This window comes from Rhinoderma darwinii, chromosome 1 (assembly GCF_050947455.1).
Source record: "Rhinoderma darwinii isolate aRhiDar2 chromosome 1, aRhiDar2.hap1, whole genome shotgun sequence".
In the NCBI taxonomy this organism is placed as follows: domain Eukaryota; kingdom Metazoa; phylum Chordata; class Amphibia; order Anura; family Rhinodermatidae; genus Rhinoderma; species Rhinoderma darwinii.
Genome location: NC_134687.1, coordinates 199,030,314 through 199,174,492, shown reverse-complemented (window position 1 = coordinate 199,174,492; position 144,179 = coordinate 199,030,314). Strand labels below are relative to the sequence as shown.

The 144,179-nt window shown below is 42.8% G+C and overlaps 1 protein-coding gene across 5 annotated transcripts; it reads left to right on the top strand.

The window, feature by feature from the left end:
* The first annotated feature begins 50,110 nt into the window (after positions 1 to 50,110).
* G3BP2 (G3BP stress granule assembly factor 2) lies at positions 50,111 to 92,461 on the top strand. Of its 5 annotated transcripts, XM_075860706.1 has the most exons (13): positions 50,111 to 50,380; positions 52,026 to 52,157; positions 54,895 to 55,013; positions 58,165 to 58,246; positions 64,046 to 64,219; positions 69,267 to 69,357; positions 69,442 to 69,544; positions 81,885 to 82,053; positions 85,677 to 85,778; positions 86,481 to 86,583; positions 88,394 to 88,522; positions 90,484 to 90,602; positions 92,163 to 92,461. In XM_075860706.1, the coding sequence occupies exons 3-13, from the start codon at positions 54,919 to 54,921 to the stop codon at positions 92,421 to 92,423; spliced, it is 1,428 nt and encodes a 475-aa protein (XP_075716821.1). In that variant the 5' UTR covers positions 50,111 to 50,380; positions 52,026 to 52,157; positions 54,895 to 54,918; the 3' UTR covers positions 92,424 to 92,461. The 5 variants fall into 5 exon arrangements, with proteins under 5 accessions (XP_075716821.1, XP_075716822.1, XP_075716818.1 ...); XM_075860703.1 differs by lacking the exon at positions 52,026 to 52,157 and having other exon boundaries at positions 50,112 to 50,380; XM_075860704.1 differs by lacking the exons at positions 50,111 to 50,380; positions 52,026 to 52,157 and adding an exon at positions 50,435 to 50,517.
* The last annotated feature ends 51,718 nt before the right edge of the window (positions 92,462 to 144,179 follow it).

The window sequence follows — 144,179 nt, the reverse complement described above, 5'->3', positions numbered from 1 at the left end:
TGACCTTGGCCTACGCGTTTCGAGCAAGCGTGTTGCTCTTAATCATGGCAAAAAGGATATGAGTGCCCCCAATGCTGTGTCTGCTTTATATACAAAGCAAACTACTATTCCAGAGTCAGTATAGGCTGACATTGATTGATAATTAATTCCGCAGGTGGAAACTTTAACCCATGTAGTGAACATGGGTGGAGTGTGTTTTCGTTACTTTGTATAACATGGTAAATTGGCTCTGAGTATCAGCGATCCACTGGTTGGTTTTTTACAAAAACAGAGCACTAATATAATGCTCTGTTTTTTCAGATCGTATTTGTTGAACCTTGGATCGTTTGATATTGATTTTATTATGAGTACTGGCCAGAAATACAAATTGAGATAGTCAGCGAACAGAAAATAGACTCAGCATAAAAGGGGCAAACATATATTAAACATTCCAAATATATAACAAGCGAAATAAGAATGAAAGTAAAAATGAATACAGATATAAAAAGACATTTACAGATCATGATCTAGTAATCTAGCTTCTAATATATCTGAATCACATTAGGATATAAACAAAAACAACGAAACATCTGCTTGTATATAATATTTAAACAGAACATTGTATTGGCACATGTGGTTTGATTAAAAAGAATGAGGGAAAAAATAAATTTCCCTGCCACTATGACCCATTAGACTTGAAATTGAAAATTTAGTACATATGTATATATCCAAGGTATAGGAATTACATTTCTCTCGAGAACATTTGTATATTGTATATAGAAAATCAAACATGCATGGTTTCGTATGGATCAAGATGTCCTATCAATGTATCTTACTATAATTGTAGGCTAAGAATCGCGAAAGATCTATTAATAGCGTACTAAAGCATACTTTGAATGTAAGTATGTATGATTCACAACATTCCCCATGTTTTCATTATTGTTATTTTTATTTTGAATGTGGAGACTAAACTAGTTTTCGAATACACAGGGCTGATGTCTATTAAAAAAATTAAAAAAATAAAAATAAAAAATAAAAATATAAAAAAAAAATTAAAAAGGAAAAAAAAACTAAAATTAAAAAATATATAAAAAAAAAACAAAAAAAAAAACCTTTGAACACGCTACCATCGCCGCGGCACCTTTTTTGTCCATACAGCACAGCCTATACTGAACAACGGTCATATCGTGACACTCTTCAATCAGAGCCACCCGATGGCACGACCTAGCCTCAACCAGCACAAAAAAAAAACAGTCAGACAACCGCCTCATGTGAACGGTGAGTACAATTCCACTGTACATTTTTGTATTGTATTTGGGTTTTATGGATTTGTAATAGAACTAGATGTTGTAAGTATTTTGGAAACATAAAGTGTGTGTATACAAGGATTCTTCTAGTACAAAGTTTACAATACCGAGACTAATATGTATTTAAAGTGCATCTGGATGAATAGCTTGAATCCTCGGGCTATGTTAGACAATTGTTAAAGGAATTACATGTGGTGCATTCAATAATATATACCACGTTAGTACTATTGCAGTTGATATATGATTTGACTTGAAAATTAGTGTCCTCCATGGAATTAGAGAAATGTTTGATGGTTTTAGATATATTGCATGTTTTGCAAGGATGTACTCCACATTTAAAAAAGCCCTTATGTGTTAACCAAGTGGGTTTGGAGTTACTACATGTCAAAAGTGACGGGGACAATTTATTGCCTAAGGTGGTTGCCCTGCGGGATACCACTCTACAACCATTTTGCAAAACTTGTTCTAATTTGGAATCTTCAAACAAAAGAGGGATATACTTTAACACCGTTTTTTAAATTAAATTGAATTGGTTGCTATATTCTAGTACCAAGGTTGGCATGTTGGAATTGATTCCAACCAACTCGGTAGCTTCCGTCTTTTTGTCAACCTTTAAAAGGGAATCTCTCGTTTTGGTGCCCACTATTTTTTTGGCTCTATCTAACATCCAATTTTTATAACCTCTGGCTTTTAATTTGTGACATGTCTCAGATTCCTCTTTGGCATAACCTATTTCCGTACTGCAATTTCTTTTTGCACGTGTTAGTTCACCTACTGGTATTGCCGTGATAGTGTGTTTTGGATGGCAACTGGTGGCGTGCAAGATGGTATTCCCTGATATGGGTTTATGAAAGATTTCTGAATCAATATGGGAACCTACAGTAGATGTAAATTTTATATCGAGAAAATTGATGGTATTTTGATTATAAGAGTAAGTGAATCTCAAATTGAGATCATTGGCATTTAAGAATTCCAGAAATTTAGGAATGGCAGATACATCTCCCTCCCAGATGAATAGAAGGTCATCTATGTATCTGCCATACCAGTGGATGTTTTCCGCATACGTGTTGGTGGGGGAGAAGAGAAAAGACTCTTCCCACCATGCCATAACTAAATTAGCCAAGGATGGGGAAAATTTAGCTCCCATGGACACCCCTCGTTGTTGCAAGTAGAAAGTACCTGCAAAGTTGAAAAAATTGTGTGTCATTAAGAAATAGGTTATTTCTATCAAAAAGTTTTGTAATGTTTCATCAAATGAACTATACTTGTGGAGGTGATGGGTGAGAGCTTTAATAGCCACTGGATGAGGAATGCTGGTATATAAAGACACCACATCACATGTGAGCCATATATGGTTGTGATTCCAGATTTTATTATGGAAAATAGATAGAACATCCTTTGTGTCCCTTAAATGACCCGGTACCCTAGATACAAATGGCTGTAAGAAGGAATCCAGCCATTCGGATGTTTTCTCAGTAAGAGAACCTATACCTGAGACTATAGGTCTCATAGGAGGGGGATTGATACCCTTATGTGTCTTGGGTAAGGCATGGAGTATAGGTATTACGGGAGACTCTACTAACATATAATCATATTGTTTCTTGGTAAGTATGCCCGTGTTCAGACCCTTATCCAGTAGATTGTTCAACTCTAAGGAAAAAACGTTAGTAGGATTATGTTGTAATTTGGTGTAGGTATTTGTGTCACTCAACAATTTATTTATTTGGTCTATATACATGTCTTTATCCATGACAGTGATGGAACCGCCCTTATCTGCCATCTTTATGATAAGGTCTTCATTGTCCTGTAAGGATTTCAATGCTTGTTTTTCAGCCAAGGTAAGGTTGTGAGTGGAAGCATTATTTTTTGTCCGGTCTTTAATTCCATGTAACTCTCTTTCCATGATATATTGGAATCTGTCCATGGACTCTGTACGGGATTGTACTGGGTAATAGTGAGGATTTCTGGTTACAAACTTGGTTGACTGGTTGCTGATGGCAACTTCAGTGTGTTCCTCGGCAAGATCTTCTAAGTGTAATAATGTCTGCTGTTCCTCAAACATAAGTCGCCTATATTGATTTTCACCCGGTATGGTAGATGTCTCCTCAACTTGTGTTACATTTTCAGGCTCTGATGTTGCAAAATGCCTTTTGACCGTTAGGTTTCGGACGAATTTATTAATATCCAGGAGGGTCTTAAATATGTAAAAGTCCTGGTTAGGTACAAAGTTGAGTCCTAATGTAAGGACCTTGGTTTGTGCGGGGGAAAGTGACACCGAAGATAGGTTCACCACATCGAGATGGTTTGTTATCTGTGGTTCCTTAATCTCCGTGTTTGTATGGTCTCCGGGGTGCTTGTGTTTCTTGCCCCCCCTCTTCCCCCATCAGTAACCAGTCAACCAAGTTTGTAACCAGAAATCCTCACTATTACCCAGTACAATCCCGTACAGAGTCCATGGACAGATTCCAATATATCATGGAAAGAGAGTTACATGGAATTAAAGACCGGACAAAAAATAATGCTTCCACTCACAACCTTACCCTGGCTGAAAAACAAGCATTGAAATCCTTACAGGACAATGAAGACCTTATCATAAAGATGGCAGATAAGGGCGGTTCCATCACTGTCATGGATAAAGACATGTATATAGACCAAATAAATAAATTGTTGAGTGACACAAATACCTACACCAAATTACAACATAATCCTACTAACGTTTTTTCCTTAGAGTTGAACAATCTACTGGATAAGGGTCTGAACACGGGCATACTTACCAAGAAACAATATGATTATATGTTAGTAGAGTCTCCCGTAATACCTATACTCCATGCCTTACCCAAGACACATAAGGGTATCAATCCCCCTCCTATGAGACCTATAGTCTCAGGTATAGGTTCTCTTACTGAGAAAACATCCGAATGGCTGGATTCCTTCTTACAGCCATTTGTATCTAGGGTACCGGGTCATTTAAGGGACACAAAGGATGTTCTATCTATTTTCCATAATAAAATCTGGAATCACAACCATATATGGCTCACATGTGATGTGGTGTCTTTATATACCAGCATTCCTCATCCAGTGGCTATTAAAGCTCTCACCCATCACCTCCACAAGTATAGTTCATTTGATGAAACATTACAAAACTTTTTGATAGAAATAACCTATTTCTTAATGACACACAATTTTTTCAACTTTGCAGGTACTTTCTACTTGCAACAACGAGGGGTGTCCATGGGAGCTAAATTTTCCCCATCCTTGGCTAGTTTAGTTATGGCATGGTGGGAAGAGTCTTTTCTCTTCTCCCCCACCAACACGTATGCGGAAAACATCCACTGGTATGGCAGATACATAGATGACCTTCTATTCATCTGGGAGGGAGATGTATCTGCCATTCCTAAATTTCTGGAATTCTTAAATGCCAACGATCTCAATTTGAGATTCACTTACTCTTATAATCAAAATACCATCAATTTTCTCGATATAAAATTTACATCTACTGTAGGTTCCCATATTGATTCAGAAATCTTTCATAAACCCATATCAGGGAATACCATCTTGCACGCCACCAGTTGCCATCCAAAACACACTATCACGGCAATACCAGTAGGTGAACTAACACGTGCAAAAAGAAATTGCAGTACGGAAATAGGTTATGCCAAAGAGGAATCTGAGACATGTCACAAATTAAAAGCCAGAGGTTATAAAAATTGGATGTTAGATAGAGCCAAAAAAATAGTGGGCACCAAAACGAGAGATTCCCTTTTAAAGGTTGACAAAAAGACGGAAGCTACCGAGTTGGTTGGAATCAATTCCAACATGCCAACCTTGGTACTAGAATATAGCAACCAATTCAATTTAATTTAAAAAACGGTGTTAAAGTATATCCCTCTTTTGTTTGAAGATTCCAAATTAGAACAAGTTTTGCAAAATGGTTGTAGAGTGGTATCCCGCAGGGCAACCACCTTAGGCAATAAATTGTCCCCGTCACTTTTGACATGTAGTAACTCCTAACCCACTTGGTTAACACATAAGGGCTTTTTTAAGTGTGGAGTACATCCTTGCAAAACATGCAATATATCTAAAACTATCAAACATTTCTCTAATTCCATGGAGGACACTAATTTTCAAGTCAAATCATATATCAACTGCAATAGTACTAACGTGGTATATATTATTGAATGCACCACATGTAATCTAAAATATGTGGGATGCACAACAAGGAAATTCAAGGTACGCATCCTAGAACACCTAGGTTATATAAGAAATCCTAATATAACCAATATATCCAATGCTGCCCGACATTTTATATCATGTCACAATAGAAATATAAATTCTTTCAGTACATACGCAATAGAGAAAGTCAGAGGTACAGTGAGGGGAGGGGATCTCAAACACCTTCTTTTGACCAGGGAGGCTTTCTGGATATACAATCTACAGACACGTTTCCCTGCAGGTTTGAATCTTAAAAAAGAGCTCATGTTCCATTATTAAATAAGCCACATTGTCATCCAACTCCATACAGGTCCAAGAGTTTCCCAATTTCTCCAAAATCGCGTGGTTTCAAATATCCAGACAAAATAACACTACAAAGATCTATACTGATCAATTATATAAATTATTAGTATGCATCATACATATCAATTAATATTATACGTAACTTCGTTTAGATATTGTGTATATCAAAAATGGTCCCATGTCTATAGGGACTATACTCACTGGATGCATATAATTTTTGCTACTAGGATTATGATATAGATTAAAGATCTTATAAATAAAATATATATATCAATGCCCAGAAAATTAGTAGAATAATCCCAGGATTATGGGACATAACAAATTTATTATCCAGTTCATATATTTCCCAGGACATTCCTTTAACAATTGTCTAACATAGCCCGAGGATTCAAGCTATTCATCCAGATGCACTTTAAATACATATTAGTCTCGGTATTGTAAACTTTGTACTAGAAGAATCCTTGTATACACACACTTTATGTTTCCAAAATACTTACAACATCTAGTTCTATTACAAATCCATAAAACCCAAATACAATACAAAAATGTACAGTGGAATTGTACTCACCGTTCACATGAGGCGGTTGTCTGACTGTTTTTTTTTTGTGCTGGTTGAGGCTAGGTCGTGCCATCGGGTGGCTCTGATTGAAGTGTCACGATATGACCGTTGTTCAGTATAGGCTGCGCTGTATGGACAAAAAAGTTGCCGCGGCGATGGTAGCGTGTTCAAAGGTTTTTTTTTTTTTTTTTTTTTTATATATTTTTTAATTTTTGTTATTTTTTTTTTTTTTCCTTTTTTTTTTTTTATTTTTATTTTTTTTAATTTTTTTTTTTTTAATTTTTTTAATAGACATCAGCCCTGTGTATTCGAAAACTAGTTTAGTCTCCACATTCAAAATAAAAATAACAATAATGAAAACATGGGGAATGTTGTGAATCATACATACTTACATTCAAAGTATGCTTTAGTACGCTATTAAAAGATCTTTCGCGATTCTTAGCCTACAATTATAGTAAGATACATTGATAGGACATCTTGATCCATACGAAACCATGCATGTTTGATTTTCTATATACAATATACAAATGTTCTCGAGAGAAATGTAATTCCTATACCTTGGATATATACATATGTACTAAATTTTCAATTTCAAGTCTAATGGGTCATAGTGGCAGGGAAATTTATTTTTTCCCTCATTCTTTTTAATCAAACCACATGTGCCAATACAATGTTCTGTTTAAATATTATATACAAGCAGATGTCTCGTTGTTTTTGTTTATATCCTAATGTGATTCAGATATATTAGAAGCTAGATTACTAGATCATGATCTGTAAATGTCTTTTTATATCTGTATTCATTTTTACTTTCATTCTTATTTCGCTTGTTATATATTTGGAATGTTTAATATATGTTTGCCCCTTTTATGCTGAGTCTATTTTCTGTTCGCTGACTATCTCAATTTGTATTTCTGGCCAGTACTCATAATAAAATCAATATCAAACGATCCAAGGTTCAACAAATACGATCTGAAAAACCAGAGCATTATATTAGTGCTCTGTTTTTGTAAAAAACCAACCAGTGGATCGCTGATACTCAGAGCCAATTTACCATGTTATACAAAGTAACGAAAACACACTCCACCCATGTTCACTACATTAGTTAAAGTTTCCACCTGCGGAATTAATTATCAATCAATGTCAGCCTATGCTGACTCTGGAATAGTAGTTTGCTTTGTATATAAAGCAGACACAGCATTGGGGGCACTCATATCCTTTTTGCCATGATTAAGAGCAACACGCTTGCTCGGAACGCGTAGGCCAAGGTCATCCAGCCCGCTATATATACACCTTGAGACTGCGTCTCCGTGTAACTTTTAACCATTTTTTCAATAAAATTGGGAACAATTTTCCTTTTTAATCAAACACAGCGCTAGATTTTCTCTTTCTTTTTCCCAATAAATATTCAGTTGTGTTTCTCTGGTAAAAAAAAAACTTCAGTATTACAGGAAAAATTGATTAAAATGGAATTTCTGCAAAAAAAAATGAAATTTGCAAATTTCCCTTCCACTTTGCTTTAATTCCTGTGAAACGCTTAAGGGGGTTAAGAAACTTTCTAAATGCTGTTTTGAAGACTTTAAGGGGTGCTGTTTTTAAAATGGGGTGATTTGTGGGGGTTCCTAATATATAAGGCTCTCAAAGCCACTTCAGAACTGAACTGGTCCCTAAAAAAATAGGCTTTTGAAATTTTCTTGAAAATTTTAGAAATTGCTGCTAAACTTATAAGCCTTGTAACGTCCTAGAAAAATAAAAGGATGTTCAAAAAGCGATGCCAATCTAAAGTAGACATATGGGAAATGTTAGCTAGTAACTATTTTGTGTGGTATAACTATCTGTCTTACAAGCAGATACATTTGAATTTAGAAAATGCAAATTTTTTGCAAATTTTCTCTAAATTTTGGTGTTTTTCACACAAAAATATTGAATATATCGACCAAATTTTTTCACTAACTTAAAGTACAATATGTCACGAGAAAACAATCTCAGAATCGCTTGGATAGGTAAAAGCATTCCCAAGTTATTACCACATATATTAACACACGTCAGATTTAAAAAAAAATGAGGCTCTGTCATATGGTCCAAAAGTGGCTGCGTCCTTAAAGAGGCTCTATCACCAGATTTTGCAACCCCTATCTGCTATTGCAGCAGATAGGCTCTGCAATTTAGATTACAGTAACGTTTTTATTTTTAAAAAACGAGCATTTTTGGCCAAGTTATGACCATTTTTGTAGTTATGCAAATGAGGCTTGCAAAAGTCCAAGTGGGTGTGTTTAAAAGTAAAAGTCCAAGTAGGCGTGTATTATGTGCGTACATCGGGGCGTTTTTAATACTTTTACTAGCTGGGCGCTCTGACGAGATGTATCATCCACTTCTCTTCAGAACGCCCAGCTTCTGGCAGATCACGCTGTGACGTCACTCACAGGTCCTGCATCGTGTCAGACGAGCGAGGACACATCGGCACCAGAGGCTACAGATGATTCTGCAGCAGCATCGGCGTTTGCAGGTAAATCGATGTAGCTACTTACCTGCAAACGCTGATGCTGCTGCAGAATCAACTGTAGCCTCTGGTGCCGATGTGTCCGACACGATGCAGGACCTGTGAGTGACGTCACAGATCTGCACTGCCAGAAGCTGGGCGTTCTGAAGAGAAGTGGATGATACTTCTCATCAGAACGCCCAGCTAGTAAAAGTATTAAAAACGCCCCGATGTACGCACATAATACACGCCCACTTGGACTTTTACTTTTAAACACACCCACTTGGACTTTTGCAAGCCTCATTTGCATAACTACAAAAATGGTCATAACTTGGCCAAAAATGCTTGTTTTTTAAAAATAAAAACGTTACTGTAATCTACATTGCAGCGCCTATCTGCTGCAATAGCAGATAGGGGTTGCAAAATCGGGTGACAGAGGGGGTTAAAAGTTTTTTTGGTGTTTGCAAGCATATTTTTCAAAGCATTTTTTGTAGTGTCAATGGAAAGTCAGCTACAAAAATGTCTAAAGAAATGATATGCCACTTCTTCTTGCAAGGCTTTTTTAAATTAAGCAGAATAAAACTACGCCTCATTTCCCATCTAAATCAAGGCGTGAAAATAAGCCGTGTGAACATACCCTAACAATAGGGTATCCCAGGATGTCACGCTGCAGGAAGAATTGCATCCTGAATGGAGTTGCTCCTCGCAGATCCTCTCTCCTTCACCACTAATCTACTCAGTTCAGTAGTGAGGTGACTATATTGTACTGTAGATGTTGTAGACCGGTTCTGGAGGCTCACAGGTGTATAACTGATGAGCCAGGGACTGTTGCGGTTAAGGGGATAATGGTAGGGCGAGTCTCCCTCCCCCTTCCCTGGGGGGATGAGTCAGTAGGTAGGGGCGTTAGGGCAGGAAAGGGGGTGTGTTTATGGTAAAGGGATAGTGTATATAGGGCCTCTTACTTTGTGGTGCGGCCTCTTTGCTGGAAATTCTCTTCCTGGACATGGATCGTCAGGAGCTTCTTCAAGCGCTGCGGGCCACAATCGCCGCAGGGGGAAGTGAGTGGGTGCAGTCCCTGCTGCGGGAGACGGCTGCATTGGCTCCCTCCCAGGTGGACGGTCGGCGACGTTCTGCCAGGGCCTCTCGTCCGCCGGTCCGGCTCTCTCCCTCCAATGCCGGTAGGTTGCGGCCGCCGGCGATGGCTTTCGGCAAAGCACGAGGTGCTGCCCCTCCCCCGCTGTCAAATCTTCCTCCGGCGCCGGTGCTACCGTTAGCGGGAGTGCCGGGGCGCGTTGTGGGGGACGTGGTTCCCCCGACACAGAGGACCAGGGGGTCCACGGGTGTGGTGGGTCCACTGGACGCGCGGGGCTGCATAGGTCAGGCCTTAGCCTCGGCCTCAATTTCAGCAGCGGCGGCTGCTTCTCCAGCAGGGAGCGTTCCACTGCTCCTGTCCTCAGAGGGGTGGCCCGTCAGGCGGCGGCCCCTCCCGCTGATGTGGTGCCTGTCCTGCCCGGGCCTTCCGCGGTGGCCACGGGCTCTTCTTTGCGGCCCGATTCAATTCGCTTGCAGTGCTCCCATAGCAGACATGGGGCTAGTAGGTCTGGATCGGGCCGGCGCCATGGTTCCCGTCGAAGTCGGTCGCGGCGGCATCGTTACTCGCGGAGGTATAGGCGGTCCCCATCTGACTCGTCGTCGTCAGACGTCTCCCGGGATAGTTGGCGGGCCGCACGGAGCGGTAGCAGGAGTATTCGCGCTGCGTCCATCCGGGGGACTCGGAGTCGCCGTTCCTCGGTTGGAGCACCGGGGGTCGCGCTCCCTAAGCCAGATGCGGTTTCGGGGGTCTCAGTTGCCACGGCGGCTGAAGTGGGTCGGTCCGCGCCGGGAGGTGCGTCTGCTGCTAGACACGGTTTTTCACTCCCTTTGCCCACAAGCGGAGCTGGAGGGGGCTAGCTGCCCGGAGTTCTTGTGGAGGCTGCTGGATCGGAGTTAGTGCCATTGGTGAGGTCATCCCTTGCGCCCTCTACCTGGGCTAATTATGGTCCAAGACCATCGGTGTGGATTGTCAGGCACTCCTATGTGTTCTGGGCGGAGCGTCAGGCTGCTATACGCCCTGGTGGACGAGCGTTGGGCTTTGGAAGTGCCGAAGTCTACTGGAGAGGTCTCCGGGGCCTGCGCTGGTTGCAGGCACTGCCCGAGGTGGTCGACATCAGCCGGCATCGGCTGGTACCAACTGTCTTGGTTGTACATTTGGGAGGAAATGATTTGTGTTCAGTGAGGTTGGGGGAATTGATCTCGCTGATCCAGTCGGACTTGGAAAGGTTTGCTTCTTTTTTTCCCCCGGTTGGTCTTGGTGTGGTCAGAAATTATTCCTCGGTTGGTGTGGCATGGCGCGAGGGATGTGAATGCCATTGAGCAGGCGAGGCACCCATTGAATACCAGGGTGTCTCGGTTTGTACGAGCGAGAGGTGGAGTGGTGGTTCGTCATCGGGAGTTGGAAGGTGACAACAGGGGATTGTTGCTGCCAGACAGGGTGCACCTGACGGATATTGGACTGGATATTTCCTTGTCGGGGTTGCAAGATGGGGTTGAGCAGGCTCTGTTTTTGTTGGCGGTCGGTGAGCCGTGTAGTTGAGGAGTACACGGTCACCTTATGGCGGTTTTAGAAGGGGGTTTTACCTACATGTCCTTGGGATTGGCAGGCATACGGGTTGGTTATTGACCTTTGTTAAGGTCATTTAGAGTTATCATTTTTGGAAAATGTTATTTAATTTTATATTGTATTAATAAAGCTGTGGCCGACCCCGCCCGGGTCAACCCCACTTTCAAAGAGATTTATGTGTCGGTGGTTAATTTATTTCGAGATAATGGGGAGGAGACTAGTAGGGGTACATAGGTTGCTATATGCATACAGTCCTACTGGTAGCTACTCTATGTCACCTCACTATAGAACTGTCTAGATTTGAGTTGCTAGTAGTAGGCCCTTTCTTCAGCAACTTCATTCCAGTTACCCTACTACTGAACTGTCTAGATTGGAATTGGTTCTGTTGAAGCAATCATGGCCCAAAATATATTAGACTGAATACCGACACTCACTCAGGGAACTTATCCAGATCCAAATCATAGTTTATATCGGAGAAAAGTAAGAGAGACAGACATTGCTTGTATGCTCAAAAATACTCCTCTGACGTTTAATGATCAAACAATTTAAAAATATCTTTCAAAAAGGGTGTAGGCTTTAGGTTAACCAGTTAGAGGCAGTGTGACAATAACTCTGATTCATCCAATAGCATACAATGTGAATATTTCATATTGAGCCAATCACAGACATACAATACATTTCGAATGTAATATTATAATTTTTCATTAGATGCTTACATCAGACTTAACACCTGCAAATTCTCTGGCAAGAATACAATACTATCTCTATGAGCTTGTTGTCTCTTACTAAAAGTATCCTTTTCTCCAGGCCAGAGTGAACTCTTATCTCACTCCCCTTCTGTCCTTATGAAAGAACTGTTTTTGTTTTGAGGTCACTATGCATTTCTTGCAACAAGCTTCTCATAAGCACCAAGGACACATAGCTAAAAAAAAATAGCATTAATACATGTAATGTCCGCCGCCCCTCCTTACCTTCTGACGGGCGCGACCGCAGACTCCAGTCTTCCTGCCGTCATCTCCCGCCTTGGAGACGCCAGCACATGCGGTCGCTCTGCTCTGAAGTGTCACCTAGGGTGTGCACGTGCGCTCGTTCCTAGGCTAAAAGGTCCAGCGCGAGCGCATGCAAATAATTAGTAATTATCCCCAGATCACCCTGGACAAAAAAAAGGGCCCTGTCCTGTCCTGTCGTATTTCCATGTTAGGGTATGTTCACACGGCGGGGGTCCGTAACGGCTGAAATTACGGGGATGTTTCAGCCTGAAAACATCCCCGTAAATTCAGCCGTACCGGCATGTGCAGGCGCTTGAACGCCACGTCAATTACGGCCGTAATTAGCGCTGCTATTCATTGGAGTCAATGAATAGCGGCTCCAATTACGCCGCAAGAAGTGACAGGTCACTTCTTCTACGCGGGCGTCTATTTACGCGCCGTCATTTGACAGCGGCGCGTAAATATACGCCTCGTGTGAACAGACAAACGTCTGCCCATTGCTTTCAATGGGCAGATGTTTGTCAGCGCTATTGAGGCGCTATTTTCAGACGTAATTCGGGGCAAAAACGCCCGAATTACGTCCGTAAATAGGCCGTGTGAACATACCCTTAGTCTCAGCAAATGGTCCCTTAGTTGTATCCTGTTCCCAGTGTTCCCGCGCCCTGCTACCTTTATCCCGTGCTGTGTTTGTTCCTGTGCCTCTTCTAGTGTTGGAATCATGGTATGCTGTCATACTGTGGTGTCATCAGCCACGCCTGTTATCATACACCGCGTCTGGTGTGATTTGCCACGCCAGCTGCCATATACCATGCCTGGTATCATCCGCCACATCTGGCGTTATCTACAACATCAAGTTCCATCTATGCCTAAGCCTCTGCTACTGTCTGGACTCTTAGGGTATGTGCACACACACTAATTACGTCCGTAATTGACGGACGTATTTCGGCCGCAAGTCCCGGACCGAACACAGTGCAGGGAGCCGGGCTCCTAGCATCATAGTTATGTACGATCAATGGTCGAGAATATACGACCATTGACGTACTGAGTGTATTCTCACGGCCAGGAAGCCTGCTACAATATGTAGATGACTTGCTCATACAGAGACCATGGAAGAACACTTGGCTCTGTTAAGAGAACTGTTGGGACTCATGGCCCAGGCAGGGCTCAAACTGAGCCCTCACAAGGCAAACCTTGCTAGGACAGAAGTGACCTTCCTTGGTGTTCAGATCTCTCATGGAGCCAAGCGCATCATGGCAGCCCGCGTGGAAGCCATGGTGAAACTACCCAGACGGGGTACTCTACAGGACTTGCGCAAGTTCCTAGGAGTAGCAAATTTCATGAGAGAGTTCAAAGATGATTTTGCAGCCAAAGCAAAACCCCTATATGAACTCCTTAAAGGAGAAGAACCTTCCCTGAGGGACTGGTCTGAGGCCCAGGAAGAGGCCTTTTCTACTCTGAAGAGAGACCTTTCTTCTGCCCCAGTCCTGGTCACTCCGCACCCTGAGAGTGAAATGGCCATTCATGCCCATGCTGGTACAGAGTCTATCTCGGCGGTCCTGCTACAACTGGTAGGTTCCGAGAAGAGACCTCTGGGATACTTCTCCAGGCTTCTTTCACCTGTTGAAAGAGGCTTTGATGAGTGTGCCAAGCAACTGGCAGGCCTACATTATGTGGTCAAGACGACTGAGCATATTGTGGGCTTCAGGCCCCTCACTATACAGACTCCGCACTCTCCATTAGTTCTCCTACTCAGGGATACACTCCCTGGAGTCTCTCAACAGAGATTTGGTAGGTGGATAATGGACCTGAGTGGACAAAGTCTGACAGTGGCATAAGGCAAAGTATGTTCTGTCTCATTTGTTAAATACAACGGGAACTGAACATGACTGTGGTCAATCCACTATGACCACCGCCCTACAAATGTTCAGGACAACTACCCACCCAGATGTCAGAATCATCTTTGTACATTCCTCTTGCTTTCATCTGGATGGTACCTATGTGACAGGGTTTGCTGTTCTGGACGAGACCACAGGTACCAACAGTTTTTCAGGTTGCCATGTCACCTGTCATCTCAACGGGCTGAACAGGAGGCTGTACGAGAAGCCCTTCTACTTAAGCCCCCAGGGAATCGGACCATATATAGCGACATCTCATATGTGGTCCGATCCCTCCCGCTTCATCTGGAAACCTGGAAAAGAGGAGGGTTCGTGGATAGCCAGAACAAACCACTAGCCCATGTCACCGTCCTGAAGGAGTTGTGGGAATGTGGCATGGAACATCCTGGAGAGTCAGCTATCATAAAAATCCCAGCACTCCAGAAAGGGGATGATCCCTTGGTCCTGGGAAACAACATGGCAGATGAATCCGCCAAATTGGTTGCAGTGTATGGTGTCCTCCGAGAACCAGGCACTGAAAATTTTCCATATCAAATTGCAGTGCGCAGTGGTAACCTTAAGGATGTGTCCTTTGAGGAGGAACAATCCAAAGATCCTCTTTTTTTGACACACATCACTGCTACACAGGATCCTTGGTCAATCAGACAGGGTATCCTGTGCTACGGCATGAGGGCAAACCAACTTCCCCTGCCAGTGGTCCCGCAGCATCTGCAAGCAGAACTGACGAGACTCAACAATCAGCTGTTAGGACACCCTGGTTGGGATAAACTCTTGTCCCTCTTAAAGGACAAATTATACTCGCCAGAAATGTCCAAACCAGTAGAGGAAGTGACCCAACAATGCCTGGTGTGTAGCCAAACCTAAGAATTGGAGTCTGACACACCAAAATACAATTAAAACAAAGCAATTTTATTAGATCATATAAAATATCACAAATTTAAAAGCAGAGATGATTTCCACAGTGCGGAAAGACAACCAGATTTGTACAGAGAAAGTAAGTAACTGTATAGATGTATAAATGACACTATAACAACATGAAAATCAAGTTACAGCACATTACATTTGTGTAGTATGTTTATCAATACATGAAGAGGTAAGAGGACCTACTCAGCCTTTCATATATGGGCTATATATCAAAATAAATAATAAGATGTAGATGAATCTATAATAGTATAGTAATTGATATGAATTGCAAAATGCCTGGTGTGTGCCCAAGTTAACCCCAGTGGCCCAGCTCTAAAGCCGGTATTGCAGCAGGTCCCTCCAGCAGAAGGACCGTGGTCTGCAATACAAATCTATTACATAGGACCATTACCGGCAGGTAGCCGTAATTGTCGCTATGCACTGGTGGTTGTGGACATCTTCTCCAAATGGGTGGAAGCCATCCCAACACCAAATGATACAGCTGCCACTACTGCTTGAGTCCTTTGGGAGCAGGTTCTATCACGATGGGGAGTGCCCAGAGTAATAGAACCGGACCGGGGAACTCACTTCACTAGCAAGGTGATGAAAGCACTTTGTGGACTGTTGGACATAAAGCAGAGATTTCATGTGCCTTACCATCCCTAGTCCACAGGTATAGTGGAGCGAATGAACCGCACCATCAAAGCACGGCTTTCAAATACACTGCTGGAAAAAGGTACCTCGTGGGTAACCTCCCTCCCAGCTGTGCTTATGGGTATCAGAGCCACAGACGCATCTTCAACAGGTATCACCCCATTTGAAATCATGACGGGTCACAAGATGCCACTCTGTTTTCGAAACGAGCCTCAGATATCTGAACCCATGAAGGATGCCATCGCCAGGGATGTGTATCTCCAACAGGTTCAGCAGAACCTGAAGGAATTGCTTCCACATGCAGTGATCCGGATGCACAGACCGTATATACAGGGGGAGACTCCCTTGCCCTCTGTAGGTGATTTGGTAATGGTAAAGGTATTCTGCAGTACTGGGCCCTGGTAAGCAAACTGGGCCCCTACCAGGTCCTAGAGGTAATGGGTGAAACCATGCTGAGAGTACAGAGCCCGAAAACATCCAAAAAAGGTCACATAGACGACAGTTTTTTGGACCTACATCAACCAAGCAAAAGCCACCCAAGCCTCCCTAACTCAATAACGTACAGATAGAGTTGGGTGAGGGGGAGGATGGTAGGTCGAAGGTGGATGGCAGAACAGACTACATATACATTGTTGGGTGATAAGGGAAGGCAGGTTAAACACATTATCCCTTAGCAGATCTCAGAACGAAGGAACATCGCCGAATCGAAAATCGTGAGGGGTAGTTACCACATGAAAAGGGTATGTCTCCAGTTTGTGATGATAGTGGTAAGCATTATTTTGGCAGATCCTGGCTCTTCTGGGGATAGTTTGGAACCCACATTAGGTACCGATGGCAGATTACTTGAGTTACCAAGTCTTATAGCCATAGAATGTTTGTGTAATGTCCGTGGCTGCGGGATGTCAGCTCCAACCTCCCCCTGACAGCCGCAGCCACGAGTCGGCAAGCGCTGGCCCCAGCCTCCTCATCAGGAGACGCCAGCGCTCGCGTCCACTCACCTCAGCCGGATCCCGTAGGGTGCACGCGCACGCTCGTTCCCGCTCTTAAAGGGGCAGCGCGCGCACCGGACATCGTGGATGAACTTTGACCCGTGAGTACCCTGGACTATAAGAGGATTCCAGCCCCCTAGTTCTATGCCTGAGCATTGTTGTGTTCCCTAGTTTGTCTATGTGATGGCCTCCTAGTGTGTTTCCTGTTCCAGTCCCTGCACCTGTACCTATACCTGTTTCCAGTTCCTGTTCCTAGCAATCCATACATTCCTGGTCTAGCACTCAGCTGTGCCAACGTCGTGCCGTGCTGCATCCACATCTGACCTGCTTCACCTCGCTTGATGTCCGCCTACTACCTAGTCCCAGCCGATCCTGCCCTACTGCTGTCTGCGCTGCCACAGGTACCTATAGAACTATAGACATTCACCTGCTCCCTGTTGGCCAGCTGCCTTACCGCCAAGGCGGTATAGCCCAGTGGATCCACAGACCCTTCGTGACAGTACGCTCAGGCCATGGACCCCGCTGGTCGATTCAAGACTATGACGACGTCACTAGAGATGCGAGCAGATATGCTGGACCTCCAATTTCGACAGGACCAACTCCTCCAGGCGTTGAACATTCTTGCACATCGGCAGGAGGCACAAGCTGCCGTTCCTCCTACTACAGCTCCTGCCAATGTGGATCCTCAGTTTACACCTCTTGGCAGTATTGACCCATGTGTTTCTTTGCCACTTCCTGACTGCTATGATGGAGAAGCAAGTACCTGTCATGGTTTTCTTAATCAATGCCAGATCCATTTCAGCCTGTATGCTATGACATTTTTGTCTAATGGTGCTAGGGTCGCTTTCATCATTTCTCTCCTCACCGGCAAGGCTCTTGCATGGGCGAACCCTATCTGGGAGAGACAAGGACCGAAGACCCGTGACTTCCCTGCCTTCCTCCGGACTTTTCGCATGGTGTTTGAGGAGCCTGGACGGGTCTCATCTGCAGCGGCCTCTTTGATTAACCTGCGCCAAGGAGACACCTCCTTGAGTGAGTACGCCATCCACTTCCGCACCCTGGCGGGAGAGCTCTTATGGAACAATGAGGCTCTGGTGGCTGCATTCTGGCATGGACTATCTTCCAGAGTTAAAGACGAACTTGCCGCCCCGGGATCTGCCGTCAACCCTGGATGACCCCATCCTTCTGTCTGCCCGGACTGATGTACGGATCTGTGAACGCCTCCAAGAGGTTCAACGGGAGGGAGCTCTTCCTAGTCTGGCCCCTACTTTGCAGCAACCCCTACTGTCCTCAGATGTCGATCCTCCTAAGAAGTCGGTAATAACGGACCAGTATAAGTTATCTACCCAAGAGAGACAACGCAGACGCACATCTGGACTCTGTCTTTATTGCGGTCTCGATGGCCATCTTGTGCACCTGTACCCTCAAAAATCCCAAAACCTAGGGTTGCTTGGAGTGACGACCTTGGGTAAAGATGGACTTCCATCTAAATTGTCCATACCTGTGAACATAGTGTCCGGCGAGAAAACGCATCAGGTCTCTGCGTATCTAGACTCTGGATCCGCTGCTAATTTCATCCGCAGAGATCTGGTGGACCTTCTGCAATTACCCACCACCCCTCTGGAGAGTCCCTTGACAGTTGCCTCAGTGAATGGACTACCTCTGCCAGACCTAGTTATAGCTGTGACCAAGCCGCTGATGCTCCAAATGGGAGCCCTTCACTCCGAACTTCTGTCGTTCTATGTTCTGTCCAAAGCTGTTAACCCTGTGTTGCTGGGCCTGCCTTGGCTCCGACTGCAAACCCCAGTTCTGGACTGGAATTCTGAAGAGGTTCTCCAGTGGGGCCCTGAGTGTCAAGGTCGATGCCTTGTGTGGATTCGTTCGACTCAGCCTTCCCTGCCTCGGACATTGGCAGGATTGCCGGGTCATTATGCTGCCTTTTCGGACGTCTTCAGCAAGAGGGAGGCGGAGACATTTCCTCCACACCGGGCGTATGACTACCCTATTGAACTGATCCCTGGTGCATCTCTTCCCCGTGGTAGGGTATATCCTCTCTCCTTGCCAGAGACTATGTCCATGCCCGCCTATGTGAGAGAGAACTTAGAAAGGGGCTTCATACGAAAGTCATCCTCCCCGGCAGGAGCCGGGTTCTTCCTTGTCAAAAAGAAAGATGGCTCTCTTCGTCCTTGCATCGACTACCGTGGTCTCAACCAGATCATGGTGAAGAATAAATATCCGTTGCCACTGATCTCCGAACTGTTTGATCGTATACGTGGTGCCATTTTTTTTTCGAAACTAGACCGGCATGGGGCTTACAACCTAGCCTGGATTCGCCAGGGTGATGAATGGACGACTGCATTTAACACCCGTGATGGACACTATGAGTATCTAGTAATGCCCCCGCGGTCTTACAGGAGTTTGTGAATTACATTTTCCGTGACCTCCTCTATGTTTGTGTTGTAGTCTACCTTGATGACATCTTGATTTTCTCCCCAAATCCTATGTCGCACCAGAGACATGTCCGTCAGGTTCTGCTATGGTTAAGGGAGGATCGTCTGTACGCCAAGTTGGAGAAGTGCGTATTTGACAAGGATGCTCTACCCTTCCTGGGCTACATCGTCTCGAATCGAGGTCTCGAGATGGACTCTGAGAAGGTAGAGTCTGTCCTGGAGTGGCCACGCCCTCAAGGCTTGAGGGCCATACAGCGCTTTTTGGGATTTGCTAATATTTAAGGGCAGTTTATTCCGAACTTCTCCTCACTGACTTCTCCCATCTCTAACCTTACTAAGAAGGGTATGAACGCCAAGGTGTGGACTCCCGAGGCAGAGTCCGCATTCAATAGCCTGAAGAGTGCCTTCACGTCTGCCTCTATCCTCCATCATCCGGATGTCTCTCTGCAGTTCTCGTTAGACGTGGACGCCTCCTCTGTCGGTGCTGGTGCACTCCTGTTCCAGAGAGGTCCCAAGGGCAAGTCAATGGTATGTGGATACTTTTCCAAGCTCTTCTCTTCCGCAGAACGCAACTACTCGATTGGGGATCGGGAGTTACTGGCCATCAAATTGGCTCTGGAGGAGTGGAGACATCTACTTGAGGGCGCAGCTCATCCGATCTTGATTTTTACGGACCACAAGAATCTCACCTACTTCCAGACGGCCCAACGGCTGAACCCTCATCAGGCCAGGTGGTCACTGTTCTTTGCAAGGTTCCAGTTTGAGCTTTATTATCGCCCGGCCGACAAGAATGCGAGGGCCGATGCCTTGTCCAGGTCTTTCGAGACAGAAGACACCATTGAGAGTCCACAGAACATTATCGATCCATCTTGCATTGTCTCGGTCAATCCTCTGCAAATTGGGGACATTCCTCCAGAGAGGACTTTTGTGCGCCTGGCTGATCATGGAAGAATCCTCCGCTGGGGTCACTCCTCTAGACTGGCAGGTCACGCGGGGTTACGTAAGACCCGGGATTTGATTGCTCATCATTTCTGGTGGCCCACTCTGCCCAAGGATATTTTGGACTTCGTTTCTTCCTGTGCCGTATGTACAGCCAACAAGGCCACCCACTCCAGACCTGCTGGTCTGCTCCAGCCATTGCCTGTGCCCAATGCTCCCTGGCAGCATATAGCGATGGACTTTGTCACGGACCTGCCTCTCTGCTGGATGCAGTGCTGTCTGGGTGGTGGTGGACCAATTTTCGCAGATGGCCCACTTCATTCCTCTGACCGGTCTTCCTTCTGCTCCTCAGTTGGCCAAGTTATTTATCCAACATATCTTCCACCTGCACAGTTTGCCGCAGCATATTGTGTCTGATCCCGGGGGGTTCAGTTCACCTCGAGGTTCTGGAGAGCCCTCTGCGGACTTCTTGGTGTGAAGTTGGACTTTTCTTCTGCCTACCATCCTCAGTCTAATGGTCAGGTCGAGAGGATCAACCAGATTTTGGAGAACTACCTACGCCACTTCATCTCCAAGCAGCATGATGACTGGGTGCAGCTTCTCCCGTGGGTGGAGTTCTCCTACAATAATCACACCAGCGAGTCTACTATTAATACACTGTTCTGCATTGTCTACTTGTTTCCAGTTCCTGTACCTAGCAATCCATACCTTCCTGGTCTAGCACGGAGCTGTGCCAAAGTCGTGCTGCGCTTCATCCACGTCTGACCTGCTTCACCTCGCCTGACGTCCGCCTGCTACCTAAGCCCCAGCCGAGCCTGCCCTGCTACTGTCTGAGCTGCCACAGGTACCTTTACAACTATAGACATTCACCTGCTCCCTGTTGACCAGCTGCCTTACCGCCAAGGCGGTACGGCCCAGTGGGTCTACATACCCTTCGTGACAGTTTGGAAGGTAGAGTGCTGGAACCATACAACAATCTTACATTTGAGCCAGGGCACTGGTATTTGTATGGGTTCCAGAGAGAGGGTTTTACCAGTGGTGTAGTTCAACACTATACCCCGATAGAAAATTTATCCGCCATACAACATGACTTGTATGCTCTATGCCTCAAGGAATATAGACATTTCCGGTACCCAGACCTGACACCCACTAAGTCTTTGGGATGGGTGTCAAAGAATCCACATTTGCATCCTTATAGGCAAGAGACGGCTAATACAACAAAGGTGTTGTGCACCAGGGAAGGAGTTCTGAGTCCTGAAGATGTCTCTGGGGCAGAGTATAGTGGGTGGTATATCCTTAACCCCTTAAGGACGCAGCCTAGTTTTGGCCTTAAGGCTCAGAGCCCATTTTTCAAATCTGACATATTTCACTTTATGTGGTAATAACGTCGGAATGCTTAAACCTATCCAAGCGATTCTGAGATTGTTTTCTCGTGACACATTGGGCTTCATATTCGTGGTAAAATTTGGTCGATATATTCAGTGTTTATTGGTGAAAAATTGCAAAATTTAGTGAAAATTTTGAAAAAATAGCATTTTTCAGAATTTTAATGCATCTGCTTGTAAAACAGACGGTTATACCACCCAAAATAGTTACTAGTTCACACTTCCCATATGTCTACTTCAGATTGGCATCGTTTTTTGAACATTCTTTTATTTTTCTTGGACGTTACAAAGCTTAGAACATAAACAGCAATTTCTCATATTTTTAAGAAAATTTCAAAATCCTTTTTTTTAAGGTACTTCTTCAGTTCTGAAGAGGCTTTGAGGGGCCTATGTATTAGAAACCCTGATAAAACACCCCATTTTAAAAACTAGACCCCTCAAAGTATTCAAAACAGCATTTAGAAAGTTTTTTAACCCTTCAGGCATTTCACAAGAATTAAAGCAAAATGGAGGTGAAATTTGCAAATTTCATTTTTCTTGCTGAATTTCAATTTTATTCATTTTTTTTCTGTAACACAGAAGGTTTTACCAGAGAAACACTACTAAATATGTATTGTCCAGATTCTGCAGTTTTTAGAAATGTCCCACATGTGGCTCTACTGCGCTCATGGACTAAAACACAAGCCCTAGAAGCAAAGAAGCACCTAGTGCATTTTGAGTCCTCTTTTTTATTAGAATATATTTTAGGCAGCATGCCAGGTTTGAAGAGGTGTTGAGGTGCCAAAACAGTAGGAATCCCCGAATAGTGACCCCATTTTGGAAACTACACCCCTCAAGGAATTCATTTATGGTTGTTGTTACCATTTTGACCGCACAGTTTTTTCACAGCACCTATTTGAATTGGGCTGTGAAATTAAAAAAATGTCATTTTTTCCAATAAGATGTCATTTGTGATCAAAATTTATTATTTTCACAGGGAACAAAATACCCCATTTTGTTGCCCAATTTGTCCTTAGTGCGGCAATACCCCATTTGTGGTGATAAACTGCCGTTTGGGCCCATGGGAGGGCTCAGAATGAAAGGAGCGCTATGTGTTTGTTGGAGTCCAGATTTTGCTGGATTGGTTTTCGGGTGCCATGTTGCATTTGCAGAGCCCCAGAGGTATCAAAGCAATGGAAACCCACAGAAGTGACCCCATTTTGGAAACTACACCCCTCAAGGAATTCAAATATGGTTGTTGTTACAATTTTGACCGCACAGTTTTTTCACAGCACCTATTTGAATTGGGCTGTGAAATGAAAAAAATTAATTTTTTTCCAATAAGATGTCATTTTTTATCAAAATTTCTTATTTTCACAGGGAACAAAATACCCCATTTTGTTGCCCAATTTCTCCTGAGTGCAGCAATACCCCATTTGTGGCGATAAACTGCAGTTTGGGCCCATGGGAGGCCTCAGAAGTGAAGTAGCGCTGTGTGTTCTTTGGAGTGCAGATTTTGCTGGTTTTGTTTTCGGGTGCCATCTCGCATTTGCAGAGCCCCAGAGGTATCAAAGCAATGGAAACCCACTAGAACTGACCCCATTTTGGAAACTACACCCCTCAAGGAATTCATTTATGGGTGTTGTGACCATTTAGACTCCATAGTTTCTTCACAGAACTTATTTGAGTTGGGCTGGGAATTAAAAAAAAAAATATTTTTTCCAATAATATGTCGTTTTAGCTCAAAAATTCTTATTTTCACAAGAAATAAAATACTACATTTTGTTGCCCAATTTCTCCTGAGTGCGACAATACCCCATTTGTGATGATAAACTGCTGTTTGGGCCCATGGGAGGGCTCAGAAGGAAAGGAGCGCTATGTGTTTCTTGGAGTACAGATTTTGCTGGTTTGGTTTTCGGGTGCCATGTCGCATTTGCAGAGCCCCAGAGGTATCAAAGCAATGGAAACCCACCAGAAGTGACCCCATTTTGGAAACTACACCCCTCAAGGAATTAATTTATGGGTGTTGTGACCATTTTGACCCCATAGTTTTTTCACAGAACTTATTTGAATTGGGCTTGGAATTAAAACAAAATTAATTTTGTCCAATAATATGTAGTTTTGGCTGAAAATTTCTTATTTTCACAAGAAATAAAATACCCCATTCTGTTGCGCAATTTGTCCTGAGTGCAGCAATACCCCATTTGTGGTGATAAACTGCGGTTTGGGCCCATGGGAGGGCTCAGAACGAAAGGACCACCATTTGGCCTACTCGGGATTTTCTCGCGCAAAGTCATGTGTGCAGAAGCCCCAGTACAGTTGAAACCCGCAAGAAGTGACCCCTTTTTAAAAACTACACCCTTAAGGCATTCATCTAGAGGTGTAGTGAGCATTTTGACCGGAGAGATACACCCCATAAACTGTAATGTGGGTTCTCCCAGGTATGGCAATACCCTACATGTGGCTGTTATCAGCTGCCTGGGCACACAGCAGGGCTCAGAGGGGAAAGACGAGGGGGGATAAGCTGTGCATCAGGGTAAGTAGAATTGGGGTAAATTATAAAACAAGGGATGTATGATAAATTTTAAATCACTCTTTCATACAGAGCTCTGGTTTTTCGGGACACGCGTTACATTGATATATTGTGTCCTCCCTTATACCCCTCTTATAGCAGACTTTGCACCTCTTTTGACTTTTTCCCTTCTTGCCAGTTTGGGGAACTTCTCCTGGAAAGTGTTGCCCTGGTACGATGCGTGTGGCCTCGCTTCCAGAAGTACTGGGTGCCCCCCCCCCGTTCCTGGTCCCTAAAGATTAGGTTCTTGATAATCACCTCTTGAAATTCCAGGAAAGTTCCCCTCTGGCCTGTACATCGACGTAGCACGTACACATTGTACAATGCCATCTGTATGATGTGCCCGGCCAGCTTCTTATACCACACCGCATGGCGCTGTAGGGCTTCGGGACTTGATCTGACAAGTCCACCCCTCCCATGTACCTATTGTAGTCCAGGATGCAGTCTGGTTTAGGGGTCTCTGTACTGGTACCTCGTACAGGTACATGTGTACTGGTGTGACATCTCTCTTGTCCTTGTACTTGACACACAATATGTTGCTGCTAGAATGTGCCCTGCGCTAACCCCTTCTTGTTTGCCCTGCAGAGTCTTAGGGAGGCCTCTCAGATTTCTTCTAGCAGTGCCGCATGCCACAGGACTGGAAGCGAGGCAGTTGAAGAGTGGGACGCCTGTATAAAAATTATCCAGGTAGAGGTGGTAACCCTGGTCCAGCAGTGGGTGTACCAAATCCCACACAATTTTTGCATTAACTCCCAGTAAGGGGGGGCATTCTGGGGCATGAGCACTGGTGTCCTTCCCTTCATATATCCTAAACCTGTAGGTATACCCTGATACACTCTCGCACAGCTCATACATCTTCACGCCATACCTTGCTTTCTTACCCGGCAGGTACTTGCGGAATTGAAGCCTCCCTTTAAAATCCACCAAGGACTCATCAATAGAAATACACTTCTTGGGGGTTTATGCTTGGGAAAACTGGGCACTGAAACGGTCTAATAGGGGTCTCCGTTTATACAAACGTTCAAAACTGGGGTCATCTCGGGGTGGGCACGGCTCATTATCAGTATGATGTAAGAAGCCAAGTATTGCCTGATTTTTTATTTTTTTTTAGGTTACAGTTCAGTTCTGAAGTTGCTTTGATGGACCTATATATTAGAAACCCCTATCAAACACCCCATTTTAGAAACTAGACCCCTCAAAGTATTCACAACAGCATTTAGAAAGTTTATGAACCCTTTAGGTGTTTCACAGGAATTTAGAGCAAAGTAGAGGTGAAATTAAAAAAAAAATTTTGACAGAAAATCCTCTTTATACCATTTTTTTATAACACAAAAGGTTTTACCAGAGAAACGCAACTTAATACGTATTGCCCAGATTCTGCCGTTTTGAGAAATATCCCACATGTGGCCCTAGTGCGGTAATGGACTGAAGCACCGGCCTCCGAAGCAAAGGAGCACCTAGAGGATTTTGAGGCATCCTTTTTATTAGGCACCATGTCCAGTTTGAAGAGGTCTTGTGGTGCCAAAACAGTGGAAAACCACCAAAAGTGACCCCATTTTGAAAACTAGACCCCTTGAGGAATCCATTGTAGTTTTCTTGGGGTGCATGCGGCTTTTTGATCAGTTTTTATTCTATTTTTAGGTGGCGTGGTGACTAAAAAACAGCAATTCTACTATTGTTTTTTTATTCTATTTTTTTTACAGCGTTCACCGTGCGCTATAAATGACATATTCACTTTATTCTGCGGGGCGATACGATTACGGCGATACCAGATGTTTATAGTTTTTTTTTATTTCTTATGGCGTTTCCACAATAAAATACGTTTTGTAAACAATCATTCACTTTTTGTGTTACCTTATTCTAAGAGCCATAACGGTTTTATTTTTCCATCAATAAAGCCGTGCGAGGACTTATTTTTTGCGTAACGAACTGTAGTTTCGATCAGTACCATTTTTCGGTACATGCGACTTTTTGATCTCTTTTTATTCCATTTTTTGCGAGGTGAAGTGACCAAACAATTGTTATTGTGATACGGTTTATTATTATTTTCTTTTACGGCGTTGACCGCGCGGGATAAATAACGAAATAATTTTGTAGCTCAGGCCGTTACGGACGCGGCAATACCAATTATGTATAGTTTATTTGTTTGTTTATATATTTTTATTAATAATAAAGGACTGATAAGGGAAAAGGGGGGATTTTTACTTTTAATACTTTTAAAACTTTTATTTTCTTATTTTTACACAACTTTTTTTAACTTTTTTTTACTGTATTACTTTGTCCCACTAGGGGACTTGAGGGCAGGAGGCACTGATCGCTATTCTAATACACTGCACTACATGTGTAGTGCAGTGTATTAGAACTGTCAGCTACTCACTGACAGCAAGCATAGTGGGTCCTGACTTCGTCAGGACCCACTAGGCTTCCGTCGATGGCAGAGCCGGACGCCATTGTTTGGTGTCCGGTTGCCATAGCCACCATCGCCAGCCGCTATCGCGTAGCAGGCTGGCGATTGTAGCTTAACCCCTAAAAAGCCGTGATCACTATTGAACACGGCTTTTAAGGGGTTAATCAGCGGGGACACAGCGATCGGTCCCCGCTGTAGGAGCTGTGACAGCTGCTGAACAAGACAGCAGCTGTCACAGCTCCTGTATGTGTCGGGAAGACGGCCGAAATGGCCGTTATCCCCGCGACGTAATAATCCGTCGCTGAGCGCTAACGATACAGTTAGCGCGACGGATTATTACGTCGCTGAGCGCGAAGGGGTTAAAGCCATTTTTCTTAGTACTAGTAGTCAGAGAGTAGACTGAGAGTAAGGACATATTTTTATAGACCCATACCTGTAATAGGCACCCTGAAGGCGTACTGTATGTGAAGGTATTCTTATATGGTTATGAATAGGAAACCAAAATATGCACATGGACATGTTTCCACGGACTATTTACGGACCAGCGTATTGATGTTGAAGCTAAACTGCAGTAACTCTGGGCAAGTACTATGGAATGATCCGGACAGTCAGGAAAAACTGGAAGGCTTGTACAGAGCCACAGTTTTAGGAGTACGGACCGATTCCAAAGATCACAGGTATACTCAGGTAGAGGGGTCCCCATCCATACGATCCTTCATGATTACTATAATGAGAGAGAGCTATGTATCGGAGGTGACAGGACATTATTCTGTCACCTATGCCCACTGGGAACCGGATACATAAATGGTGATGTCAGACACCAACCCCTGGAGATGGGATATAGTATGTAATGGGGTGGACGCCCCATGATTGATGTATGGATGGATGGGGTCCCTATGACTGAGGAATACCGGAATAGATACATATCTTCCGATTGGAAGGACCCCAGAGGCAAGGATATTACCTTCAACATCAATATAGATGGTTCCTTTAAATGGCCATTTTATGAGGCAGTCGACGAAGGGTGCTGGACATTTACACAGTGGGTCTATCTTTCCAAATTTAAACCCACCCGGAACCTGGTATTACAGGCTGGAGACAGTGATCAATGGTATCCCTTTAATGGAAGAGGTCAGGTATGTGTGACGGTGTCACGAAGGGTCTGTGGACCCACTGGGCCGTACCGCCGTGGCGGTAAGGCAGCTGGTCAACAGGGAGCAGGTGATAGTCTGTAGTTCTATAGGTACCTGTGGCAGCTCAGACAGCGGGAGGGCAGGCTCGGCTTGGAGTAGGTAGCAGGCGGACGTCAGGCGATGTGAAGCAGGTCAGACGTGGATGCAGCACGACACGACTTTGGCACGGCTCCGTGCTAAACCGGGAAGGTATGGATGTTAGAAACAGGAACCGGAAACAAGTATAGGTACAGGAACAGGGACTGGAACAAGAACAGGAAACAACTAGGAGGCCATCACATAGACAAACTTAGGGAACACAACAATGCTCAGGCATAGAACTAGGGGGCTGGACCCCTCTTATAGTCCAGGGTACTCACGGGTCAAAGTTCGTCCATGAGGTCGAGTGCGCGCGCTGCCCCTTTAAGAGGAGACAGAGGTGAGTGGATGCGAGCGCTGGCGTCTCCTGAGGAGGAGGCTGGGGCTGTCCATGGCTGCGGCTGTCAGGGGGAGGTTGGAGCTGACAGCCCGCAGCCACGGACATTACAGACGGTGGTACGAATTCCTTACGAATCAGAAGGTCTCCAGCCAGTGAAACCTCATTCTGACTCTTGTCACGTCCCTAACCATAGATTGGCAGATCCCATTACTCCTCAGTTATTATCTCCCTGGAGAATTATCACCGATACCAAATTTGTGCTGTACACATGGAGAGTTTTGGTAGATGATTTCAGGGTAGATCACTGGAATCATAGATGTGAGGAGTTTGTGAGGAACCAAATTGACATGATAAGAGGATGGGTAGAGTCGGGAGAAGAGGTAAGAAAGGAAAATACACTCTGGAGTAACAGGAAACAAAGGGATCTGGTAGCCATGTGCCTAGGAGGAGGTGCATTGGGAGTAGGAGCTATGAACACTATGGATCTGGAAGTCCCGAGGAGTAAACTTGGGAGTCTGCGGAGACATGCCAGCGAAGGTTTTAAGACCCAGCTTGATGTAAACCATGTCCTTGAGGGTTTGCAATATGCGCACATAGATGCCACTACCTCTCTATCTTCTGCTCTACAAAAGAAGTTTAGAAGGTTAGTTGTTGGTCTCCTGGAGGAGCAAGATAGAACACAACTCGCTATGGCATGTACACAGATTCAGGGGGAACTCTCACAGAACTGTGTCTTCACTGTATAGCGGCCACTACCCATTTAACCTCCGACAAAGGGTAAGTCCTCTGATATCCTCATTTGCAACGAACCATACCAACTGGTGGGTAGTTCAGTGGCATGGGTGCCAGAATCTGACGTGTACAGCCTCATCCTGGGCATCCATATCAGGCACTGTAAGACTGGGATATAGTGCCTCAAACCTGGGTGTGGTCATGAATCAGAACATGGTGCTTCATCCACAGCTCCCCTCGGATATCCTAACCTATGAGGGCAACCATTCATATCTGTTTGATACAGATGGTTGTTGGAAGAAGGAGGATGCCATCCTCTGCCAAGATAATTACGACCGGGTGCTTAGACGCCAGTGTTGGGATACAGAGGGGTCCTGTGAAATGAAGGCAAACCCAATACCCTCTTAACCTTAAAATACATGGGTTAAGGATATTGGTGCTGGTATCAAATGCAGAATCTCATATACTATTTACGCAACTAACTGCACCGAAAGAGGCATACTTCTCCCAGGAGTGTATTGTACCCTTAATCCTGTATTAGGCATTGATGTGGCGGATCAGAAGGGAAGAACTCCTGTGACTCCAGATGATTCCTCTGGGGTTTGGCATCAAACTAAGAAAGCTCCTGCTAGACTTCTGTGAGAAAGAGGATGTCGTGGAGAAACTAAAAGATTTCCAACATCGAGCCACCATTCAATTGAAACCTGACATTACAAAGATCACAGGAATCGTGAACAACCTGGAGATGAACTCGGAAGTGTCTTGGTGGGAGAGCTTGTTCGGATATAGTCCCAAGGCCACTTCCTTCTTTAATTTGCTCATCCACCCGGTGATAATCCTTCTCATTCTTGTGGCGATTATGTACTTTGGACTGCTCTTTGTGTACAGACGAATGAAAGGACTGGTCAAAGAAGTACAACGAGGTCAAGCCGAAAGCCATTAATACATTTTTAGACGGGGTTTAAGGACATAATAATACAGTCCTGCGACCCGGAGTTGTCTTTTATATATATATATATATATATATATATATACACAAAAAAAATGTCAACCGCACAGTCCAGGTCTCATAAAAATGAGGGTGCAAGCCCGCCAGGGATACGGCCACAGTCTCCCAAGGTATATATTTTTCCAAAAAACAGGCAGCACTCAAAAAGTTGTAGCAAAATTAGAAAAGGTGCTTTATTCCATCAATCCAATACAGCAACGTTTCAGCTCCTCAATCAAGCCTTTTTCAGGCTTGAAAAAGGCTCTATTGAAGAGCTGAAACATTGCTGTATTGGATTGATGGAATAAAGCACCTTTTCTAATTTTGCTACAACTTTTTGAGTGCTGCCTGTTTTAAAAAAAATAAAATATATATATATATATATATATATATATATATATATATATATATATATAAAATGTGTATTCGTAAAGTGTAAATATAAACCAAGGGGTCGTACAAAAACTTCCAAGGTGTACATATATACATTCTAGGTGTTGATATGTGTCCGCAACATAAGCATACTCAGTGAGGACGTACTCAGTGTGTACGTGTAGGCGGGCATATATCTACAGCCTGTAGTCACCCCATTTACATGTGTACCTTTCACGTGTTTATGGAGAAGTAGTGAGAGATGCTGTTTGAGCATGAATCTCTATATCTACATATACCTATGGTTTGGGGGGAATATTTTTGTATGTTTAGTTAATTTTCACTCTGTTTGTATGATTGGGTAGTGTGTAGGAACCCTTAGGGACAGGTAAGGTATTCACACACCCTTGTAGGTATTTGCCACCTCAACCTGAAAACTGGTATGGTCCATACGATGATGGATTGAATGGTAGAGGGGAAATGGAAAGCGATGCTCCGCCCCACGATTATATTCTAGGTACCAAGACATCGCCTCGTCCTAGGGATGTTAACCTGCCATGATAGAGACCTGGATATCGGCCCACAAAGATGGTTTCGTCTTCAATCAAGATACTGAAAAGATTTGGAAAGATAACAGATTGCGTACAAAGGTTGTCGAAAGGAGGGCCAAGCCATTCCAAGGCTGACCGTGTGAGGGCACAAGTAGTCTTACGGGTCGGCATGCTAGAATTGGATCGGCCACTGGGAAGACCCGTTGACGCTTTTAAAGTGGAAGGAATACCACGAAAGAAAGAACACGGACTTTGAGGTTCTTCTTTGCACTGGACTTCTGAGGTTCTCGTTTGCACTGGACTTTGAGGTTCTCATTTGCATTGGACTTTGAGGTTCTCGTTTGCACTGGACTTCTGAGTTTCAGGACTGGCGGGAAGGTGTCCTTGAGGAGATTAGTGATGTTGTGTACCGAAGTCCAAAAGTATACTTCTTTCCATCTAAGACCATTATTGGCAACAAGAGGTTGAGGGGGTAAATACAAAATGACACTTCCACAAATTGTATTGTCGAGCCCCCGACAACAGGGGGATTGTAAAGGGAAGTGTGTCCCCCCTTTAATGGAGCTGGAGGGGGGGGGGTATGTGTGTATATATAATATATATATGTATATGGGTATGTCTTAATGTCCCATGAGCCAGGTCTGTAGAAACACAGGCCTGGCCATGGAAACATACCCATAACAGGACAGTGACAATTAGTCACTGTCCTGACTTGATGATCAGAGAGTGAGACAGGAGATACTACCTTTGATCTCCTGTCTCCATGCTCGGCGAGGGGCCGGAGAGGTAATTGGGGATGCATCCTGTGGTGCACTTGGACATCCCCCACTGATTGGACTTGCCTCCTCCTCCCCGCACGCTCATGAGCCGGCCGGTGACGTCATATCACCGCGCCGACACATGTGAGCCGGGCGCGAGCGCCACTATTGTGCCTGCGCCTGGCTCAAGAGCCAGCGTGCCGACAGGGACACATGTGAGCCGGGTGCGAGCGGCACTATTGTGCCTGCGCCTGGCTCAGGAGTGAGCGTGCCGGCAGAGTTTAAATAGTCCAAAAGTATACTTCTTTGCATCTAAGACCATTATCGGCAACAAGAGGTTGAGGGGGTAAATACAAAATGACACTTCCACAAATTGTATTGTCGAGCCCCCGACAACAGGGGGATTGTAAAGGGAAGTGTGTCCCCCCTTTAATGGAGATGGAGGGGGGGGGGGTATGTGTATATATATATATATATATAGGTATGTCTTAATGTCCCATGAGCCAGGTCTGTAGGAACACAGGCCTGGCCATGGGTACATACTCATAACAGGACAGTGACAATTAGTCACTGTCCTGACTTGATGATCAGAGAGTGAGACAGGAGATACTACCTTTGATCTCCTGTCTCCATGCTCGACGAGGGGCCGGAGAGGTAATTGGGGATGCATCCTGTGGTGCACTTGGACATCCCCCACTGATTGGACTTGATTGAGCCGGCCGGTGACGTCATATCACCGCGCCGACACATGTGAGGCGGGCGGGAGAGCCACTATTGTGCCTGCGCCTGTCTCAAGAGCGAGCGTGCCGACAGGGACACATGTGAGCCGGGCACGAGCGGCACTATTGTGCCTGCGCCTGGCTCAGGAGTGAGCGTGCCGGCAGGGTTTAAATAGCCCTGCGCCGGTACGTTCGCTCTCTGTTTCTGCTCCCCGTCTCCACCAACGGACATCTTCTCTCCTGGTTTCCTCTCCCCTCGTGGTCTCCTCTTCCCTGGCTCACCGCTCCACCGACGTCCTCCACTCCACCAACGATCCCCTGGACAATGAGCGCTAAGTATCTTCTCCCCTATACAATGAGCTAATACCTTTACCTCGCAGTAACCCTTTCTACCCTGCTTGCAATACTCACCTGCACATTCCCATACCCTGTTAACCCTTGTTACCCTTGCTGTCCCTGAGTAACCCTTCCAGTAACCCTTGCTGTCCCTGAGTTACCCTTCCAGTAACCCTTGCAGTCCCTGAGTAACCCTTGCAGTCCCGGAGTAACCCTTGCAGTAACCCTTGCAGTAACCCTTGCAGTCCCTGAGTAACCCTTGCAGTAACACTTTGTAGCATCCATGGCCACGGGCCGTCGGCTTTACTCACCTCCCGACGCCCGCAGCCATGGATCCGTGAGCGCTGGTCCCCATCTCCTTCCTAGGAGACGCCAGCTCTCACTTCCGCTCCGGTCTGCTGTGTCTCTTAAAGCGCCAGAGCACACACCTGTAAAACAATCATCCTTATCAACCACATGATTTACTGGTCTATAAGAAGGCCCCAGCCCTTCTGATCCTTGGCTGAGCCTTGTTAGTTATTCCCAAGTCTGTCTTGCAAATGGTCCCTTAGTGTTTCCCGTTCCAGTTGTTACCCGTGCCCTGTTACCTGTTCCTGTAGTCCCGTGCTGTGTTCTTGTTCCTGTGCCTACTAGTTGGAGTTGTGTCTACTGCACCTGCTGTTGCTTTGCCACGTCCTGTGTCATCTGACACGTCCAGAGGGATTCGCCCCGTCTGGCGCAACCTGCGGCACCTGTGTCATCTGCCACGTTCTGAGGGATTCGCCACGTCCGGCGCAGCCTGCGGCACCTGTGTCATCTGCCACGTCCTGAGGGATTCGCCACGTTTCGCGCAACCTGCGGGACCTGCTGTCATCCGCCACGTCTGGCGTTACCTGCTGCACCCACCTCCATCCGTGTCAGAGCTGCGGCCACTGTCTGGACTATCCAGGTACCCTTGTGCGGGACTTTATATTTCTGGAGTTCCTGTTGTTTGGCCAGCTGCCTCCCTGCTACAGGCGGTGCGGCCTAGTGGGTCCACATACCCACACATCGTAACACCCTTGTTGTCCCTGAGTAAACCTTGCTGTTCCTGAGTCAACCCTTGCTTACCGGCATATCCCCTGGTACACGTTGTTAACTCTTTTACCTGTTTAACCCTTAGTGTACAGGGACAGTTATATTAGGAGGGAGTGGGACAGAAATAGTGAGTGTGTATTGTATTGTATTGTAACTGTATTCATATGTATGTTTAGGTAAATGGGTGGTGGTATAAAGTAGGATTGTGATACCGTGTTTATACTGTACTACGTATAGTGTGAGTATACTCAGTATATATTAACTTGTTATATGTATTGGGGTATGCAGATACTATACTGTGATCAGTTACTGTGTTTTATGTTTGGTGTATTTTATATGTAAGTGTGATTATTGTTGGTAATAAATATTATCTTTATTTACTGTACGGTCTTATTCCCTTAAGTAGCAGCAAAAGCAATTAGAGCGACGTTAGTATAAAGGAAAGGTAGTGGAACTAGGCATAACCCTAGTGACCCTGATTATAAAGGAGATAGTAATAGTGGGTGATACGAGTAGGTGAACCCCACCATTAGACCAGCCCTTTAACAGTTGCTTACGTTAGAATTAACACCTGCAAATTCTCTGGCAAGTATACTATAATATCTTTATGAGCTTGTTCTCTCCTACTAAAAGTTTCCTTTTCTCCAGGCCAGAGTGAACTCTTTATCTCACTCCCCTTCTTTCCTTATGAAAGAGCTGTTTTAGCTTCGAGGTCACCACGCATCTCTTGCAACAAGCTTCTCATAAGCACCAAGGACACATAGCTGAAAAATAGAATTAATGGACTTGTTTTAAAGCAACAGACGACTTTTATTCACTAAATGGATTCTTTAGGACACAAGGTAATTATATATTTCTTAAAACATGGGGAGAAGATCATTGCAGGTGGAATAGAAAATATATTTCCGCATAATCCGACGTCCTGCTCTATAATTCATAATCTAATTTAATACAGAGAATAGAATAAAATAAATCATCCATCACACATCACAGTAGCAAACATTGTGACATCACAATAGCGATCATTAGGACATCACAACAGCGACCATTGTGACAACACAATAGCTATCATTGTGACATCACAATAGCAGCCATGGTGACATCACATTAGCTATCATTGTGACACCACAATAGCGACTATTGTGATGTCACAATAGCTATTATTGTGACATCACAATAGCTATTATTGTGACATCACAATAGATCATTGTGACTTCGCAAAAGAAGCTTTTGTGACATCACAATAGCAGCCATTGTGACATCAGTATGACATCACAATCGCAACCATTGTTGTCATTACAATAGCTATCATTGTGACATCTCAATGGCTTTTATTGTAACATCACAATAGCTATCATTGTGACATCACAATAGCAACCATTGTGACATCACATTAGTGACCATTGTGACATTACAATAGCTAGTATTCTGACATCACAATAGCTTTTATTGTGACATTACAATAGCAACCATTGCGACATCACAATAGTAACTATTGTTACATCACAATATCTATTATTGTGACATCACGATAGCGACTATTGTGAGATCACATTAGCAACCATTGTGACATCAAAATAGCTATCAAGGTTACATCACAATAGCAACCTTTGTGAGATCACAATAGAGACCATTGTTGTATCACAATCGTAACCATTGTGACATCACAAAAGCTATCACTGTGACATAACAATAGCAACTATTGTGACATCGATCGATTTAGAAAAAACCCATTAATGTCACATAGGTCAGCAACAAAACTAATAGGGTTAACATCTGAATTGGGCTGGCTTGATATCTGGCAGATGAGGAATTCCTATGTTAAGAAATTTTCATGCTTACAAGATCTAGGGACGTGATGTCAAGAATTGACTTAACGTTTATTAATGAATGTTAAAGTATATTAAAAAAGTGTCTTATGAACCCAGCGGGATCTCAGACCACGCTCCCCTTGTGGTCGAGCTTGATCTGAGCCTGAGACGGTTTAATGAAGAATATAAGATTTTTCCATCGGTTTTGGGGAAAATTCCATTCCAGGAGATTGATAGTAAATTAACTTTTTTTTTTGGCAGCTAACTCTGGTTGCCCAGACTTAGCGATATTATGGGATGCCCTAAAAGCATTCATTAGGGGAATCGTTTTCAAACATCAAAATACTATTAAGAAGATTGAGTATAACGAAAGAGACACTACTAAAAGAGAGCTAGTTGAGGCCGAAAAGTTATATGTAGAAAACCCATTAGAGGCCACTGAATCTCAATGGAAATTTGGTCCAAATGAAGTATGATAACTTGTTATGGGAGGAAGCACAATCAGATATATTTTTGAGCTGCAAACAATATTATTTTGAAGCTAGTAAATGAAGTACATTTTTGGCCCATATTGTAAGCAACCAACAGCCTTCTAACTCTATTACCTCCCTTAGGAACTTTCATCGTTGTTTATTTTAATTCAATCCAGATAGCTGTCTATGCTATCCTCAGAATCTTTTAACCTAGAGCAATAAAGATTATGACATTACAATAGCGACTATTGTGACATCCTAACAATAACCATTGTGACATCACAACAGCTATCATTGTGACATCGATAGATTTAGGAAAAACCTTTTAATGTCACATTGGTCAGCCACTAAACTAATAGGGTTAACAATTGGGCTGGCTTGATATCTGGTGGAAGAATTGGGTGTGCCCTTGCGTGAAACGCCTAATAACAAAGCGGTTGGGGTAGATTGTATTCCATTTGAAGTATATAAGACATACCAGGATAGGTTGATCCCTGCCTTAGCGGAAACAGTACATTTTTCCTATGATAGAGGTAGGCTTCCTGAGTCTATGGAGGCTACAGAGATTATTGAGATCCCCAAGAAGGATAAGAACCCTCTTTTGCCGGAATCGTACCATCCTATTTCACTGTTGAATGCCAACGTTTTGGCCAGCAGATTGATGAAGGTAATGAATAGTATAATTTGTTCTGATTAGACCGGGTTTATTTCTGGTAGGGTTATGGTAAAGAATGTCCGTTGTGTCTTCGCTAATTTACAATATGGGAGAGTGTATGCTAAAGGGGGGTGACATTCTCTCAATCAATGGACAACCAAAGGCTAGATTGGGCATGAATGGTCAGAAATCAGCGTACTTTAACTTAGAAAGAGGAGTGCGGCAGGGTTGTCCCCTGTCCTGCCTCTTAATTATCCTAGTAATTGAGGTCTTGGCAATGAAGATCAGAACTTCTGGGAATATAGTGGGTTTTCAATTGGTGATTAAGGTTGATAAAATCTCGTTATATGCAGACGATGTACTCCTGTTTATAGCGGATTTAACTTCCATCGATTATGTTATTCGTTTGTATCAAGTATCAAGAATTTGCTAATCTGGCTGGCCTTCAAATCAACTGTAAAAAAATCGAGTTTGTTAAATATCTTGGCCGAGGTAAACGCAGTTCGAATATTTAGCTGTAAAAATTTCTCGGGATCCTGCAGATTACATCACATTGAATATAATTCCCCTGTTTGCATATTTGAGAGGGAAAGCTAAAGCTTGCAATAAATTGCCCTTGATTAGATCTTCAAAAATAGCATTAAAAAAAATTTGTTTTTCCTTCCTAAAATATTACATTTCTTTTCCAATTGTCCGATTTGGTTGCCAAAAATTGCATTAAATTCTCTGGCCTTACCTACCCTGTAACTAAAGGGGGCTTTGCCCTTCCTGACTGGAGGAAGTACTTCTCAGCTTCTCAGTTCCAACAGTTTCGGGAATGGGAGTGCCTTGGTGCTAATAGATTTCTGTTGGAAACACTAGGGGATAAATGGTCTAATGCATTTGAAATTTTAGAAGCTGGGGTTTTGACATCTCCTGATTTGGGACTGGGGCCTATCTATGAAAATCAGCACAGGGTCTGGGATTCTGTTAAGCTCATTGCAAAGATAAATACCTTTAGTGAAGTTATCCCTTTATGGGATAACAGGAATATTGGTGATGTTACGAAACGTCCATCCCTTTAAGATTACCATGACTACCAGTCTAGCTTCGGGGCGGTTCTGGTTTTAGTTGTTGAGCCTATCCCACTTCCTATCAGATTGAAGGGTGGAGTATTTAAATCTGGGTTGGTTCTGTTTTCTTAGCTTGTGATTTTCCTTGTTTCATGTGTTTGATCAAGCTACTGACTATACCCTGTACCTTTGACTATTTGCACTTTTTGGAACTGGACCTCGGGTTGTCTCTGGATTACCCTTTGCTTACTGATTTGAACTTTCTGCTCCTGGCTGGTTTTGACCTTTGCAATCCCTGATATCCAATAGCTTTGTGATTTGGACTTTCTGTTTACCCTTTGGCTGTCTTGTTATCTGTTCTGGTATTGCCTGCATTGCACCTCTTATCCAACACCGAACTCTGTTAAAGCAACCTGGGTTCTATGTAGTAAAATCCAACGTACCTTGCAGTGGGCTCTAGGGAAAACCATAGAGTAGCCTTAGACTCTGTTGATCAGAGTTGTGATGGATTTGGGGCTGCAGATTTATTTCCACGCTCATTCCTTACAGTCTCCAGCAGCCTTTGGGGAATTACTAACCTAGCAATTCCATAAACTTCCACCCTGGGAATTGCTCAACTGGTTATTCCATAACAGGTGAGTTTAACAGCCTCCCAGACTTTCTGTTTTGGAAAAAGTACCACATTACAAGGATATCACATTTATTTAACAATGCACAACTAAAAACATTTACGGAACTGCAAAAACTGTACAAGGTCCCTGAGTATGGTCTATTTAGATATTTTCAAATAAAACACGCCTTTTTGGCTATTAACCCCTAGGCGCACCACGACGCAACTGTACGTCCATGTGGCATGTGTCAGCGCACGGGGACGTACAGTTACTGCGTGGTTCCCGGTGCACACTGTCGGCAACAGTGTGCACCGGGAACCGGGAGGCCAGCTGTCCCTGACAGCTGACACTCCACTGTATGCCGGTCAGCGGCTTATTTCCGCTGATTTTGGCAATTCATTTCTTAATTGCGGTGATCTATTGCAATCACCGCATTAAGGGGTTTCTAGCACATCGGCAGACCTCACAATGAAATCGTGAGGTTTGCAGATGGCTAGCATGGCGATTGGAGGCCAAGTAATGGCCTCCGTGTCTGCCATGTACGGAAGCCTATCAGGACCAGCCTCCTGATAGACTTCCTGTCAGAGTGACAGGACGTCACTGCCGTTCGCGATGCACACTGTCGATGACAATGTCTGTGAGAGTGTACATCGGGAATCGGAAGGTCAGCTGTCTCTGACAGCTGACACTCCACTGTTGCCGATCAGCGGCTCATTGCCGCTGATTTCGGCAATTAACCCGTTACATGCGGGGATCGATTGCGATCTCCGCATGTAGGGGGTTTGTAGCACATCAGCAGCCCCCATGCAATTGTGGGGGCTGCTGATGCTTGTGATGGCACCCGTAGGCCAGACAACTGCCTCCGGGTCTGCCATGTACGGAAGCCTATGAGGACCAGTCTCGTAGACTAACTGTCAGAGTGACTGTGACGTCACACTGACAGTTTGTTTTACAAAAGTGTAAAAATAAAATATTTTTTTCCTATAATAAATCTCTTATTATAGGGAAAAAATGAAACCGTTAAAAAACAGTACACATATATGGTATTACTGAGTTCATAATGACCCAATCTATAAAACTATTGTTTTGTCACCACCCCTCCCAAAATATAGAATAAAAAGTGATCAAAAAGTCGCATGTACTCGAAAATAGTACCAATAAAAACTACAACCCGTCCCGCAAAAAACAAGCCCTTACACCGCTTTTTTGACTGAAAAATAAAAAAGTTATGGCTCTCAGAATATGGTGACACAGAAAATACATTATTTTATAAAGAAGTGATTTTATTGTGCAAACGCTGCAAAACATAAAAAAACTATATACATATGGTATCGCCGTAATCGTACCGACCCGCAGAATAAAGTAAAATTGTCATTTATAACGCATTATGAATGGCGTAAGAAATAAAGTATTTAAAACGCCAAAATCACTGTTTTTGGTCACCAAAGCTCTAAATAAAATGTAATAAAAAGTGATCAAAAAATTTTAACAATAAAAACTACAGCTCGTCCTACCAAAAATAAGCCCTCATATCGCTCAATTCATGGAAAAATAAAAGTTATGGCATTTGGAAGGAGGGGAGTGAAAAACTAAAATGGAAAAGCAAAAAAGGATCAGTCCTGCAAAGGTTAATTAATTTCTATTAAAAAAATAATTTATTATCACATGTGGGGTATTGTCATACTCGGGAGAGATTGCTTTACAAATTTAGGGCGACTTTTTCTCCTTTATCCCTTGTGAAAATGAAAAAAATTCAACATTTTAGTGGACAAAAGTTCCAATTATCGTGGATAGCCAGGATAAATTTGGTTAAGATGTTCTTACTGCCTAAGATCTTATACTTATGTAGAACCATTCCATTCCTTATACCTGTCTCATTCACTTCACAATTCCAAAATGTTTTGCTTAAATTTATCTGGAATCACAAACGTGCAAGAGTTGCAAAGTCACTGCTGTATCGAAGGAATGGGGATGGAGGTTTGGGAGTTCTTGACATTGCTTCCTATAATGTGGCAGCGATAATGGACCAGCTGCGAGAGATGTGGCATGCTTCTCCTAAGCACCTATGGGCTCAAATTGAAGAAGTGCTTGTTCCTCATCACTCTCTCAAAACCCTGATGATAATAGCATATATGGGAGGTCCAGTTCCTCCTCTCCCCATACAATCTATGAAAGATTCCATACAGGTTTGGTCACAGGTAGTGTGTAAACAAAATTGGGTGCATGTCTCCTTACAAAGTATGCCAGTGATTTCTATTCAAGACTTTGTTCCTGCCACTCCAATGTTAGAATGGGAATCAGCTGGGGTGGAGGTTCTTTCTGACTTCTATGACAACGGGGTTTCAGAACATTTGCAGATTTAGCCGATTCATTTCACATATCTCATAAGAAGTTCTTTCAATATCTCCAAATTCGGCATTTCTTGCAGGGCTTGAAACTTCCCACCCAACCGCCCCAACTCTCTACATTTCATACGTTTATAGTTCAATGGCAGGGTTTTACGAAAGGCCTCACATTTAGTTATGATTTACTGCTTCATAGAGGGCGGGATTCAAAAGACCCTTATATGCTAAAATGGGAAGGAGAGTTGGGTACTTCATTCTCCTCAGAACAATGGATTAAAGCTGCTAATTGGATCTCCAAGCATTCTAGATGCATAAATCATATGGAGTTAGTTAAAAAAAATACATCTTAGGTGGTACTTAACGCCTTCCAGATTCTCCCACTTTGGAGGGGGCAGCTCTAATATGTGTTGGAGAGGGTGCGGAAACAAAGGCTCCACATTACATATGTGGTGGACCTGTCCTTCTATTAGCTCTCTATGGAAAGAAGTGTTTCAACTGATCTCTGAGATCTCAGGTATACTTATCTCAGGGTCCCCAGAATTGGCCGTTTTGGACATGGGGTTGGAAGATATACCTCACCAAGTCCGACTGATTTCTCAACATATTCTCATAGCTGCAAGAATGTCAATAGCTAAATTGTGGAAGTCTTCCGTCCCTCCATCCATATTAGAGGTAATTAGAAGAGTTAACATAGATTGTAGACATGAAACGTCCTTCCTCTATTACTTTAACACACCTCATACTAAGGTGGCGGCGTGGGATTTATGGAAAAGCTCAAAATATTATAAATAAGTCATGAATATGTCTGAACAGAGTCACAGTATGTATATGAATGTCTTTTTTTATTTATTTTGTGTTCTGTTTAGTTGATTTTCTGTTATGTTGTTTTGTGCACTCCTTTGTAGGACTTCTCATGTTGAGAACCTTGGGTGCTGAAGCTTGGAGGTATTTTTCCTATGTAATGTGTTGAAAAAGCTCAATAAAAATTTCAATGATTAAAATATATTCATTTTCACGGCCTAATTCTACTAAATTCTGCAAAAAAACCTGTGTGGTATAAATGCTTACTATACCCCTAGAAAAATTCCTTGAGGGGTGTAGTTTCCCAAATGGGGTCACATTTGGGGTTTTTCCACTGTTTTGTTCCCTCCAGCGCTGCCATGGGTCCAAACAGCCGTTTATTACCACATATGGGGTATTTCCGTAATTGGGAGAAGATGCTTTACAAATGTTGGGGTGCATTTTCTTATTTATTTCTTGTAAATATTACAAATTTCTATGTTTTTTCAGAAAAAAAGTAGGTTTTCATTTTCACAGACTAACTCCAATAAATATAGCAAAATAGCTGTGGTGTCAAAGTGCTAACTATACCCCTAGATAAATTCCTTGAGGGGTCTAGTTTCCAAAATGGGGTCACTTTTGGGGAGTTTCCACTGTTTTGGCACCACAAGACCTCTTCAAACCTGACATGGTGCCTAAAATATAATCTAAAAATAAGCAGGCCCCAAAATCCACTAAGTACTCCTTTGCTTCTGAGGCTGGTGTTTTGGTCCATTAGGGCTCTAGGGCCACATGTGGGATATTCCTAAAAACTGCAGGACCTGGGCAATAAATAATGAGTTGTATTTCTCTGGTAAAACCTTCTGTGTTACACAATTTTTTTTATTACAAATGAATTCCGGCAAAAAAAAAGGAAATTTGTAAATTTCCCCTCTACTTTGCTTTATTTCCTGTGAAACGCCTAAAGGGTTAAGAAACTTTCTGAATGCTGTTTTGAATACTTGAGGGGTGCAGTTTATAAAATGGGGTGATTTATTGGGGGATTCTAATATATAAGGCCCTCAAAACCATTTCAGAACTAAACTGGTTACTAAAAATAGCCTTTTAAATTTTTCTTGAAAATGTGAGAAATTCCTGCTAAAGTTCTAAGCCTTGTAACGTCCTAGAAAAATAAAAGGATGTTCAAAAATGGATGCAAATATAAAGTACACATATGGGAAATGGTAACTAGTGACTATTTTGTGTGGTATTACTATCTGTTTTACAAGCAGATACATTTAAATTTAGAAAAATGCACATTTTTGCAAATTTTCTCGAAATTTTGGTGTTTTTCACGAATAAATATTGAATTTATCTACCAAATGTTCCCACTAACATAACGTACAATATGTCATGAGAAAACAATCTCAGAATCGCTTGAATAGGTAAAAGCATTCCGGAGTTATTACCACATAAAGTGACATGTCAGATTTGAAAAAATCGGCTGTGCCACAAGGCCAAAACAGGCTGCGTCCTAAAGGGGTTAAATATAAATCAGGGTTTTATTTCTTTAGAGTGTTTAAAAAATAAGTAAGGACTTTTGCCCTCACTATATAAAAAATTCCTTCTAGTGGATGAAGGAAATAATATTAAAAAATCACAATAAAAATGGGATAAGGATCTTGGGATCAGTTTATAAACATATTGGGGAAGTTTCACTAAATCATGATCACCAATTTATTTGTTTTACGATTAACCATAGGCTTTATTATGCACCAAAGCTTTTAAAAATAATGGGGTTAAGGAATAACGATAACTATAAGAAATGCGGACTACACCAAGCGGATCTCATCCACTTGTTTTGGCAATGTCTCAAATTACATAGATATTGGAGTGGGGTGGCAGTATCTATTTCCAAACTGACCTGGAAAGAAGTTCCATTGGAGCCCAAGTTATTTATTTTTAGCATTTCTGATCTCCTGAAAGATTGTGGTTGTAGTAAATTAATTAGAAAGATTTTGCTTCTGGCGACGTTGGTTATCATTTATGAATGGATTTCAAAGGATTTCCCACTGGAAGTAGAATGGCACCATAAGGTGAGTAGAGTTATGCTCTTGGAAAGAACATATTCTCTGACATCAAATAAGGAGGAAGGGGAAAACTTTTGCTATAAGTTATGGGACAGATGGATTGCACAATTATCCCCCAAACAGAAAAAGACCCTAGGGCTGGATCAATGGCTAGTTGCATAAATTGTGTGAGTAGCTGATCAAGTAAGGCAAGTTTTTTTTGGTTTTTTTTCTCTCTCTTCTCAACCCCCCCCCCCCCCCCCGCCCCTCGCACGGGATAGTTTCTAAGTTTTTTTTGGGATTGTTGTTTTTTATCTATTAAAGTCTCTCGAGTGTGTCTATGGCTTGGGAAGCTCTTTACTATCGATTATTAAATAAACTTTCCTTCGTATTAAGTAATTGGCCAGTTTAGTGTTGTCATTGGCGGGATCTCGGAATACTGAGTTCACATGACGGTTTGATCCATGAACTGGCTTTTCTGAGTTGTTTCACTGGTATCTCAGCGATTGAATGTCAATAAATCCCTATGGGGATAATGTTTGTACTATGTAACACTTTGCTGGAATACAATGCTAATTTTGATACTACTTTTTCTGTTAGGCTGGGTTCACACGACCATGTTACGTCCGTAATGTACGGAACGTATTTCGGCCGGAAGACCCGGACCGAACACAGTGCAGGGGGCCGGGTTCCTAGCATCATAGTTATGTACGATGCTAGGAGTCCCTGCCTCGCTGCAGGACAACTGTCCCGTACTGCAATCATGATTACAGTACGGGACAGTAGTTCCACGCAGAGGCAGGGACTCCTAGCGTCGTACATCACTATGATGCTAGGAGCCCGGCTCCCTGCACTGTGTTCGGTCCGGGTCTTCTGACCGAAATACGTTCCGTACATTACGGACGTAACATGGTCGTGTGAACCCAGCCTTATGTAGTACCGGGTGTACTTTGGTATAGTTCAACAATAATATAAAATATATTGGGGAAAAAAAAAACCTGACGGTGCCTAAAATATATTCTAATAAAAAGGAGGCCCTAAAATCCACTAGGTGCTCCTTTGCTTCTGAGGCCGGTGTTTCAGTCCATTAGCACGCTAGGGTCACATGTGGGATATTTCCAAAAACTGCAGAATCTGGGCAATAAATATTGAGTTGCGTTTCTCTGGTAAAACCTTCTGTGTTATAGAAAAAAATGAAAACAGATTTTCTGCTAAAAAATAATAAATTTGAAAATTTCACCTCCACTTTGCTTTAATTCCTGTGAAACGCCTAAATGGTTAAGAAACCTTCTAAATTCTGTTTTGAATACTTTGAGGGGTGCAGTTTTTAAAATGTGGTGATTTATAGGAGGTTTCTAATATATAAGGCCCTCAAAGTAACTTCAGAACTGAACTTGTCCATAAAAAAAAGGCTTATGAAATTTTCTTGAAAATGTTAGAAATTGCTGCTAAAATTCTATGCCTTGTAATGTCCTAGAAGAATAAAAGAATGTTCACAAAAATGATGCCAACATAAAGTAGACCTATGGGGATGTTAACTAGTAACTATTTTGTGTGGTATTACTATCTGTTTTACAAGCAGATATGTTTTAAATTTAGAAAAATGCACATTTTTTCAAATTCTTTCTACATTTTGGTGTTTTTCAGAAATAAATACCGAAATTAGAGACCAAAATTTTTCACTAACATAAAGTACAATATGTCACGAGAAAACAATCTCAGAATCGCTTGGATCGGTAAAAGCATTCCCAAGTTATTACCACATAAAGTGACACATGTCCGATTTGAAAAAATCATCTGCAGATATATGAAAATTTATAAAAATTCAAATTTTTGCAAATTTTTGCAAAATTTTTGTGTTTTTCATAAATAAACACTGACTGTATCGACCAAATTTTACCACTAACTTAAAGTACAATGTGTCACGAGAAAACAATCTGAGAATTGCTCGGATAGGTAAAAGCATTCCAAAGTTATTACCACATGCAGTAACCCATGTCAGATTTGAAAAAAGTGGCCTGGTCCATTAGGTGAAAACAGGCTGTGTCCTTAAAGGGGTTTTCTGAGTTAAAACTTTTTTGTCAGTGCTTTTAACTTGGGAATGTGCTTACATTTGTAATGTACTTACAGTTTCAAAATTGTACCCGTTTCCCGATGCTGCCATGGAGCACATGACTGGTGACGGCACTCTCTGCCCAGTTTGTGTTTATCAGCCGTATGTTTACCTGTTACGTTGTCAAATTATTCAAATTTTCTTCCTAGTATATGGCACGTCACTAGTGACGTGCCGTCTATGAGCTGTTCTGTTATACAGCATGAAACGCGCATGCGCGGTCCCTGCTGTTCTCTTGTTTGTCCGCTTGTCAAAAGGGAAAACAGCAGGGACCGCGCATGCGCGTTACTGGCTGTATAACACAACAGCCCATACACGGCATCTCACTAGTGACGTGTCGTATACCAGGAAGAAAATTTGAAAAATTTGACCACGTAACAGGTATTCGGCTGATAAATACAGCTTGCAGAGGGTATCCAAAAGAAAGAGATCAGCAACACATCACAGTCCCAGAAAGCATTCACAGGGGGCATTTAACAGGAAAAGATTTCAATCGGTGCAGGCAGTGTCGAGGCATGAAAAAGACCCTCACTGGGGTCGAAACGTCGCTTTTTATGGTGAAATAAAGACACCTCTTTTTGATACCTGGATAACGTGTGTGCTGCGGTTTCTCTACCTTCTTGAGCATGCAGAGGGTGACGTCACCAGCCATGTGCCCCATGGCAGCATCGAGAAACGGGACCAATTTTGAAACTGTAAGTACATAGCCCCCAACCGTCCCGCATCCGGCGGTATAGTCCCGGTTTTTCACCGCTGTCCCGGGTGGTCTGAATAATACCCCGCCCTGCCCGCGGCCCTCTCTGTCGCCAGCCACGCCCCCCGCAACGGCGCTGCCTGCGCTCAGCGTGACCACATCACTGTGACGCTTAGCGCAATACAGCAGCAGTCTGCCTGGAGCAGGGGAGCAGAGCACTGCAGAGAAAAGAAGCCACAGGACAGTGAGTACAGAGTTTATATTTAGTGCCTGGAAACACTAGCATTAAATGACATTATTTTATGATTTCAGAAACTCTTGTGTCTCCAGGCATATTCTTTTTGTGCCCCCCCCCCCCCCCGCCACATAGTGCCCCCCCCCCTCGAGGGACTGCTGTAACTTGTCCCTCTCTTGGCAGGAAAGGAAGAATAGTATTAGTGGTAATAAAAAATAAATATCTATCTAATCTATCTATCTATCTATCTATCTATCTATCTAACAAATAGAAATTCCAGCAGCACCGGTATAGAATGGGTGCAAGCCCTAGGAACTAGACCAAGATTCCACCTATACAAACTTCAAGAAATAGGTATCAGCATACGGCTGATAAACACAAACTGGGCAGATGGTGAAAAAAATGAGGGTACTTTATTGCTCCATGTGCAAAATGGGGCAATAAAGTACCCTCATTTTTTTCACCATCCTACGGAGTGCTGCCTATTTCTTGAAGTCTATCTATCTATCTATCTATCTATCTATCTATCTATCTATCTATCTATCTGTCTGTCTGTCTGTCTGTCTATCTATCTATCTATCTCATAGCTCCCAACCGTCCTGGATCCAGCGGGACAGTCCCGGTTTCTCACCGCGGTTTCGCCGTCCCGGGCGGTCTGAAAAATATCCCGCTGGGTTCCGCAGCGCCCTGGACACTCCCTGTCGCCAGCCATGACCCCGCAACGACGTAATACCTGCACCCAGGCATGACATTATTTTATGATTTTAGAAACACTAGTGTCTCCAGGCACATTCTTTTTATAGTGTAGCTAAACGTTTAACAAACTTCTGACATGTCATAGCGCTCAGCCGCTTCGTGTCTGTTCAGCTTTTTCCGGAAATCAATGTATCGGAGGATGGGCTCAATACAAAGTCTATGAGGCCGTACTCTGATACATCGACTTTCCGGAAAAAGCCGAACAGACACGAAGCGGCTGAGCGCTCACACGAGCACTTCAGCTGCTTCATTTTAGCGATTGGTGGGGGTCTCAGTGCTCGGACCCCCACCAATCCAAACACATGTCAGAAGTTTGTTAAATGTTTAGCTACACTATAAATATAAAAATGCCTAAATGGATGCTCCGTATGGAGTAGGGGTTATTCAGTCCCTAAAAATTTATGACTTATGACCTCCGCTGATCAGCATTTTTGAAGGGGGTGCAGGGCTCGTATGAGCGCTGCATCCCCTTAGTTTTTTCTTGCTCACTGTGAATCTTCGACACAGATGCAGCGGCGATTCACAGTATTGCAGCCTTCTAACATTGAAGTGAATTGGGAGAACAGGCTGTAATACTGTGAATCGCCGCTGCATCTGTGTCGGAGATTCACAGTGAGCAAGACAAAAAGAAGGGGAAGCAGCTCTCATACGAGCACTGCACCCCCTTCAAAACAGCTGATCGGCGGGGTCCCGGGAGTCAGACCCCGACCCATCAACTATTGATGGCCTATCCTGAGAATAGGCCATCAAGTTTTAGGGATTGCAAAACCCCTTTAAAGGGGTGTCGCTGCAGAATTTACGTTGTCCGTTAACGTTGGCCATTATCTGCATTTGTCTATGAGTTCCAAATGAGTGGTGGATCTGAGAGAGGCCGGCCGGAGAGAGACCATGGCACGCAGCGTCAGTGTTCAAACAGTCTCTGCCCACAGGGGGCGATCCATCTTTATTTATAGGAAAATGAGAGTAGGTGTTACCCTCAACATGCACATAAACATTCTAGATATGGTAATATCCCAATCTCCTCTTCAGTATATATATCTTTAGCCATAAGAAATACAATGTCATCACGTTTTCTCACGTTGCCTTTGTAACAGCTGAAATGCAAAGCCATAAACCAAACGACTTAGAATAGAATCGCCACCCCCCTCCCCCACCGTAGGCTGTTTCAGCAGATCTTTGAGCTCCAGTGACAACTGTCCGTCCATGTGAAGCAAGCCACAAGCACAATCCACAGAATAGGGGTTACATGTGTGATCGCTGGGGGTCTGACCGCTGGGACCCTCAGTGATGAGATCGGGGGACTGAAATTCCCCCGAAGTGCTCCATGAGAATGGAGTGCTAGTGCACTTGCTCGACCATTGCTTCATTCATTTTTGGGGGGTAATAATGGGGGGTTAGTTTTTACTGCAGCCTTTTTACTGGCTAACACTAAGCCCCACCTTAGTAATGGACATTGTCAATCAGACTACTGCCATTACCAAAGCGCTAATAAAATATTAAAAAAACACAGACACATAAGAGAATATTTTTTATTGAAATAAGAACTCCCCCACACAACCCTCTTTGACCCTTTTATTTTTTTTTAAAAACCCGTAAATCATCGCATTAGTCCAACGAATCTACGACGTAGTCCAAACAGTCCTTCGGAACTTCCAAAACAAGAAAAAATAAGGTTAGTAATGTGAAGAATAAAAAAAGCTTCTGACCTCCAGCGACTTCTGTTTTCTTCCCTGCGCTGCAATAGAAACTAGACGTCAATGAAAAATAATTCCCCTTCATGTAACTCTGCTACCTGTCAGCTGAAAAGTCATCCACCACAGGGAATAATGTTTCCCCATCATGTCTGACTCCCAGGTGTTTCTTTGTGGTTTTCCGCCATGGGGATACATTAGCACACAACCTCTTTTCAGACATAATGGAGGCGTTTTACGCGTCGCTGTCAAAATATGGCGCGTAAAATGACGGCTCGTCAAAAGAAGTGCAGGACACTTCTTGGGACGTTTTTGGACCCGTTTTCTCATAGACTCTTTTGAAAACAGCTCCAAAAATGGCCATAAAAAATGCAGCGAAAACGCTGTGAAAAACGCGAGTTGCTCAAAAATCGTCTGAAAATCAGGAGCTGTTTTCCCTTCAAAACAGCTCCGTATTTTCAGACGTATTTTGAGAATCGTGTGAACATACCCTCACACAACAGGAAAAAAAAATTCCCCATCATGTAACTCTGCTACCTGTCAATTGAAAGTCATCAACCGCAGGGTCTCCCTCTTGACTTTCATTGTTCTCAGCCTTCAGGTTTGTCCTGCAGCTGCTGCCGTGATGAGCAAATGTTATACCCAAGATAGGAAAAGTAACACAAAGGCGACATAACCGGATCCATAATATCTGTGATATCCAGACAGTCTAGAGATCCTGAGTGAGAATGTGCGCGTGTTATTTGCAGAAGGATCTGGCCGTGATTTGATGTGTTGATGTGGGATATTGGGCGTGGTTAGGGGCGTGGCTTAAAATGTCCCTCTTTTCCGAATTCAAAAGTTGGGACGTATGTAAGTACAGTACAATTGTAAGCACATTCCAAAGTTAAAAGCACTGACACAAAAAAGTTTGAACTCGCAAAAATAAAATATTTTATTATTATTACTTTTCATTGTTTTTGTCTAACATTTTTTGTGGTCAATAAAGTTTTTAAAAAAAAAGAAAAACCTCATTCAGCGTTCAGGCAGATAAACTAGCTCCGCCCCTATACGCAGTGACGCCAGTGGGGGCGTGACATCACTCGTTACCGTGCGCCTGTGGGGCACGCACACGCGCGAAGGCTGCTGGGTTCTGGTCTCACGGAGGCCGTTTAATTCACCGAAAGCTGCGTCACTCTAGTGACGTCACCGTCACGACACCATATTCCCCGCCCTACAGCTGACGCCCGTAACCCGAGGGTGAACATAACAATAACAACGTGTCTCGGTCATCAGAGGGGGGCCCGGGGGTCCACCTGTGTCTGCGATAGCTGCCGTCTCACCGGCTCTGGTTGAGGTGAGTGCGACACCAGATCACTTTCCGTGACGCGGCCATTGTGTGCCCTGTGGGGCCGGCCGTTAGGTGCGTGCCTGACAATCCTTTGTGTGGCTAGTACCAACTACGTAGCACAGCCGTTGGGAGCCGTAGTGCAGGTAACCTCAGGCTATAGTCCCCTAACGTTAGTGAAGGTTATCATTATGTACCGGCTCTTCAGGTAAAGCCATCTGTAATGTTAGGAGGAAATCCTGTGGGCTCCACCGTGCGTGTGTGCTATAAATAATATGGAGACCGTTCTTAGGGCTATCCTCAAAGGTGAACCAGTAGTTATCCCTACTAAAGGCTGGACTGCACTACTGTCCTCTGTCCCATTATAATAAAGAGCGCTCACTTCAAGACCATCATTTTGTGGAAAGCTGGGTGCCAATGTTGCCTGTCACCCAGCTTTTCCAAGAGTCAGTCTAACTATGCCTTGTTAGGGGGCAAGTTGGGTGACCAGCACTGGCGGGCCATGATCACATTACAACAGGAAGAAGGCATATTGTATTGATGACAAAATGTATTTTCTTCACCATTTTGGTAAACGGTTGATAAAAACCTAAGGGCCCTTTTACACGGGGCAATTATTGTGCAAACGAGCGATCACAGGGCGCCCATTCCCAATTATTGCCCTGTAAACAGGGCCACCATCATCCCATGCACGAGCAAACTCTTGTTCGGCTGATCATATCGTTGCCGGGGAGACGTGCTGGAAATGTATGGCGACGAGCGATCTTTAGTAACGAGTGCTCATCCCCATACTAGCTCCTTGTGAAAGCAGCAAACGAGCGCCGATCAATGAGATCTCTTGATCGGTGCTCGTTGTTACGGTCAAAATGGGCCAGTGTAAAAGGACCCCAAGGTGTCTCCTAGATAAGCTCATATGCAGATATGGCCATAGATACACACAATATAGTAGGTATGATGGTGTGAAATTAGCCTAGGGCTACATGGTGACGCCTGGTAGTGTGCAGATATGGTCATATTACAGGATTACTGCTCCCTCAATATTTTTTTTCCTATGGTAAACAACCTTGTGACCAAATTGGACCACTGATCAAAGTTCTTTATGATGATCAAGAAGCATTGCAGTCGCACTGAGACTGTCCACGTGCGCGCCAGAGACTCCTCCGTTCAGGACCTTCCACGCAGATTACGTCAAATTTAACAGGAAAACTGCATTCGCTATTTTTTTCTATCAAAACGACGGTCACCTTGGTAAAACCCTACGTTCCCTATTATAGCTCAATAGGGTTTGCTGGGCACCTCTGGTATTTTGTTAGAACCTGAAGCCATGACGCAGATCCCGCTATTTAAGGCCCCATGGACAGACAATCTGCAGTGGGTTACAGCTCCAGCCATGTGAAAGACATTTGAACAAATCTCATCCACGTGCTGCTGAATGTTTTCTGCACAGAAATCAGGGCATGCTGCAGATCATTCTGTTAAGGATGTTTAAGAGCGGAATTCACCCTTTTCAATGTAGATGGGGTGAAATCAGCTGTGACTCCACACGAAAATTCCTACACGTAACCCATTTGGATTCTTCTGCAGTACAAATCCACCGCATGTGTGGGTACCTTTTAGGATGGGTTCCCACAGTGCAGATTTTGTTTTTTTTTAGGCCAAAGCCAGGAACGGAACCTAAACAGAAGAAATATATAAAGAAAGTCCTTCTGGATCCAATTCTGGTTTTTGTTTACAAAATGCTGGCAAAATCTGCAGCAAATCTGCACTGTGGGAACCCAGCCTAAGGGTAAGTGAACATGGAGTTTTTCGGCAAGCAGAAGAAATCTACCTTAAAATTTCTTCCGGATGTTTGAGACAGATTTTAACCCGTTAGTGATCGCCCATTAATGTTTTTACAGCAGCCACTGACGGGCTTTATTCCGATGCAGTGGCCTTTTTACAGCGCTGCATCGGAATAAGTAAACAGAGCCGGGAGCCGTTAAATCTCCCTTCTCTCAGCTGCCCGATGGGAGCAGACTTGCTGGAATGGGCGAGAGCGATATCTGTATCGATCTCGCTCGTTTAACCTCTCAGATGCGGTGCTCAGTAGTGATCGCCGCATCTGAGTATTATTGGAGGGAGGGGGCTCTCTCACCCCACCTGCGTTTACATTGCAGGGTGAATGTGTCTTATATGGCAGCCGGGGGCCTAATAAAGGCCCCCAGGTCTGCCTCTAGTTAATGCCTGCCTAGCAGATGCCTGTCTGTTTTACACGGAAAGGCAGTAATACGCTGCAATATATAAGTATTGCAGTGTATTATAAAGGCGATCAGATGATCGCATAGTGAAGTCCCATAGTGGGACTAATAAAACGGCTTGGAAAAAAAAAGTTTAATAAAAGTTTATAATAAATAAAAATCCAAAGGAAAACCCAACTTTATCCCCTTTTACAAAATGCTTTTATTATGAAAAAACAAAAAAAAGTTACACACATTTGGCATCGCCGCGTCCGTAACGACCTCGACTACAAAGGTATTACATTTAACCCGCTCGACGTATGCGGTAAAAAAACCAAATATAAGACAATTCAAGAACTGCTGTTTTCTGTGCATCCTGTTTTACATTTTTTTTATAAAAAGTGATCAAAAAGTCATGTAATCCAAAATGGTACCAATAAAACCTACAAGTCGTCCCGCAAAAAAAAAAAAAAGCCCTCATACAGCTGCATATTATTGCTCTTCTAATATGGAGACACAAAAACAAATAATTTTGAAAGTGTTTTTACTGTGTAGTAAAACATAAGAAAACGATATAAATTTGGTATCGTTGCAATCTTAACAACCCGCTGAATAAAGTTATTGTGTTATTTATACCACTCGGTAAACGGCGTAAATTTAGGGCGCAAAAGAGGGTGGCGAAATTGCTAGTTTTTTTTGTCTATTCCCCCCCAAAATAAAGGCAATAAAAGTTAGTCAAATTACATGTACCCCAAAATGGTGCTTTTAAAAAATACAACTTGTCCTGCAAAAAACAAGACCTTATGGGACAGTTCACAACGGAATTCGTTGCGGAAAATCCGCAGAAAATACAGTAGCAGCAAAGTGGACTGTGACTGGAGCCTTATGCTTCTGCACAGACATCCGGTGCCGGATAGGTCATCAGTGTGAAAAACGGTCAAGTGGCCAGAGAGAACAGCTTTAAAGAGACTCTGTCACCACATTATAAGTGCCCTGTCTCCTACATAAGGAGATGGGCGCTGTAATGTAGGTGACAGTAATGCTTTTTATTTAAAAAAATGATCTATTTTCACAACGTTAGGAGCGATTTTGGTTTATGCTAATGAGCTTTCTTAATGCCCAAGTGGGCGTACTTTTACTTTCGACCAAGTGGGCGTTGTACAGAGGAGTGCATGACACTGACCAATCAGCATCATGCACTCCTCTCCATTCATTTACACTGCACTAGCGATATAGATATATCACTATGTGCAGCTACATACACAAACCCTAACATTACTACAGTGTCCTGATAATGAATACATATGACCATCCAGCCTGGACGTCATGTGTACTCAGAATCCTGACACTTCTGACTCTTTTCTGTGAGATTCCGGCAAGTGAAACCAAATCTCGCGAGATCTCGGAGCTAAACTCTCTCACCCCACCAGCATCCTGCGATAAGATTGCAGGATGTCGGTGGTTTCTATGGCAGCCGGGAGGCCTAATAAAGCCCCCCAGGTCTGCCACTTGTTATGCCTGCTAAGCCATTCCAAAAATAAAAAACACTTTTCCCCTTACAAAATGCTTTATTTAAAAAAAACTAAGTAAAAAAGTTACACACATTTGCTATCGCCGCGTCCATAATGACCCCAACTATAAAGTTATTACGTTATTTAACCCGCTTGGTGAACGCCATAAAAAACATTGCAAAAATTGCTGTTTTCTGTGAATCCGGCATTAAAAAAAAAAAGTGATCAAAAAGTCGCATCTACTCCAAAATGGTACCAACAAAAACTACAAGTCGTCCCGCAAAAAAAACCCTCATGCAACTGCATCGGTGGAAAAATAAAAACAGTTATGGCTCTTCAAATATGGAGACACAAACAAATAATTTTGAAGAAGTTTTTACTGTGTAAAAGTAGTAAAACATACAAAATCTATATAAATCTATATAAATTTGGTATCGTTGCAATCGTAACAACCCGCTGAATAAAGTTATTGTGTTATTTATACCAAACAGTAAACGGCGTAGATTTAGGACGGAATAAAGTGTGGCGAAAATGCGGTTGCTTTTTTTTTCTATTCCCCCGCCAAAAAAAGTTGATAAAAGTTAATCAATAAATTTTATGTACCCCAAAATGTTGCTATTAAAAAAAAATAAAACTTGTCCCGCAAAAAACAAGACCTTTTACATCTACGTTGATAAAAAAACAAAAGTTATAGCTCTTTGAATGAGACGCTGGAAAAACGTAAAAAATAGCTTGGTCACTAATGGGTTAAATTTCTTGAAAGCCCATTAAAATGTATTTTTTTGTTTAATTGCAGTATATCCTTTGCGGTACCAAAGAAATGGTGATGGAGAAGCCAAGTCCCCTGCTTGTAGGGCGGGAGTTTGTCAGACAGTACTACACCCTTCTAAATAAAGCACCAGACTTTTTGCACAGGTAGAGAATCTTGTTTCGTTACATTTCAATATGATTGAATGTTAAATGCTTGTTGTGATGAAACATCCGATTGTGAGGACAATGTTCAGTAAGGCCTCATGCACACGACCGTATTTTTTCCCTCCCGTAAATACTGGTCCGGTGTCACACGTATTCGACCCGTTTTGCACCAGTATTTACGGACCCGTGCCCGTAAATACTGGTCCGGTGTCACCAGTATTCCACACGTATTTACGGGCACGTTTTCGATGCAAAATTGCACTGCACTAATCGGCAGCCCCTTCTCTCTATCAGTGCAGGATAGAGAGAAGGGGCAGCCCTTTCCGAGGTAAAAGTAAAAGAAATTCATACTTACCCGGCCATTGCCTTGGTGACGCGTCCCTCTCTTGACATCCAGCCCAACATCCCTGGATGACGCGGCAGTCCATGTGACCGCTGCAGCATATGATTGACCTGTGATTGGCTGCAGCGGTCACATGGGCTGAAATGTAATCCAGGGATGTCGGGCCGGTTGTCGAGAGGGACGCGTCACCAAGGCAACGGCCGGGAGGCCGGACTGGAGGAAGAAGCAGGAAGTTCTCGGTAAGTATGAACATCCCTTTTTTTTTTTTTTTTTTTTAAACAGGTTGCTCTATATTGTGATCGGAATTCACTGTCCAGGGTGCTGAAAAAGTTACTGCCGATCAGTTAACTCTTTCAGCACCCTGGACAGTGACTATTTACTGACGTCGCCTAGCAACGCTGCCGTAATGACGTGTGCACACTCGTAGTCACCCGTCATTACGGGAGCTCCATAGACTTCTATGGGCTGCCCGTGCCGTTATTACGGCCTGAAATAGGACATGTTCTATCTTTTTCAACGGCACGGGCACCTTCCCGTAAGAAAACGGGAAGTTTTTACGGTCGTGTGCATGAGGTCTAAAGCTGCTTAATAGAGAACTTCTGTCCCTGCATATGTCCAGTTAAATAAATTTTTATTATAAGGGTATGCTCAGTCTTTTTTTTATTTTTCAGGTGTATTTTGGAGCGCGAAACGGTCACATTACACTTCCAAATATGCCTTGAAAATGCTTATGCCCTAAATTTTATGTTGCTGTTACAAAAAAACGCAGCGTAAAGATACGCCTTGTAAAGAAATATAGTGGTGGCGTTTTTTTAAGTCCGATTTCTAACACTTCCAATGGACTGGCTTTGAAGAAATTCTTTGAAGAAACAGTTAAAAAAACAGATCTGCCTCAAAAATGCCTGGTTTTTAGAGCGAGATTTCTATTGAAATCCGCATTGTATTTTTCTGCCTTAAACAAAAGTCTTTAAACACACCCTAAGGGCTAGTCCACACGTGGCGTAAATACTGCAGATTTTCCGCAATGTATTTGGTTGCGTTAAATCCGTAGCATAAGGCCTGATTCACACAAACGCTGCGCATCTCGGATGTGAAAAACTGCAGTTTTTCATGTCCGAGGTGCATCCGTGCTCTGCGCTGCTGGATGTGATGTCACGCGTCCACCACAGTTGAGTCTACGGAGTGATGCGTGAAAAGAACGGACATGTCCTATTTTCGCACGGACCCTTCACACGGTCCGTTGAAACAACGGCTGTGTGAACGGCCACATTGAATTACATAGGTCCGTGGGATGGCTGCTGAAACAGTCGGATGTTTAACACGTTGGTGTGAATCAGGCCTAATACAGTAGTAGAGGAGTGGATGAGATTTCAAGAAATCTCATCCACATGCTATGTACGTGTATATGCGGAGGTTCTGCACAGAAATTGACCTGCAGTGTTTTTTTTTTTGTTTTTTTTTAAGGCGCAGCATGTCAATTGTGGTTGCGGAATCGCCTGTATTTTGTTCAGTCAAGTGTTGCGACTTTTTCGAATGAATCGGAGCGATTACGCCGCAAAAATCGCAACTTAGAAAAATACCAAACACACCCTTGATGTTCTGCACGCCGGCCTCCTGGGATGACGTTTCATCCCATGTGACCGCCACTGAAGCCCATCACAGGCTGCAGCGGTCTCCTGCGATAAAACATTTTCTGCAGCGGACATTCTGGGTGAAAAACTGCATCACAACTAGGTGCGATTTTTTTTTATTTTTTTTTTATTTTTTTTTTTTCGCCTGAAATTTCCTGCGGCCACCGGGTCTGATACCGCTGTGTACCTTTTACGTAGTTTATCCTCCCTGTGTGAACTTACCTTAAAGGAACAGTGTCACCACAAAAAAAAAATTCATGTCAGTTTAATGTTAGTGTTTTATTAAAAACGTTTTTATTTATTTGTGTGTTTGTGTGTTACTTTTTTCTATTTTTTCACTTTTTCTTCCCTATGGGGGCTGCCATTTTTTTTTCCATTTCTGTATGTGTCGATTAACGACACATACAGACATGGAATACGGCAGCCACAGTCCCATAGGGACTGCGAACGGGTCCCGTCCCATCCACTTCTGTGTACGCCGTCTGTGTGGGAACTGCGCATGCGCCGCTCCCACACAGTCCAATTTGAAATGCGCGCCGTCCGGCGCCATTTTCCTGTGGACCGGAAGTCGCGGCTGGACAGTAAGATTACTACTTCCGGTCGCGGCTTCCGGACTTGTGCACATGGAGCAGCGGCAGCAGACGGAGCGAACGGGCCGGAGGGAGCCGCGGCGGCAGGAGCAGGTAAGAGATTTCTATGTATGTTCGTGTTTTTGTGTGTTTACTACTGTGTGTAAACCTTCTACACTGTGTGTTAGCTCAAAAAATGGCGACACACAGTGTAGGAGGTTAGACCGTTCAAACCCCTCGTTTATCCCGGCACTAGCCAGGATAAAGGAGGGGGGGATTCTGAGAGCTCACTAGAGCGAGTGCTTTTTTCCCAATTTTGCAGCAAAAAGCAATGTGGTTGCTTTACCACAAGCAACCACATGCAATGCTGCAATTTTGGGAATGGCTCCATCTAGTGACCAGCAATGGGAAATATTATAAATTAGAATCTAATTTATAATATTTCCTGACTCGTGAAAAAAATTGAACAATGTTTAATCACCTACACACTAAATGTTTATGTAAAAAAAAAAAAACATGTTTTGCTGGCAACACATTCCCTTTAAGGATGACTAATTCCTGTTCGTAAACTTCTTTTATATGCACAACTTACACTTGTCTTGGAACAGGTTTTATGGAAGAAACTCTTCATATGTGCATGGCGGGTTGGATGCCAGTGGAAAACCTCAAGAAGCGGTGTATGGTCAGGCGGTATGTTTAAAATTCAAGTCATTAGCACTGCTATAATCTTAGAATTGCAACGGTCTTCTTTGTATCACATTGATTATTTGCTTAAAGGGAAATCCCATAAGAAACTGACCTATTGTTTAACCCCTTAATGACCGGGCCATTTTGCACGTTAATGACCAAGGATTATTTTTTTGTTTTTTCACGGTCGCATTCCAAGAGTCGTAACTCTTTTTTTATTCCGTCTATATAGCCGTATAAGGGCTTGTTTTTTGCGGGACGAGTTGTATTTTGTAATTGGACCATTTTTAGATGCTTATAACATATTGATTAACTTTTATTAACTTTATTTTAGGAGAGAATTGAAAATAAGCAGCTATTCCAGCATTGATTTTCACGTTATAAGTTTACGCCGTTTACTACGCAGCGTAAATAACATGTTAACTTTATTCTGTGGGTCGGCACGATTACGGGGATACCAAATATGTAAAGGTTTTATATGTTTTCCTACGTTTGCACAATAAAAACCCTTTTAGAAAAAAATTACTTGTTTTTGCATCGCCGCATTCCAAGAGCCGTAACGTTTTTATTTTTCCGTCGATGTGGCCGTACGTGGGCTTGATTTTTGCGGGACAATGTGTAGTTTTTATTAGTACTATTTTGGGGTACATAGGACTTATAGATTAACTTTTATTTTATTTTTTATGGGGGGAATGGGAGAAAAGATAATTTTGACGTTGTTTTTTGCGTTTTCTTTGGACGCCGTTCATCCAGCGGTTTAATGAATATGTTCATTTTATTGGTCAAGATGTTACGATCGCGGGGATACCATATATGTGTATGTGTGATTTGTTTTGACCGTTTTACTAAATAAAACCACTTTTTGGGCCAAAAAAGTAGTTTTATTTGACTTTGACTGTAATTTTTTTTTTTTTTTTTCACAAACTTTATTTAACTGTTTTACATTTTTTTTTTTTAGTCCCACCAGGGGACTTCTTGCCTGTCAGTGTAAAACTGACAGGCAACCTATTAGGTCATGCCTCCGGCATCGCCTAACAGGCAGATGCTGAAGACAGACCTGGGGGTCTTTGTTAGACCCCCGGCTGTCATGGAAACCCGACGGCGACCCGCGATTTGTTTGCGGGGGCGCCGATCAGGTGACAGAGGGAGCTCCCCCCTCTGTCAAACACATTAAATGCCGCTGTCACTATTGACAGCGGCATTTAATGGGTTAAACTGCCGGAATCGGCGCGCGCTTCGATTCCGGCAGTTGCAGCAGGAGCCAGGCTGTGTATAACAGCCGTGCTCTTGCCGCTGATCGCGGGGGTACAGTGGCAGTACCCGCGCCATCACAGGACGGATATATCCGTCCTCCTGCGCGAACTAGCAGCTGCTGAGGACGGATATATCCGTCCTTCGGCGTTAAGGAGTTAAAGGCTATGGAGACCTTTTGGGAAAAAATAATTGAACCCCTTCGCACACCTGGACGTGCCATTACGTCCTGGTGCGGGGTGTGCTGTTTGGAGCGTGCTCACGTGCTGGGTGCGCTCCATATGCAGGCGGTGTTAGCTGTGTTTTGCAACGGACACCTGGGACGGACAGCCAGGAACAGCGATCGCGCTATTCCTGGCTGTTTAACCCCTGTGGCAGGGCTTAACAGAAGCCTGTAAAAATGACAATATGCTGCAATACATTAGAACCAAGTCCCCTAGGGGAGCTAATAAACTGTGTAAAAAAAAAATGAAATTAACCCCTTAAGGACCGAGCCATTTTTTAGTTTTTCACTCCCCGCGTTGGAAGAGCCATAACAGTTTTTTTTTTCCCCATCAATCTGAGTGCTTATTATTTGCGGGAGGAGTAGTAATTTCTAATGGCACTATTTAAAGTACCAAATAACGTACTGGGAAAAAATTCTTTGTGGGCTGCAATTGGAAAAAACTGCGATTTCCACATTGTTTTTTTTGTTTTAGTTTCTACGGCTTTGACCCTGCGGTAAAAACGACAACTGAACTTTATTCTGCGGGTCAATACGATTACGACGATATCCAAATTTATATAGTTTTTTATATATATATATATATATATATATATATATATATATATCTCTTGTTAAAAAAAAAGTTTTCACCACATTCTAAGAGCCAAAACGTTTTTATTTTTCCGTGGATTGAGCGGTGTGAGGGCTTATATTTTGCGGAACGAGCTGTAGTTTTAATTGGTACCGTGTTTTGGTATGTACAACTTTTTGATCACTTTCTATTCATTTATTTTTTTTTGCGCGCTAAAGTGACCAAAAAAGCGATTTTGGCGGTTTACATTTTTTGGTTTTTAATGCGTTCACCGTGCCCGTTAAATAATTGTTTATTGTAAAAGTTCAGACTTTTATGGACGCAGCGATACCAATTTTGTTTACTTTTTACATTACTTTAGAGGAAAATCGGAAACAAAATTGGTATCGCTGCGTCCATAAAAGTTTGAACGATTACAATATAGCATTATTTAACGCGCATGGTGAACGCCGTAAAAAAATGTAAACCGCCAAAATCGCTGTTTTTTGGTGAACTTAGCTGTTTAATAAAAAATAAAAATCATTAAAACCGATCAAAATTTTATTTACCAAAAAATGGTACCGATTAAAAATACTACTGCTCATCCCACATATCGCACTGCTCAATCGATGAAAAAATAAACGTGGCGCTACACAACTTTTTTTTTTTTTTAAATGTCTTTAAAAGTAGTAAAATATAAACAAAAATTATATGAATTTGGTATCACTGGAATTGTATTGAGCCACAGAATAAAGTTGTTGTCTTTTCTACCGCACGGTGAAAGCCGTTAAAACACCCAAAAAACGAATTGAGGAATTAGTTTTCCCCAATTTCAGCCCGCAAATAATATTTTTCCAGTTTCCTAGCACATTATATGGTACTTTAAATGCTACCAACGGAAACTACTACTCCTTCCGAAAAAATTAGCCCACACACCACTCTTGCCAATCAATCGAACATCGAAAATTTCTCAGTCCTGAAGGGGTTAAATAAGAGGGATCTCCTCTTCCTTATTCTGATAACCACTGATGAGTACGTAATATCCTCCTCCTTCAATCTGCTGTAGGCTCTCTCTATTCTCTCTACGCTGACAGCCTGTGTGATATCCCCCCCCCCTTCCTCCTCCTGCTTTCCTTTCTATCTTTACTCTGAAAGTTCAGCTTGTGTGATCTACAAAGTTGCTAAAGAGGCTCTGTCACCAGATTCTCAAATCCCTATCTCCTATTGCATGTGATCGGCGCTGCAATGTATATAACGTAACGTTTTTGTTTTTTTTAAAAACGTTCATTTTTGGCCAAGTTATGAGCTATTTTATATATATGCAAATGAGCTTTGAAATGGACAACTGGGCGTGTTTTTTTTCGTTATGTCCAACTGGGCGTTTATTGTGTTTTTAACTGGGCGTGTTTACGTGTATGACGCTGACCAATCAGTGACCAGTCAGCGTCATACACTCCTCTCCATTCATTTACACAGCAGCGATGTGCAGCCACATAAACAGAGATTAACGTTAATCAAGTGTCCTGATAATGAATACACATGAAATCCAGCCTGGACGTCATGTGTATTCAGAATCCTGACACTTCTGACTCTTTTCTGTGAGCTTTCCAGCAAGTGAAACGAAATCTCGTTTATCTCCGAAATCTCGCGAGATTTCGTTTCCCGTGCTAGAAATCTCAAAGAAAAGATTCAGAAGTGTCAGGATTCTGAATACACATGACGTCCAGGCTGGATTTCATGTGTATTCATTATCAGGACACTTGATTAACGTTAATCTCTGTTTATGTGGTTGCACATCGCTGTTGTGTAAATGAATGGAGAGGAGTGTGTGACGCTGACTGGTCACTGATTGGTCAGCGTCATACACATAAACACGCCCAGTTAAAAACACAATACACGCCCAGTTGGACATAACGGAAAAAAAAACGCCCAGTTGTCCATTTCAAACCTCATTTGCATATATATAAAATAGCTCATAACTTGGCCAAAAATGAACGTTTTAAAAAAACAAAAAAAAAACGTTACTGTTATCTACATTGCAGCGCCGATCACATGCAATAGGAGATAGGGATTTGATAATCTGGTGACAGAGCCTCTTTAAAGAGTATCTGTTACTTCTCCTGACATGTTTTGGTTTAATAAATACTTGTATTCCTCCTGAAATAACATTTCCCAGGAGTGGAATCTCTGCAAATCCGCCACAAGTCGCAACACTTGACTTTCTGTTGCAGGTTTTGCATCCCCATTTGAAATCAATGGGGAAAACCTGCAACGGACGAGCAACAAATAACGCAGCATAAATTGATAAATGTATTTGATTTAAAACAGTCTTTTTCCGCAGCGTGGGCATTTTCTTAATCTCATCCAATTTACTGCTGCTGTAAATGCTGCGTAATTTCCGCACAGAATTCCGTTGCGGATATTTTGCAGCGTTTCCACTACGTGGGAACCCGGCCTTAAACGGGCAGGAACATCGTTATTGCTGTTCCTGGCTGTTAGTCCCGGGTGTCCGCTTTAAGGCTGAGATCACACTGAGTGTTTTGCAGGCAGAAAATTCTGCATCAAAGTTCCGGGTTTTTTTTAGGCAGATTTTCATCTGCCTGCACGCCATTTTTTGCTCGTGTCCATTGAGTGCCACAGGCAAAATACGCTTTCTCTGTATCCCATTGATGTCATGGGAGGTCAGAGGCGTAAACGCCCGAAGATGGGGCATGTCGCTTCTTACCGCAAGCGGTTTTTACCGCTTGCGGTAAAAAAAACGCGTCCATCTCCCATTGAAATCAATGGGAGGCATTTTCGGCCAGTCTTTGGCGTGTTTTCCGACGCGGTTTCCGCGTCAAAAGTGTTAAACTGTGTGAACAGGGCCTAATACACAGCTGACTCCCGCAGAGTATGGAGCCGGGTTAGCGTGTGAGGCTGTCCCATACATCACCTCCCGCATCAGGATGTGCCATTATGTCCAGGTGCGTGAAGAGTGAGTGTCTTTTTCTAACAAACTTTTCTGTGATCGTTGGCACCCCCCCCCCCCCCTTTGACTTCAATGGGAGGCAGAGGCGTTTTTTTCTCCCGGCCGGCATTTGGCCGCTTGCTGAAAATTAAAAAAACGGTATGTCCTTGCTGCGGTTATCGCCTCTGACCTCCCATTGATTTCAGAAAACAAACACGGCGCTCGTATGAGCGTGTTTGCTTTTTTTGCTGTGGTCCTTGCTTTAGCTCAATGACCACGGGCAAAAAGAGGAGAAAAAATACGTGCCATCAGTTAAAAATCTGGCTCAAATTTCCTGAATAAATTCTGAGGCCAATTTTTTTTTTTCTGCCTGCAAAAAAACTCAGGTGTGAACAGGGCCTTACGGGTGTAATCGGAGAGAACTCCTATCCTAGCTGTTTAACCACTTAGATGCTGCAAACAGAGGGAGGGCCCCCTTTGTCACTCCTTCAACCCATACATGGCAGCCTGGGGGCCTAATGAGGCTAGAATTTTTGTTCTTAGGTCGCCTTAGCTTACAAAAAAAAGTCATAAAAAGTGATCAAAAAGTTGTACGTACCAATAGAGTTTACAGCTCGCACCGATCCATCGACGAAAAAATAAGTTACGGCTCCTGGAAGGCAGGGAGAGCAAAACGTCCTGGTCCCTAAGGAATAAAGTCCTGTTATCTGGCCTGATATATTAGGATCAAAACCTACAGTACCAAATGATTAGAGCAAAATCTATTGTAAAAATGTATTCGTTGCTGCTTTGATTTATGTAGATGGCATGTTTATTATGTTATTACAGGAGATTCACAAAAAGGTGATGTCCCTTCAGTTTAGTGAATGTCGCACCAAGATCCGTCATGTTGATGCACATGCTACGTTAAGTGATGGAGTAGTTGTCCAAGTTATGGGGGAACTTTCAAACAATGGTCAGCCAATGCGAAAATTCATGCAGACCTTTGTCCTTGCTCCAGAAGTAAGTGTTTTTATCATAACCACCGTATCATGCAGCTCAGTGCTAAATGAGGATTTTCTATAAATAAATAAACGCTCAGGTTTGTGCATAGCCACTCAGCAAATGCAAGTTTAGGGCCTGTTCACATCAGTCGACTGCGGTATTGATTCCGTCCAAAAAAACGGAAACCTGCCGGAATGGTGACAAACTCAAACCATTAGTGCTCTTCCAACCACTGTCGGACATTTCTAGCCACTTGTCTTGCTGGAAGATTCCATCTGCGTCAGGGAAGACAAACTGCAACGATGGATTCATACCCAAATCGGTTCAGAGTGTCTTCCACATGGATAAGTGGGCCCACAGAATGCCATGAAAAAATTCCCCGACCATAACGCTGCCACCACCAGCTTGTGTTCTTCCAGCAATGGCTACAGGGTGTTTGTTCTCTTTCTCACCTGACACGCCAATGTCCATCCGTTCGATTAAGCAGAAAACGTGACTCATAGGAGAAGGCAACCCTTTGTCAATCATCGGTGGTCCAATTCCGATACTGCTTTTCAAATTGAAGCCTTTTTTTTTCCGATGCACCTTTAACACAGGAGCAGTGACCATCTGTCTACTTCGGCGCCCCATACGCTGTAGGGTTTGCTGAACTGTTTTAGTCGCACTTCTGTTAGACCCCTGGTTGATTTTCACAGTGAGCTGCTCCGCTGTAGTGTCATTCGGCCCTCGCGCACCTCCGTAGCCGACGTTCACCCCTCGCATTAATGGCACGTGGTGCTCTGCAGTATCCATGTCGGTTATTCCCAATGATGCAATTTGTCCAATCACAATACAATTTCACCACCGCATCACGCGAACAATTCAGAAACTGTGCTGTTGAGAAATACTTCCACCCTTGGCCCGAAAGCCAATCATCATCCCTTTTTGCAACTCTGATGGCCCCTTTTACCCATGGCAATAACGAGTGATGTGTTCATACAGCCTATCACACACGTTATATACCCACCAAACCAGCCACGACACATCATTTCTTTCGTGGGATACGCGCTGCCAACGTCGAAAGTAGGAGGTGGTCATAATAATGTGACTCGATTGTATAACGAAGACCGTTTTTGTAACATGGACTGCGATTGACATAGCTGTAAACTGTACCTTGATATTTCAATAATGAATGAAAAAAATCTGTGCTGTTGGGCCTGAAACCTGTATCCATAGTAGATCTACCCGAAAATAAGTTATCCGGTCATTAAAATTAATCTATGTATGATCGTCAACCTGTAAGTAATATGATCATATAGTTGCCATGTAATAGCACTATGCAAGGGCCAAATAATAACACCACATCACCAAATATTAATGCCACCATATTGTCACTGAATAAAACATTCTATATAAAGACCAATATTACCGCCATATAGTGATAGATACTAATTCTACACTGGCGCTCTGCAGACCATGTAAGTGATTACAGTACAGTTTTATCCAGTGACTCACAGGTGATGGCTCCTCAGATCAGACATTCCTTTTCTCCATCCGGCCCAGATCGCTATGACGTCTTCTAGTAATTGCAGAGTTTTCTGCTGAGATCTTTTTCTCATTGCTTCTGTAGCCATCCCCAGCCTCTTTAGCAACACAAATACTTTCAGACTCCAGACTGATAAATACCTACAATAGTTCTTGTTGAACTATTCTAAACATCAATGATATCTACAGCCTTACAACTTTCTCAGCAAATGGTTAAATGTCTGTCTTAAAGGGGGTTTCCCATAATGATAATTTATCATGTATCCCCCAAATAGGTGATCATTTTTTAATAGCTGGGGGCTCAACCAACCATCCACAGGGGGGTCCAGTGAGGAGGTACCCAGAGGTTCGGAAACCCCTGTTGTCACATTCCGTGGGAGTCCCCAAACCAGTCAGTCCCGCTGACCTGACGGATACAGGTTTCAGCGCAGTATAATCTATGTATTCAGGGTACATGGAAGCTATATCTGAACAAATAAAAATAACTTAATTAAAATACATTACAAAGTTGCTCAAAACACTCTTACACTTTTATTTATTTTTAATTGTTTTCAAAGGTTTCCATTGCCTTTAAAGATTTTGTCACTAGTTTTATCAATGCCTTATCTTCTAATCTAATAGGCGCTATGATGCTGATAACTACAGTGTAGATATTTGTAAAGTTATGTGCGTTTTTCTAAATATGCTAATTTGGCTATACTTGCCAATTGGGAGGTAACTCGTACTTTTCACTCTGGGCGGTGTAATGTTTTCTGTATGATGCTGTCCAATCAGCATCATACAGGTCTTCTCTTCCCAGCCCAGCAGCACAGTGTGATCATATAGTATACAGCTTCCATTCCTGACTGTTTTCATCTGGTGATACCTCCAGTTGTTTCACTGCGATCCTGATGCCATATGAAAGATTAGTATGTCATCTTTCACATGCCACCAGAAACACTGTTCAAGGTGGTCCACAGCCTGAGGTATAAGGTCTTAAGTAATCCCCCTTTCCTCCAGCCTCAGTCTCTCACATTGTGTGAAGCAGCTTCATTCTGATAGGACCGCGTCAGAGGCTGAGAGGTAGCTCTACCTCAGTAGAATCGCTGGTGTTGACACTCACTTGTCAAGTATAGCCTCATTTGCATATTTAGACAAAAAGCTCATAACTTTTAAAATAAAACCTTTTTGGGACACAATTTTCACTAGCATTATCAGTGTGACCGCCTATTAGATTAGGAATGACTAAACTAGTGACAGATCCTCTTTAATTTAGACTCCTGTTATATGATCACCGGTAGAGGGCTGACGGGCAGAGTCCATGGTAAACTCGCAAAGGCTGTAGGCTGAGAGCTAAAGTATACACCGGCTAGTTCAGGACTCCTGAAGCATTAATCCTCTGCACACCTCAGCAAAGTCTAGCCCCCACCCAATGAGAGGATTTACAGCTCTGCTCACGCAGAGGTTGTGCTGATCTCGCTAACCTGTCTGTACAAACACACTGCCAGATATTCCTGGTTCACTTCTTTTAGATTTGTCTTCCCGGGCAGTGATGTAGCTAGTGGTGCTGTGCTGTGCCTTATAAAATTGAACAGCGGGGCATGGAGCCAATGGCTCCCGAGCTCTACTGCAGTTTTCAACATTAAAGTTGAAAGTGGCCCTTGCTGGAGATGTGGGGCACCACGCAAAATGCCCATGGTGTGTGACATTTCAACCTGTAATTGGTGATCTTAAAGTAATGGTTATTGATCAGGATTGTAGCGTGAGTGTTTTTAGCATGGAGTTGCAGATATTACTAAAGGAGACCTATCACAATAAAGTTCTGTACATGTCAAAACCTTTTTAGTATCGTCTGCTGGAATGTGATCACTTGAGGTTTCAGGGCCAGGAGGGGGGAGCAGGGGGAGAGACACAGACATGCTGCCCCCAGAAGTCTACGATGTGGGGAGCAGGAGCGACGCTTCAAATAGAAATGAGTATAGGGTGCCAGGCCAACTTGAACTTCATCCAGGGGCCAAAATGTATAAATGGAAGAAATCGAAGCACTCCAGAACTTATTTAAATCTGTAATTTATCAATGTCAATGCACTTTTTAGCCTTCTCTCAAGCAATGTGATACAGCAAACTATGTGTGGCAATAAAATAATCAAGTGTAATCCACACAGTACAGCGTAAGGAAAAAAAAAGTATCTCAAATACAATGTGTTAACATCCATAGGTAATATATTCCATGTATATAAACATTGTGCAACATATACGATGTCAATATTGTAGAAAAACTGCCTAATGATTGAGGTATAGCAGAAATAAGGGAGGTGGGGAATGGAGACACTAACCAATCAAATGATCGGACCGAGCCAGTGACCTAAAATATAAAAAAAATTAGATGGCATCCTCAGGATCACGCTGCACATGTCCAGGGCACAATAGAAGCAAAATCTAGTGACCGGATCACATGCAAGACTGTTCTAGTCAATGGTGTAGCCGAATCAAAGGGTTCATAGTTACCGAACTACGCGCACTGAAGTTCATTGTTTGAAGTCGGCCGTATTGACTCCTGGCAAAATGAAGAGATTTCCATACAATGTATATGAACATAATATTCCCGATGTTTTAAGCCATTAGTGTGACGATATGATCACAATCCAAGACTAGTACATGAAACGGGTCAAATTGTGTTGCAAAAAGAGAAAACAAGGAAGGGAATTATTCATGTGTCATTAGATTCACCATCCTCCCAGGCTACTCAAAAGTAAGCAAAAACCCATAGATTTGGCTGCCTCTGCATAATTCCAACCCCATGTGAGGCAGATCGTCATAGTGGTGATGAGCCCAAGGTCTTACGCTTCCATCTGACTGGAGCACTATTAGGTACGAAAGACCCCTATATTGGGGTTAATCATACATAGACTCACATTGCTAGAGATCTGGAGTTCTAGCCACAAGACACTCTAGTCCCTACCGTGTTAATGTAAGAGAACATAATGCCATTAATAAGCTGTGGCGTGCTTCTATGTATATAGATTTATATTTCTTAGATATCGAAGGGCAGGGTTCTCTTTGTGTTGTCTATAGGAGACATGATAGCAGTTAGGCTTCACCCACTAGCTCACAGAAAAATAAGATTTAGAGATAAAGCCTGCAGAGGGGAAAACTGCTAAAAAAATAAAAATAAATGCAACTTATAAAATGGCCAGAAATCGTGTTCTTCCCCATGTACACACTTGTAACTGCTTATTCTGAAGTCACCTGAAATGTTAGGTACTCGGTAAAGCTTCTGATGACCACTAGTCACATTTTGATTTGTAACGTGCAGTGTTGTGATAGATCTTGTACAAATTCAAATGGTCGCCTGCGTCTTTGAATTTAGTCCTCCTGTAAATTGAGAGCAACAATATTTTTAGTTGAGCCATGTCCAAACACTTTTTTTTTATTTTTTGTTTTGTTTTTTACTTCTAGCAGTGTTAGGTTTTGGTTGCATATTCCTGCTCCAGTATATTTTGAAGTAGTCTTTATCTGTTTGACCGTTCTCTAAGCATACTATGATCATTTTTTTTGGTAGGGGTCTGTTCCAAATAAATTCTACGTTCACAATGACATCTTTCGGTATGAGGATGAGGTCTTTGGTGATTCGGAAGCAGAGATGGATGAAGGCAAGTGAATTGCCAATGAAGTAATGTGTTGTCGTGTCCTGTGGGCCTATGGAATATTTAAGGAGTTTCTTTTCTGAACTCTAGAATCTGAGGAGGAGGTGGAAGAGGAGCAAGAGGAGAGGCAGCCATCTCCTGAATCATTGCAAGAGAATCCAAACCATACATACTATGATGCACACCCAGTGTCGTAAGTGTCTGTCCAGTGGGTGTTGTGTGTCTTTTCTTTCTATCTTTTCTCTTTCTCCCTAATTTGTTCACTTCATACCCTCCCACCATCCATTATAGTTTTTGTAGTGAATATGACAGAATATATAAACTAAATATACGTATATTGTAGGTAAATCTGTATTTTGTTTAACCCCTGCCCGCAAAAAGACTTAACTGTACGTTGAGTGTATTCCTGCAACTCTACCTAGTTACAAACAAATGTGTACATTTTTACCGCTCAGACGGTAGAAAGCCAGTCCACAGTCAAACAGTGTTTTCGGAGGGTACACGTTCCCCCAGCCTGTATACAAAAAGATAGCTCCAAGTCGTCCTTCTGTGCTCTCAGGTCTTGTTCACCTTGTAGTTCCACAAGGGATACGGTGGTCTCTCGATCCAGGTTCTCCAAAATCTGTGGCCAACCTTTTTGTTTCCAAATAGGGAACAAATAGTGCAACACCTCTTGGACCACTTCACTTCAAGCTTTTTATTCCATACTTACAGGATAAATGAACATAAAAAACATATCACGATCAGTAGCATGCGGCACGCCAAACTCTCTGGCCCAACCTTGGGTTTCGCCCTTCCGGCTTGTCCCCATTAATCGTGATATCTTTTTTTTATGTTAATTTATCTTGTAAGTATGGAATAAAAAGCGTGAAGTGGTCCAATAGGTTGGCCACCGATTAGGAGAACTTGGATCGAGAGACCACTGTACCCCTCATGGAACTAAAAGTGCACACAAGGAGGACTTATCAAACTATCTTTTTGCATACAGGCTGGGGGAACATGTACCGTCTGGCCTGCCTTTCTAAATGACCGTCTGAGCGGTAAAAATTGACATACTTAATTGCATTTATTTTGCGGTGTTATTTTAGGATTCCACCCAACATTTAATATTTACCGGCTCCAGTCAAACATAATTATAATACATATTGAGTAAAGCTGGGGACTACTATATATTTTGTTTCTACCTAGTTACGTCACGTGGTTATGATCCCTTGCTGTAATGGCCAGGATCCGAGCTAGCTTCGATCCTGGCGTTATAACCCCTTAGGTTCCACGGTCAATAGGAGTTAAGGAATTAAACAGAGAAGTATTTGTATATTACTGAAGCGCGTTTAGAAAATGGTACCATTAAATCCTGTTTTAGAGCAAAAAAGTTTCTCAAAATAAAGTGAAAAATCATTAATCTATCTCTGCGTTTGAAACAATGTTTGTAACCCCTTAGTGACCAGCCTATTTTAAGCCTTAATGACCAAGCTATTTTTTACATCGGAAAATGTGATCTTCACAGAGCTATAACTTGCCCCATACACACGAATGTGCTTTTGCGGCCGAAAATCCACGGGAGAATTGCGGCCCCATTCATTTCTATGGGGCCATGCGCATGACCGTGGTTTTCACGGTCCGTGCATGGCCCGGGAGCCTGGACCAGGCTCATTGAAAATAATGGCCATGTGGATGGCCCGCTATTTGTGGGTGGCTCGCGGCTGGCAGTCCGCTGCCGGCCGACCCAAAAATCACGGCCGTGCACATGGCTACGGTCGTGTGCATGAGGCCTAACTTTTACCTTTTAGGGGGGTAATAGAAAAAACCCCAGAAATTTCGCCATTCTTTTTCTCCGGCATGGCTTAGCAGGCATTCAATAAATGCAGACCTGAGGGCCTTTTATTAGACCCCCGGCTGCCGTAAAAACCATCGGCACACCTGTGATCACGTCGCGGGTGGGGTAAGAGAGGGAGTTGCCTCCCTCTCAAACCACTCAGATGCGGCTGTCGCTATTGACAGCCGCATCTAAGGGGTTAAAAGGCGGGATCGATGCTGATTTCGATCCCATTATAGCAGGTGCCCAGCTACCCGCTCTAGCCGGCACGGGACACCCGTGTCAGGCTTATGAAACAGCGCGTCCTTTTCATGGCACTGGGGCATAAGCACCCTTAACAGCCGCCAGGAAAACACGTTTTGGCGGTCGTTTAGGTGATAATAAGGTTACTACACAGTGAACGTTCTTAAAAAAATTTACAATAAAATAATTCCCCAAAACAATGATCATTTTCCAATTAGCACGCCTAATTGTGTATACTCCAAAACTGAGAAACATAAAGCGTTCTGAAAAAAGTTATGTTCTGAATTAGGGATGCACAATGCATCGAAACTTCGATACCGTGCACCCCCAAACGGTTCGATACCGTTATTTCATGTATTTCGATACTGAGCTGTGCCGCACACACGGCTTAGTATAGTAATGCATGAATGTATGAGCGGTGCTGCGGCTGTGTAATACAGCCATTGTCTCGCTCCTGAGTCCTGACAAGTGCGCGCCGTCAGGACTATGCGATGCGGCCAGCGCTGCACTAATGAGCGTCTGCACTGAAGACAGCACATGGCGAGCGCGCTGCAAAACACCCCGTGTTCAGTGCCTGAACCACTGCTCATTAGTGCAGCGCCGACCGCATCACTTCATGCTGACCGTGCGCACACTTATTGTCAGGAGCGGGGCAATGACTGTATTACACAGCCGCAGCCCCGCTCTATAACGGAGGAGATCAGAGATACCTCTCATCTCCACAGTTATTCCCCTGAATGTTGCGATCAAAGCGGACTGCAGCATTCAGGGGAAAATGAGAAGGGGGGGGATGCCCCTTGGATTGCATTACAGGAATTCCTGTGACGCGATCGAGGGCCATACCATATATGGTCAGACAGCCCAGGGTCCATTGAAGGACTTTGGTATGTCCTAACAACTGCCTGTGTACTATCTGTACACAAGCTAATGTACTGGTATATAGATATATGCCTGTGTACTATCAGTATATAGATCTATGCCAATACATTTAAGTTTTAAAAATAAAGTAATATTAAATTAAAAAAAAACACACACCTTTTTTTACAATAAACCACTTCACGCACTGCGCCGCAACTACGTCCTGCAGAGTGCTTGCTTTCCGCATCAGCACATACAGTTGCGGAGTAGTTCCCGGCACACACTGTCTTAACGGACAGTGTCCGGGAACCGGGAGGTCCGCTATCCCCGACAGCTGACACTCCAGTCTTGCCGGTCAGCTGATTTCGGCAATTAACCCCATAAATTGCGTTCGCCGCATTTAAGGGGTTTGAAGCACATCGGCAGCCCCGACGAAGTGATTGTGGGAGCTGCCGATGCTTGTCGTGGCAATCTGAGGCCAGACAATGACCTCCGGGTTGCTATGTACGGAAGCCTCGGCGAAGCAGCCTCCGGCCGGTCCTCCGAGGCTTCCTGTCAGTGTGACTGTCACGTCACAATGACAGTTAGAATACATTACGCTACGTAGGTAGCGTAATGTACTCTAGCAGCGATCAGAGCTGCAAGTCCAAATGTACACTAGTGGGACAAGTAAAAACAAAAGTAATCAAAATGTTGTTTTAAAAAAAAAAGTGTAAAAATAAAAGTTCTAAGTTATATAAACAAACAATGCTTTTTTTCCTATAATAAGATTTTCATTATAGGTAAGAAATGAACTCATTAAAAAAAAGTACACATATTTGGTATCACCGCGTTCGTAACGACGCAAACTATAAAACTTATTTTTCCCGCACGATGAACACCCCAAATAATCTATAAAAAATGACACCAGAATCGCTATTTTTTTGGTCACCACCTGTCCCAAAATGGAGAATAAAAAGTTGCATGTACCAGAAAATAGTACCAATCAAAACTACAAGCCCTTACACTGCTATTTTGACGAAAAAATAAAAAAGTTATGGCTCTCAGAATATGGTGACACAGAAAATAAATTATACGCAAAACCTAAAAAAACCTATTGTATCGCCGTAATCGTACCGACCCGCAAAATAAAGTAAAATTGTCATTTATAGCACACTGTGAACACTGCAAAAAATAAGGTAAAAAACATTGTCAGAATTGCTTGTTTTTGGTCACCCGGCTTGCAAAAAAATTTAATAAAAAGTGTTCAAAAAAATGTGCCCCAAAATGGTACCAATGAAAACTACAGATTGTCCCGCAACAAATAAGCCCTCACACGACTCTGGTGGTGAAAAAATAAAGACGTTTTGGCTCTCAGAATATGGCGATGCAAAATGTGCAGTGTTCCAAAATCGGATAAGATCGGGCGCCATTTATCAGTGCGACACCGGCCACATATCTATGAATTATTATTTATTTACCGCATTATTATACCCTCTTATTATGCTCTGATTTACTCCGCGCAGCTTACATATGCCCCCACGTTATAAACTGAAATAACAGCAAAACCCCAAACAGAACAACTGCCAAGCAAAATCTGCGCTCCAAAAGCAAAATGGGGTCCCTCCCTTCTGAGCCCTGCAGTGTGCCCAAAGAGCAGTTTGCGCCCACATATATGGCATCGCCATACCCGAGAGAACCCGCTTAACATTTTATGAGGTATTTTGTCTTCAGTGGCACAAATTGGGCACGACCTATTATGCACTAAAATGGCATATCTGTGGAAAATTGCAATATTCACACCATCCGCTGTGCATTAACCCCTTTACGCACTATGACTTAATAGCACGTCATGGTGCGGGGGTTGATGTATGGAGCGGGCACACGTGCTGAGCCCGCTCCATACGCTGCGGGTGTCGGCTGTGTATTACAGCTGACACCCAGGACTAACGGACAGGAACAGTGATCGTTCGGTTACAGAAGCCTGTAAAAATAACAATTTATGTGAACAGCGATGTCAGGGAATTCCACAGAGTCCCGGAGCAGAGCCTGTACTAGCGCTCTGCCCGGGACTCCGGCTCTGGGGAAGCCCCAGACATCGCTGTTCGTATGTGGACAACGATGTCAGGGAATTCCAGAGTCTCGGAGCAGAGCCATTCGTACTCACGCCAAACTCCCGCCAATCACAGGCTGCCGCGGCCGTTGCAGCCAATCACAGGCTGCCGCGGCCGTTGCAGCCAATCACAGGCTGCCGCGGCCGTTGCAGCCAATCACAGGCTGCCGCGGCCGTTGCAGCCAATCACAGGCTGCCGCGGCCGTTGCAGCCAATCACAGGCTGCCGCGGCCGTTGCAGCCAATCACAGGCTGCCGCGGCCGTTGCAGCCAATCACAGGCTGCCGCGGCCGTTGCAGCCAATCACAGGCTGCCGCGGCCGCTGCAGCCAACCACAGGCGGCCGCTGCAGCCAACCACAGGCGGCCGCTGCAGCCAACCACAGGCGGCCGCTGCAGCCAACCACAGGCGGCCGCTGCAGCCAACCACAGGCGGCCGCTGCAGCCAACCACAGGCGGCCGCTGCAGCCAACCACAGGCGGCCGCTGCAGCCAACCACAGGCGGCCGCTGCAGCCAGCCACAGGCGGCCGCTGCAGCCAGTCACAGGCGGCCGCGGCAGTAAAGAAGGCCGGACTGGAGGAAGAGGGACTCGTCACCAAGACAACGACCGGGTACGTATGAAATGCTTTTTATTTTATTTTTAATCAGCAGCCTCTTTTCTCTATCAGTGATTGATAGAGACAAGTGGCTGCCGATTTAGTATAATAATTTTGTAATGTTTTTTCTGCCCGCCCGGGTTTGGTCAAAACGTGTTCGGCCGAACCCGGTGAAGTTCGGATTCGCTGCGAACCAAACTTTTCGCGATGTTCGGTTGTCCCTGTTCGCTCATCTCTAGTAGTGAGAGAAAAAAGTTAAAGTTAAAAAAAAAACAAAAACCTTTTCCCATTTTTCTTCTAAAGTAATGTAAAAAAATAAACAAAATTGGTATCTCTACGTCTGTAAAAGGCCGAACTATTACAATATGCCATTATTTAACTTGCACGGTGAACACCGTAATATCACTTTAGCTCTCAAAAAAAATGAAATACAACTTTTTGATCACTTTTTATGTACGAAAAATGGTACCAATAAACACTACAGCTCGTCCCGCAAAAAATAAGACTTCCCACTGCTCAATCAACGGAAAAATAAAGTTATGGCTCTCAGAATGTGGTGAAACAAAAATTTTTTATTTTAACAATTAGATTTTTCTTTGTAAAAGTAGTATAATATAAAAAAAACTATATAAATTTGGTATCACCATAATTGTATTGAGCCGCAGAATAAAGTTTTTTTTGTTTTTACCGCACGGCGAAAGCTGTATAAAAACCAGATTTTTTTTTTTCCTGTATCAACCCGCAAATTTTTTTTCAGTTTCCCATTACATTTTATGGCACTTTAAATGGTGTCAATAGAAACTACAACTCCTCCCGCAAGAAATAAGCCCTCACACCGCTCTACTGATGAAAAAAGAAAAAAGTTATGGCTCTAAGAACGCGGGGAGTGAAAAACGAAAATAAGAAAGCAAAAAATGGATCAGTCCAGAAAGGGTTAATTCATTTCTAATGAAAAAAACCGTATGACCCCATGTGGGGAATTTCCGTACTCGCGATAAATTGCTTTACAAAAATCGGTTGTTTTTTTGTTTTTTTTTCTCCTTTTATCCCTTGTGAAAATGAGAAAATGCTAAATTTTAGTGGAAAAAAATTGTGATATTCATTTTCGCGGCCTAATTCTAATAAATTCTGCAAAAGACCCGTGGGGTCTAAATGCTCACTATTCCCCTAGAAAAATTCCTTGAGGGGTGTTTCCAAAATGGGGTAACTTTTGGGGGGTTTCCACTGTTTTGGTCCCTCCAGGGCGTTTCAGACGCGACACGGCACCAAAAACCATTCCAGCAAAATCTGTGCTCAAATCCAAATGTCGCTCCTTCCCTTCTGAGCCCTGCTGTGGGTCCAATCAGCAGTTTATCACCACATATGGGGTATTGCCGTAATCGGGAGACATTGCTTTACAAACGTTGGGGTGCATTTGCTTCGTTATTCCTTGTAAATATGAAACATTTCTATGTTTTTTCAGAAAAACAGTAGATTTTCATTTTTACAGACTATTATCAATATATTTAGCGAAAAACCTGTGGGGTCAAAAAGCTAACTATACCCCTAGATAAATTCCTTGAGGGGTGTAGTTTCCAAAATTGGGGTCACTTTTCGGGTGTTTCCACTGGTTTGGCACCACACGACCTTTTCAAACCTGACAAGGTTCCTAAAATATATTCTAAAAAAAAGGAGGCCCAAAATCCACTAGGTGCTTCTGAGTCCGGTGTTTCAGTCCTTTAGCACACCAGAGCCACATGTGGGATATTCCTAAAAACTGCAGAATCTGGCCAATAAAATATTGAGTTGCATTTCCTGGGTAAAACCTTCTGTGCTACAAATGAATTTCGGCAAAAAAAATAAAATTTGTACATTTCACCTCTACTTTGCTTTAATTCCTGTGAAACGCCTAAAGGGTTAAAATACTTTGTGAATGCTGATTCAAATACCTTGAGGTGTGCAGTTTTCCTTTTGAAATTTTCTTTCAAATATGAGAAATTGCTGCTAAAGTTCTAAGCCTTGTAACGTCCTAGAAAAATAAGAGCGTTCAAAAAACGATGCAAATATAAAGTACACATATGGGAAATGTTAACTAGTAACTATTTTGTGTGGTATTACTATCTGTTTTACAAGCAGATACGTTTAAATTTAGAAAAATGCACATTTTTTCAAATTCTTTCTACATTTTGGTGTTTTTCAGAAATAAATACTAAAAATAAGAGACCAAAATTTTTCACTAACATAAAGTACAATATGTCACGAGAAAACAATCTCAGAATCGCTTGGATCGGTAAAAGCATTCCCAAGTTATTATCACATAAAGTGACACATGTCCGATTTGAAAAAATCATCTGTGTCCTGAAGGCCAAAACAGGCTTACATAAAATACATTACACAATACATAAAATATACACATATTCGGTATTGGCGCGGCCGTAATAACCTGCACAACGATCTTCTTTTGTGTAATTTATGATGTGTACGCTGTAAAAAAAATAAAATAAAAACTGCTTTCTTTCACTTATTGTGAGGCACTGTTCCTCACAATAGTAATTAACCCCATCATGTACTTCACACATTAACCCATTATGACTGAGAAACATGATGGGGTTAATTACTATTAATGTGAGGCACATGGAGGTTAAATTCATCACACCTCGTGCCTCACATCAGAAAATGGAAGAACTTTTTTTTTTTTTTTTGTATTACTGTTGCCAAAATATCGTTTTGGTATAGAAATCGCAATACTACACAAAGTATCGGTATCAAAGTCCAAATTCTGGTATCATGACATCCCTATTCTGAATGTGGCGTTGCAAATTTTTTTTTTTTTTAAATCTGAAAATATTTGTATATAGTATTGGCGCAAACGTAACGACCAGTAGAATAAAATGAAAATGTTATTATGTACAATAAACATTCTAAAAAATAAGTTATATGGGTATTGATGTATAGGTTTTTTTTAATATTTTATGAAAGTAGACCCCTTACACATTGTAAAAATGCCTATAAGCATGTTACATTTATGGACGCCTTTATGCAATTTTACATACAAACGTAACATTGTGTAAAAAAAAAAAAAAAAAAAAAGCTCAAGCGTTACTTATGCAATTTTTTTTTTTTAAGTCTGAATTAAGCAGAGCCTGAGATGCAAAACACCACAAAAAAACATTTTAAAGTTCAAGACTTACGCCTGTGCCTGCATGCAAATCTCTTCACATAATCAACAGAACTGAAGAGACCAACTAACTCTACTGAGTTGAATGTGTAAACTGCTAAGTCACAGCATCATCAAATAGCTAATCTTCTCACCCCTGTAGTAAGGGGGGGACTAACCCCCCAGCCCCCTTAATGTGACCGCACATATCCTCCCTAAGGCTAAGGTCACATCTCCTTTATATTGTACCTCTGACGTGCACGCGTTAACATGAAAAACCAGTGTCAAAGCGTGTACCACAGCGTGTATATTGAGTTCTATGGTCAGGACGGATGCCCCAATCGTGTCGTCTGTGTGCTTACGTTATATCGGGTTTTTTTTTTCCATGTCTTGAAAAGCGTAGCCTACTACGCTATTCAGTACTTTTTCAAATCTTATACTACACATATACGTTTTTATTCATATTGAAGTCAATGGTGACATATGGACGACGTATGCAATCTTAAACCCTACGTTTGCATACGTAAAATGTATACGTTTTTGTCACTATATGGGAAATCTTGACTTTACAATGCTTGCTTTCGCTCAATCAAAAAAAGGTATACATTTTAGAAGTTAGAACGGACACAAACGTGTACTACAAAAAAAGTAAGTATGTTACAAATGCATACGTTTTTGTAACTCTAAAAACGTATATGTCGTCATATACCACATACGTGTGCACAAAAGCAGATGCGAACTTGGCCTTATTGTGAAAAAAAATAATAATAATGAATACACCCCTTGGGTCACTTTAGGCTGTACAGGGCATAGATGACCGTAACAGGCAGTGGTCACTCTTCCTTCTCTCTTGCTGCTAAACCCCTCCCCCACCCTTCCCTTAGACGCGCGCCAAACCAGGAAGCACATTTTTTTTCCGTCCTACGTCCTGATCTTCAAATGACTGCTGCATATGCTGAACATTGCAACTAGAGCTTTCAACCTGGTATCATTTGAAAGCCAAGATTCTGGGATTTAATGATACCAAGAGCTAAGCTTAGACCTTAATTCTTGTTCGTTACATTGGGGGACACAGACCATGGACGCCACTAGGAGGCTTGACACTTTGAAATAAAATAGCGGCGACTGCCCACAGACACTGAGCTATTCCATCTTCGCTTAGTGTACTTAGGAGGCAGACACTTCAGCTGATAGCAGCAGAGTCTCTACCAAGAATTCGCTTTTTATTTTATTATTTTCATCATAAGGAACTAGAGTCACAGGGTCTTCCTGTGTTCCCATTCGGCGGGCGCACAGTGTCATAACCTGCCTATGAAGACAAGCGCGTCCGCTCCTGTCATCCAGAAATGGAGAGCTGGGTGAGTGTTATTAAACCCCCCCCCCCCCCCCCCAACCGGGCCACCGCTTGTGCACTGTGGCAGTCTGCTGGACCAGCCTATTCCCTGGGGCTTGTCGCTTAACCATCTCTGTGCTCCCTGGCACTTGGGCGACAGCGCTACTTTGTACTGTATAGCCTTTGCCATTATGACGGCTGTGCCGTTTTGCGTTTCACTGCACTGGTGGGGCCTTCTTTATAGGATGCATCAATAGCGCTCTAGCTACTCTCCCTTTTTTTTCCCCCCATCTCATGGGGAATAATGTCACTCCCGATTGACCTGTCTACTCACATGACTGCCAGCGGCCAATCACGGTGCTCCTTGGGCGGGGCTTCAGCTGTCCCTTCTGCTCCTCCGTCTGGATGGACACTACTGGGGACACAGGACCTGGCAATAGGGTAAAGCATGTGACCTTTTTTTTTTTTTCCTTTTCAAAACGATATCTTATTCTATCAAACAATTAATTTAACATCAGTAAGGTATTATATATGTATGTGTGTGTATGTATATGTGTGTGTGTGTATATATATATATATATATATATATATATATATATATATCTATATATATATATATATATATCTATATATATATAAATAAATTTTATTTTTTTTACCCAAAAGCCATCCGTAGGGATTCCAAATGGATTTCAGTCCATGGATTATAGAGATAAAGAAAATCGCTTTGCAAGTAGTGTTTTGTGCTTTACTCTATTGCCATGTCTTTTTGAGAATTTGAAAGCCTCTTAAATATAGTCTCAAACTATGCTATTACTAGGGGACACAGGACCTCCTAGACAGAGCTGCTGCTTCTTGCCTTAAGAGGATTTCTGACCTCTTGGAAGCGGGTAGGATCATCCTTTGCTGCTTCTATTCCCCTACCGGTGCCCTAGCCCACAAGCACTAAGGAAACATACTCTTTTCTTACTGTGCTAGTTTTCAGTTAGTACACTTGTGGAGCAGCCATTACTCCTCTAATAAGAGTACACGGTTTATCCGAATCTGCAGCGGCTGGAGGCTATGTCTGTTCAGCTTTCCGTCGCTCCGGTGAGGGACCTGCGGGAGAAAGTGACGTCACAGCGTGATCTCTCTGATTGGTCAGCGTCATACACTTTGCTATACAACGCCCACTTGGTGAATAGAAAAAAAACCGCCCATTTTGCATTTTTAAAAAATTTGCATAAATCCAAAAATGTTCAGAACTTAGTCAATAATAAACTTTTTTAAAAAAAATCAAAGCGCCTATTAGATTGGGTAGGAGATAGGGCAGTTACAAATGGGTGACAGAGCCTCTTTAAGTAACCCTCTCTTCTGCCATGTCTGACTGGCGTGAGTGTTACTCTTTAGACAACCTTTGCCATTTATTATTCCTGCACTACTAGTGCAGTACTAAATGTCCGTGTGGTCAGTCTACTTCCTTATGTGATGCGTGCCGGCCTCCTAGCCAAATGCCTGCGACCTCTGCCACACCCAGTGTTGTTCACCACTTGTATGATGGGTGTGGATCCGGAATGAGCGAACTCTTTTCAGGACGGTTCTGCCCGTCCTCTTGTGGACTCCCTGTCCATGTCTTCCTCTCGTGGCAGACCTCGCAAGAGGACCAGAACTTCTCGCTTGCCTTTGTTTTCACAGTCGTCCTCGGTTTCCCCTCCCCCATGTGGGCAAGGTGTTACTGGTCCTGAAGCCAGGTCTGGTGCGTCCTCAACTCACTCTGGAAACTCGAGTCAGTTCGGTTGGATAATCAACACGTCCACGTCTTGACTATCTCCTTTTCAGCAGATCGTCTTTTTGTGGGTCGCCTTTGACACTCGCTCGTGAAGGTTTTCCTTCCTCCAAAGCGTCTCTCCATTCTTCAGAAAGAGATCCGTTCCCTAGAGATGTCAATAGGGGACACATCTCCCAGCCAATTGCTTTCAAGGTGTTTTTTGTATCTACGGTTGTCCGTTTGAGGGATCTGCTCATGTTTTACATAAGTCTCTTGCCTTGTATCTACTTCTAATGCTTGCGGACAGACTCAATACCTCTATCTATGGGCAGGATATATTCTGCAGGAGGAGTCACTCTTTTATTTCTTAGTGTCAAGCCTCCTAGTAGCAACAGCATAGTCTGTATCCCCAAATGAAGTGGACAAAATAATTTTACTGTGAGTACTCAAAAAATTATTTTATTCTAGTCACCACAAAAATTTAGTCATGATGTATTACATACTTCCTTGGGTAATCTCGATTAACAACTCATTCTTGAACCAACATGGTGGTTCATGTTTGCTTTTTCGGGTGAAGTTATACTAGATTTTAATTTTCGGATATATTCCCTTTTCAGATTTACGTTTTTAGGCATTTTGTTTTTATTTATTCAGACATTTATTCAGATTGTTAACTTAAAATGTATTTCCTCCTGACATCTTAAACGCTTACAGCAATGGAGTAGAAGAATCCTTGGAAGAGCCCATCACTGAACCTGAGCCAGAACCAGAAGTGAATGAAGAGTTGAAGCCGGAGCAAGAAGAAAAAAACATAGAGGAACTTGAAGAGAAATCTCCATCACCTCCTGCTGAGCCAGTTGCTCTCCCTCAAGAACCTCCTAAGGTTATCTTAAGATATTATTTTGTTTCATGAGATGATATATATATATATATCTATTAGTGAAGGAAATAAGTATTTGATCCCTTGCTGATTTTGTAAGTGTGCCCACTGTCAAAGACCTGAACAGTCTAGAATTTTTAGGCTAGGTTAATTTTACCAGTGAGATATATATATATATATATATATATATATATATATATATATATATATAGAAAATCACATGGTCAAAATTATATATATTTATTTGCATTGTGCACAGAGAAATAAGTATTTGATCCCCTACCAACCATTAAGAGTTCAGCCTCCTCCAGACCAGTTACACGCTCCAAATCAACTTGGTGCCTGCATTAAAGACAGCTGTCTTACATGGTCACCTGTATAAAAGACTCCTGTCCACAGACTCAATTAATCAGTCTGACTCTAACCTCTACAACATGGGCAAGACCAAAGAGCTTTCTAAGGATGTCAGGGACAAGATCATAGACCTGCACAAGGCTGGAATGGGCTACAAAACCATAAGTAAGACGCTGGGTGAGAAGGAGACAACTGTTGGTGTAATAGTAAGAAAATGGAAGACATACAAAATGACTGTCAATCGACATCGATCTGGGGCTCCATGCAAAATCTCACCTCGTGGGGTATCCTTGATCCTGAGGAAGGTGAGAGCTCAGCCGAAAACTACACGGGGGGAACTTGTTAATGATCTCAAGGCAGCTGGGACCACAGTCACCAAGAAAACCATTGGTAACACATTACGCCGTAATGGATTAAAATCCTGCAGTGCCCGCAAGGTCCCCCTGCTCAAGAAGGCACATGTACAGGCCCGTCTGAAGTTTGCAAATGAACATCTGGATGATTCTGAGAGTGATTTGGAGAAGGTGCTGTGGTCAGATGAGACTAAAATTGAGCTCTTTGGCATTAACTCAACTCGCCGTGTTTGGAGGAAGAGAAATGTTGCCTATGACCCAAAGAACACCGTACCCACTGTCAAGCATGGAGGTGGAAACATTATGTTTTGGGGGTGTTTCTCTGCTAAGGGCACAGGACTACTTCACCGCATCAATGGGAGAATGGATGGAGCCATGTACTGTCAAATCCTGAGTGACAACCTCCTTCCCTCCACCAGGATATTAAAAATGGCTCGTGGCTGGGTCTTCCAGCACGACAATGACCCGAAACATACAGCCAAGGCAACAAAGGAGTAGCTCAAAAAGAAGCACATTAAGGTCATGGAGTGGCCTAGCCAGTCTCCAGACCTTAATCCCATCGAAAACTTATGGAGGGAGCTGAAGATCCGAGTTGCCAAGCGACAGCCTCGAAATCTTAATGATTTACAGATGATCTGCAAAGAGTGGTGGGCCAAAATTCCATCCAACATGTGTGCAAACCTCATCATCAACTACAAAAAACGTCTGACTGCTGTGCTTGCCAACAAGGGTTTTGCCACCAAGTATTAAGTCTTGTTTGCCAAAGGGATCAAATACTTCTTTCTTTGTGCACAATGCAAATAAATATATATAATTTTTACAATGTGATTTTCTGTTTTTTTTTTTTTTTTTTTTTTTTATATAATCTATCTCTCACTGGTAAAATTAACCTAGCCTAAAAATTCTAGACTGTTCATGACTTTGACATTTGGCAAACTTACAAAATCAGCAAGGGATCAAATACTTATTTCCTTCACTGTAGATAGATAGATAGATATCATCTCTATCACACACACACACACACACACACACACACACACACACACACACACACACACACACACACACACACACACACACCCACCCCGCTTCTCTAAGATCAGGAGCTGTTAGTTACATCTCCTACTTAGAAAATGAGCCGTCCGAGAAACCTAGAATAAACATATTTTGGGGCTTTCCTGTTTGTTTTTTCTTAATGGAATTTTGTCAGTGAATGGACTAGATCACCACATCCAGGCTTCACAAAAACCATGGTAGATGAAAGAAACCCAAACCATTAGTTGATGCTTTATTGCTCCATTATGCTTAAGCTAGAAAAAGTTTGACTGACAGCGCATATAAAGCACTTGTTAATGTTATTGGGCATTAACCCCTTCCCAACATCCGCCGTATACGGAGCACATCGGGTAGGTGATTAAGGCCCCCAAGTCTGCCATCTTTGTACTCCTATGAAGCCCTGCCAGAGATGGTCATTATCACGATATACTGAAATACATTAGTATTGCAGTATATCATGCCAGTGATCGCTGGTTCAAGTCCCCCAGGGGGACAGGTAAAAAAAACTGTTAAATGAAGCTTTTTTTTTTTTTGTTTGTTTTTTTTTATTTTTTATCAAAAAAACAACTTTTTCCCTCAAGCACCATGTAAAAAAAAAAAAGTTAACATAACTGGTATCGATGCGTCCGAAAAAGTCTGAACTATTACAATATATCATTATTTATTTAGTTTGCACGGTGAACGCCGTAAAGAATTAAAACAGTGAGAATTGCTGTTTTTGTGGTCCCTTCACCTCCCACAAAGTGATCAGAAAATCTAATATACCACAAAATAGTATCCATAGAACCTACAGCCCGCCCTGCAAAAAATAAACCCTCATACCGCGAAATCGACAGAAATATAAAGTTATGGCTCTCAGAATGTGGCAACATGAAATGTTAAATACTTTTGTGTCAAAAAAGACAAAAGTATAATAGGCATGATACCTTTATTGGCTAACCATAAAAGTTCTATATGCAGCTTTCAGAGCACAGAGGGCAAATTTTATTTTTAACAATCTCTGTTTTTCCTTGTTAAAAAGTAGTGAAACATAAAACAAAAACTATATAAATTTGGTATCGCTGTAATCGTATTGACCCGCAGAATAAGGTTAACATGCCATTTTTACCGCATGAAGAACGCCGTAAAAACACCACCCAAAAGACTGAGGAGTCGCTGTTTTCTTCCTATTCCACCCCACAAACATTTTTCCCCAGTTTCCCACTACATTATATAGTACAATAAATGGCGCTGTGGAAATCTACAACTCCTGCAAAAAAATCAAGTCCTCATACGGCAGTGTTGATGTAAAAATAAAAAAGTTACGGCTTTTGGAATGTGGGGAGGAAAAACGAAAGTGAAAATCCAAAAAATGGCTGCGGCAGGAAGGGGTTAAAGCATCAAGTGCTATGTTTGTGCTCTCAGGCAGACTTTTTCTATCATAGAGGTATTCCCATCGAAGACCTTTTTTGTGCCATATCCATAGGATGTGCCATAAATATCTGATAGATGTGCGTCCTAGCATTTTTATGACTCGCACCTATCATTAGAACTGGGGTCACCGGAGCCCCTTCCCGCCTTGTGAGGTGGTTGCTGCATCCAGGTGGGAGAATGAATGGAGAGTTAGTCGCACTTGTTAGTGGCTCTCTCCATTGATTCGTATGGAAATTACGTAAACAGTCAAGCTCGGTTGTTTCCGTAACTTTATTATTTTTTCGACATGTTTTTATCATAGTATTTTTGTTTTACTGAATATTGGGATGTAAAAGACTATAGAATCCTCCTCATTTATATACAGAAAGTGTGCTTTTATTTTTTTGTCACTGATCCACATAGAATTCAGTGTAAAGTTTACTAAGCTTTAGCATTCATCATCTTCTATAGGCTTTTTCGTGGGCATCAGTGACCAGTAAAAACCTGCCTCCCAGTGGGACTGCCCCAACATCGGGAATCCCACCTCATGTAATAAAAGCTCCTGCCTCACAGGTAATTTAACTGTGGCTATTTTGGTTATGTAGTTGGTCTGTTCTTTAAACCATGATGTTCAGTAAACTTTGCTATTGGCATAATCTGATTTTAATTTGCTACTGTTTTAACCTCAAATGTTGGACAAATTAGTAATTAAAAAAAAATAAAAAAAAATTGTATAATGAATTAACTGCTATTTAAATAAAGACTTTTTTTACCAGTTCAGTAAAGCCCAATTTCCTGCCTAATGTCATAGGCGCTGTAACGCTGATGTCAGTGTCATTTGTATCACAATCCATTTTTTACTTTCCCAGCTATGAGCCATTTTGTTTTATGGTAATTGGGCTATACCAGCCAAAGGGGCAGTCACGTTAAGGTTTCACTTGGAGCAGTGTCTTTGTTGGCTGTATGATGCTGTCCTATCCGAGTCATACAGCTCCCCCCCCCCCTTCGCTGCGCAGCGCGATCTCAGCTTCTATCACGACATACAATTTACATTGACATTATCGGCATGTAAGCGCTTGTGACATGAGGTGGGTAAATTGGGCTTTACTGAACTGGTGACCGGGTTTTCTTCTAGTTTAAGCTTTTTTTTTTTTTTTTTTTATTATTCCAATGTTGATGGGACATTTAAATTATTTGGTAATATGGGCCCACATTTACGTTGTTTTTAGTTGATTTGCATGGCTAACAAAACTTTTGTTTTCCGGTTATTTGTAGACACGTGTTGAAAGTAAGCAAGACATTCAAGTTCAGTCTCCTCGTACACGGGAACTGCGTCCACGGGAACGCCCGGCATTTCAGCCAAGGGGCCCAAGATCAGGTGATTGGCAGAAGATACAGTATGTAAATGTGTCAAATTTAAGGACCGGTTCACAACGATTCTTCTGATCTAGCATAATTGAGAGAGAACTTTGAAACCGCCACACTCTGAAAATAAGCTTGAGTCATAGGCATGGCGGTTATCCGGAATAGTCAAGTACTCTGGTGCCTAAATACACCCTTCATAGCTTGAGTGACGTCTCAGAGGACTGCGCTTCACTGTGCATACCCGAGAAGTTAAATAGAACGGCGCAGGCGTGGCATTTTTGGAGATCTAGGAGTGATGTAAAGCCGCCTCTGGGACGTTCCTAAAGCTATGGAGGAGCATATTAAGGCGCCGTTCTATTCAACTTTTCAGGCATGCCTGATTCTTCAGGGTAACCGCAATGTACAGATCACTCTTTCAATCTAGTTACCATAGTCTTTTGCAAAGCTCTTTTTCTCATTTATTCTGTGACGTGAAGCGGAATCCCCTTCCACAGCGGGCGACTCTATGTCTAGTGATTCCGCTCCAGGAGAAGTCCCTGACTTCACTGTCTATATATGCATAGTGACGTCAGGGTATTCTCCTGAAGCGGAATACCCGTTCACAGCCACCCCTGACACAACTGTGGCTGGTGATTCCGCTCCAGGAGAAGTCACTGTCCATATGTGGACAGTGAAGTCAGGGACTTCTCCCGGAACGGTCCACTACAGTGGTGCTTATAGGGGTGCTATGTACAAGGGGGCCCTGTGTGTGGCACTACCTAGAGGGGGCCCTGTGTGTGGCACTACCTAGAGGGGGCCCTGTGTGTGGCACTACCTAGAGGGGGCCCTGTGTGTGGCACTACCTAGAGGGGGCCCTGTGTGTGGCACTACCTAGAGGGGGCCCTGTGTGTGGCACTACCTAGAGGGGGCCCTGTGTGTGGCACTACCTAGAGGGGGCCCTGTGTGTGGCACTACCTAGAGGGGGCCCTGTGTGTGGCACTACCTAGAGGGGGCCCTGTGTGTGGCACTACCTAGAGGGGGCCCTGTGTGTGGCACTACTTAGAGGGGGGTTCTGTGTGGGGCACAAAAAATTGACAAATTAAATTCATTTGTTGCAAAACGTGTCAAAATCGCCCGTTAAAAATGGAAGCACCGCCCGGAATGGAAACGGAACAGATGCAAAACGACTGAGAAAAACAGACCAAAACGGCCGTTTTGATCATCCGACACTCTGACCCTGTCGTGTGAATAGAGGCTTAGTCCTGCTAAGTGTCTTTTTTTAAAATTTATTTTTTCTTCTTTCTTTCGGGTGTCCAGTCCATTTATTAAGCTTCATTGAGCATGTGCCAAATGCTAATACTTAAACCTATTAGATATGAATCTATGAAAACTTGCCTAGTCTTCCATGTGGCAATTGTTAAGTTTTCGATTTATAAAGCTATATTTGTTGTATAGAAGACGATCGAGGCAGAATTATGGATCTATGTTAAAGAATTTCAGCCTCCATTGACTTATGTGCAGCAAATGTGGCTCAGTGATAAGTAGTCATCAGCGAAACACCAACAAGACGCATTTTCACGTATTTGCTGAACACCATTATACTTTCTTGTGACCGTTTACATATCTGGTAAATTTTATGCCATTTGGAATAATAAACAGTAGCAACAAAACTTTTTGTATGCATGTGCGCCAGTGATCCTAGACTGGCACTGTGCTGGCAGAAGTGTATCCACCTTCTCCTTCTCAAGCAGTGGTGATAAGCAGATAATTTTAGGTGGGGATCCACTTCAGGTAATGATCGTGATCCTGCAAACCTGTTAAATGGTCTTTGATTGTGTTGATAGGGCGAGGTGACACAGAACAGGGGGATTCTGATAACCGACGCATGTTTCGCTACCCTGACAGTCATCAGCTCTTTGTGGGGAACTTACCCCATGATATCGATGAATCTGAACTGAAGGAATTTTTCATGAGTAAGTCACTTTTTTATAATTTTTTTTTCTTTCTATGAAGAGTAACTTAAATAAATGTTAATGTTTTTGTTGTATCTTTGCCATAATTTTGTTGGTGTTGAATATTTGCTCAGACGTGAGCTGGGTAGAATCTTTACAGTTCTGTTCACATTTGTATTAGTCAATTATGTTGTGCTGCTCAGTCATAGGAGCAGAATAACAAAATTGATAAAGTGCCAGATCCGTCACATGATGGACCTCGAAGTCTGACGGAGCCCATTGTCTTATAATGAGGTCCGTCTGGTCCTATAGCGGTGTTTGTCATTTTACCAAAAAGAAAAAAAGCATTAAATAAGGATCTATTCTTTATAAAGGCTGTGACTGTGCTTACTTATTTTGTACTGGTTAGGGATGCACTATGCATCGAAACTTCAATACTGTTTTGATGCCGTGCACCCTCAAACTGTTGGATACCGTTATTTCATGTATTTCGATACTGAGCTGTGCCGCCGCACAGCTTAGCATTGTAACACATGAATGTATGGGAGCGGGGCTGCGGCTGTGTAATACAGACATTGCCCCGCTCCTGAGTCCTGACAAGTCTGCGCGGTCAGCATGATGTGATGCGACCAGCGCTGCACAACTGAGCGGCAACACTGAAGACAGACCATGGCGGGCGCACTGCAAAGCACCCCCATGTTCTGTGTTCAGTGCCTGTGCTCACTAGTACAGCACTGGCCGCGTCCCATAATATTGACCGTGCGCGCACTTGTTGTCAGGAGCGGGGCAATGGCTGTATTACACAGCCGCAGCCCCGCTATTCTCCTGAATGCTGCGGTCAAAGCTCACCGCAGCATTCAAGGGAAAATAAGAAGGGGGGATGATCCTGGGATCACGTCACAGTGAATCCCTGTGACGCGATTGAGGGACATACCATATATGGGCAGACAGCCCAGGGTTCAGTGAAAGACCCCAGGGCTGTCTGACCAGATTTCCTGTTTATACACAGGCAGTTGTTGGGGCACACTTGGGTATGTCCTATCAGTATATAGATATATGCCAGTACATTAATGTTTTTACTTTTTTATTTTTAAACTTTAAAGTAATGTTAAATTAAAAAATACACATACATATTTTTTACAATAAACATTAAAATAAGTCTCAATACATAAAATATACACACATTCGGTATTGGCGCGGCCATAATAACCTGCACAACAATTTTTTTTGCGTCATTTATGATGTGTACGCTATAAAACAATTAATTAAAAACATCTTTCTTTAACTTGTTAATGTAAGGCACGAGGTGTGATAAATTTAACCCATGTGCCTCCCGTTAGTAGTAATTAACCCCATCATGTACCTTACACATTAACCCAATGTTGTCCATTATGACTGAGAAAGGTGATGGAGTTCATTACTATTAATGTGAGGCACCTTCAAAATTCATCACACCTCGCTCCTCATCAGAAAGTGGAAGAACTTATTTTTTTTTATTACTATTAGCAAAGTATCGCTTTGGTATCAAATCGCAATATTAAACAAAGTTTCAGTATCGAAGTCCAAATTCTGGTGTCATGAAAACCCTAGTGCTGATCATGTGTTGCAGCGTATTCATAGTTTATCTTCCAGTGATATAGGAAAAACAGAGTCCCAGAATGCAGTGCAGTAGAGGACATTGCATTGTAATATCTGGCTTCTCTGTTAACGTTGTTTCTCTGCAACCTGTTAACAAAAGTAACCAGCAGGATTGTGACAGTAGCTTTGGGCTATGAGACAGGCTGTCTTACTATGCAATGACGTATATTGGCCAGTGTAAAAGGACCTTTTCACTTTTTGCATTCAGTATTGTATTCATATTGTAGCTGAGCTCCTTTATGAGTTGTCCTTGTTTGCTGTTGTGTTAATACAACTGTGTGTGTCCGTATCCGTAAAATCAAGTTTAAACTTTTCTGACCTAACAATTTGATCAACTTTTGCAGGTTATGGAAATGTGATGGAACTCCGCATTAATACTAAAGGTGTTGGAGGGAAACTTCCAAACTTTGGTTTTGTCGTGTTTGACGATTCTGATCCTGTTGAAAGAATTTTGCTTGCAAAAGTACGTATTTGTATTGCGGTAACTTGTATAAATGCTTTAGAGCACATTAGCACAATGAAAGTTGTTATATCCTTGAAATGTGATTAAACCAAAAAAAATAAATAAATCTTGCACTCCATGATTTATTTATTTTTTGTTTCAGGTTAAGTAAAGGTCATATTACAGCGGCCGCTAATTATCCGGTGCAGCGAGCACTGATCAACGAGACATCATTGATCGGTGCTCGTTTGTTCCTGTCAGAAGCTATAGATGGGGATGAGCGGTCATTACTCCGATCGCTCGTCCCCATACGCTCTTATGTCGGCAGCGCATCTCCCGGTTTACACAGGGAGATGTGCTGCCAACAACGATATTTCACTTTTTTAAAACAATACGATGAGAAGATGATTGAGCGTTTGCTCATTCATCTTCTGATCGCTGCCCTTTTTACACAGGGCAATTATTGCCAACAAGCGTTCTATGAACGCCGGTCTGCCCGCTAATCGCCCATGTGTAAGATCTGTTTTCCCTTCTCACTTCCCAAAAAAACGACAGCCACCTCTACCTAGCCTAGAGGGGAAAAGGGAAAACGTTTCCAAGCATCAGGGATGAATGATCTCAATAATGCAAGTGTGAACGAAATTGTCTTGCACTGCAAACTACACCTGTCTTGTAGTACTTTAAAGGGAATGTGTCGCTAGAAAATTATTTTAATGTTTTTTACGTTAAACAGTGTATAAATAATTAAACATTGTTCTAATTTTTTAAATTTTTTTCACGAGACAGGAAATATTATAAACTAGATTCTAATTTATAACATTTCCCAGTGCTGGTCACTAGATGGAGCAATTCCCAAAATTGCAGCATTGGCATGAGGTAAAGCAACCACATTGCTTTATGCTGCAAAATTTGAGAAAACACACTCGCTCTAGTGAGCTCTCAGAATCCCCCCTCCCTTATCCTGGCTAGTGCCAGGAGAAAGGAGGGGATTGAACGGTCAAACCTCCTACACTGTGTGTCGCCATTTTTTGAGCGAAGACACAGTGTAGTAGGTTTACATACAGTAGTAAACGCACACTAAAACACTTACATACACAGAAATAACTTACCTGCTCCTGCCGCTCCGTCTGCTCCCTCCGCTTGCATTAGAACACAAGTCCGGAAGCCGCGACCGGAAGTAGTAATCTTACTGTCCGGCCGCGGCTTCCGGTCCACAAGAAAATGGCGCCGGACATCACTCGGCCGAAGACCTTCAATTTGGACTGTGTGGGAGCGGCGCATGCGCCGTTCCCACACAGACGCTGTACAGCATAGTGGATGGAACGGGCCCCGTTCGCATTCTCTATGGGGCTGTATGTGCCGTATTCCATGTCTGTATGTGTCGTTAATCGACACATACAGAGATGGAAAAAAAAATGGCAGCCCCCATAGGCAAGAAAATGTTAAATAAAAAAAAAAAGTTAAACACAAACACACAAATACATTTTTTTTAAATAAAACACTAAAAGCAAATAGATCTAAAAAAAATTTTTACGCGACGCTCGTCCTTTAATTTCGTTTTTATTCTCTTTCCTTTTCTAGCCAATTATGTTCCGTGGTGAAGTCCGGCTGAATGTGGAAGAAAAGAAAACTAGAGCTGCCCGTGAAAGGGAAACTCGTGGTGGAGATGACCGCAGAGATGTACGTCGGGGTGTAGGTGGACCTCGTGGAATCATTGGTGGAGGAATGATGCGTGATCGGGATGGAAGAGGCCCTCCTCCACGAGGTGGAATGGCACAAAAGCTGAATACAGGAAGAGGAGCCGCATCCATGGAGGGCCGGTTCACTGGCCAACGTCGCTGAAAATCCGTCATTAACATAAAGTCAAATCTACAGTGGTACATTATTCGTCGTGTTTGCATTCTTGTTAATTTTTAGCTTTGGAATGTGACACAGCCTTTTTTTTTTTTTTTTCCCCCCCCTCCTTTCTTTCCCATAAGTTCTTTGATGTGGAAACATCTTTTTATTTGCAGTTTTCAATTGAGGTGAAGTTTCTTTTTTGCCGTTTTCCAACAGAAATTTAGAATGTTTAATTTATTCATCCCAACTCAATGACTGAGATGAACATTGGCACTGCAAGTAGTTCCAAGGACACTGGAGGCCCATGTCCTAATAGAGTTCTGTTGCACTTTGCAAGTATTATGGTTTCTTTATTGGAAACAAAAGTAGTGCAATGTGTGTCTCGCGACCCCTTAGTAACGTGTCAACGAAGGAACAAACGAACGGTTAATTACTCCTCAAAACCACAAAAGAGCTTCTACCATGAACACAAAATAAGTGTGTCAGGTGATGGCATTTTGTCTGTTGCCACAAGGAACCTGTGCTGTGCATATCAAAAGATAATCCTCTGGAGTTTAATTGAATTCTGAACATAACCCTAACCTGACTTCAGAGGGTATGATCAGAAGTGAAATGTTTCATAATGAAGAATTCTTGCACTTGCCCATCTGTTCCACAAGGTGGCAGGCTGTTCATGTGACTCCAGCCTGCCTGACAGGCCCTCTTTTCCCAGCTTTGTACAGTGAAACGACATAACAAAGTGTACTCCATTGTATTTAGTTCTCTGGTAATGTAATAAGCATGATGGTGCCTTCTATGAATACATCATTCCAGTCCTTGCTGGTGATTTTACTGTGCTGCAAAGCCAAACTGCTTCAGTACATTCAAGAATCTGCCTAACCAAACTGCAGTATGTGTACATCAGTAGAATTTTTTTTTTTTTTTTTCTTTTTATAAATAAAAGTATTCCATGGTAAATACCATTGGTATTCAGTTACCAGTAGTGGGAGGGAGGAGGCTACAAGAAGGACTAATGGTCACGTATCTCTGTTTTGAAGCCCTAACTGTAACTCCCATAAGTGCATATAAAGTGAAGAATCTGTAAATGGCGCCCTGCAAATGTCCTGTCACACCTTTCTGTTAACCGCTTTACATCCGATTGGACTTGGAAGCAGAAAAAAATTCATCAGTGCTCCCATAAATGAACAGCAGCTCTAAGTGGATGTACTTTATATTCTAATACAGGGTCATTTTCTAAACTATTGTTCCATTTTTCACCGTTTTGCTTTGCATTTTAAGGGAAGTTTTTTTTAATTTTATTTTTTCCAGAACTGAGCAAATCTAACCTAGGAGACTTTTTTTTTTCTCCTGTCCTGCTCCATAATGTTTGCGGATGTCGTCAAGTGGAAGTAGTGGGATTGCACAGTTTTGGGACAGCCGCCTGCCTATAACCATACATTCCATGAAATGATCAATGTAGCAGAAGATACCCACCTGGTGTAGTCACTTTCAGTGATGACTTTGAAGGGGAAAGTGTGAACACTTAAAGCTGCCTCCGGAATCGCAGGAAACCTTTTAGAATCTGTATTCGCACAAATGCACATGGAGTACCATGCTGCTTTTGACTTCTGCAACTGTTTGCTGAGCCTCTTGAAACTAATGATTGTGCACAAACTTATTTTTTCAAGTCCACTAGGCAAAATCAGACTCTTGCATATGTCCGGTTCCCCCCTTCTCCCTTTTTTCGTTGTCACTTGAGGTCTTCTGTTTTTGATAGCAAGTCTTGCACTATTTCATACATTTCTGGGACACAGATTTCTCATGGTTATAATTTTATATATACATATATATATTTTGTGTTATAAAAGTTTTACATTTGCAATCTGTTACCTGGAAGTATTGTACTTGAATTCCCTAATATACAGCAAAGCTTGGACTGGTTTTTCATGTCATTCCAATGTTTTCTTGAAAACGTTTAGCAGATTTTTTTTTTATTTCCCCCCCCCCCCCTCTTTTTATTCTTATTTTTGTTCTACTTTTATTGTTAAACCCCTGTCACAACCAGAACTGTCTAATGGCAAAAAGAATGGGACTGAGTATAACCTACCATACTAGAGGAGCATCAGAGCCATTAAGCTTTCAAGTCTGCTTCATATTTGAATACCTTGAATAAACCTTATACATCTGAAATGTTTACTTGGTGATTGTTCACCTACTTTACTGCGTACATTTAAGTGTTATTGTCTAAATCTCTCCGAAAATGTACCTCATCCAACAAGGCCGCAGTTTTCCCCTTTCATTGTGTTGGGCAGTTGGTTTGTAGTTACCGATTTATCATTGCACTTCTGTTTCAGCAGAATTTGCCTAGTATGATTACCAAGATTTTTTTATTTTTTTTCCCCCATCTTTATTGCGTTAATGTGTTATACATTATGCCAGTAGAATTAAGTCCTTTTTGGATGGTATTTTTACTTCAGTTTCCATATTTTGAATGTGTTGAAACAAAAACATTTGACAATAAACTACTGATGTCTACAGCATGGTTGATCTCCCTAATTTTATGAAGGCTGCCATTTTACAAATATTTGAGGTTTTGTTCTATTACTCTACAGTATCCAAAGTATATTCTTCTGGTTATTAGTATTTTACCTGCGAAGTAGTGACAATTTCCTGAAGGTATTAAATGTATTTTTTTTTTAAAGAGCATGTCTATAGTTATGTGCTCTCACACTAGACGGTGTATTATTGACTCATTAGCAGAAATATAGCAGTCCGTTTGGCCATTTAAAAAAAAAAATCTCCTTTTACCTTTGACCTGCCAGGTGCTGCTTTTGACTAGGAGAGTAAATGTAGTCCTAGTTAGTCATCGATCAGTGTGAACAGTCTTCCCGGAAGAGACAAGTAGACTTCCATTAGTTATTCCAGACTTCAACAGCTTTAAATGGTCTAATAGCCAGCTCCAAACATAAGGAGCCAGGTTCACACTAGGAGTCCTAAGCGATGGTTTTATTTGTTAATCTTTTCCTGCATTCACTCTGGCCAATTATTGCTACGATCGTTCAAAAACAAGCAAATCATGACTTGGCCAATGTAAACCGGTATCCAAATACAGCCATCCCAATCCTCTGCTTGTAGTAACAGCACGATGCCTTTTCTCTTATGTACGCACATCCCATACACTTCTGTGAGGCACAGTCTGCTTACATGAGACTAGATATAAGCAGTTTACTGCTTTCTAAGGTCTACAGTTTTTAGCATGATACCTCCTTTTTCTAGTTTGTTACATCGGGGGATGCAGGCCAAACGTATATGCCTTTGCCACTAGGAGTCATGACAGTAAGGCCCCATGCACCCGAACGTATATTTGCGGCCGCAATTCACCTGCAAATCTGGGGGTGAATTGCGGCCCTATTCATTTCAAAGGGTTCTTGCACACGACCGTTGTTTCCACGGTCCGTGCATTGCCCAGGAGCCTGGACCACAAAATGTTAGGACATGTCTAATTACGGCCGCATTTTGTGGTCCAGGCTCGTTGAAATAAATGCACACAGCAAAGTGATTTGCGGGCAGCCGCAGGTGACACTGCGTGGCCTTCCGAGCCGCAAATCACGGTCTGTGCACACCCCTACGGTCGTGTGCATATAAGGCCTTAGAATTTGAAATTGTGGCCCCTCCTACAAGATATACCCCACCTACAGACACTGATCTAGTTAAGTCTTAGCTTAGTATCTGTAGGAGGTTGATGCTACTGCAGCAGCATCTTTACCATTTGTTGTTTCCTTTTTTAGTAGAGAACCCATGTGTACATAAGTCTCCCTGTTGTTCCCTCCATGACAGGTGCACAATGTCATCTTACAAATGGTCCATTGCTCCACCTGCCTATGAAAACAAGTGGGACAAGCGAGTCGGCTCCTGTGTTACCCACCAGCCTAAGCAGCACCCGTCACGCTCCCCCTCCGGTGTTTCCCTTTACTAAAAGGTGGATCACGAAGGGGGTGTTCCTATGGTTACACATTTGCAAGATGGATGATAAACACATGACAGGTGGGTGTTACAATCCCCCAGGGCCTCCGTTTGTGTACAGTTCTGTACGAGCACAATACCTGGGGTTTCCTGGGTTACGCCCACTGACCATTTTTTTGTTTTTTCCTCTGAATCTGATGGCTCTTAACTTTAATATGCACCATTTCCAGTCGGCCTGTAGCAGACCGCATCGGTTTTTATGTTTACTATAGGTAATGCCAACTTCTGCGTGTGTCTGTGTGTGTCTGTGTCAGATGGTGGATGACGACAGGCAATAGCGCTACAGTGTGCTTTTTACTATCCGCTCAAGGAGACTTGGCCTCTGTCCTCCGATTGGCTGTACATGACATCACCTAGTTTATGATGGTTTGCCTTTCTGATCAACCACGGCTGGACTATTCGTCCACGTCTTCCTCATGTGGCAAGCCTTAAAAACTGGCCAAGTCCATTCGACTAACTTTCATTTCCCTGGCCTCTTCTGTCTTACATCCACCACTGGAGGTGCGGTCCGATGCCTCTTCTCCCCCCAGGGAGGGTTCTTATCAGAGTAGGAACTTTCAGATCCGTATAACAAGGGGTCTTCTGAACTGTCCACTTCTGTTGAAGTGCTCGATAAGGCGGTCCTTTACAGGTTACTGATGCTGTATCTTCTGCTTCGATTTCCTTTAAATAAACTTAATGGTCCCAGAAGGTATTTTCAGCTCAGTCTGAGCTTGACCGCATAGTTTCTGAAGAATGGAATCCCCGGACAAGAAATCTGCTCACTCTAGCTGGTTGAATGTTATGTATCCCTTTCAGGAAGGGGTCTCTTCTAAGTGAGAAATCTCTGGAGGTGGACACCCACACCCCCTAGTTTCACGGCTTGGACAAAACTACTACTTTTTCCCACGGCAGACACAACTTCCTTCAAGTATCCTCTAGAACACTGTGTGGAGTTCTTTGCCAAGTCCGCCTTATAGGCCACTGGCTATGCCTTACTTCTTATTTTTGCCGCAACGTGAGTCAGCAGAGCTACCTCTAAATGGACACACCAGATTTGTCATGGTCTCTCCAGGGTTCCTGAGGAGGAATTGATTGATCTGTCCCATCACCTTTCTAATGCGTCCATGTACCTACTGTATGCGTGGCCTCTTGACGTTGCTCGTCTGGTGGCTCATGTTTCAGCCTCTACCGTTGCTAAATGGAAGACAACCTGGCTGAATGATTAGTCTGCAGATAGTTTTCAAGTGGTCACTGACTGCGCTTCCTTATTCAGGTTCCCGTCTCTTTGGACCAGACTGGATGAAATCATCTCTGAAGCTACTGGTAGCAAGAGCACTCTCCTCCCCAAAACTAGAGTCAAGCAGACTGCCTTTGTCAAGATAGCAAGTCCTTGTTTTAGGTCCTTTCATTGGCTCTCCAGCACTCCTTCTGCCAGACAATCATCACATCCGGACCAGAAGGCCAAACCTTTTAAGCCCCGCCTCTCTTGCTGAGCCCACTTCAGTCCGCCAAGGCCCCGGGGCTGGGAAGTCCAATTCCACCTGAAAGTGCGCCCCTGCATGGTTCGGGTGTGTGGCAGACTTCTTATTTTAAGGATGTTTAACTCTCACTTTTCAGATGCATGTGTTCCTGAAGTGGTATTCTCTGGATTCAAAATAGAATTTACCAGTCTTCCCCAAAGCATTTCTTTTAGTCTGCTCTTCTTCAGTCTCCCTCCAGAGCGGCAGCCTTTTTTTCATGCAATCCGCTCCCTGCTCCTTTAAGAAATCTTTCGGGTGCCCCCGACCCCAAGATTTTGGGGTTTCTTCACAACTTTTTGTTGTGCTTAAGCTGGATAGCTCGGTTTGATCTACCCTAAACCAAAAGCATCTCAACGAGTACATCAAGGGCTGCCATTTCCACATGGAACCATTCCGATCAGTGATTTTCCATAGAACATGGGGAGTTTCTTTTCTCAGTAGACATCAAGGGCACATATTTTGCATGTTCCTACTTACCAGTCCCACCAGTGCTTCCTGGGCTTTGTAGTGCTTCCTCACTATTACCAATTTGTGGCTCTTCCGTTTTTGGTCTGGCTACAGCCCCAAGAGTTTCGACAAAATTCCCGTCTGTGGTGATGACTCTCCTACGGACCAGGTCACCCCGTAACTGGACAACATCTTGATCAAGTCTCCTATCAGGGAGGCCAACGTGACTGCCCTCCAGATTATTCTGAACACTTCGTGCCGGTTCCCACTCCAAGCAGATTGTATTCCTGGGCGTTTCCTTCGACACGGTCTGCTTGAGTGTTCCCCAGAAAAGGTTCTGCCCTTCAGTAAGGGATTCTGCTCGTTGCTTACGGCTATGCCGACCTCTCCGCATGAGGGTCTTCGGAACCATGGTGGCCTCGATCTAAGCCATTACCTTTGCGCAGTTCCACCCTCTCGGTCTTTAATAGACTATCCTCTCCCCGTACTACTTAGATCAATGGATCCTTCTTCCTCTGACTGTCCATCAACCATCCAGTGGTGGAGCTCCTCCCCGGCCATTCCTTGCGCTCGCTCCTTCCTTCTGTTGACCTGGCGGATCCTGTCCACGGATGCCGGTCTTAAAGGGTGGGAGGAGCATTTTGGAACATAACGCTCGAGGTCTGTGGTCCCCACAGGAATCATCTCTTTCCATCAACCTGCTGGAGTTGAGAACCATCTTCCTTTTCCTGCTGCACTGTACTTTGGTCCTGTCTGGCCATCTGGTGTGAGTCCACACGGACAATGTTACAGCCGTGGCTTATATCAATCACAGAGGCGGGACTTTAAACGTAGCATTAATGGTTGATGTCGCAAAGATACTCCCATTCCCGTAACCCAGCCCTCATTTATGATGGTACCTGTAAGGCCTACTTTCTTTAGTGCGAAGATTGCAATCTCCCTCCCATGCCATTTTTTTCCCCTCTCGTTTATTCCTTCCTCCAGGGTGATGTGTATCAGATGCCACAAAGATACTCACCTGTCCCATTCCCGTGACCCAGCTCTCATTTATGATGGTGCCTGAAAGGCCTACTTTCTTTAGTGTGAAGATTGCAATCTCCTTCCCATGCGATTTTTTATTTTTTTCCTCTCGTTTATTCCTTCCTCCAGGGTGATGTGTATCAGGGTTTTTCCATTAGCTCCCATTAAGGGAAGATGTCAACACTTTCCAGCTTGTTCAGTCGCCCGTTGGCCTTTAAGTCTGACATTGAGACCTTTCTTCAGGGGGGTTGTTCGTGTGGATCCCATTTATCGTCTTTATCTTCTTGGGATCTCAACTTTGGTTTTTGATGTTCTGCAATCCGCTGTATTCAAACATTTTGTGAGAGGTCTCGCTTTGCCTTCTCTCATGGAAGTGGTGATTTCCATCTGGACAGTCTCTGAACTGGCAGCTTTGTCATGCTGCTCTCCATTCCTGACTCTTCATCATGATAGGGTGGTGCTCCCTATGTTGCCCGCCTTTTTGCCTTAGGTCATCTCGGCCTTTCACATCATTCTGCTGTCCTATTTTCAGTCTCCCAGTCATCCAAAGAAGCGTTTTTTTTCCACAACTTGGATGTTGACCGCGCCTTGAGGATTGGCGTTTCTGTAACTCCTTCCTTCCGGCTCCTTTGTTTATCCTCCCGGAGGGTCCCAGGGAGGGCTTTGTGGCCTCAAAGGCCACCATAACGCTATGGATTCGGATGGTTATTTGCGAGTCTTACTGGGTTCAGGGTAAGGTACCCTCTTTTGGATGACATCCCACTCTACCAGAGTGGTAGGGTTTCCTGGGCTGTGCTCGCTCAAGCTTCTGCTTTCCTGATGTGCAAGGCAGCTACATGGTCTTCCTTGCACCTTTTGTCAAGTGCTATCAAGTGCACACCTCTGCTTCTGCAGACGCTTCCCTTAGACGCAAGGTCTTGCATGCATCTGTGAAATAGATGACCATGTCCTTTCTTCTGTTCCTGCCCCGGGTACTGCTTTAGGATGCCACCTTAATGTAACTAATAAGAAAACAAGATTTAAATAAAAAATAAATAAATAATACTCTCCATAGAATCCATCCTAGTCAGTTCATTGGGGGACACAGCTCCCACCCATTTGTTTGTTCAAGGTTTTTACATGGTTATCCGTCGTAGAAATTCCCCTCTATAGTTTGGACTTGCCTTTTACTTTCCTTGTTTTCTGCTTCTTCTACTGCTTACGGACAGACTAAATGAGCTCAGTCTGTAGGTGGAGTATATCCTGTAGAAGGGGGCCACAATTTTGATTTTGGTGCCAAGCCTTCTAGTGGTAACAGCATATACTCACGGACTGTATCCCCCAATAAACTTGGATGAGAAAAGTATTTTACGATGAATATAAAAAAAAAAAAAGATTTTTCCACTGCCAAAAGATATGACTACGAAGCACAGAGTTATTGTTAAAAGTTACTTGTTCAGAACGTAATAGCCCATTTTGTTTTTTGTTTTTTTATATTAATTTCTTAACTTTGAAATTCTCTAATCTATAAATTGCAATAATACTGTGTGATACAAATTGACAATGATATTCCTATATGGGTTAAGATAAACTAACCTGTGTTATGGCTTTTTGCCATTTATGGACAATTTGGGAATTATCACTGTAAAACAGACAGATCGGTCATTAAATTTGCTGGCCTGTTTAAGGGCAGCACAATATGACAGGCCCCAGAAAGAAAACGGTGGCAATTATGGCGTATATGTAAAATAGAACTATCTAAAAGAATACATAGTTATGAGTGTGGCTGTGCCACTTCGTGAATTTATCTAAATATTATAACAATCACTGCTGATATTAATTAGGGGTTCTGCCCTTGTCTAGTCCTCCTAGTTCTAGCAGCTGTTTGGTTGATCATGTGACATTACATACTCTGAGGTGAGGCTCCAGCCTCATTCAGACACAAGTCAGCCCATTAGATTCATTCACTTCAAAGTGAAAGTTACTATAAAATGGCACAGAGGCACCAAAACCACTAAAGATCTCCTGTAAATGTAGTTCTTCTTGAACCTACTCATTGGATTTACAGACGGTCTACCGGAGCTGAGTATTACTTATGCTTAATTTGTACATTACATTCATTCATGATGTGCTTTAATATATACTACTGGGCACATTCACTAATTATATGCTTAGGAGCAGTGCTTCTGTTAACTACTTCCTACCCTTTAGATAGTTGCTGGAGGTGCGATTGACTCCCAATCCTTACCTAGGTCTTCTCCCCTATCATTGTTCTTAGAAGAAGTTGGATGGCATGACCTTCGGAGACATCTTTGGCACAAGGTCATGGAATACACCTGCTACACCCCAGGGAGAAACTCATTGTCCCGTATAGACTACATCTGTGGTAATGTGAAGACCTGGTCAACACTCCGGTCTATTGAACATTTACACTGCACATTTTCTGACCACTCACCTATTCTAGCTCGCATGGAGGCAGACCAGAGTTCGTTTAGCATGTAGAAAGATCCAGCCGTTCTGGTTAACACAATTTACCCATCAGGACCGTATCCACAATCGGCTACAAATTTATGGTCTGGAAAACTCTATTGATCCTAATCACTCAGCCTACTGGGATACACAAAAGGCATACTTACAGGGCTGTCTTTCCTATATCAAAAGGGAATCGGTAAAAAGAGAGAACGAACTGGCTAATACCTGAAACATCTTAGAGGCAACCTAAATTTCTGACCCATCAGACAACAATAGAGTTAATTGGTTACAGGCAGGCAGACCGTACCTGCTATGCCTGACTGACTGAAAAGAGTAAATGCAGAATGTTTTAAACTAGTCAGAAATATTTCGAACAAGGTAACCAACCGAGTAGCCTGCTGGCACATTTAGTTCATCAGAATACTTCATCGCCAGCTATTTTAAAGCTCAAAAGACCCAGTGGCTCTATACTAACCTCCACATTGATAACCTGTCTGTGTTCTCAGACTTTTATAAAGACATATCAATCTAGATTTGATAAATCAACAGCTGATCTGATTAGCTATTGTGACCTTGCACCCTGTCCAACTATAACTAATGATCAACGACTTAAACTTGACAGCCCTATTACTGCAGAGGAGATAGTTGAGGCATTGTCGGCCATGTCCAGAGGGAAGGCCTCGGGCTCGGATGGCATACCTTTAGAGGTTTACCTGAAATACCAAGCATAACTAATCCCAGAACTGCTTAAAACATACCAAGCTTCCTTACTAGCACAGTCTCTACCAGACTCGTTTTATGAAGCCATAGTAATTGTTATACTAACACCGAATAAAGATCCAATGTATTGCGCCTCATATAGACCAATAGCGTTACTTAACTAACTAAGGTTTTGGCCAATAGGCTCAATGGCGTTATGACTTCTATTGTACACTCTGATCGGACTGGATTCCAAGGAGGAGTACATCAGATAACTTACGCAGGGCCCAAGTTGTTTCCCAAATTGCGTTGAGACAAGGAGAGGACTGGCATCTCTAGATGTGGCCAAGGCCTTTGATTCCATTGAATGGCCATATTTACTGCATATTCTTCATACGTTTGGATTTGGACCTGTGTTTAGACAATTGATTGTCCTCCTATGACCATCCCAGAGCGGCTATCTCTTTGAATGGACAACTCTCCCCATATTTTAATCTAGCACGAGGCACCAGGCAAGGTTGCCCGATATCTACATTATTATTTGCTATCGCTATAGAGCCCTTGGCTATTTTACTCAGAAATTATAACATCTTTAGCGGTATACCCCTTAGCTCTGGAGAAGACTGTGTAGCCTTATATGCTGACGACATGCTATTGTTTTTGTCTTCTCCAGATACATCACTGAATAGGGCAATGACCGTTATTAACCTATTTTGAGAATACTCTGGTCTACATATTAATTGGGACAAGTCATGTCTGATGTACTTCTCCCCGCTCAGAAATACCATGGAGGACTCGATGGTATCTGGTTTGAGAGTGGTTTCTAGATTTAAATATCTGGGTATTATTGTTACTAGATTGGACTCTGACATGGTACAGACTAACGTTGATCCTCTGGTCCCCCTGTTTGGAGATAAATTTAGGATCTAGTCGGCCCTGCCCCTTTCAGTGGTGGTCCATATAAATCTAATTAAGATGGTAGTCCAGCCTAATTGCTTATATGTTTTACAACATATTTTTGCACATATCCCAATGTCGTTCTTTAACTCCTTCCCTCCTCAGCCATTTTTCTGATTTTCACTTTTGTTTTTTCCTCCACACATTCCAAAAGCTATCATTTTTTTATTTTTTCGTCTATATAGCCATATGAGGGCTTGTTTTTTGCGGGACAAGTTGTAGCTTTTCATGGCACCATTTATTGTACCACATAATGTACTGGGAATCTGAAAAATAATTATTTGTGGGGTGAAATTAGCAAAAAAAACAGCGATTACGCCATTTTTTGGGGAATTTTATTTTTACGGCATCCATCAGGCGGTAAAAACTACATATTCACCTTATTCTACAGGTTGATATGACTACGGTGATACCAAATGTATGTTTTGTTTTATGTTTTACCACTTTTAAAAAAAATAAAACTATTTGCTAAATTTAAAAAATCTTTTGTGTCGCCATGTTCTGAAAGCCATAACTTTTTAATTTTTCCATCGATTTAGCGAGCGATGTGAGGGCTTAAATTTTGCAGGGCGAGCTGTAGTTTTCACTGATACCATTTTGGAGTATTTGCGACTTTTTTTATCACTTTTTTTATTTCATTTTTTTTGGAGCGCTAAGGTGACCAAAAATCAGCAATTTGCACGTTTTATATATATATTTTTGACAACAGATCTCACAGGTCAAGTAAATGGCTAAGTCATACCAACGTAATGTTTACCAACTCCAAAAAAGTCCCAAAGAATTATTACAGGAGTAGAGACTCCACAATATCATATATTCACACAGAGAAGGAGTCAAGCACTACCATTGAAAAATAGAAAATATACATTTTATTATAACAATTTAAATGATGAGGACACGTAAAAAACTACAGAGGAACCAAAATCGGATCTGTATATGGGCCATGTAAAAGTATAGGCACCACAGATGTTAATATAAAAATGCACAATCCATATAATTTGAGATGGTAAAACAGGCATTTAGTATGGTTTAAATATTTAAATGCTTTTAAGTTGAATGCATGCTACGCATCTATCTAAGTAAATAAGTATTTACTATAGGAATTCTCAAACCTACTGGATCATCAGTGTATGAGGAGTATCGTCACAGACTAGAGGAATAGAACCTAGCATGGTAAGTAGGCTTAACTAGCCAAAATAGACAACATGTGTCAAACCTCCCCGGAAACAGAAGGTGAAAAGATATAAAGATGCACAGCATGAAACATGCCTTACCCATAGGTGTCGTCAGATGGCCCAAAGAATGAGACAGTGCCCCGACGTGCGTTTCGCAATATACAGCGTTTTAAAAAAATAAAATTAAAAAAAAACGCCTCAAAAAACGAGTGTTGTGCAAAACCACTTTAAAAAAAACGGAGCTGATTTTTCCAGGCAGAGTTTTCTGCCTGCAAAAAACTGTGTGTGAATAGGGCATTATCCTTTAACCCTTTAAGGACGCAGCCTAGTTTGGGCCTTAAGGCTCAAAGCCCATTTTTTTAAATCTGACATATTTCAATTTATGTGGTAATAACTTCGGAATGCTTAAACCTATCCAAGCGATTCTGAGATTGTTTTCTCGTGAGACATTGGGCTTTATGTTAGTGGTAAAATGTGGTTGATATATTCAGTGTGAAAAATTTCAAAATTTAGAGAAAATGTAGAAAAAATTAAATTTTTCTGAATTTAAATGCATCTGCTTGTAAAAGAGATGGTTATACCACACAAAATAGTTACTAGTTCACATTTTCCAGATGTCTACTTTAGATTGGCATCGTGTTTTGAACATTCTGTTACTTTTCTTGGACGTTACAAGGCTTAGAACATAAACAGCAATTTCTCATATTTTTAAGAAAATTTCAAAAGCCTTTTTTTTAAGGTACCTGTTTAGCTCTGAAGTGGCTTTGAGGGGCCTATATATTAGAAACCCCCATAAAATACCCTATTTTAAAACCTAGACCCCTCAAAGTATTCAAAACAGCATTTAGAAAGTTTTTTTTAACCCTTTAGGCATCTCACAGGAATTAAAGTAAAATGGAGGTGAAATTTGCAAATTTCATTTTCCTTGCTGAATTTCAATTTTATTCTATTTTTTTCTGTAACACAGAAGGTTTTACCAGAGAAACAATACTAAATATGTATTGTCTAGATTCTGCAGTTTTTAGAAATGTCCAACATGTGGCTCTAGTGTGCTCGTGGACTAAAACACAAGCCCTAGAAGCAAAGAAGGACCTAGTGCATTTTGGGGCCTCTTTTTTCATTAGAATATATTTTAGGCAGCATGCCAGGTTTGAAGAGGTGTTGAGGTGCCAAACCAGTAGGAATCCCCCAAAAGTGACCCCATTTTGGAAACTGTACCCCTCAAGGAATTCATTTATGGTTGTTGTTACCATTTTTACCCCACAGTTTTTTCACAGCGCATATTTGAATTGGGCTGTGAAATGAAAAAAATTTCTTATTTTCACAGGATACAAAATGTCCCATTTTGTTGCCCAATTTGTCCTGAGTGCGGCAATACCCCATTTGTGGTGATAAACTGCCGTTTGGGCCCATGTGAGGCCTTAGAAGGGAAGGAGCGCTGTGTGTTCTTTGGAGTGCAGATTTTGCTGGATTGGTTTTCAGGTGCCATGTCGCATTTGCAGAGTCCCAGAGGTATCAAAGCAATGGAAACCCACCAGAAGTGACCCCATTTTGGAAACTACACCCCTCAAGGAATTTATTTATGGGTGTGGTGACCATTTATACCCCACAGTTTTTTCACAGAATTTATTTGAATTGGGCTGTGCATTAAAAAACATAAAAAAATTCCAATAACATGTCGTTTTGGCTCAAAATTTCTTATTTTCACAAGAAATAAAATACCCCATTTTGTTGCCCAATTTGTCCTGAGTGCGGCAATATGTGGTGATAAACTGCCGTTTGGGCCCATGGGAAAGTTTAGAAGGAAAGGACCACCATTTGGCCTACTGGGGAAGTCATGTAAGCAGAAGCCTCTTATGTACCAGTACAGTTGAAACCCCCGAGAAGTGACCACGTTTTAAAAACTACACCCCTTACGGCATTCATCTAGAGGTGTAGTGAGCATTTTGACCCCACAGGTATTGTGTAAAAGATAATGCGCAGCAGATGGTGTAGAGCGAGATTTGCCATTTTCTATACATATATGCCAATTCAGTGTCCGATATCTTGTGCCCAGCATGCGCCACCGGAGACATACACCCCATAAACTGTAATGTGGGTTCTCCCAGGTATGATAATACCCTACATGTGGCTGTTAACAGCTGCCTGGGCACACAGCAGGGCCCAAAGGGGAAAGATGAGGGGGATAAGCTGTGCGGAGTGCATCAGGGTAAGTAAAACTGGGGTAGATTAGAAATCAAGGGATGTATGATACATTTTAAAACACTTTCATACAGAGCTTTCGTTTTTCGGGACACGTGTCACATCGGTATATTGTGTCCTTCCTTATCCCCCTCTTATAGCAGACTTTGCACCACTTTTTCCCTACTTGCCAGTTTGGGAAACTTCTGGAAAGTGTTGCCCTGATACGATGCGTGTGGCTCCACTTCCAGAAGTACTGGGTGACCCCCCTTCTCGGTCCCTAAAGATTAGGTTCTTGATAACCACCTCTTGAAATTCCAGGAATGTTCCCCTCTGGCCTGTACATCGATGTAGCACGTACGCATTGTACAATGCCATCTGTATGATGTGCACGGCCAGCTTCTTATACCACACTGCATGGCGCTGTAGGGCTTCAGGACTTGATCTGACAAGTCCACCCCTCCCATGTACCTATTGTAGTCCAAGATGCAGTCTGGTTTGGGGGTCTCTGTACTGGTACCTTGTACAGGTACATGGGTACTGGTGTGGCCATGTATTGTTGTCAATACAAGGACATCTTTCTTGTCCTTGTACCTGACACAATATGTTACTGCTAGAATGTGCCCTGCTCTCACCCCTTGTTTGCCCTAGCAGAGTCTTAGGGAGGCCTCTCAGATTTCTTCGAGCAGTGCCGCATGCCACAATATTTCTGGAAGCGTGGCACTTGATGAGTGGGACGCTGGTATAAAAATTATCCGGGTAGATGTGGTAACCCTGGTCCAGCAGTGGGTGCACCAAATCCCACACAATTTTTGCATCAACCCCCAGTAAGGGGGCTGAATACTGGTGTCGTTCCCTTCATATATCCGAAAATTTGTAGGTATACCCTGATGCACTCTCGCACAGCTTATACATCTTCACGTCATACCTTGTCCTCTTACTCGGCAGGTACTGGCGGAATTGAAGCCTCCCTTTAAAGAGGCTCTGTCACCAGATTTTGCAACCCCTATCTGCTATTGCAGCAGATAGGCGCTGCAATGTAGATTACAGTAACGTTTTTATTTTTAAAAAACGAGCATTTTTGGCCAAGTTATGACCATTTTCGTATTTATGCAAATGAGGCTTGCAAAAGTACAACTGGGCGTGTTGAAAAGTAAAAGTACAACTGGGCGTGTATTATGTGCGTACATCGGGGCGTGTTTACTACTTTTACTAGCTGGGCTTTCTGATGAGAAGTATCATCCACTTCTCTTCAGAACGCCCAGCTTCTGGCAGTGCAGATCTGTGACGTCACTCACAGGTCCTGCATCGTGTCGGCACCAGAGGCTACAGTTGATTCTGCAGCAGCATCAGCATTTGCAGGTAAGTAGCTACATCGACTTACCTGCAAACGCCGATGCTGCTGCAGAATCATCTGTAGCCTCTGGTGCCGACACGATGCAGGACCTGTGAGTGACGTCACAGATCTGCACTGCCAGAAGCTGGGCGTTCTGAAGAGAAGTGGATGATACTTCTCATCAGAAAGCCCAGCTAGGAAAAGTAGTAAACACGCCCCGATGTACGCACATAATACACGCCCAGTTGTACTTTTACTTTTCAACACGCCCAGTTGTACTTTTGCAAGCCTCATTTGCATAAATACGAAAATGGTCATAACTTGGCCAAAAATGCTCGTTTTTTAAAAATAAAAACGTTACTGTAATCTACATTGCAGCGCCTATCTGCTGCAATAGCAGATAGGGGTTGCAAAATCTGGTGACAGAGCCTCTTTAAAATGTACCAAGGACTCATCAATAGAAATACACTTCTCGGGGATATATGCTTGGGCAAACCGTGCACTGAAATGTTCTAATAGGGGTCTCCGTTTATACAAACGGTCTAAACCAGGGTCATCTCGGGGTGGGCACTGCTCATTATCAGCATAATGAAAGAAGCGAAGTATTGCCTCATAACGCATCCTGGACACGGCCATACGGTACATCGGGGTGTGGTATAAGAAAAAGCCTCTTCTTTTTTTTTTTTAGGTTCCAGTTCAGTTCTGAAGTTGCTTTGAGGGACCTATATATTAGAAACCCCCCTTATCAAACACCCCATTGTAGAAACTAGGCCCCTCAAAGTAACCCTTTAGGTGTTTCACAGGAATTTAAAGCAAAGTAAAGGTGAAATTTACATATTTTATTTTTTTGTCAGAAAATCCTCTTTATGCCATTTTTTTCTATAACACAGAAGGATTTATCAGAGAAACACAACTCAATATTTATTGCCCAGATTCTGCCGTTTTGAGAAATATCCCACATGTGGCCCTAGTGAGGTAATGGACTGAAGCACCGACCTCCGAAGCAAAGCAGCACCTAGACGATTTTGTGGCCTCCTTTTTATTAGGCAACATATCCGGCTTGAAGAGGTCTTGTGGTGCCAAAACAGTGTAAACCCTCCAAAAGTGACCCCATTTTGGAGACTAGACCCCTTGAGGAATTCATTGTAGTTTTCATGGGGTGCATGTGACTTTTTGATCAGTTTTTATTCTATTTTTAGGTGGCGTGGTGACTAAAAAACAGCAATTCTACTATTGTTTCTTATTCTATTTTGTTTTTACAGCGTTCACCGTGCGCTATAAATGACATATTCACTTTATTCTGCGGGGCGATACGATTACGGCGATACCATATGTTTATAGTCTTTTTATGTCTTATGGCGTTTGCACAATAAAATACTTTTTATCAAAAATAATATACTTTTTGTGTTCCTTATTCTAGGAACCATAACGTTTGTTTTTTTCCCCTTCAAGAAAGCCATGTGAGGACTTGTTTTTTGCATAACGAACAGCAGTTTCGATCAGTACCATTTTTAGGTACATGCGACTTTTTGATCTCTTTTTATTCCATTTTTTGGGAAGTGAAGTGACTAAAAAATTGTGATTCTGGTATGGATTATTATTATTTTCTTTTACGGCGTTCACCGTGCGGGATAAATAACGAAATAATTTTGTAGTTCAGCCCGTTACGGACGCGGCAATACCAATTATGTATAGTTTATTTGTTTATTTATTTACTTTGTATTAATAATAAAGGACTGATAAGGGAAAAAGGGGGGATTTTTACTTTTGTTTCTTTTAAAACTTTAATTTTTTTATTTTGACACAACTTTTTTTTTACTTTTTTTTACTTTATTACTTTGTCCCACTAGGGGACTTGAGGGCAGGAGACCCTGATCGCTATTCTAATACACTGTACTACATGCCTAGTGCAGTGTATTAGAGCTGTCAGCTACTCGCTGACAGCAAGCATAGTGGGTCCAGACTTAGTCAGGACCCACTAGGCTTCCGTAGATGGCATAGCCTGACGCCATTATTAGGCGTCTGGTTGCCCTAGCCACCATCGCCGGCCGCTACCGTGGTAGCGGGCCGACGATGGTAGTTTAACCCCATCACTATTGAACGCGGTTTCCAGGGACACAGCGATCGGTCCCCGTTGAAGGAGCTGCGGCAACTGCTGTATGAGACAGCAGTTGTCACAGCTCCTGTATGTGTCGGAAAGACGGTCGAAATGGCCGTTCCTCCTGCGACATACTATTCCGTCGCTGAGCGCGAACGATGCACTTAGCACGATGGAATAGTACGTAGCTGAGCGCGAAGGGGTTAATTGGTATTATTAGATCACAGGGCTCTGGAGGTTTAATCTCTTCTACTAGTCCTTCTCAATGAATTAGAATATCATCAAAAAGTTAATTTAATTCAATTCAAAAAGTGAAACTCATATATTCTATAGATTCATTACACACAGAGTGATCTATTTCCAGCATTTTTTTTCTTTTAAAGAGGCTCTGTCACCAGATTATAAGTGCCCTATCTCCTACATAATCTGATTGGTGCTGTAATGTGGATAACAGCAGTGGTTTTTATTTTGAAAAACGATCATTTTTTGCAAGTTATGAGCTAGTTTAGATTTATGCTAATGAGTTACTCAATGGACAACTGGGCGTGTTTTTACTTTTTACCAACTGGGTGTTGTACAGAGGAGTGTAATGAGGCTGACCAATCAGTAACTAATCAGTGTCCTACACTTCTCATTGTTCCAGCCCAGTTGGTAAAAAGTAAAAACACGCCCAGTTGTCCATTGAGAAACTCATTAGCATAAATCTAAACTAGCTCATAACTTGCTCAAAAATGATCGTTTTTCAAAATAAAAACCACTGCTGTTATCTACATTACAGCGCCAATCAGATTATGTAGGAGATAGGGCACTTATAATCTGGTGACAGAGCCTCTTTAATGTTGATTATTATGGTAACAGTTAATGAAAACCCAAAATTTAGTCTCTCAGAAAATTTTAACATTATATAAGCCCAATTTCAAAAATGATTTTTAATACCAAAATGTTGGCCTACTGAAAAGTACGTACAGTATATGCACTCAATACTTGGTCGGGGCTCCTTTTGAATGGATTACTGCATCAATGCGGCGTGGCATGGAGGAGATCAGCCTGTGGCACTGCTGAGGTGTTATCAATGCGGCGTGGCATGGAGGCGATCAGCCTGTGGCACTGCTGAGGTGTTATGGAAGCCCAGGTTGCTTTGATAGCGGCCTTCAGCTCGTCCACATTGTTGGGTCTGGTGTCTCGTCTTCCTCTTGACAATACCCCATAGATTCTCTATGGGGTTTAGGTCAGACGAGTTTGCTGGCCAATCAAGCACAGTGATACTGTGGTTATTAAACCAGGTATTGGTACTTTTGGCAGTGTGGGCAGGTGCCAAGTCCTGCTGGAAAATGAAATCAGCATCTCCATAAAGCTTGTCAGCAGAGGGAAGCATGAAGTGCTCTAAAATTTCCTGCTAGACGCTGCGTTGACTCTGGACCTGATATAACTCAGTGGACCAACACCAGCAGATGACATGGCCCCCAACCATCACTGACTGTGGAAACATCACACTGGACCGTAAGCAACTTGGATTGAGTGCTGCTCCACTCTTCCTCCAGACTCTGAGACCTTTATTTTCAAATGAAATTCAAAATTTACTTTCATCTGAAAACAGGACTTTTGACACTGAGCAACAGACCAGTCCTTTTAAAGGCTTAGGAAACCTTTGCAGGTGTTTTGTGCTGATTAGCTGATTAGAGTGTCACACCATGAGTGTACAATCTTCAACTTTTATCCAATATTTTAATTTTGTGATAGACTAAATTTTAGGTTTTCATTAACTGTTCGCCACAATGATCAACATTAGAAGAAAAAAAATGCTGGAAATAGATCACTGTGTGTAATGAATCTATATAATATATGACTTTCACTTTTTGAATTGAATTACTGAAATAAATTAACTTTTTGGTGATATTCTAATTCATTGAGAAGGAGTATGTGTGTAAGTATGTATGTATGCATGTATGTATGTATGTATGTATGCATATATATATATATATATATATATATATATATATACATATATATATTTATGTATCTCTTTAAGTATAAGAAACATAATGACCAAAGTTGGGCTATTGCTATAACCTCTATTTTACTAACACGACAATTTTTTTTTATGTATAGGTGGAAACCCTCTTCAAATTAAAATTCTACCCGGTCACTAGTTGGTGTGCTGCATATTCGTTTTTTTCTATTCACTTTGTGTGAATTAAGCCTGATTGTGCAATGTATGAATTATATGTAAAGAGATCCCCTATTGGTGGCTGCAGGTGGCTAGTCTAAATTGTAAGGGTACCTTGAAGGGGTTTTTCTCCAAAACAATAGGTGATGACAGATTGTTAGGCTATGCCTTCCCTGAGTGGGAGCTCTACTGAATAATCGGGCACCTTTGAATTATTTTACCCGCATAGTGCTGTGTTTTACCTGACACAGCAGGTACTGCAGTTTCGCTCCATTCACAGACCCTCACACTGATCAGTAACTGATAGCATATCCTAGCAATGCAGAATTACTAAGGCCCCTTTACATTCAGGAGATTCTCTCTCCCATGTCTTTTTTTTAATTTTTTTAATCAAAATTAGGATTTGATCTTGGCACAAGGGAGGGGGAAAACTTTCCCTAACATTTCTATTACTGTGTGAAGGGTAACATTTTCTAGTTAATATAATTTGGGACACCGCACTGAGTATATGCCCTTGCCGCTAGAAGGCTGACACAAGGTAGTAAAAGACTTGGCTTCGTCCAGCCAGGCCATGCCCTTCTAACAGATACTGGCTTAATCTGTTTAAGCCTAGTGTCCGTTCCGTAGGATGTAGACATGACCTGATTCTCAAGTCTGCTGCTAATTTATTTATTTATGTTTTTTTCCTTTGCTTCTGGTGGGTTGTCAGCCTAATCTTCAGCCATGTCAACCCAGTGCGGGTCCCTGTAATCCAGGTCATTTAACGTTGTCTGCATTGGGAGGTGAAGTGCCAGTAACCCCACTATATGGCCAAATTCAGATGATCGAGTGCAAACTCGGACGTGAAAAATAGCTGTTTTTCATGTCTGAGATGCACCCATGTGGGACCCGTTTTTACGGATCCCTCATAGACTTGAGTCTATCGAGGGATCTGTGGAAAAGTAAGAAAATAGGACATGTTCTATTTTTCAACAGACCCTTCACACGGTCCGTTGAAACAACGGCTGTGTGAACGGCCCCATTGAAATACATACGTGTGCGTGACGACCGTTGTTTTAATGGCCGTCACACAGATGTATACAACGTTCGTGTGAATAAGCCCTAAGTGTGAGTTTACTGAAGAGGTGACCCTGTGCACACGTGAAGACTTACATTGAATAAAGCCTTGTTACAAGGCCCCAGTGTACTTTCCTTCTCAGGAGTGGAACTCCCACCTCCCCTGGAATACTTATCTATGGCAAAGAGCTAACATTTTATTAGGGAGAGGACCACCTAACTAGGGAAGCCCACTGGCCACTGTTTTTTTGTACTAGTACGGTCTTTTCTGCAATGATAGGACGAGCACCGCAATGCGCCACTCCGACTTTACTTCTGGCTGGGATTGAAAGTCTATAACCAGTCTTGTAGAGGCCTGGGCTGCAAGTTCCACGACCATTTGTCCCACCCCTTTTTGGTCTTATGATCTTCCCCATCCTATCAGATGACTCGTTCCAGTGTATTGGCTGCCTGGGAGGAGGGCTATAGTAGGATGGCTGCTTCTAAAAGTGGGATTTCTAGGGGGCGGTCTTATCTTTTATTCCCGCGGCGTTTGCTTCCCTCAAAATGAGGTAGGTCGCATAAGAGGATTAGAAGTGCCAGGGACATGTCCCTCTCGTCTTCAGGTTCTTTCCAAGGGTCCCCCATTAGGACCAATATCGGAGAGGCTGCTTACAGACAGGATCAGTCTTTTTCCTCTGTAGAATCATCCAACTTCCTGATAGGTGACTGGCTTTTTCAAAACATATGAATACAGTGTTTGCTTTTAAGAAGAAATGAGTCTCAAAAGGGTATTTTTCTCCCTTTGTGTATCCACCTCACGGCTGTCAAGGAGCACCACATTCCACTGACCGATGCAACATCCCTTATTGACGCGCTTGACTAAAACTTGGATTCCCAGGCCAAGTCTGCCTTTGTACACAATATTCTGGAAAGAGTGCTGCAGAAGTATATAGCTAATCTCCCTTCTCAGGTTATTCGTGCTTCAAAATTCTTGTTTGAGGCCTTCCCTGAGTCATCTCATTTTGAGGCCCGAACATCTGCTAATTTAATAGCTAAATTTAAACGAATTGAACAACTTCGGCTGAAATCTGCAGGCCTTCACTGGCCCTCTTTTTGTTGGGGGAAGACTCTTCTGAAAGCACATGGACATTTCGAAGGCTACTGGTGGTAAGAATCCGCAGCCTTCTCTCCATTCTCAGAAGTTTCTGAAGTATCCTAAATCTTCCTCCCAGATGTCTTTCTCTTCACAGACTAGAGGATGAGCCGCCCCAGAGACTCCAGATGCTCATCTTTTAATCCTGAACCTGCTTGGCGACAGCATCCCAGGCCCAAATGTCTTCCTCTTCCAAGACATCTTGAGCATAAAGGTGTCTTTTTACTCATGTTGGCTGTCTGAGCGGGTGGACGACTACTTTCAAGAGATATGGCTTTCTCATGTGGACAACGTCTATGTTTGAGAGGTGATTTTTGATCCTTCCCCAGGTCGTCATTTTTTTCTGTCGACTCCACCTTGCCCCGATCGCGCTTCTGCTTTTTTCCAGGCCATTTGTTCCCTTCTACAGGAAGTTATCGTCCCAGTTCCTCAGTCGGAATGGTTTCAAGGGCTTTACTCGAATATCTTAACACTCCAAAACAAAGAGGGATCTCTAAGACTTAGACCCATCAGCACATGGAGTTTGTGTAAAGGATCTTTAACATAAGGTAAGTCAAAGTCCATCTCGCAGTGGACAAAATCAAGGTCATACGCACTGATGTGGCTCTTCTATCTGCATTTGCATGTGGTTGCTGGGCAGGATGGTGTTGACCAAGGCAGTTCCATATGTGCAGTTACACACTAGGGCCCCCTCTCATGCTGGGACAAGTCCCAGAACACGCAGGACAAGTTAATTCTCCGCCCTCCCAGGTTTGTCAGGAGCCGCTCTGGTCGGAGACCTCACCTGCTATCCCACAGGGACGGTCCGTCCTTCCATTCCAGGGGATTGTCATCTCGATGCATGCTAGCCTATCCTGATGGGGAGCCGTTTTTCCTCCGCACAGTACAGGGCAATTGGTCGCCAGTGAAGACAACCTTACAAATCAACCTTCTGGAATTAAAGGGAATGTGTTGCCAGCAAAACATGTTTTTTTTTTTTTAATTAAACATTTAGTGTGTAGGTGATTAAACATTGTTCAAATTTTTTTTTTTTTTTTCACGAGTCAGGAAATATTATAAATTAGATTCTAATTTATAATATTTCCCAGTGCTGGTCACTAGATGGAGCTATTCCCAAAATTGCAGCATTGCATGTGGTAAAGCAACCACATTGCTTTTTGCTGCAAAATTGGGAAAAAAGCACTCGCTCTAGTGAGCTCTGAGAATCCCCCCCTCCTTTATCCTGGCTAGTGCCGGGATAAACGAGGGGATTGAACGGTCTAACCTCCTACACTGTGTGTCGCCATTTTTTGAGCTAACACACAGTGTAGTAGGTTTACATACAGTAGTAAACACACACAAACACGAACATACATAGAAATCTCTTACATGCTCCTGCCGCCGCGGCTCCCTCCGGCCCGTCCGCTCCGTCTGCTGCCGCTGGTCCAAGTGCACAAGTCCGGAAGCCGCGACCGGAAGTAGTAATCTTACTGTCCGGCCGCGACTTCCGGTCCACAGGAAAATGGCGCCGGACGGCGCGCATTTCAAATTGGACTGTGTGGGAGCGGCGCACGCGCCGTTCCCACACAGACGGCGTACACAGAAGTGGATGGGACGGGCCCCGTTCGCAGTCCCTATGGGACTGTGGCTGCCGTATTCCATGTCTGTATGTGTCGTTAATCGACACATACAGAAATGGAAAAAAAAATGGCAGCCCCCATAGGGAAGAAAAAGTGTAAAAATAGAAAAAAGTAACACACAAATACACAAATAAATAAAAACGTTTTTAATAAAACACTAACATAAAAGTGACATGAAAACATTTTTTGTGGTGACACTGTTCCTTTAAGGACTATCTTCCTGTCCGTCTCCCTTTGGACTCGTCTTCTACAAGGTTGCCCAGCTAGAGTTTAGACCGATAACTCCAAAGAGGTCATCTATCTGAATTACAAAGACAGCACGATGATCCAGGAGACACTGTGGTAATTCTCTCGGATCCTCCTCTGAGCAGAGAATCATGTGCCAGCGATGTCTGCAGTCCACATACCAAGAGTTGACAGTTGGGCCGCAGACTTTCTTAGTCGGGAAAGACTGGAACTGGAGGAATGGTTTATTTACTCAGACATCCTTCTTCAGATTTCCAGAAGTAGGGCACGTAGATCTCTTTGCATCTTGTCTCAATTTAAAGGTTAGCTTACCTTTCCACATTGCGGGATCCCCAGGCCATTGCAGTTGAAGCCCTGGTCATTCTTTTGGAGGGTTCCGCTCTTCTGTATCTCTCTCCTCCCCTTTCACTATTACCCCGAGTTTTCAAGAGAGTTAAGATGGAGGGCGTTCCTGCGATCCTGGTGGTGCCGGACTGGTCTCGCTAGGCTTGGTACGCCGACCTGGTGAACCTGCTCGCGGACGTACGTTGGCATCTTCTGCTATGACCCGACCTGCTTTCTCAAAGTCTGCTATTCAACCCCTCTTGATCTCAGATGCATCTGTTGGTGTTTGCTGTTGAAGCCGCAGTTTTAAAGAGCATGCGATCTTTCTGAACCAATAATTCTAACTATGCTGAAGGCCAGGAAACCTTAGTCAGCCAAAGTGTACCATTATACATGTAAAGCTCATTTCCGATGGTGTGAGCAGTGCAGTTTTCAGCCCATGATCTGTTCTAAACCTAGAATCATGTCATTCTTGCAATCTGGTCTTGATCAGTGGCTTGCTTATTTTCTCTTAAGGTCAAGTCTCTGCTCTGTCCATCTTTTTTCAGCGAACGTTAGTTTATCGCTCTTTGGTTAAGACTGTTTTTTTTTGTTGCAAGGATTGGATCATACTGTCCCTCCCTTCAGACATCTCACTGAGCCTTGGGATCTTAATTAGGTCTTAGGGGCTCTTCAGGTAGCTCCCTTTGAACCCTTGAGAGAAATTTCACTGTGTCTTCTTTCCTGGAAAGTTTTCTTCCTGGTGGCCGTTATGTCCATCAGATGAGTTTCGGAACCCGCTGCTCTGTCCTACGAGTCTCCTATTCTGGTCATCCTTAGGTATAAAGTGGTATTCTGTTCTGCCCTGTCATTTCTCCCAAAAGTAGTCTCTGCCTTCCACATCAATAAAGAAATAGTCCTTACTTTCTTTTGTCCCTCCCCCACCTCATCCAAAGGAACAGGCTCTGCAATATATTGACATGGTGAGAGCAGTCCACATCTATCTGGCTGCTCTAATTCCCTTTTCGGTTTTCCTGAAGAGTCGCACAAGGGATCGGTAACATCCAAGTCCACCATTGCTCGTGGAATCCGGACTGAGATTTTGGAAGCCTATCTGTCCAAGCACAAAGTTCCTCCACTTCGGGTCAATGCTCATTCCATGAGGGCTGTTGGTGCCTCTTGGGTGGTAAGGCTACCTGGGCTTTGGTGCACACCTTCACAAAGTTCTACCAGATCCACTCTTTGACCTCATCTAATGCAAGTCTGGATCTTTGCATTAAACATGTCGCATCACTGTGTTTTTCTTTTTAACTTTTCTTTCCCACCCTTTGGTACTACTTTAGGATGTTCCATTGTGCTGTGTCCCCAATGATATCATCGAGAAAATTGGATTTTTGTACTCACTATAAAATCCCTTTCTTGTTGAATTTATTGGAAGACACAGGTCCTGTCCTCTTTTGTTTGTTTCCAGTCCTGGGGCCTGTTGTTCTAGCGGTTTGATTGGCATTCATCTGGGAATGTTGTTTTTATTTTTATTTTTCTACTTCTGCCTCTGTACAAACTGATTAAGCGAGTGTCTGATGGAAAGGTATGGTATGCCTGGGCGGAGCCAAGACTTTTTCTACCTTGTGTCCGCCTCTTAGTGGCAAGGGCCTTTACCCTTGGGGCTGTGTACTCAATGAATTCAACAAGAGAGGAATTTTACGGTGAGTAAAAAAAAATTATTTTTTTTTTCATAGCATACATTTTTTTTAAATTCACTTTAGACCGAATCCCACCTTTAAACACTATTTTACTTCTAAAAGCAATGGGCAGTGTTTTACAGCCTTTTCTTGTGGTAAGTTTGGGTCTATGAACACAAATGTTTGAATCATATTTTAAATTAGATAAATGGTTAGTTTTTGAACTGTGGATTTGTTGGTTTTATAGAATAGTTTTGTATTTATCTTGCGCTTCTTAAATGTCTGAGAGATGACAACTTAAATGTTCAAATCTACTGCACACCTGATTGGGTTTTATGTGCTAAAGATTTCATACTTGCCTGTTGATGTAGAAAACTTCCAACAATTTGCAAAAATTCATTCTGACTTTGGAAAAAATGTTCCTTGGGCATCCATTGTATTGGCAGAATACGGACTCTTTTGGGAATAGGTTCTGGCTTTCATGGAAGGGTTGCATTCTCTAAATGAGCTCCTCAATCCCAGGTGCTGACATTGACTAGTTATCAACACATTTTGTAGCTTCTGGGAGACTTCCGCAAATAGGGAAGACTTCCTGGAAGAGCAGGCTTTTCTCTTACTCTCAGGCTGCACTGTTAAGAGGCAACACACACTTTTTTTGAGGATTGGTTTGCTCTGCTTACCCACCATAACAAATCTATAAAATGTGCCCTATCAGAGTAGGCATGCAAGCAAATGAGTAGGCTGGTAAGTAGCCAGGAAGGAGCCAGTCCAGTCTGTATGCTCAGCTGAATTCAAACCTGCTCAGGTTGAGTCTGAAGATGTGTGACTGCAGTCTATTTGCTGAGTGCCGGGTCTGGTATATCTAGGCTTGGTGCATTCCATAGAGACCTAAATATCAATGTCTTTCAGTACAGTTCATGTGCACTAATGATCCAAGGGCAGTTGAGGGCATGCTTTGTGTACCACCAACAATTTTCTCCCTGAAGTATTTTTTTTAAATAGTAGGTATGTCTGCTCTAAGGTTGTGTTTCTCAATGTTTTTAAGCCAAATATCCCAAGGCTCCCTTTTAAAATTGCAATGCACAATGGGAATATCTCCTAGAGACATGGCATGTACCACAGGTTTAGAGCCTAGGCTCTAAGGCCTAGGTAGGCAACCAGCAGAGGGAGATCTACTGGTAAATCATTGAAAGGTCCTGAGTAGATCATGGATGCCTTAGTTTACCAATTGGGGCACTTCAATACACAAGTTTTAAAATAAAACTGCAGTAATTGTTATCATCATAGTCCACAGGAAATCTCTCTTAATTTGATGCTGTTATGACTGACACATTCTTCCCTCTTATACTTAAAGGGGTTTTCCCATGAGGGACATTTATGACATATCCACAGGATATGTCATAAATGTCAGATAGATGCAGGTCGCACCTCTGGGACCCGCACTTATCTCTAGAATGGACAATTACAAAAAGGAGACCCTGATAGTTGGCGGGCACTTACAATGACTGGATGCCAACCAGCAGAAAAAAACCCTATTTTCCAACTACCATAACAATAATTACTATCTTTATTAGGCTATGAAAGCAACTAAACGAACCACGTAAATGATTAAAATGACCATGCATGCTGCTAGAATAGTATCACTATAAGACTATGCTTGTATTTTTAGTGGTGCTAAGCACTGGGTGACAGGTACATGAGAAGCCAGTGGCTGCAGAAAGCTGAGCTACAATAAACACTGAGTGAAGGTGAATCCAGCAACAGAGCACGTTTTAAAATTCAAAAAAGCTCCCCTGACATGTTTCGCTACATATGTAGCGTCCTCAGGGGTACTGGGGCTAATGAGCGAGCCGTGGATTTCCTGGTATTAAATAAACCGGACATGCAGAACAGGTGGAGGAGATTCAAGGGAAACAGCCAATGACATTAGTGCAAACAATCGAGCCCCCTGCAGTGTGATAGACACCCGGGTGGACCAATTAAAATGCCACTCTAGTGGCCTATAATACAGCGTCCTTCGTGCATGCGCAGGGAGGAATATAGAACGACGGCTTGGTATTAAATTGTATTTTTAGGGTGGTGGGAAGACAATATTGTTTTCACCGAAGACCTACTTTTTTTTCACTTGTCACATTCTTTTTTGGAGGAGATATATCGACGATATTCTTATTCTTTGGGATAGGGATTCTTCTTTATTTAATGATTTCATGTCTATACCCAACAATAATTCAATTAGTATGACATTTGAGTGAAGGTGAATCTAGCAACAGAGCACGTTTTAAGATTCAAAAAGCCCCCCGACATGTTTCGCTACATATGTAGTGTCCTGTAGGTACTGGGGCTAATGATGGCGCGCCGCGGATTTCCTGGTATTAAATAGACCGGACATGCAGAACAGGTGGAGATTCAAGGGAAACAGCCAATGAGATTAGTGCAAACAATCAAGCCCCCTGGAGTGTGATAGATACGTTGGTGGACGTAGTGGCATTTTAATTGGTCCACCCGGGTGTCTATCACACTGCAGGGGGCTCGATTGTTTGCACTAATGTCATTGGCTGTTTCCCTTGAATCTCCTCCACCTGTTCTGCATGTCCGGTTTATTTAATACCAGGAAATCCACGGCTCGCTCATTAGCCCCAGTACCCCTGAGGACGCTACATATGTAGCGAAACATGTCAGGGGAGCTTTTTTGAATTTTAAAACGTGCTCTGTTGCTGGATTCACCTTCACTCAGTGTTTATTGTAGCTCAGCTTTCTGCAGCTGCTGTCTTCTCATGTACCTGTCACCCAGTGCTTAGCACCACTCAAATTACAAGTATAGTCTTATAGTGATACTATTCTAGCAGCACGCATGGTCATTGTAATCATTTATGTAGTTTGTTTAGTTGCTTTCATAGCCTAATAAAGATAGTAATTATTGTTATGGTAGTTGGGAAATAGGTTTTTGTTCTGCTGGTTGGCATCCAGTCATTATATGTTGTTAAAGCGCCCGCCAACTATCAGGGTCTCCTTTTTGTAATTGTCCATTCTAGAGATAAGTGCAGGTCCCAGAGGTGGGACCTGCATCTATCTGACATTTATGACATATCCTGTGGATATGTCATAAATGTCACTCATGGGAAAACCCCTTTAAGTATAAGAGGGAAGAATGTGTCAGTCATAACAGCATCGAATTAAGAGATATTTCCTGTGGACTATGACGATAACAATTACTGCGGTTTTATTTTAAAACTTGTGTATTGAAGTGCCCCAATTGGTAAACTAAGGCATCCGTGATCTACTCAGGACCTTTCAATGATTTACCAGTAAACCTCAATCTGCTGGTGGCCTACCTAGGCCTTATATGTCTTGTATTCTGCATTTTTTAGCAGTTTTCCCCTCTGCGGGATGTCGTTTTGTAGTTCTTAGTGGTCCCTGAGTTAGCGAGTGGAGCCCACTACTATCATGTCTTCTATACACAGCACACAGATAGAAGAGCAGGATTCTTCTCTTCTCTCAAATACAGTGTATATACAGTATATACAGGGGGTGCAGAAATAGGTATACAGTTAAAATAATAGGTAAATATAATAATAATAATAATAATAATAATAATAATAGGCATACAGTTTAACCCCTTCCCCCTGCTTGCATTCTGGGCCCTAATGGCCAAGCCATTTTCTACATTTTTCCATCGTCACATACGAAGAGCTATAACTTTTATATTTTTGCGTCGACATAGCTGTATAAGGTCTTGTTTTTTGCGGGATGACTTTTAGTTTTTATTGGTACCATTTGAGAGTAGATGCGACTTTTTGATCACTTTTTATCAAATTTTTTTAAAGTCAGGATTAACAGAAAACAGCAATTCTTCCATAGTTTTTTGTTTTCTTTTTTACGGCGTTCAAAGTGCGGGTTAAATAATGTAATCGATTTATAGTCGGGGCCGTTACGGACGTGGTGATACCAAATATATGCAACTTTTTTGCTTTATTGTGTTTTTTTTTAATAGTAACGCAGTTTGTAAGGGGAAAAAGTGGGTTTTTCATTTATTTTTTTTCACATTTTTTTAAATTAACTTTATTCAACTGTTTTAACTTTTATACTAGTCCCACTAGGGAACTTCACTATGCGATCCTCCGATCGCTATTATAATACACTGCTATACTTTTGTATTGCAGTGTATTACTGCCTGTCCTAGCAGGCATTCACGACAGGCAGACCTGGGGGCCTTTATTAGGCCCCCGGCTGCCGTTGGAGACACAGACACTCGGCGATCTTATCGCCGGGTGTCAGTGGGATGAGAGGGAGCTCCCTCTCTCTCTCCAAAATCACTCAGATGCGGTGCACGCTATTGTGCACCGCATCTCAGGGGTTAAACGAGTGAGATCGATACTTATATTGATCTCACCCGGCAGAGCAGGGACGCCCCCAGCCCTCAGCTACCTCTGGCAGCTGAGAGCAGGGAGATTTGACAGCTCCCTGCTCTGTTTACTTTATTCTAATGCAGCGCCGTGGAATAGCGGCGCTGTAGAATAAGGGTATGTTCACACGCACTAATTACGGACGTAATTCGGGCGTTTTTGCCCCGAATTACGTCCGAAAATAGCACCTCAATAGCGTTGACAAACATCTGCCCATTGAAAGCAATTGGCAGACGTTTGTCTATTCACACGAGGCGTATATTTACGCGCCGCTGTCAAATGATGGCGCGTAAATAGACGCCCGCGTCAAAGAAGTGACCTGTCACTTCTTTGGCCATAATTGGAGCCGTTATTCATTGACTCCAATGAATAGCAGCGCCAATTACGTCCGTAATGGACGCGGCGTTCAAGCGCCTGCACATGCCGTTACGGCTGAAATTACGGGGATGTTTTCAGGCGGAAACATCCCCGTAATTTCAGCCGTTACGGATGCTGTCGTGTGAACATACCCTAAAGCCCATTAATGACCGCCGTGAAAAGGCTTATCGGTGGTCATTATGGGGTTAAATAGTATTTTATAGAATAACAAAACACTTAAAGAGGCTCTGTCACCAGTTTATAAGTTTATCTGGTAAAACCTTCTGTGTTACAATGTATTACAAATGAATTTCAGCAAAACAAATTTAGTTTGTAAATTTCACCTCTTCTTTGCTTTAATTCTTGTGAAACGCCTAAAGGGTTAAAATACTTTCTGAATGCTGATTTGAATACTTTGAGGGGTGCAGTTTTAAAATAGGGTGATATATGGGACTTTCTAATATATAAGGCCCACAATGCCACTTCACAACTGAACTGGTCAGTGAAAAAATAGCCTTTTGAAATTTTCTTGAAAATATGAGAAATTGCTGCTAAAGTTCTAAGCCATGTAAAGTCCTAGAAAAATAAAAGGACGTGAAACAAAACTATGCAAACATAAAGTAGACAAAGTTCTTTATTGGCATTAAACCCTTTAGGACACAGCCTGTTTTGGCCTTGTAGACACAGATGATTTTTTCAAATCTGACGTGTCGCTTTATGTGGTAATATCTTTGGAATGTTTTAACCTATCCAAGCGATTCTGAGATTGTTTTCTCATGACATATTGTTCTAATCAGCATTCAGAAAGTATTTTAACCCTTTAGGCATTTCACAGGAATTAAAGCAAAGTAGAGGTGAAATTTACAAATTAATTTTTTTTTGCTGAAATTCTGTTGTAATACATTGTGAGGGTTTTACGAGAGAAACACATCTCAATATTTATTGCCCAGATTATGGCCCTAGTGTGGCAATGGACTGAAGCACTGGTCTCAGAAGCAAAGGAACACCTAGTGGATTTTGGGGCCTCCTTTTTTTAGGAATATATTTTAGGCACCATGTCAGGTTTGAAGAGAGTGAAGTGTCCCCATTTTGGAAAATACACCCCACAAGGCATTTTTCTAGGGGTATAGTTAACATTTTGACCACACAGTTTTTCTCAGAGTTTAGTGGAATTAGTCTGTGAAGATGAAAGTCTACTTTTTTCTGCTAAAACATAGAATTTTTTCATTTTTACAAGGAATAAAGGAGAAAAATCACCACAACATTCGAAAAGCAATTTCTCCCGATTACGGCAATATGCCATATGTGGTCATGAACTGATGTTTGGACTCATAGCAGGGCTCAGAAGGGTAGGAGCGTCTTTTGGATTATGGAGCGCAGATTTTGCTGTAATGGTTTTCGGTGACATGTCGCGTTTGCAATGCCCTGGAGGGACCAAAACAGTGGAAACCCCCCAAAAGTGACCCTATTTTGGAAACTAGTCAGAAAAGGAATGCCTGCAGGCAAACAAAACCCTATTTCCTGACCACCCAATAGATAATAAGGATAAAGTTAGAATTTACAACCTTTATTAAGCTACGTGTAGCAAGAACAAACTATACATATAAATTTTAAAAATTTCACTGCCACAGACCGAAGTCAGTTTAACAGCTGTAGAAACCCAGCAAAGTATCTGAAGTTTGCAGTGTGTGCCGAGTGTCGGCAGACAGTTAGTGCAGGGGCATCAGTGCCTCTATTAATATATAGACAAAGATCCGGCTGAGGCAGGAATGAAAAATTAACACAGCCCCCCCGACATGTTTCGCTAACTAGTAGCGTCCTCAGGGGTACATGGGGCTAATGGCGGCGCCGCGAGAAAACTGCTCCTCTTATGGGAGTGTGGAATGACGAGAGGTGGGTGTGTGGATGACAGCCAATCCGGCGAGGCCAACCATCGGGAGCAACAGGGGAGAGTGAGCATCCAATAGGAGGCCAGATAACAGGCAGCCCATAGCAGCCCGTGAACTGCCAGTAATATAGACAAAGTGCCGAGAAAGTTAAAAGACGGCACGCCTGCGCAGTGAGGCGGCTGAGGGACTTAGAGCGGGGCCGAGCAGGGCGGCTTGGCTCAAAGTGTAACAAAGCACAGGGGATCGGCGCATGCGCCGTAAAGGCAAAAACGGACTTAGTGCAATGGACAACTGACAGCCACCATGAATCCCTCATGCAGAGCGTAGGGCTGAGAATATGTTTCACTTAACTGTGATTTGTATATGCACAGGTCTATACGAAGACCCAGTGCAATACTACATAAAAGGCAAAGTGCCCAAGTGTCCCTCACAGTCCATGTACATAATGCATCACATACTCCCTTTGAAAAGGCCAACCGGTAGCAGCCGCTCATCCACACCGCCACCTCTGAAGTGATCCTAAAATTCAGTAGTGAATAATATAAGATGACAAGGAGTATGAGAGCACTAAAATGCATCCTCATTCATAAATCACAATAGAACAAAAAAAGGGGGAGAGAAGGGGCCGCCAAGCGCATAAAATGCATAGTAATGTCACGTAAGAACAGTGGATCAAAATAAAGCATATATATAAAATATATTCATATATAATCATATAGCCCCCTTGTCAGGAGGCCACAATGAAAAGATGTTGCCGGCAAAGTAGCCGAAAAACCAAGACAATAGAAACGAATAAAGTACAATACAGACAAATCCATACAGAAGCGTGAAGGGAGATGCAGAGAAACTCACAAAAATGCACTAAATGTAAAGCCCTCATTAAGTCCCTGAGGGGTCATGGAACCGAGACGGTGAATCCATCGTGCCTCCTCCTGTAGAAGCCTACGGTCCAGATTACCTGCCCTGGGTCCCAACTTAAACTGTGCAATGCCCCAAAATTGGAGCAACTTCGGATTATCAGGGTGATACCTATGCATATGTCTGGCAAGAGTGGTGTCTTCCTTAAGGTTGATGGTACTGAGATGTCTGGACACCCTTCTCCTCAATTCCTGCAGAGTTTTGCCCACATAAAGTTTAGGGCAGGGACATCTAGCCAGATAAACAACTCCAACACTCTGACAGTTGAGAAATTGTTTAATGTCATAGGACCTGCCGTCAAGAGGATTGGTAAAACTCTTGACTCTAGGCATCAGTGGGCAGAGATTGCCTCTCTTAGGTCAGGAGTCATCCTCCTGCCCTCAAAAGAGGGATACCTATTGGCCAGTACCTGCGGGCCAGACGCAACTGCTCTGATGAGCTATCCTTTCAGAGGGAGTGTGTTGGTCTCTACCATAAATTTTTGGCAAGAGGTTACCTGAAAAAGTGGTTACATAGGGCTTATGCCAGGGCTAGGGCGTCTCTTAGATCTGACCTACTTTCTGATGGTGGTGTTAGGTCTGCATTGTCAGCGACTTCTGGTGCCATCCGTTGTATTGGCACGTTCGATGTCTGCTCCTCCCAAGTCGTTGGAGTATTGAAGAAGTATTGGTCTATTCTCACTGCTGACCCTGACCTAAGAGAGGCAATCCCTGCCAACCCCGCCATTACCTACCGTAGGGGAAAAAATCTACGTGATCTTCTAGTGCATAGCCATTTTTCATCAACCCCCTCACGGGCACCATCCACCTGGCTTAAGTCACCTGTCACGGGTTTTCATCCCTGTGGCAGGTGTTCCTTCTGCCCACTGATGCCTAGAGTCAAGAGTTTTACCAATCCTCTTGACGGCAGGTCCTATGACATTAAACAATTTCTCAACTGTCAGAGTGTTGGAGTTGTTTATCTGGCTAGATGTCCCTGCCCTAAACTTTATGTGGGCAAAACTCTGCAGGAATTGAGGAGAAGGGTGTCCAGACATCTCAGTACCATCAACCTTAAGGAAGACACCACTCTTGCCAGACATATGCATAGGTATCCCCCTGATAATCCGAAGTTGCTCCAATTTTGGGGCATTGCACAGTTTAAGTTGGGACCCAGGGCAGGTAATCTGGACCGTAGGCTTCTACAGGAGGAGGCACGATGGATTCACCGTCTCGGTTCCATGACCCCTCAGGGACTTAATGAGGGCTTTACATTTAGTGCATTTTTGTGAGTTTCTCTGCATCTCCCTTCACGCTTCTGTATGGATTTGTCTGTATTGTACTTTATTCGTTTCTATTGTCTTGGTTTTTCGGCTACTTTGCCGGCAACATCTTTTCATTGTGGCCTCCTGACAAGGGGGCTATATGATTATATATGAATATATTTTATATATATGCTTTATTTTGATCCACTGTTCTTACGTGACATTACTATGCATTTTATGCGCTTGGCGGCCCCTTCTCTCCCCCTTTTTTTGTTCTATTGTGATTTATGAATGAGGATGCATTTTAGTGCTCTCATACTCCTTGTCATCTTATATTATTCACTACTGAATTTTAGGATCACTTCAGAGGTGGCGGTGTGGATGAGCGGCTGCTACCGGTTGGCCTTTTCAAAGGGAGTATGTGATGCATTATGTACATGGACTGTGAGGGACACTTGGGCACTTTGCCTTTTATGTAGTATTGCACTGGGTCTTCGTATAGACCTGTGCATATACAAATCACAGTTAAGTGAAACATATTCTCAGCCCTACGCTCTGCATGAGGGATTCATGGTGGCTGTCAGTTGTCCATTGCACTAAGTCCGTTTTTGCCTTTACGGCGCATGCGCCGATCCCCTGTGCTTTGTTACACTTTGAGCCAAGCCGCCCTGCTCGGCCCCGCTCTAAGTCCCTCAGCCGCCTCACTGCGCAGGCGTGCCATCTTTTAACTTTCTCGGCACTTTGTCTATATTACTGGCAGTTCACGGGCTGCTATGGGCTGCCTGTTATCTGGCCTCCTATTGGATGCTCACTCTCCCCTGTTGCTCCCGATGGTTGGCCTCGCCGGATTGGCTGTCATCCACACACCCACCTCTCGTCATTCCACACTCCCATAAGAGGAGCAGTTTTCTCGCGGCGCCGCCATTAGCCCCATGTACCCCTGAGGACGCTACTAGTTAGCGAAACATGTCGGGGGGGCTGTGTTAATTTTTAATTCCTGCCTCAGCCGGATCTTTGTCTATATATTAATAGAGGCACTGATGCCCCTGCACTAACTGTCTGCCGACACTCGGCACACACTGCAAACTTCAGATACTTTGCTGGGTTTCTACAGCTGTTAAACTGACTTCGGTCTGTGGCAGTGAAATTTTAAAAATTTATATGTATAGTTTGTTCTTGCTACACGTAGCTTAATAAAGGTTGTAAATTCTAACTTTATCCTTATTATCTATTGGGTGGTCAGGAAATAGGGTTTTGTTTGCCTGCAGGCATTCCTTTTCTGACTATATATTGCACCCGCTGACTACCCAGGGTCAAATTTGTGTTTTTTGTCATATTTTGGAAACTACACCCCTCAAGGAATTTTTCTAGGGGTATAGTTATAATTTTGACCCCACAGGTTTTTTGTAGAATTTTGTGGAATTAGGCCATGAAAATTAATATCAATATTTTTGCCCACTAAAATGTTGAATTTTTAAATTTTCACAAGGGATAAAAGAGAAATAGCACCCCAATGTTTGAAAAGCAATTTCTCCCGAGTACGGCAATACCCCATATGTGGTCATAAATGTTTTTTTATTAGAAATTAATTAACCCTTTCAGGACTGATCCTTTTTTGCTTTTTCATTTTCTTTTTTCACCTGCCGCATTCCAAGAGCCATAACTTTTTTATTTTTGTGTCAATATAGTGGTGTGAGGGCTTATTTTTTGCGGGAGGAGTTGTAGTTTCTATTGACACCATTTAAAGTACTATATAATGTACTGGGAAACTGAAAAAAAAATCTTAGCGGGCTGAAATTGGAAAAAAACTGTGATTCCTCCATTGTATTTTTGGTTTTGTTTTTACGTCTTTCACCGTGCGGTAAAAATGACAACTTAACTTTATTCTGCATTTCAATACAATTACGGTGATTCCAAACATATATAGATTTTTATATATTTTACTACTTTTACAAAGAAAAGACTATTTATTAAAAAAAATAGTTGTTTTGTATCATCACATTCTGAGAGCCATAGCTTTTTATTTTTTGGTCGATTGAGCGGTGTGAGGGCTTATTTTTGGCGCGATGAACCATAGCTTTTATTTGTACCATTTTATGGTACATACAACTTCTTGATCACTTTTCATTAAAAAATGTTTAGAGCTAAGGTGTCACGTTGGGTATGTGGACCCACTGGGCCGTACCGCCTTGACGGTATGGCAGCTGGCCAACAGGACACAGTCTATAGTTCGTATAGTGTACCTGTGGTAGCTCAGACAGTAGCAAGACAGGCTCGGCTGGGACTAGGCAGCAGGCAGGCGCCAGGCGTGGTGTAGCAGGACAGGCGTCGAACACAGGACAACACGACTTCAGCTCAACACGGCAGTTGACCAGGATAGCACGGGATACAGGTTACAAGTAGCAGGAACGGGGAACACTGGGAACTGGAAAACACTTAGGAGACCATTTGCATAGACATACTAGGATAATGACAACAAGGCTCAGGCAAGCCAGGAAGGGGCAGAGCCCTTCTTATAGTCCAGGGTGCTCTGGGAGCAATCAGCTCAATCTCACACCTGTGTAGGCTCTGGCTCCAAGGCTTGACCGAGCTCACGAGCACAACCTGGTGGTCACTGTGGAACAGGACGGCCGCATGTGCAGACATCTCTGGAGAGAAGGGTGTCGACCAGATGGAAGGAGTTCGCGGTCAGCGACCACAGACATTACAGTATCCCCCCTCTTACGCCCCCTCCTCTTGGGACCAGAACGAGAGAGAAACTACTTAATGAGGGTAGGAGCATTGAGATTCTCGTCTGGCTCCAAGGACCTCTCTTCTGGACCAAATTCCTCCAATCTACTAAATAAAAGGTTCTTCCTCTTACTTTTTTGGTGTCCAGGATCTCCTTAACCCCTTAAGGACGCAGCCTTGTTTTGGCCTTAAGGCTCAGAGCCCATTTTTCAAATCTAACATATTTCACTTTATGTGGTAATAACGTTGGAATGCTTAAACCTATCCAAGCGATTCTGAGATTGTTTTCTAATGACACATTGGGCTTTATGTTAGTGGTAAAATTTGGACGATATATTCAGTGTTTATTGGTGAAAAATTGCAAAATTTAGAGAAAATGTATAAAAAATAGCATTTTTCAGAATTTAAATGCATCTGCTTGTAAAACAAACGGTTATACCACCCAAAATAGTTACTAGTTCACATTTCCCATATGTCTACTTTAGATTGGCATCATTTTTTGAACATTCTTTTATTTTTCTTGGACGTTACAAGGCTTAGAACAGAAACAGCAATTTCTCATATTTTTAAGAAAATTTCAAAAGCCTTTTTTTTAAGGCACCTGTTTAGTTCCGAAGTGGCTTTGAGGGGCCTATGTATTAGAAACCCCCATAAAACACCCCATTTTGAAAACTAGACCCCTCAAAGTATTCAAAACAGCATTTAGAAAGTTTATTTAACCCTTCAGGCATTTTACAGAAATTAAAGCAAAGTAGAGGTGAAATTTGCAAATTTCATTTTTCTTGCTGAATTTAAATTGTATTCAATTTTTTTCTGTAACACAGAAGGTTTTACCAGAGAAACACTACTAAATATGTATTGTCCAGATTCTGCAGTTTTTAGAAATGTCCCACATGTGTCTCCAGTGCGCTCATGGACTAAAACACAAGCCCCAGAAGCAAAGAAGGACCTAGTACATTTTGAGACCTCTTTTTTATTAGAATTTATTTTATGCAGCATGCCAGTTTTGAAGAGGTGTTGAGGTGCCAAAACAGTAGGAATCCCCCAAAAGTGACCCCATTTCAGAAACTAAACCCCTCAAGGAATTGATTTATGGTTGTTGTTACCATTTTGACCCCACAGTTTTTACACAGCAAGTATGAATTGGGTTGTGAAATTAAAAAAATGTAATTTTTTTCCAATAAGATGTCATTTTTGCTAAAAATTTCTTATTTTCACAGGGAAGAAAATACCCCATTTTGTTGCCCAATTTCTCCTGAGTGCAGCAATACCCCATTTGTGGCAATAAACTGCCGTTTGGGCCCATGGGTGGCTTCAGAAGTGAAGGAGCGCTATTTGTTCTTTTGGAGTCCAAATTTTGCTGGAATGGTTTTCGGGTGCCATGTCGCATTTGCAGAGCCCCAGAGGTATCAAAGCAATGGAAACCCACCAGAAGTGACCCCATTTTGGAAACTACACCCCTCAAGGAATTCATTTATTGGTGTGACCATTTTGACCCCATAGTTTTTTCACATAACGTATTTGAATTGGGCTGGGAATTATATGTAGTTTTGGCTGAAAATTTCTTATTTTCACATGGAATAAAATACCCCATTTTGTTGCCCAATTTGTCCTGAGTGTGGCAATGCCCAATTTGTGGTGATAAACCTTTGTGTGGGCCCATGGGAGGACTCAGAAGGAAAGAACCACCATTTGGCCTACTGGGGATTTTCTGGTGCGAAGTCATGTATGCAGAAGCCCCTGAGGTACCAGTACAGTTGAAACCCCCAAGAAGTGACCCCGTTTTAAAAACTACACCCCTTAAGGCATTCATCTAGAGATATAGTGAGCATTTTGACTGGAGGCATACACCCCATAAACTGTAATGTGGGTTCTCACGGGTATGGCAATACCCTCAATGTGGCTGTTATCAGCTGCCTGGGCACACAGCAGGGCCCAGAGGGGAAAGACGAGGGTGGATAAGATGTGCGGAGTGCATCAGGGTAAGTAAAACTGGGGTAGATTAAAAATCTAGGGATGTATGATACATTTTGAAGCACTCTTTCATACAGAGCCTTAGTTTTTAGGGACACGTGTCACGTTGATATATTGTGTCCTCCCTTATCCCCCTCTTATAGCAGACTTTGTACCTCTTTTGACATTTTCTTTTCTTGCCAGTTTGGGGAACTTCTCCTGGAAAGTGTTGCCCTGGTACGATCCGTGTGGCCCCGCTTCCAGAAGTACTTGGTCCCGTAACATTTGTTTATTGATAACCACCTCTTGAAATTCCAGGAAAGTTCCCCTCTGGCCTGCCCATCGACGTAGCACGTACGCATTGTATAATGCCATGGGTATGATGTGCACGGCCAGCTTCTTATACCACACCGCATGGCGCTGTAGGACTTCAGGACTTGATCTGACAAGTCCACCCCTCCCATGTACCTATTGTAGTCCAGGATGCAGTCTGGTTTGTGGGTCTCAGTACTGGTACCTCGTACAGGTACATGGGTACTGGTATGACATCTCTCTTGTCTTGTACGTGACACACAATATGTTGCTGCTAGATTGTGCCCTGCTCTCACCCTTTCTGAGTGTTTGCCCAAGCAGAGTCTTAGGGAGGCCTCTCAGATTTCTTCTAGCAGTGCTGCACACCGCAGGACTTCTGGAAGCGAGGCACTTGAAGAGTGGGACGCTGGTATAAAAATTATCCAGGTAGAGGTGGTAACCCTGGTCCAGCAGTGGGTGCACCAAATCCCACACAATTTTTGCTTTAACTCCCAGTAAGGGGGGGGGGGCATTCCGGGGGCTGAGCACTGGTGTCCTTCCCTTGATATATCCTAAATTTGTAGGTATACCCTGATGCACTCTCACACAGCTTATACATCTTCACGTCATACCTTGCCCTCTTACTCAGCAGGTACTGGCGGAATTGAAGCCTTCCTTTAATATGTACCAAGGACTCATCAATAGAAATACACTTCTCGGTGGTGTATACTTGGGAAAACCAGGCACTGAAATGGTCTAATAGGGGTCTCCGTTTATACAAACGGTCAAAACTGGGGTCGTCTTGGAGTAGGCAATGCTCATTAGGAGATGCGAAGTATTTCCTCATTTTTATTTTTTTTTAGGTTCCAGTTCAGTTCTGAAGTTGCTTTGAGGGGCCTAAATATTAGACACCCCCATCAAACACCCTATTTTAGAAACTAGACCCCTCAAAGTATTCACAACAGCACTTTATGAACTCTTTAGGTGTTTCACAGGAATTTAGAGCAAAGTAGAGGTGAAATTTACATAATTATTTTTGTCAGAAAATCCTTTTTATACCATTTTTTTCTGTAACACAAAAGGTTTTACCAGAGAAACGCAACTTAATACTTATTGCCCAGATTCTGCAGTTTTGAGAAATAGCTCACATGTGGCCCTAGTGCGGAAATGGACTGAAGCACCAGCCTCCGAAGCAAAGGAGCACCTAGTGGAGTTTTCCGGTTTGAAGAGGTCTTGTGGTGCCAAAACAGTGGAAAACCCCCAAAAGTGACCCCATTTTGGAAACTAGACCCCTTGAGGAATGCATTGTAGTTTTCTTGGGGTGTATGTGGCTTTTTGATCAGTTTTTATTCTATTTTTAGGTGGCGTGGTGACTAAAAAACAGCAATTCTACTATTGTTTTTTTAATTTTTTGGTAGAGCCAAGGTGACCAAAAAAGAGTGATTATGCCGTTTAAAATTCGTTATTTTTCACGGCGTTCACCGTGCGAGTTCAATAATGGTATATTGTAATAGTTTGGACTTTTACGGATGCAGCTGTAATGACGGGGAAGGGAGACAGACAGGTGAGCCTTAATCTACCCACCACTCAGTCCCTGCCTACTTGCAACGGCCCGTCCTAGGCGATGGCGTACAACTGGGCGACGGTCCCCACGCTCAATAAGTGCACGACAGACAAACAGACAAGGGTACACAGAAGCTAAGGGAAATGGGGCAGTTGCCCATGGCAACACCGTGAGCAACAAGAGTAGTGAACGAGCCGAGTCAAACCAGGAGTGTACGAGGTACCAAACGCAGAGCAGGAGAGTAGTGAACGAGCCGAGTCAAACCAGGAGTGTACGAGGTACCAAACGCAGAGCAGGAGAGTAGTCAGTAAGCCGTGGTCAATATGAAGCAGGGACATTTAAATAGTTCAAGCAGCAGCAGCAAGCCAGGAAACAGGAGAAACACAGGCAAAGGAGGAACAGGAAAGGCAGGTATACATAGACAGAGGGCGGGAGCTAGCTCCGTCTGGCCAGGCTGTGATAGGCTCTCCCACTCCTAAGCCTGCCAGCCGGAGTGGTAGAAGATGGAGTACTGATATATTAGGGAAGACCCTGGTAGCTGGCAGGTCAGAAACTGCAATAGAAAAAACTAATGTGCCTGAGGCACAATGAAAACCATTTTCCCAGCTACCAACTGAGTTATAGTAAGATTTAACTTTTATTAGTTCTATTTCTAAAAAGGTCCAGGAGGGACAACGAGAGAACAAAAATAGGTTAAAATTAGCTAAAGACCATTAGCGATTGCTCTATAGAAGTACTGCCGAACGAGGCAGGATTCAGTGTGCAAATCCTATCGCAATAGGATAACTGGGTCAGCAGCTGCAGACTGCCTGACAGATGCTAGTAGCACAGTGTATTGGAGGTAGAGGCTAATAGATCGTAGCAGTTAAAATTGTTATATATAAGTATAGCCCCCCCCGACATGTTTCGTTGTCAACACAACGTCCTCATGGGATAACAACGGGGCTAGTATACGCCCGCTCTACTTCCTTGTACTTTGGAAGTAGAGTGCGCGTATACTAGCCCCGTTGTTATCCCCTGAGGACGTTGTGTTGACAACGAAACATGTCGGGGGGGGGGGGGGGGCTATACTTATATATAACAATTTTAACTGCTACGATCTATTAGCTGACCCAGTTGTCCTATTGCGATAGGATTTGCACACTGAATCCTGCCTCGTTCGGCAGTACTTCTATAGAGCAATCGCTAATGGTCTTTAGCTAATTTTAACCTATTTTTGTGCTCTCGTTGTCCCTCCTGGACCTTTTTAGAAATAGAACTAATAAAAGTTAAATCTTACTATAACTCAGTTGGTAGCTGGGAAAATGGTTTTCATTGTGCCTCAGGCACATTAGTTTTTTCTGTAGAAGATGGAGTCACTCTCTCAGACTTAGGAGCAGGTGCAGACAAATTATCCACGGGCGTCGACACAGAAGCTGTGTCTGGCAGATCCTTTACAGCAGCGATACCAATTTTGTGTTTTTTTTTGTTTTTTTTACATTACTTTAGAGAAAAAATGTGAAAAGGGTTTATTTTTGGACTTTAAATATTTATAAAAAAAATTTCCACTAATAATAACTATTTACTTTTGTTTTTACACATTTTATTAGTCCCCATAGGAGACTTGAACCAGCGATCGTTAGATCACTGGTAGAATACACTGCAATACTAATGTATTGCAGTATATTGTGATTTTTACAGGCTCCTGTAACAGTGCGATCGCTGTTTCTGTCCGTTAGTCCCGGGTATTAGCTGTAATACACAGCTGACACCCGCAGCGTATGGCGCGGGCTTAGCGTGTGAGATGCTCCATATATCACCCCCCACACCACGACATGCTATTAAGTCATGGTGCGCGAAGGTTTTAATGCGCAGCGGATGGTGCAGAGTGAAAATTACAATTTTCCACTGATGTGCCATTTTAGTGCACTATATGTTGTGCCCAGTTTGTGCCACAAATACCTCATAAAATATTAACCGGGTTCTCCCGAGTTTGGCGATGCCATATCTGTGGACGTAAACTGCTGTTTGGGCACGCTGTAGGGCTCGGAAGGGAGGGAGCGGCATTTGGCTTTTGGAGCGCAGATTCTGCTTGGTAGTAGCTCTGGCATTTTGCTGGTATTTCAGTTTATAATGTGGGGGCATATGTAGGCTGGGCAGAGTACATCAGGGGCATAATAAGAGGGTATAATAATGGGGTAAATAAATAATAATCCGCAGATATGTGGCCAGTGTTGCATTTATAAATGGTGCCCGATCCGATCCGCTTTTGGAACACTGCACATTTTGCATCGCCATAATCTGGGAGCCGGAAAGTTTTTTATTTTTTCACCACCGGAGCTGCGTGAGGGCTTATTTGTTACGGGACAATCTGTGATTTTCATTGGTACCATTTTGGGGTACATGCGATTTTGTTTTTCTTTTTTTATTATTTAGATTTTTTTTTATCCCTTTTTATTCCATTTTTCGGCAAGCAAGGTGACCAAAAACCAACAATTCTGACAATGATTTTTATTTATTTTTTGCGTCGTTCACCCTGGGCTATAAATGACTATTATATTTTATTCTGCGGGTCGGTACGATTACGGCGATACCATATGTATATAGTTTTTTTTACATTTTGCAGTGTTTGTGCAATAAAATAATTTATTTAGAAAATAATTTATTTTGTGTGTCACCATATTCTGAGAGCCATAAGTTTTTTATTTTTCAGTCAAAAAAGCTGTGTAAGGGCTTGTTTTTTGCGGGACGGGTTGTAGTTTGTATTGGTACAATTTTGGCGTACATGCGACTTTTTGATCACTTTTTATTGTATATTTTGGGAGGGGTGGTGACCAAAAAATGGTGATTCTGGCATTGTTTTTTGTTTATTTTTTTTGCGTTGTTCACCGTGCGGGAAAAATAACATTATAATTTTATAGTTGGGGTCGTTACGAACGCGGTGATACCAAATATGTGTACTTTTTTTTTACGTGTTCATTTTTTTCCTATAATAAAAGACTTACTATAGGAAAAAAAGCAGTTCTTGTTTATGTCACTTCTAACTTTTATTTTTACACTTTTATTGAAAACATTTTTATTCTTTTTTTTACTTGTCCCACTAGGGGACACTTAGACTTGCAGCTCTGATCGCTGCTGGAATACATTACACTACCTACATAGTGTAATGCATTCCAACTGTTATTGTGACGTGACAGTCACACTGACAGGAAGCCTACGACGACCACCCTCCGGCTGGTCCTCATAGGCTTCTGTACATGGCATGAGAACCAATAAATACCCACAGGAAGGTTATAGTTCAAAATAGTGCAAGAAAAGTAATCATCTAACTATAAAACAAAGTTACAGACTGTATAGATGGCACTACATAGAAATCCTTAGTATTGACCAAGATTACCTTGGTGCGTTGATCAAAAAATTACAATAGGACACTATAGTGAAAAAATGATCAACTTAGGCACAAAACAATGTAGAGATATGAAAATATATACATTTTATTACATAAAAAACATGAACAAGTTAAAAGATGGAATAAAAGATGAGTCACACAATGATATTGACGTCAACCTGTGCTAAACCAGGTATGAGTAATTTGCCATAATTATGAGCTAGGAACAGACACAATATTCAACAGCATCAAATAAGATCAGTCAAACAGAATATCAAGGATATGTGGGTTTGCTGAATGAAAAAATGGCGATGGTAAAATGTAATAGAATGAGAAATAATGATCATGTACAATACGCCACAGTAAGAGGGACTAGTGTATAAGTGCTGAAACGACAAACTCATTGAAGTCAGAAATAGCAGAGTAAGGTTACTGACTTGGTGAAAAAAATGAGGCTTACATACCAGTAGACATTGTGACACACAGAGGAGACGCCTACACCCGACGCGCGTTTCGGCAACTGCCTTCGTCTGTGGGTGGCATCAACCTGGTCATACCCACTCCTATATACTGTCTGCCCCATGTGTTGTGAATTGCGGAGGCTGAGTAAAACAACCGGAAGGAGGAAGTCGGCGTCAGATGAGGGGTACAAAGATGGAACCTGCCCCACTTCCGGTACCGCGTCATCAGAGAGGATGTGGGACGGCGATGACTGACAGCGCCTCCCACATACCGCCCTGATTATAGACAGCGGATGGAAGGAGCCTGGACCACTCCCCCCACCCAATCAGCACACCCACTCACCGCTGGTTTACAGCCAAACGGTAGAGGTAAAGAGAGAGGTATGTAAATGTCGCCATGACATGAAAATGCACATGTGTGTGATGTGCAGTGAAAAAAGGGGATCATGGTTCCTAATGCGTATAAGTGAACATAATAATACATGGTGTTGTGTGTAAGTGATGAAGAACGAAAGTGTAAAATTCCCCATGACAATAAATACGAAAGGATATTATATATATTTTAAATTGATTATTCATAGAAAAGGACTAATATGCACGAATGTGCAGATAATAAGATAAAAAGGGAAATTATATTGAAGATGGTCCGAGACAAGTAATACAAATATAAGGGACCGGTGTCGTAAATATATGATTGAAGTGGATGAATACACACAATTTACTGCAAAAAGTGAGAAAAATTAAAAAAGGGGGGGGGGGGGGGGGGAGGAAGGAAAAGTAGGAAAATGAAACCATAATTAAAGGCACATAAGAATAAATAGAGTGCCCATAGATGTGAATAAATAGTTAAATTGGTATAAAGGGAACAATCATAATAATTGATAAATGAATGAATACAAGAAAAAATAATGTCTGGCGTCCGGTTGCCATGGGTACCATCGCCAGCCCCCGTGATTTCACGTGGGGGCGGCCAATCTGCGCTAAACAACTTAAATGTGGCGATCAAAATCGAACGCCGCAATTAAGGGGTTAACTGCCGAAATCAGCGGCGATGGGCCGCTGTTTGGCAACGGGGAATACAGGGCAGACACCCTGCACAGTTAACCGCCGCTGCGGTGTAGCGCCGCGTGACGGTTAACTGTCAAAGCACTGATGTAACTGCACGTCGAGGTGCAGGAAGTTACTGCACACATCGATGTGCAGTTACGTCAAGGTACTGAAGGGGTTAAGGAGTACTTAGAAGAAAACTCAGCAAAGGGTTTTATTTGTGCTTCTACATCTCCAGCAGGGGCACCTATCTTCTTTGTGAAGAAAAAAGATGGTTCCTTAAAGGGGTTGTCCGAGATTTTTTTTTTAAGTACATTTAGAAATACATTACACATACTAAAAATTGCATAATATACTTACCTGTGCAATCTTGCTTCTGTTCTCCGCTCTGGCTGCTTCTTCCTTCTGGTCACTTGAGCGCTGACGTCACCTTTTCTGCCGCCTCCACTGTCGTGTCGTATCCCGATCACATGGTCTCACACCAGAGAGACCTCGGATGGTATACGACACGTCACTTGTCACGTGGTGTAGATCGGCTCCTTCTGCTTCACATGCAGTAACGCGCATGCGCTGTCACTGCTGTTCTCGCGGTCCCTGCTGTTCTCGAGATAACAGCAGGGGCCGCGCATGCGCGTTACAACAGAACAAGCCGATATACACCACGTCACAAGTGACGTGTCGTGTACCCGGCAAGAATTCAAGATCAACAAAGCGGCAGAGCCGGAGCAGAGAGAGACGTTAACAATCAAGTTCCCGACGGCAGGATCTGGAAACGGGACCACTTTGGAAAACGTAAGTATATTACAAATGTATTTCTTTTTTTAACTTAAATGATTTAATGGTGTTATTTAAAATATTATGTTATCTCGGACAACCCCTTTAAGACTTTGCATTGATTACAGAGAATTGAATAAAATCACAATCAAGAACCGCTATCTCTGAATTGTTGGAGAGGCTTTCCTCAGCTAAGAGCTTCACTAAATTAAACTTATGAGGTGCGTACAATTTAATCCGAATACGACCAGGTGATGAATAGAAGACTGCTTTTCGAACCAGATATGGACACTATGAATATTTGGTAATGCCTTTCGGACTATGCAATGCCCCTGCAATGTTCCAACATTTCATTAATGACCTTTTTAGGGATTTACTGGACCAATTTGTTGTCATTTATCTTGATTACATATTAATTTTCTCAAATTCTCTAGAAGAGCATCAAGATCAGGTTCAAACTGTGCTAGAGCGTCTTCAGAAACATCAACTATGCATTCAATTGGAAAGGTGTGAATTCCATCAGACACAAGTTCTGTTCCTGGGCTATATCGTTTCACCTCAAGGTTTACAAATGGATCCCAGCAAGGTTCAGGCTGTAATAGAATGGCCAATTCCTAGAAACGTTAAAGAGGTTCAGAGGTTCATAGGATTTGCCAACTTCTATAGACGCTTCATTAAAGACTTTTCCAAGATTGCTTCTCCAATCACTCAATTAACTAAGAAGGGATCATCCTTTATTTGGTCCCAAGAAGCTGAGAAGGCTTTTTCTGCATTGAAGATGAGGTTTACAACAGCCCTCATCTTGATTTATCCTAATCCAAGGCTCCCTTTTATCATCGAAGCAGATGCCTCAGATTCTGCTGTGGGAGCAATACTGTCGCAGAGAGTGGGAGAAAAAAATGTTATTACACCCATGTGCTTTCTTCTCTTGTCAAATGACTGCCCCAGAAAGGATCTATGACGTGGGAAATGAAGAACTGTTGGCCATCATAAGTGTGTTTTCTGAGTGGAGACATCTGTTGGAGGGTGCTGAACATCAAATAATTGTACTGACAAACCATCAGAATTTAGAATTTGTCAGGTCTGCAAAGAGACTCTCACACCGACAAGCCAGATGGAGTATATTTTTAAATCGATTCAACTTTCTTATTTCCTACAGACCGGGATCTCGGAATGGCAAAGCTGATGCTCTATTTAGAGCATATATCGAGGATTTACCCCAGGTTGAAACAGAAAAAACAATCCTCCCCAAGTCAATTGTTTTGGGAGCTATTGGTACTGCTGAGCTGTTGTCTGACATCAAGTAAGGTTTTGAAACAGATCCAACACTTCTAAATCCCCCAGTGGACTTGCATTTGTCCTATCGGAATAATTTATGGAAGTATGACCATCGTTTGTATGTACAAGCAACATCACGATTGAAAGTTTTGCAATTTGTTCTTGATTCCAAACCGGCAGGTCACAAGGGTGTTCAGAAGACCCAAGAGTTACTGTCTAGATATTTCTGGTCGCCAAAATACAGGGAGGATGTTAAAAGATTTGTATTGTCCTGCAGTATTTGTGCACAGTGTAAGACTCCCCGTACCTCTCCGCTTGGACTTTTGCAACCCTTGCCTGTACCCTCTCATCCATGGGGGTTCGATCTCAATGGATTTTATTGTGGATTTAGGATTTCACATGCAGACAGTCTCCTGAAGCAGCAGGGGCCTTTACAACATGCCCCATCCCAGGACAGCAGATATAACCAGCTGCAGAAGTATCTTGTCTGTAAGAAGAATAGGGGGACCCAGCACAGGAGAGGAGGGGGACACAGGAGAGGGAAGCAAAGGCACACAGGAGAGAAATGGCGCACAGGAGAGGAGGGGGATACAGGAGACACAGGAGAGGGACACAGGAGAGGACTAGAAACGGAGCTTCCTTTCTGCAAACGCTCAGGCTGTGAACTCTCCCCTCCCCCCCTCTTCTCTGTCCCGACTGCTACAGACGAGAGAGAGAGGACATAGTTTATATTCACAGCAGTCCACAGGCAGGCTGAGGAGACAGGATATGGTGCCACCCTAGAGATGATTATATTGTAGGAGGGAATAGGGGCTGCAGAGGGAGTAATCTACAGAAGCATCAGGCAGCATGTTTATTGTAAGGGACGGCGCCCCCTTTACTTAGGAGCAGTGATGCGCCCTCTGCTGCCGCACAGGTCGCACACCTCTAAGGCCGGCCCTGATGGCTGCGCCTTGCTCCATTGCTCTCCTTATTAAATTATGTGACTGTAGTGTTCACTGACATCTCAGGAACGCCCGAGACCGGTTGCCAAAACACAGCCTGGATACACGTTACTGCCTGTCCTAGACAGCCACAGTGTGTGCCTGTCCCAACCCCATACTTTGCAGCCTAGTGAGACACAAATACAAACAATTAAAAGGGAAAGTAAAAAAGATCATTGTATCCTTAAAGGCTATCAACACCCCCGCTCTTTTCTTATCCGCATTGGAGGTATATATTAACGGGAACCTATGATGAGTAAATTTGGGGCAGTTAGACTTGGCAAAATGTGTCTCTTGCAGACCTATAATGTCGGTGTTAGATGCCAAAGCATATCTCCATACTGACGCTCTCTTAAAGGGAGAATTGAGCCCTCTGGTGTTTAGGGACATAAATTTAACCACTATAAGTAAGACATTGAAAGTTCCCCATATACATCAGAAACAGTATTAGAACCCTGCCATCTCTTGAATATATCATACCAGACACAAACAATGACAATCTCAGAGCAGCAATTTCAAAGGGAGAGGACAGGGAAGGAAAGGAAAAACAAAGAAACTGTAGAAAACTAATCATCACTTAGTGATAGAAGTAACTCCGCCAAGTAACCTGGCTGAGAGTCACCAAACACAAGGGGGGAAAGAGTCTACTTGGACACCATCACGACCTCCATTTTGCAGCAAATACTCCGGAAAGAGATCAAGGCTGAGGCTTTCCGATCCACTCCGGCGAAAGTCTCGAGGGGGACCGTCTAGCAGGAACAGCGGTAGGCGATATAGGCTCAAGTCCCCATTTACGAAGTATGGCCGACCCTTCCTCCACATCCGCCATGGTATGCAAGACTCCATTCCTATATACGAGTCGTTTTTCCTCAAAGCCAATGTGAGAGGCAAAAATTTCCTCCGGGCTTGCAGAGTCATTTGGGATAAATCCGCATAGATGTGTATCTTCTCATAAGGCGCAGGTAGAGCTGGCAGTCGTCGTGTAGCAGACATGAGGGAGTCTTTAGTATGAAAAAAGTGGATCTTTGCAATCACATCCCTTGGCAGCTCAGCAGAAATAGATTTGGGCCTAGGAAGCCTATGGGCTCTATCAATAATAAGATCCGCAGGTTTAGAAGCAGGTAGCAAATCTTTAATAAGTTGCTGCAAATATGTGGTAAGGTTGGAAGGTTGGACTGACTCCGGAATTCCTCTGAATTTGACATTATTCCTTCTATTACGATCTTCCAAGTCAGCTAACTTGTATTTTAAAGCTTGCATTTCTTCTTCCAAAGACACATGAGCGTCCACAATATCATTATGAGCGTTAGTGAGTTCACTCATTTTAGACTCCACATGGTCTACTCTGTATCCCAGGTCATCAATAGCGTTAGAAAGCTTCGTGGAGAACCCCAATAAATCATTTTGAAAGGAACCTCTGAGGGCTAATACCATATTCTTTATAAAGGCTTCTGATGCAGCTTGATCAGAGGAAGGTATGTCTTCAATGGCCACAGAGTGTGAGGATACATCTGCAATGCAAGGGTCTTGGTTGGCTATAAGTCCTGCTGGACTGGGAAAGGGAGACTCCACTGGTGCTTGAGGGGAAGACGCCATTTTAGGTGTGGGGATGGCTGACACTTCAGCAAAGCGCCTCGCTCCCAGTGAAGCTGCACATAGTGGACCCGATTCCCCATCTCCATAGGGCACAGACTCACCCCCGGCTGCCAACCTGGAAGGATCCCCCTCCAATTCTCCCATGGACGATGAAGGTGAGACAAGCGGGACTCCTGCAGAGGAAGACGCCTCGCCGCCATGCTTGTGCTCCCTCGCGGTGAAGAAGTCCGTAAGGCGCTTGGGCCCCGTTTTCAGAGACTTGGTCCGGGTCATCATGCTGCCTCTCTCCTAGAAACAGCTGGACTTGCAATCCGGTGAGTATATCTTGTCGCTAAGGTCGTAGCTCGGAGATCACGGAGCGGAGCTCAAGGAGATGCGACCGCTCTGTTCGGCATCCAAGCCATGCCCCACGCCGTGTCTATATTAAACACCACCTTTCTGTGTGAGCATTGACAAATGGGTGTTACAATTCCTCTTGTCAAAGGGCTGTGTCCGTACATACTGACAATCTCCAACCATCGCTGACAGTATCACACTGTGTAGGGACACATCCTCCTGACAATGGGAATGGTAACACACATTTGTCTATTAGTCCTGGAAACACAAAGACTTTTTATAGAATACAAGGATTTCCTATAACAGACATGTCAGGGGAGAGGACAGATCTATAAATCAAATGACTCACAAGTGATTTCTTCTCTGATGGGAGTCGTTCTCTTTTCTTCTCTTCTCCATCTGACACAGACCGTTATGGTGACTTCTCCTGATGACTGCAGAGTTTCCTGATGATAAATCTTTGCCTCTCGATTCTGCAGCCATTTTCAGCGTC

Excerpts from the sequence above, each read along its gene's own strand:
- G3BP2 (XM_075860706.1), top strand. The coding sequence starts at position 54,919 with ATGGTGATGGAGAAGCCAAGTCCCCTGCTTGTAGGGCGGGAGTTTGTC. Across the intron at positions 82,054-85,676 it reads TCCCTCAAGAACCTCCTAAG|GCTTTTTCGTGGGCATCAGT; the intron begins GTTATCTTAAGA and ends CATCTTCTATAG. Across the intron at positions 86,584-88,393 it reads GCCAAGGGGCCCAAGATCAG|GGCGAGGTGACACAGAACAG; the intron begins GTGATTGGCAGA and ends TTGTGTTGATAG.